Raw genomic sequence first — 144,179 nt, 5'->3', positions numbered from 1 at the left:
TTCTCTTAAGAGCTGACGAGCTTCCTGGTGAGGAGAGAGAATTTTAGTAGCTACCTTTAGAAAGACAGAAGGTTTTGGTGTTGAAGAGCAAGCCTTCTGGGGCAAGCTGAAAAGTAAAGCATAGGAAGATTTGGAGCCTAGATAACTAAACATTCTTCTTTCAAGTAAAGAAACACTCTTCTGCAGTAACTATAGATACTGTGGTCTTTCACAGGAGAGCAGTGGACAGGAAGAATGTTTGTTTCCAAGCACCGGTGACCGGAGAAGAATAAATAGAACTAAAGGAGACTTTAGGAGTTGTGTTGCTTTGTTAATGTCTTAAAAAAAAAAAAAATAGCATCCATTTTTAGGATTCAGTGTGCTAGAGGCTGAAAAGGAAAGCACAGCAGGCATCTGTCCTTTCCCTGACGAGCTAACAGTGTTACTTGAAAGAGGAGAACCGAGACATGTGGAAAGGAAAGGGAAAAAACAGTTAGAGTATTTGCAGTTTCATGTGTGCACACTGTTTAATTTTGTGTGTTAATTTAACAACATGGCACAACAGTGGCTCACAAAGCCAAATTATGTTCCTCTCAGTCATCACCATGGGCACTCCTGTGCTATCCTGTTTTTCAGGCTGTGGATCATTGAAGGCAAATACCCAGTGGGATGCTGGTTCTCAGAGCAGTATGTATCCCACAGATGGGAATTCACAAGGCAGTTTTCTGGCTGGAAACTTATGCATGGATCTTGACAATGGAACATATTTATACAGAGTTCTGGTATGCTCTCTAGCACGTTTGATGTTTTGCTTCAGGCTCTGGATACTTTGAGAAAACCTCTGCCCTACAGCCAGAGTCCCTGCCCTGGTGAAATGCCGAGCTGCCTGTATGTTGTTTCTGACTCTTGTGATGGAGAGACACCTCTTGCCTACTCTGCATCATGATACTTATACTGTAAAGCACCTTGATTCCAAAGGAGGAGAGCCTGCAGTGCATGCACAGGATAAAATGCAGTGAGAATAAAGTAAATTACACTTGAGGGTTTTTTTTCTTTAGTTGTTTGTTTAAGAATCAAATTTCTGTGGAAATTTTGGAAGAACCTGTTCTGAGATTACTAGGCAGAGTTTTTCAAAACCATTGTCTCCATAATCTGTTTAGAATGCAGCTTTCACTGCCTTTCACTTCAGCTTCAGGCACTAAGTATTTCTGCAAATCACTCCTTGTAGACACATGCCAAGGACTGGGAAAATTAATGACCTTCTCTGTAGCATTGAGTTTAAATGACACAGAGATCTCTAGTAGAATCTGAGACGTCTAGGACAGCATTCAATTATCTGTCTCAAAACATTGATTTCTGAGTTGCTAATGGGATTGTGGAATAAGTAATTAAAAAAACTGGCTGAATTTGGGTAGAGTTCACAGGAATGACAGCTACACCACTATCCCTGTCTAATTTCAAGTCTCCATCTCAAAGGAAGGTGTTCAAAGGAAAAGTAGGAGAAGTGTGCCAGATTTTTTTGACACAAACACAACTTTTTTTTTTCTATTAACCTTTATGTTTTATAAATGCACTGTTTTGAATGAATAAAAGCTGAAGAAACAAAGCAGGGAAGCAGACACTAATATGTAAAATTTCAGCCCAAACAATGGCAGTTTGGCAAAGTTGTAGGCTGGCTTAAATAGAGGAGTTTATCATATAATGGCAAGTGTTTGGCAGCATGATGAAATGTGATCCCCTCTCATTCTGCAAATAGTCGAATATACTGAATTTGAGTTCACATTTGTACTTACTGACAGCATCATTGGTTCTTGTGTAAATTAAGAGGAATTGTCCTGCTTTGAAATCAAGGGTGGCTAGAGAACAGCAGGGCTTTGCAGCCTGATCAAGGCCTGAGATGACAGTACTTCTATTTAACCTGATAAATGCTGATCAAATTCTATGCTTGCATTTTATTTAGTAAGAATAATTATACTTGTGTGCATTTTAAAACCTAGTGTTCAGTTTCTGGCACTGGCAAAACCAAAATTGTCATGAAAAGTTCAAGGAGATGCTATGATACTCCCAGAGTATTATCCTGATCTTCAATAATCCCCTTGTCAAAAGCTTCCTGAGCTAAACATGATCAGTTTGTATTTACTAAACTTTATTGGACTTTTTCTATAACTTTTTCATGTGACTTCTTGAGCTTTTGTGTCTAGAAAGTGTCTAAACATGCTGTTGGAAGGAGTTAAGCTGCAGAAATGTTTGAAAAGCAGGTTCATTGCCTTCTCAAACCTGTGGCTTTTCATTTAATTTCATATCTCCAGTCCTTTCATTGGAAGAGCTGCCAGTCTGTTCAGCTTGCTGTCTCTCTCCAGCCTTCACTCGCATGCTATTCATTTGCATCTCCCTTTTCTGCATGTGTAGGGATTTCTCCAGAAACTCCACTTGCTTCTTGGAGCTGGACGTCCTTTTCTAAATTATGTTGCTTCTTCACCAGTATGTTTATTTGTTCATGTGTCTTCCTACCTACGCCCCAGTTGTTCATTGAAGTTCATGCTTTCTTGCCTGGTGTAGATGTCAAGCTTACTGTAGTACTTCACTGGATATTGGGAATTAATTGTAAGGAAAGAAATCAAACAGGCTTGGTGTATGTCTCCTCAGTACAGTACAAGAGCTATGTAACATGGCAAAGATACGAGACAAGGTGATAAATGAAAAAAGTAGTGAAACAGTTTCCATGCAAGGCAGGCCTAAGTTGGCTTAGACTTTTCAGCTCTGTAAGAGCCTACAAAAGGGAGAGTACTAAAAATTTAGATTACATATCACAGACAGAATGATAAAGGAACCATGAGTGATATTGATGTGATAAAGAATGAGCAAAATCATTAGCTAAGAGGAAAGGGAAATAGTGAGAAATGGGCTCAGAACAAGCTAGTAGAAAGCTGTTGTTAATAAAATGTGAAATTAAGCTGTGGCACTCCTTGCCATGGGATGTTGTCAGTACAAAAGATTACATGGGCATGAGAGAGGGCTGCCAAAATAGTGGAAAAAGGGGGTATTAAATCTGCCTAGATAAGATGTCTATTTAATCCCCAAGTCCCTAAATCACAAGTGGTGATACTTCCCCAAAATACTGCGCACTTGTCTTCCTCATGATCAACTGTTGGCTTTTCCTGGAGCAAGGCTGCTGGGCTGATGGACTTTTGCTCTGGCCTGCAAGGACCATCGTTGTGTTGCAATGAGTATTCAGGGACCCCGAACCGGAACAAATCACCCAGAACTGGAACAAATTACCCTGGCTGAGCCAGATGCCTCGCTGTCACAGAAAGCATGTCTGTCTCTGTGAACCTATATAGAGCCACTTGCAAACTAGTGAAGTTTTTTCCATGTAAACTTAAAGCCAGTGTTTTGTTGTCTAGAAAGCCTTTTAATTTCCAGCCTAAACTTATTTTGATAAGCTTACACTTACACTTCTTTGTTCCGGCCTTACTGTCTCTTTTGTTTACTTATTAAGAACTTCAGTCTTTTTTTTTTTTTTCTGTGGTAAGATGTTTTTTGCACTATCCCAGATAAATTTTTTGTGACTATTTATTATCAGATTTATACATGGTGTTCCCAGCAAGATCTTGGTAGTCCGATATAGTAGCATCTTTATGTCCCTCCCTGCACTGAAAATACAGCTTCTTTTTTTGAGTCATTATATTTTATTTCTTCTGAACCAGCTCTCTTTAGTGACTTTTACTAGCTACTTATAGGAGGGTTATACACAAATTTTTTCCTTCTCTACTGCTTCCAGCTAACAGTTCATTACTTCTCAGCAAAAACCACTGTCTCTAGGAGCTTTACTCTGTTCTTTGTTGATCCTTTTCATTCTGTTTCTGTCCTTAAGATTTGTTACCATTTTTCTTGTGCGTTGTTTCAATCTGCACTGTACTTCTGCTACCTCCTAGTTTTGTATTTTCTGCATATTTTTGTAATGCTCTCTTAAAGGCATAAAAAAATTCTAAATGAAAGTGTTAAATCAAAAAAGACTAAAGACCAGTCTTGGCAGAAGTCCATAACTAACATCCTTCCACCTTTTTCTGAAAGAAATCGGTTGTCATCTCCTCTTGATCGACTGCTTTTCCTGTCATACTATTTTTAAACTAACTCCTCTTTCTCAGCTCAACAAATTACTGCTCAGGTGGTAGTGTAGGAGATTGCTTATTGAGTGAGACTAGAAGTATTGTACTTCTTTTGTATAAAAGCTATTCGTAATATTGAAGAAAAACAGGGTGTTTGACACGGTTCAGCTTTTAAAAATCATGCGACATTTTGTTTGATTTTTTCCTCACCTACATGTTTTCATTCTTTCATTGAAAATGTGCTCCAAGCAAGAGGCCATGCTATCATCATTAGTTGTATGTCCAGATAACTTTACTTCACCTTTCTCAATATTGAAATGAGGCAAAATTGTGCACTTGGATTTAATGTTGTTGTGAGACTGTTCCGTCTCATCACAGCCTTGCTTCCTGTTAAATCAGAAGATAGTATTTCAGTATGAAAGATAAGATGATATAAGGGTGGTAGATGCTTTTTTTAAAAATTCACATTTCAGAAGGCCCTGTGTTGGTCTCTGTAGTTGATAGCAATCTATGGTGCAGAGGGCTGTAAACTTCTACATTATTTTCACTCTGGTAGGAGTAGTGAGTTCAAACAGTTGCCCACTGCTCTCTCTGTTGTGATTGTAGATTGTCAGATTTAGATCACACCAAGTTTATTCAAGGAGATCTATGCCCTGCCAGTAATAATATGGACTTGGTCTTTTAGCACCTTTTGTCACCCCTAGTAAGGTGAGAACATCTCACAATGCTGTGATACTCCATTAGTCTTCTGTGCTCAGTCTGTTCTGTTGGGTTGGTTCCTCACAGATGCTGGGTCTGCAAGATAGAGCTGGTGCCAAATCCCCATGTTCAGTAGGGTGCTGAAGTCGCTGCCATTCCTGACTCTGAATGGCAGCCGAGTACAGTTAGGACCAAGCGATCACAGGAGTCTCTATGCATGCTCTTGGGGCTAGAGATTTGGGAATTTGGCTAGAGATTTGGGAATCCCCAACTGCTCATCCCTGTTCATGAGCTGGCTCTTCTCTGCCTCCTCTTGTGCTGGCACAAAACCACACCAAAGGCTTAGACTGCATGGAAATGGTTGGAATTCTTTCTGTAGGGTTAATTTGACTGTTTTAGCTCTCTACGGTTAACTTGAGTGTTTTAGGTCTCTGGCCTGGCACAGAGTGTGGAAAGGAAAGGAAAAAAGAAAGGAAAGGGAAAGGGAAGGAGGAAGAAGCACTGAACTGTTTCAGTGTGGAGGCATGCTGAAAATAACTAAGTTCTGGGCAGACTAACAGAGTGCTGACGTGTGCTGTCTTCAGCGTGACAGCTGGACAGATGTGTCCATCTCCAATCCCAAAGCATTAGCCAAGATGCTGTGCCAGAGCTGTTACCCCTGCCTCTGAGCTGCTCATGGATGAAAAGCTGAAAAACTCAGCTGCTTTTGCTGCATGGTCTGGCTTCCAGCAAGGAGGTGGCTTGTGTCAGGCCAGCTTGGCATGTTGGCTGGGCATGGTTGCCTCTGCCTATGGTTGACCCAGTAAACAAAGTGCTTGTTTAGCTGGAGATAGCTGCTTTGCTTTTGGGATTGGATCCAGAGATGAGAAGGTAGCTGCTGAAGTTGTTTGCCAGGGCAGCTATCAAATCTGATGACAGATCAGGCCTTGAGGTTAACTAACAGCAATTATCTTTACCGTGGCTATATCTATTCTGAGTGATTTTTTGGGGGTTTGTTTTGTGTTCAGTTTTGTTTTGTTTTGAAAAGTTGATGCCTCACAGTGCTGGTTTGTGCGTAATTCAAGGGAAATATCAGCCCTCCTCTTGGCAAGTACAGCCTTTTGGGTACCAACCTCAAAGTTGTGACAAGTAGCGTAGAAATGAGAAATTAAAATGTAAACGTCTGATACATTCTTTTGTTTTCATTTGGGAAAGGCTCTTCCAAAAACACCCCCCTACTTTGGTAAGAAAGCAAGTGATTTCAGAAAGAAACATGTTGAAATCATCAGGCCATCCACTGTACCTGTTTTGGCAGTGAATTTTTTATCTTAGCCATTCATTTGCATGACCCTAGCTCTTTATGACTGTTTTGTACCCTTTTCTGTAGCAGATGTTTCCCCCCAGAACTAGTCATGGTGTCAGCTTGTGCAAGGTGGCAGGACTGGGTGAGTTTGGGGAGAGGATAGAAGTACAGGTCATAAATAAGTGTATTGTGTGTGGTTGATGATGTGTAGCAAGTGTGGTTTAATAAGATGAACTTACTAAATTTAGTGAGATGAGCTTCCAGCTCTTTCTGCAGAAGGGGATACACACCTTCCTTTACTCTGGCACATTTCTGTGAGATGATGGGAGGTGGGAAAGAAGTGTAATTTCTACAGCCAAGTTTCTATGTGTTACTTTTTCAAGTGTTCTTACTGATAGAAGGCTTGGGTGGGTGCCCTGCTGTCAGACTGTATTACCCAGCATTAGCTGGTCATGAATCCATGCTTCGTGTTCACAGGCATTGCTTTTTTTCTTAAAGACTGCTCATGTGGGCAGTTACAAACACTGATGGAATGAGCATGAGTCTCCACATCTCCCTTTTCGCCCTCCGGTACTCAAATTTCAGTAAGTAGGGCATTTGCAGTTTGAAATTTGTAATTGTAACATTAGCTGTCAGAAGTGAAGGAAAAAAACCCTGCTAAAATAAGTAGCGTAGAACACAGTAGATCTGCTTCAGATAAAGCTGACCATTATCCTGTGCTATTAAACCAAGCGTTCTAAAGGATTAGTAGATACTAAGAGATTGGTTAGTGGTAAGAAGTAAGGCTGCCAGTGAAATCTTTATTTGAGATTCCAAATGCAAAGATCTCTTATTAGAATTTATCCAGTTGTTTAGCTTTTCTTAACAGAGGGTTCATAGGTCACAGAAACAAGTGTGGTATGAAATTTCATGCTCAATAGTCACCTGCTTTTAAAGAAAAATAGTCATATTCCATCATTTCAGAAGACAACAGTTACTGCTTTTTGCTGCCAACATATGTTCCTGTGTGTTTACATTTGTGTGTATTGTAAACTGTTTTGATTCTTGTTCTGTTATTTTTATTTCTAGCAGTAGAAGCCCTTACAGCCTCCAAATTATTTAACTGGCTTTCTTTCTAGCCACTTTTTCCTAAGAAAAGGTGACCATACCAGTGATGTGAAAAATTCTGTCTGCAACATTGCCTTGCAATTCATTAACACTGCTGCTTTGCCTCTGCTTGGCTTCATTTCACTTTTTAGGCTCCCTTTTCCTCTTCACAGGAATCCCTGTTTGGGGGATTTATTTTACCAGCTTGTCATCTACCACATAAAGGGACAGGCAAAGGGAAAAGAGGGCTTTCTTATTATAACTGTTTTATTAAGAGAGCCTTGTTATTCCTAATCCACTATAATTTGTCTCGGTTTCCTCTTCCTTAATCTCATTTTGCTCCTATTTCTGAACCTTTTCACCTTCATGCTGGTGACTCCTCCCTCCCTGATCTTTGGGTTTGGACGAAGCTGGGAGGTGTGGTTAGATGCCAGAAGCGCTCAGTTATTACTTACACAGGGAAACCTCATCCTGTCTGACAAGCATACTATTCGTAGCCTTGAGGGATATACCTGAAGGGCACTGAGTTTCCACTCAGAATTTAAGTAGATTAGATTATGTATACATATTTGTTGTGACTTGGCGGGTATCCCAGTGCCCGAGGTCTTAAAACATATACTTTGCTATACTCGAGGCAAGCTCAGCTGCATGTTTCAAGAGATGCTCTGGGGAGATGGGAGGCTGCTGCTTGGAGTCCACAAAGGTGTTATCCTCTCTAGATCTGGTACAACACAGGAATTCTGACTACTGTTCTGTCTAGTCCTGTATTTTGTCTTGATATTAGGTGCTATCAGATGCCTCAAGGGGTGGTATTACTGTAAGATAGAGAGAAGATCCTCTCTTATTTAACTCTCTGCTGATTTGTATTTTGTCCTGGAAATAGAGGGTTGCTATTATTTTTTCCTGAAGCCCTCTTGAAATCATATTATAATTTTGGATGATCTAGTTATCTATGTAAATCTTGTCTAACTGTATGCTGCCTTCTGGCATTTCATCTCACAGGCTAATGCTTTGCTGTTAAAAAACAAGTTGTGCTGTTTATTCTTTTAAAATTTGCTATGCTGTGGCTTTATTGAGTGTCTCTGTCATAAGAACAGATGAAACCTGTTATTCTGAATCTGAACAAGTTACTCCATTGCCAATAATTTCAACAGTTTTATCTTATTATCTTGTTAAAAACAAACAAACAACAACAGCAAGAAAAAAAACAAAGGCACGAACATAAAAATGCAGCCCCAAAATTCAGGTGCTGCAGATGTGCTGGAGGCAACTGTGAAGTTAAAACAGCTGTATTTTATGAAATTCTGTTTGGTATGGCACTTCTCCTTAAAAGGACCAATGACCAATTGTTTTGATTATTTAGAAGGAAAAAATTCCATGAGAACTGTTACTGAAAATGACTAACTTGGCATTTGTGATCTGTCGCTCTCTTACAACATTTGATGTAATACTGAATTTAAGATAGCTGAAACGTCCAGTTAGCTGCACAGTGCTTCAGCTGCCCCTATGTGACCTATTTATTTCATTTTCTTGTAAATTGCTAATGATATCTATAAATAAATACTCCTCCTTTTTGTAGTGCTGTCTTCTTAATATCCAAGCCTTTCTAAATAAAGCACAGCCTGTGCATTTGATAGAAATCTGCAGGACTCAGTTTGCGATGCATAGTGACCTACAGGCTTTGGCAGCAAGGAGCTGAAGTGATTCCTTGGATTTTGCCACCAAAGCAGGGAAGCCTTGGAAGGAGGAATGTGGCTCTACAGCTGCTCATGAGTGGTGAAGGCTCTGAAAGAGCACAGTGGTTAGGGCTGCACTTTAGAAACTAGGGATGGATGGGCCTTGTTGCAAGAGGAGGGAAGACTTGACAGAGAGGTGGGCTGGATTTGGTAAGTAGTTTTATTTCTTTCTTAAGCAAGGACTGGAAGTTGATAGAAATGAGTAAGCTGGTATGCCTTAGGTATGAGCTGCTTTTCTCAACGCTGCAGAGGGGGATGTGAGAGAGATGGGACCAGGACTTAGCAGATTCGAAATGTACATATCCATCTGACCCATTCCTTTGGTGTCCTAGTGGCTTACGGAAGATTTTTGAATACAGTAATTACAAGTCCATTTGTGTTATCTATTAGAGTAATATCTTAAAGGTAGAGGATGAGGATTAACCCATTGTGGGGATTTATTTTTTTTCCTACATTATGATAATTCTTCCTATATGCTGAAAAAAGATTTTTCTCTAACAAACAGAAACTACATGCAAAATTCACTGCATTTTCTGTTCTTCTATTTTCCTTTTGTAAGTATGGAAATGTAGGATTCACTTAAGCAGACAATAGGTAAGATTATCCCTTTCTGAACTTTAAAATGGATGAAGTGAGAAAGAATTTCTAGGCTGATGGTTACTGAGAAATAATTAACAAATTCAATTCACTATGGCTTAGTCCACAGTAGGATGTTACATTGAATACAGTGCAGTTCCTCTTACAGCATCATGTGTCCATGCTGAACTGCATTCTCAATGTTGCATCACAAACGACTACATACTGTAGTAAATGCTTGTTGTGGTGAGCTGGGCTCCACTCAAGGTTTCTTTGGGTTGGTTGCTTACAATGCACTGGAATTTTTATTTCTTCCCACCTGGCTTACTACCCATGTCCTGCTTTACTCCAGGATCATTCTGAGTAGAGGTAGATGCTCCATACATGTTGGCAGGCAGGCAAGAGTTCTGTTTTTTGTGGTAGAGGTTGTAGGAAAGTTGGTTATAATAATTGGTTAGTTTTAAAGAGTCTGCCAAGGCTCCCTTACGGAGCCTACTCGGATATGAATCGTTATGGGATGGACAGGTACAGGTCACTGCCCACATAAATGAAAGAGAGAAAACACACCTGGACCTGGCCTCGGGAATGAATCAGCACAAGGGACCACAAAGGATATAGCAGAAGACAAAGAAACTCAACAGGATTCTTGATCAGTGCCCTCATATGTGCTCAGGGCTGTGGTTTTGCAAGTGACATTGCCACCAAATCCAGGAGTGAATTATTTTTCTTCTCTCAGATGGTGCACAGTGCCACAACAGAGGCCTGAGGTAAATGGGTTTTAAAAAAAAACCCCAAAAAACGGCAAAAAAAAAGTCAGTAGCCTCACCTATACTGTAGTGGCCTCCTGGCCTGGGTCTGCTGCAAAGCCCTGTGTCTCCTCAGCTGGGAGCAATACCAAGAAACAGCTACAGGATCCTGTGGAGGCTGGAGGAGGAAACTGATCCGGTAAGTATTGCATGCCCAATTGCACAATAACTTCACAGGAGGGTTTAAACTACTTTTTCTGGAGCATCGCTCCGTCATTCAGGTAGCAGCCTTTCCCTTGCCATTTAACTTAGCCATTCTCAAACTTATGTCAGACTCCTGTTTTATTTCCTTTCTGTGAACTCCTCATCCACACTCACTGACCACCTCTAAACTTCTGTCTGTATTTTACCAGCTACTGTCCCTCCATCCTTTCATTTCTCTTACTCTCTCACCTAGAGGATCAGCCTTGTTGGTATCCCCTAGCCCTCTCCCTGATCTTTGCTCAGCTAGCCTTACCAGTCCAGCTGTACCGAAGGACTTCTCAGAAACTTTACTGTATCAGCTCCCTGATACCTGCCATGTCTTCTCTTTCCCCTTGTTCTCTGTGCTCTGTGTAAAAGACCTGTTTCATGACGAACAGTATCAAGTTATCTTAGCTGCCCAGTTGTCCTCACTGTCCAAATCTTTGCAACTCTGTCCCATACCTACCTTGCCTTATTTGGAAAACCCAGAGATCTCCAGAAGGAGTGTGTTAACCCTGCTTTTGCTGTTGTCACCATGGAGCTCACTGCCTGCTCCCTGCATTGGGGGCCCTGAGGCTGTGGGGAAGGCAGGAAGCAGCCCAGCACAGTTAGGCACAGCAAGGAGCTGCCTGTCCCAGCTGAGCTGAAGACACGGCATGGCTCATCTCCATGCTCCCTGGAGCTCTGCTCCTCGTGTTGGGTGCAAGGGGAGATAGCTTGAAACCTGGAGGGAGCCACGTGTTGGGGGTGTGCACAGACATAGAGAATGGATGGAGATGTATGGGACTGCTTCCTCCTGCTGCTGCCTGCACCCCTGCCTGTGTGACATCCTTCAGCTTAGCAAGCGTTGGTTTGTCTTCCTCCCAGTCAGTGACTCTCACAACTGTGCTGCTGACTCACGTTTTGTAGTTTGTCCAGTACCTGACTCCACAATTGCAAGAGCTCTTGATCACACTTTTTGATGGCTTTGTATTCTTTTTTCTTCACTCTTGTTCCCCCTCAGTGAAATGTCGTCTTCTCATCAGTCTTACTTTAAAGCTTTAATGATATATTACTTTGCTGTGCCAAGTCCCAGACATGATTCACACTTTTCTGCCTCCTTTCTCTACTGATTTGATCTCTCATTTCCTCCTCGCTAATCACAGCTTTGGTTATGCTGCCCCCCTGCTCCAGACCTTAGTCATGCTCAGTGTTTATTCATCCTAGAACAGTCTCAAATACAAAGCTGTGCTGTTGCAGAGTATCATTACTGTACTCAATCTTCACTCAGGGTGAGGTGCACAAAGAATTTTGAGCTGTGTTTCTGTTCTAAATCTTCTGTGTAGTAGAATGAGCTTGCGTAGATCTAAAAGCTGCAACAGAAATTTCTTACCTTAGTAAGTGTATTTTACAGTAATTTTCAGGAGCCATAAAAAGAGTAAAAATAGTGTGTAACAGGGAGGTTTGACACAAGAAGTGCAAGTAAGGGAGGTGTCAGGTTGTTGGTTTTGGGGTTTTGTTCGTTCCCCTCTGAGGAAATGCTCTTCTAATACACTTGGATGAAGCTTACTGATAGGTAACCTTGCAGTTCATTATCACAGTTTGCCTGTTGTCTTTATAAATGAGGTCCTTAAATGTCCCAGGAATTTGTTAGGGAGTGCTGTCCTTCAGCGTAAGGACAGCTAGTTTCCCATGTATGCAGTTAAATATGTAATGTGTATTAGTTTTTTCTTTAAAAACCAACCAAACAAAAAAACAACAAACAATCAAATGCAGAATCCTTTATACTCAAATTCCCTATCCAACAGTGTCTGACCATTTCAAGTTTTGAAACAATAGCAACCATTTTACCCCATTACATATGTCTCAGAAAAACCTACAACGGCATATGTAGTATGTGGAAGTAATTTGGAAAGCATCTTGCAGTTTTGAAGGGCGCATGGTGAAAAGAGAAACTGGGAGAAAAGAATCTAAATGTGGTCATAAGGGAAGAAACTATTTAGCAGTATTAAAATAGACTTTGTAATGAGTGGGGTGACTAGTAACATCTTTATTTTTTCTGATTTCTCTTAGCACATAAAAAAGCTGAAGCCCATATGAAGAGGGGAATTAGTAGCTAAAAGATATCCATCAGATTTCAGAAGATAAACAAAAGGTGGATCTGAACCTTGAAATTGTCAGCTCAGCAAAGGCAGAGTGGTGAAAGGAGGGTTTCCTGGAGAACCCCCAGAAGATTGTGATGGATAATGCGTTTCTGGAAGGGGACAAGAAACAGGCAGTACAAAGGTGCTAAACCTAAAGAGTTGTAACAAAACACTGGTCAAGCATTTTATCTCCAACACCCTGCAAAACATAGGAGATATTTCAGATTGAGACCACTACATCAGTTGAGCAAAAGTTTTTCCTGACTACTCTAATTCTTGTGTATACCGTATAGAGGAGCACTGTGCAAGACTTGCTTTGTTTTTAAGGTCATTATTTTTCACTGAAGAAAATTCACCATCAGATAAATCAGTAAATAAATCCATTTGTCTAAGCACTTGTCTCAGAAATTAATTGAACACACAACTATTGCAAAATTCATCTCTTTACAACTGCTTAAAAATAAAATGAAACTAAACATACCTTTTTGATTGCAAACTTTTTGCTAGCCTAGAGCTGCTTTCCCACAGTGTGAAAGGAGCTCAAGCGTCTTGTTGGAGAGCACTTTAGGAGAAGACCTTCTCTGGGATTCACAAAAGCATCCCTATTTCATGTTTCCATCTGCCCTCCAGGATTTTTTCCCATAACGTGCATGAAACATTGATGCATACCATACAGTCATAAGACTATTTTTATTCCATCTTTTTTTGTCACCATCTTCCTTCCACCTTTCTGGAAGCCTGCCCTACTAGCAGTTTGCAGCTGTTCAAGGCAAAGTCTTGCATGTGTTTTTCTCACATCACTTAATGTAGGCTTGAAATCAGGGAAGCAGAATCTCCTGAGTTGCTTTAAAAAAAAAAGAGAAGAGCTTATAAGATGCTTGGTGTTTTAGACTGTGAGAATAAAATTTAAGTTTCAGGACATCTGGGTCTTTCATTGTAGATCACCCAGGGTTGGTGAATGCTTACTGTGGTAAACTGTGTCCAGCAACACTGAGAAAGTCCTAAGCCAGTGTGTTTGGAGGTGGAGCTGGGACAGAGTAGGGCAACATGTATGCATTTCACAAGCTGCTTTTGTGACAGCAGGGAACCCTATCTCTGTCTCTTGACATGACACAGAGAAACCTTGTGCTACTGTCAGCCTTCCTGACTTGGTTGCCCTGCCAATAACAAGATGATTGCCATGTGATTTAATGGTAAAGTTTTTTGGTGACCACGTTACGACATTTCACCAGCGTGACTGGAGCTCCAAAAATGGTTTTCTATTGGTGCAGCTCCAGGACAAAATCTGTGTGGACTTCTGACAGATTCTGGCTTTGCTGCCTGAAGCTGATGCAGTTGTTTCTGCTGGTCACCTGAATCTGAATATTGTAATCCAGGTGGCTATTCTGGATACTAACTGCCCGCCTTATTTCCCACTGCAATGTTCAGTTGTGTAGTTCTAAATTATGCATGACTGCTTTTTGTCGTTCACTAATCTGGCATCAAATCTCAGAATTCTTATGCACTGAGGTGTGCATCCCAAATTGCATTGCACAGTATCAAAGTGCTCTGCAGCAGAATATTTAAAAATGGGACATGGGAACAAATGCAGAGCTATGTACTTATCTCGTTCACAAGGATGCTCTCGTAGTAACAGGGCTTGTGGGGGCTCTGAGAAGTCTGTCTAGTCAGAGTAAGTTGTTTAGGTGTGAGTTAACAGCATTGCACAAAGCTATACATGAACAGTGTCAGAAATACATTTGGTTTCTGTGGTCTGTGTTGTGCAGCTTCAGAAAGGCTCACTGGTTACAGCTTTGAAGAGGGATTTGCTTTGGTATTGCCTTAAGTATTCTGAATTTTCAGCTAACCTTCCCTAAGGCATTTGTGTTTTAGTTCATAAGGTCATTGATACCATCTTCCAGCTTCACAGTTGTAGTGGTAGTAACAAATGCAATCGTGACTAAATGTAACATGTTCTATTTATTATAAGGCAACAATAATCTATGAAATACTTTCTTTTCAGATAGAACAGCAGTTCCTTGACTGTAGGTTGTTGTGAAAGTGACTGCTTGGAAATTGGTCAGTCTTTCTTACTTGTTGCCTTTCTTTGAGGGCTGGGATAAGAGGCAGGGGAAACAGGGAAACTAGGATCATCAGCATTTTAGTTGGAATAGCTCTAGTAAATAATATTGTTAAAAAAATCCAGAGTTACAAAAAAGCAGTGCTAAACCCTGTCACAGCTTTTGCCCCCAGGCAGTGTTGTTCAGGCAGTGTGAATCAGGGCAGGAGTGGGCTTCTGCTATAGGCTTTGCTCTACTGCATGGTTGCCACCTATACCCAGGATGTGGTTTTATGTAGTGGAGAGACCATCCTGTCTCTCAGTCACTTTATATCTGTCCTGCATGAGTTGTCTTTTTTTTTCCAAAACTTCCCAGCCATCTAGTGCAGCATCATGGGGGAAATTAGCTCCTGTGAAAGGCCTTGTCCTAGCACAGTCCTTGCAGTTACGATGAGGTATTGAGATTCTTTTCAGCCACCAGCTTGCCCCTCTTATTTGAGCTTGTGTTAACTAGCAGGACTAGAGCACCAGAAACCCTTTTACTTAATGATAGCTGAAACGGTTAAAAACATCTTCAGTTATGATTTGTTAGATGACTGTCTCAAAAAGCAAAACTTGTAACACCTATGCAATCTGTTTGTGCTCCACAACCTAATTACATTGTCTAAATGGTACATGCTCAAGTATTCAGGCTCAGAAAAATCTGAAATGCAAGTATGGAAAATCATGGTTTCAGGGGTAGTCTGGGCCATGCAGGCCTGTACCAGGCAAATCTGAAATCTGTATTTGGTTGGCAGATGCTGTAATAAAGCATAGAGCTGGTGGCCAACTGCATAGGAGAGATAACTTGAGAAGAGTCAAAGAAGCATTTGTGAGGAAGTCCTGTCTTGGGGAATTGGAGTTCTTGGGAGGCATCAGCAAGAAGTAAAGATGTTCTCATTCAAAAATCAAAGTGACCTTTATCAAAAGGACTTTTTAAGGAAACTAAGATGGTATGAGAGGGGAGGTCTTTCCACAAGTAAATGACAGTTTAAGAGGTGCAATCAAAGGGTAGAAGGTCAATTCTCAGTTAAGGGAGGGTCCCAGTTAAGTTCCACAGATATCTGTGGAACATGTTCATGAATGGTATCAGTAAGGGGATGAGCGGTTGGGTAAGCAACTTTGCTGTGAAGAACGATGGAAGGACATTAAAGTGCTGAGGACTATGCAACAAAATGGGTGATAAGACTCAGTGTAGATAAATGATGATGATAACTAAGAAGGATAACTAGGCAGAACAATCACTGTTATATATTAGATTGACTTTGAGCTGAGTATTACCATTGAGGAGTAAGATCTGGGAGTTGCGAGATCATGAACTCATTGGTCACCAAAACACAATCCAAATATTAGAGTAAAAATGTACAGAATAAATTTTGAGAATGTCATTACAAGAGTGTATGTTCGAGTTGCTTCCAAGTCCTGCATGTATTTCTGGAGCCTTCTAAGGTTTATTAGAACTGGAAAAAGCTTAGTGAAGGTCAGTAAGGATGATGAGCTACATGGAGTGGCTTCCATTAAAGAACATTTTTGTAAATTGGGACTTTGGTCTGGGAAAGGAATTAATTCAGGGCAATGTTGTGGACATCTGCAGCAGAAGGAAGATGAAGACTAAGCACTGCCTTTCAAAACAAAAGCACGCACAGATAGGAGGGAAGGCAGATTCAGAGCCTATAAAAAGAAGAGGTTCTTCATGAAATCACCAGTGGAGAGACCTGTGGGATGACTTGTCAAACATACGTTGTAGATATTATAAAAAATTACATGGTTTCCAGGAGAATTGTGGACTATTGCTTGGAAGGGTGATGTGCTCAAAGTTGCTAAACAGAAGCTAGGTACGGTTCAGAAATTCCCTGACATCAAAGGAGTGAGTGGTCTGAAGACAATCAGAGAAATACCACACAGAAATATCTGTGACCTGTTCTGTACTACTTGGCTATTACTGAAGATAGAACGCTGGCCTAGATGTAGCACTAAACTTGCCTGCACGCCCACGCTCATTTTAAGGTGTCTTGTGACAAAGGAAAATACTTTCCCTTAAAAATATCAAATTAGTTCCTGACCATATTAGTGTTTAATCTCATGCATCTTTAGGCTGTGTGTTTGTGCTTGCACGTGCATCTACGGGATTTGCTTTTGCATTTTATTATAAAAATAGCATGGGCCTGTATGCAGATTAAATAGTAATCAAAGTTTATTTTCACAAAAGCATCATCACTTCAAAAACGGGTGCAGATTATTCTTGTGGAGGAGGGGTGGTGGTGGTGGTGTGATTCCAAAACACATGAAAACACTTCCACAGGTTTTAAAAATTCTAACAGTAATTACACTAACAGTGTTATTTGTATCACAGTCTCTCTAAACTTTTTAGAAAAACATCTATGCCGTGCCATAGAGATTCTTAAAAAGTCCATAAAACCACGATCATGAGATGGGTTAGCTCTAGGCAGCTCTTTTTTCCCTTTATTTAGTATAAACCAGGAATCCTGGTTTTATTTATTTTTTTAAATTTATTTAGTATAACCAGGAATCCTTTGGAACATATAGTAACCAAAACTGAGCTCTCAAAATCAAAAGTGGACCTAAGTAATCTGAAATATGGAAAGCCCACAAAGAGATGCTGGATGGTATTGTGATTTTTTTTTCTTTAAATTACAGACTATTAGGTCATGCTAAAATAAACATTAGTAACTTCACGTTCTACTTTTCCAGAAACTTAAGGAGGAAAAAAAGGGCAAGCATGATAGAATTTTTCTTCTATATTCTGAAAAAAAAGTAATGTAATTCTCTTTCTAGTGTAGTATATTATAAGAATGGGATACTTTCTAAAATTAAAAAGCTGGTTGTCTATATTTCTAAATAGTACAGCTCTCAGAATTGCATAGAATTATGACCATAATAAAAAACGTATTAAACTCAATAGTCATATCTATATAGATACCTATTTTTGTATGATGGCTACTGTCCCACAGGAATCTAGTGGGTTTTTTCCTCCAAGTGCTTGCTTTTTTAATTAATAAAATATATGTATATTTAACAGATGTTTACTACTGAAATCTGTGTATTTACTACTCACAAGAAAAGAAATGTTTAATAATTTTAGTGCATTTATTTCCATTGCTACCCAAATTTCAGACTGCTGTGAAGGGATTGGGATTTTTTTCTGTCCACCCACCTGCAGTTTCTGTAGGTTTGTGGTGCAAAAAAAAAAAACAAACTAGCAAAGCCTTAAATAAAATCTAGTATTGATGAATCTTGTCTTTTTCTATCTTCTATACTATATTTTTTGTAGCATAATTATCATTCTGTACACAGTAGATATTAGTAATGTGCTGTTACTTGCAGCAGACTACAGTGGTTGCCTGGTTTTAGTTTCAGTGGTTATGTTATTTCATTGTATTCTAGATGTTAGGCTGCTTCCCTGAGGGTTGAGCTCTTATGTGTTATTATCTCTAAGTCATTCTTATGTTTATATCAAAGATTGCTGGAGAGATATTGCCACTGTTTTTCCCACATCATTCCATCTTCCTGCAGCAGCTTTCGCAGGCAGTTCTCCTGCTGCATGCCTGGATTTGGGGATTTGGTTGTGTCTTCCTGCAGCCTGTGCATGCTCTTGCTGCTGTCCTACCATGCTCCCTCAGCCACCCCTCTACACTGTAGGCTAGAGCTTGAATCCTTGGAGCAGGATTTCCCTGGATTGGGCTGTGTGCTATATAAGCAGGTGCTGAACTTCAAGATAAGATAAATACCACCTTGTGTATGTTTTTTAAAAACCCACACCACAAAACTCTCTGTTCTTTTGTGGTGAGTTTACATATGTGTGCATGCTCCCTTTACATGAAGCACCACTGTACCATAGGGCCAGTGCCTACGTCTTTGAATGGTTATTTGCAGTAACTGTTGTCTGAAAATGCAGAGGGCCAAGTGGCATCACCCACCTCTCAATGCCATCTTGTCCCACTGGGGCCTTGGTGTTGGACTCCTTTGTCTTTTCACATCTGTCTGTCGGCTTATGAGAGGAAAGGAGCTGTAAAACCCTGGCTGATTCCCAGCTGCTCTCAGGTGGGGTACCTACCAGCTCTCCCCTCTTGCTGTCTGCCGTACAGAAGGCCAAAGTGCCAGAGATAGGGCTCTGGAGGCCAAGATCTGCCCCTCCTGCCATTTGGCAGTGCCTTATTTTTAGACAATTGTGCCAGGTGTCTGTATGTTGCTCAGATCTCTTCCAAATTACAACAAAAAACAGATAGAAAATTAAATTTCACTTTGTGAAAGTGCAGGTGCAATCTCTTCTGGCCTAGTCAGACTTTCAAGCAGAAACTCACTTTCTGGTTGTCTCACCCTAGCAATACCCATCCTCCTTTTTGTCCTCCAGCATCAATGCCTCAGCTTGAGTTTCCAGATGTAAAAAACCACGGAGAGACTTTTGTTGCCCCTTTCCTCCTCCACCCCTATTCAGCCAAGAGCAAATGGGGGAGGATCAGCATCTTCCTACAAAAGCCAGGATTCTCTTTCTAAATATGGGCAAAGGTGAGCAGGCTCCCTCAGCTGTCTCTTAAAAAGTGACATGCTGTTCAAATAAATGCAGATCAAATGGCCTGCCAAGCACAGGCAGGGATGTAGACACCTGAATCAGTCAGAGGACTTGATTTTAATTCAATTTGGAGAAAGGCACCCCTAAAGTCATCAATTCAACATCTCTGCATGGATTTTTCTTACCTGCTTGACTGTTTTCATTGGTGGGATCAGCTCCTCCATCTGAGATCCTGCCTTATGGAAAGTTAATTCTCTGAAAGCCACAGGTGGGAAGCTGGATCTTCTGCTGCCTGCAGCTACTCTGAGTTGAAGTTTCTGTTTGCTGCAAAAAAATGTAGTGTTTTTCTACAGAGCCAGTCAGACCTCCTACTCTCTGTCTGAGGCCCTTACAAGTGCGCAGTAGGCACGTTGGTCCTTGTTGATCCAGGAGGGGTGTCTGAGCCTTGCAGGGCTGCAGGTCCCAGCATGCTGTCCTGGAGCAGTGCAGGCACTTTGCCACTTCTGCCCTCAGCCCCTTCCAACCAACAACTATATCAGCAGGAGGATTAAATCTGCTCCCCCACAAAATGGAACTGCCTAGCGAGAGGCTTGTGTGTAAACCCACAGCACAGGGAAAGCCAGAGAAGGCTACATGGTGCTCCTTCTTTGGTTGCCTTAATGTGGGGTTACATTCCTTCATCTTCAGGAGCTCTGGCAACATTTGTGCCATTTTAAGAGCCCCAGCTGAAGGGGGTGATGTTTGTAGTTGAAGTCATAGAATGGTTTGGGTTGGAAGGGATTTTAAAGATCATCTAGTACTAGCCCTTCATGCCATGGGCAGGCATACCTTCCACTAGACCAAGTTGCTCAAAGCTCTATGCAACCTGTCCCCTTGAACACTTCCAGGGACGGGGCATCCACAGCTTCCCTGGGCAACCTGGTCCAGTGCCTGCCTCTCTACAAACAGAGATGCTGTCTGACAGTCATTTTGGCTCCTCCGAGCCGCACTGAGTGGCTACATCAACTGTCTCTTGCTGATGATTTCACCAACTCAGCTCCCCCAGCTATCCCTGATTGTTCCTACTGAGCAGATTTCATTTGTCAGTACTTTTTAGTCAGGTGACTGTTTTTCAGTGCTTTTTAGACTGTTAGTCACCTGGTACAGAAAAAAGGAAAAATAATTACAAGTAATGGTGGCTCTTCAGGGTACATGGGCAGTGGAGGCACCAAAAGTCACCTGTTGTCCTTTACTCTGAATGGGCCTTTTCTGCTGGCAAACCTGAGGGAGGTTGTACTGGGGTGTCCTGAGATTAGTTTGTTCCCCTGAGCAGCAGCAACTCCTTGCTTCCTTGGGTTGTGCTTGTTCATCCTCTTTCTTCGTCAGCAAGGATGCCAGTCGGTGTTTCAGCTTTCCAAACCTCACACCACAATTCCAGCTAGGCCATCAACTCTTGCCCATGTATTTCTCTCCCGTGCCCCTCCTCCCTTTCATCAACCACAGCAAACCTTGCCAGCTCAAGTCACATCAGCACCCAAACCCCGGAGGTGGGAGCACAGGTTTGGGAGCAGCAGGGGAGGAGAGGGAGGTTGCCACTTGCCAGAGCAGCGCGTTGGTGGCAGAGGTGCGTGCGAGTGGATTTGTGCCATGGTGTGAGTGAAGAGCAGAGCTGGGAGCTGCCACTGCTGCTGGCCGTGCTAGGTGGGGCACTGGTGAGCCTGGCGCTGCTGGGGAGTCCTTTGCCTTGTGCAGAGCTGGGAGGGTTCACAGGCACAGCCTGGATGGACATAGCTGACTTCAGAGGACTTGGTCCTGTCCGTGTGAGTACGTGCTCACCTGGGATCTGTGCGGACAGCACTTCTTAAAGAATCACAGTTCCCGTAGGGTAAGTAACCGCTTTCCATTTTGTTTCCTTAAAGAAATATTTGAAACCCATGATGATTCTAATGCTATTAACTCCTCACTGAGTTCTACTGCTGTTATGATTCTAATATTTCTAGGACCCTTCCTTTGGTTTAAAACTGATTGATTTCAGGAATTGAAGCTAGATTTTCTGTTTTATATAAAAGACAGAATGACAAATACTGTGTTCTCATTATTGCTCTTATTTTGGAAGAAAATAACCATGAAACTGCCATTTTCTTTTAGTGTGCTTGAACCCTCTTATGTATGAAATACAAGTTAGGAGGAGGATTATTGGTTATATTTCTGTATTGTCTTCATTATCCTTTTAGCTGAGATATCAAATGTTTTAAAAGATTTTCAAGTGTATTTTATGAGATTTTTAAATAGGAGCTGTGAATTTGGAAAAAAACCCCAGTGATACTCTTTAATATTAAAAAAGAATACATTATTTTATATTTATATTTTATATTCTTTATCTTCCACATAAGGGTTTCAGAGCACTTTTTTTTGGTTGAAATTCAAATATTATTTAACCTGGAATTATCAGGGTGTTTGGAGATTTAGCAGAATTAGTGCTTCACAAATTCTGAAAGATCTGATAAATTGTAAGAATTCTAAGAATTCTGAAAAATTAGAGAAGTCATGTTTTGTTACTAGTACCCAAGTGGGCTTTGGGCACATGCATGTGACAATGCATTTTGCAGTGTGATGCTTCTCTGCATCATGTGGAGAATACTTTGAACTTCGTTATTCATTAAAAATTCTTCCTATCTCATCTAGATGAACAGCTTAATAACACTATGACTATAAGCAGTTACAAGGAGAACGGTACATCTTTGTCCAGTATTATGCCTCAGACATTTTCTAACACCAAAAGCTTCTGAGAAAGGTGGTCTAGAAATCAGCATTATTATGGACAACTTTTGTCTTCTGTGCATAAGGAAAAGACTCTTATCCAATAACATGCCTATTGTTGAAAAAGCACAGGAATTATTTTATCTTTTCACTTAATCCTGTCAAATGGAGTAAATGTTTTCATTATTCATACAAACATAGCCCCTTTTGTGTGTACATTCTTGAGCTCTTTACATAATAACGGCCCTGTAGAAATTGAGATCTACCAATTGTAGGTGTAGCATTGCCCTCACCTGGATCTACTGCATTGTGATTTTTCTGTATTCGTAGGGTAATGAATGAATTAGAGCACTTGACTGTCCTCCTTCATTCTTCTCAGCATTTTAGCTACTTCTCGTGTTTATCTTGTTTATTTACTTGTTCCAGTTGCTTCATTTTCCCCTGATTCCATAGTCCTTCCCTGTCTCTGAGGACATCTACTTTTTGCTAGAGTGACTTTAGATGTGTGGTGAGCAAACAGGAAATAGTCTGTAAATGTGAATAGTGAAGGAACTAAGTCCATGAGGACTTAGTCCATTACATCTATGTGTCTGTCTTAAATACTGTCTACTTAACAATAGTAGTTCATGAATAGAAACATCTGGGGAATGAAACTCTTCCTTTGTGATAGTGGAAGATGTTGAGATGGGCATTGCAGGGGAACTGATTTATAAGGGTCTTGCTGGAAGAGGAGGTAGGGAGTCACCAGCATTTTCTCCCTTAAACAAGGTGATTTGGGGACCCCAAAAAGTGGAGGTGAGGGTTGTGCTTATTAGTTGGAAACAGAACTTTTTCTTTGAGTAGTGGAGCTGTTTCTTCCTCCTGCCTCTATGTACAAAGCCCCACATAAATGTTCCTCAGCCCTCAGAGAGCTTCAACCGGTTGCTCTGAAGCACTTTCGACATTAATAGGTGTTTAGGGACACCTGTTTGCTCACATTTGTGCTCACCGACTGAGAATGCTGGGGTTGTGCAGAGCTGAACTTGGTATCAAAAGGAAGAATGATTTCTGTAATGAATGGGAAGCCAGAAAGGAAAATGTTTTGTGTGGGGGGAAATGTTACATTACTTCAGGGCTCCTGCCAAACAGCTTCAGCCTGCTGTGGGGTATGAGCTCTGTATAGGGCTTTGCCCTTACACATCTGGAAGAATTGGACAGGATAAACCTCCCCATTACAATGAGGCACTGAACATGTTTTCTGTGTATACCTGTGTCATCCAGGAGGCCTTCTAGCAGAAAAGGAAGACCTGCTGCAAATTTACAAAAGGATGATGGCAGGGAAAAGGGAGATATAAGGGAAATTCCAAAAAGGCCCTCTCAGTTTGCTCAGGCATACCTAGACTTGCCCTCTTCTGGGATTTACCTGTAGCACGTTCATCATTAAGAGGTTTTATTATTTTTTTTAAATTAATTTTATTTTCCTTTGCAGGTCACCTTTTAAGCTGCTATTTCCTGTATAATTAAGCAGAATGAAGGCATTAGGTTCTAGTACAGTTGGGCCTAATCCAGAATCTTCTCTTATTCAGTCCTTTCTGAGTAAGAAACTCAAGTCTGGGCCCAGCATTTCACATATTTTGCTGTTACATCTAAATTATTTGTGGTCTGTGGATTTTAATTTTTTTTTAACTTTATGAAAACTCCTTTGCTTTTGTCTAATTTTATCTCTTTATGTGTCACTGTCCAGCATAGCATTAGTTGAAATTATGTAAGTATACTGCAAATTGAAGTGCATAATCACTACTGATAATGCAAGAATGATTCCTACAGTTTATAATTAACAGTATATAATGTTCTGTGCATGGGTTGGATCTGTCCCTTTTAACTTTTCCTTTCCAATTCTTTCCAATCCCTGGTCTTGCCGCATCAGAGCCTTTATGAATGCACTGGTTTCGCTGGAGTCTAGTCCATTGTTCCTTTTGTTTTTCAGACCAGTAAAAATGGGAAGTACTGGATTCTGGTTTCCTCCAAGAAGAGTCAGCGGAACTGGTTAAGACCAAAATCTGAGGACTTTAGTGGGCAAACATCAGGTGTGCATTGAACAGAGGCTGCTTTAATCCTGCTTTAAGTATATGCTTCTTTAAAAATAGTATTATATATAAGCTTTTGTGTAATGTGTTTGTTATATTTGATACTGCATATAATCATTCATCCTGCAGTTGTGAAAGCACCAGTAAGAATGTGGATTTTAAGTGATAATATGTTAAGACACAAAAAGGCAATATTACTCATAAAATTCTTTCAGCTGGTCTTTGGAAAATTTAATATTTGAGGATCAGTGGTTTTTTAAAGTTTTATCTCCATTGCTCAGTCTATATATCCACACCCCAAAAAAGGAAAAAAAAGTGGTTATTTGCTATTGAGAGATCAATACTGACGTTCTTAATTGCTTCACCTATTGAGAAGTGATACTTAGATAATAGTGCATACATGTTTTTAAATAAAAGGCTGTCATTGTCAAAGATTGGATCCACACTATATTTGTTCTAATCATGCATTTTTAAGGACACTTAAACACAGTTCAAAGTCAGCTTAATTAGTTTTGATTGTAGAGGAAACAAAACCCAAATTCTTTGTCCCTGTGAATGTTCTGACTGGTGCAGCAGCTAGGTTACCTGAAGTTTTGGGGAAGATAACAGTAATGTTATATTGGCCTGAATTTAGGATGGTCTCCAGCCCGAGATACGATCTTTGCATTGCGGAGTGAGAAATTGTCAGATGTTAATTTGTTCAGCTTAATACGCTGTTTCACAGCAAAGGCTGCTTCTGACATCACATCAGATGCTGCAGAGCACCCTTCTGCATGGCCTCATATGCTGCATCACCCCAGCTTGATGCATGTTCAGTTCCTTCCCACCCACACCAGTGTTACCAGCTAACCCCTATGTTCATGTCCTTAGATATTCCCAATGCCTGTGCAGCACTCCCTGAGCCTCCCTAACCCTACACCCCCATCCTGGTTCTGTCCACTTTCCCTCCCTGTGGTGGCTCATCCTCCTTCTCAATATCTTTCCTGCTGTCCCTGCTTCTCTTGTCACTGTCTGGGCACAGAGTCCACTTGCTGCTGAGCTCTGGACCCAGCATGGCCGAAGTGGTGCCACTCTCATGCAGCAGGCTGTGGAGGCTGTTCCCTTGCCTTTTCTGCTAACCCTGCCTGCCCTGTCTCGGGCTAGGTATGGCTTTGGCAGGGGGGCCAGAGGGGCTGCATGCCTTGTACCCTGTTGGGGCTGTAAGTGTGCCCTGGCCATGCTGTGAGGGCTGTGACTGCTGTGCTCTCAGCTCTTGTGGGTCTCATGCAGGTGGCTGCATGGTATAAAAGTACCCTGTGCAAGTGTAGGTCAGGTTGGATTTTTTTTCTCCCCCCTGAACTTCATTTGTCAGGAAAGATTAGACTAAAATAAAATTTCATTCTACATTCAGGCCAATATGCATTGAAGACCAGTGTGTCCATTAACAGAAGATCAAAATTAATTTTATTACTGGGTTGTGATTAAAGCCTATATTAAAAAAAATACCTTGCAATCCACAGATATATCACAACTTTGATGTGAATCAGTCTCTCTTTTTGGTAACATTGGTGGCTTCACTGAAGCCTTTTGAACTGGTCTTCATTTACTTTTTATTGAAAAAAAATTATTGCTCCTAGGTCTCCAAACAACTGTTTCTTATGAAATAGAATTAACAAACTAGATTGTTGATTATGAGACAGAAAATAAAATTAAGCTGATACTTTGAAGACCTGTGCATTTTCCCACTCATGGAACTGATGTCTCCAGGCTTCATCCCACGAGTGAGAATGAGTTTGAGACAAATCTGAAATCAAGACAGACCTTAAAGACATGCCTTTTCTCTCACTAGGTATCTTTAAAAGAAGTTAGTGTTTTCTTATAAAATTTAAGGGAATAAGGTGGTCTTGCAAAGCTGCTTGTTTAAAGGGGGTAGCATAGTTTAACCTGTCATTCAAGGACTTCAGGGATGAAAGGAAGCAGATTTCCATCTTGGTGTGCCAGTACTTCTCCCCTCCTCTAAACACAAGGGAAAATGGGGAGGAGGGAGGAAAAGGCTTAGACAAAGACATACTCTGTATACACATTTTAAATGAAAGTCTCAGTCTGAGGATTTCTTAAAATGCAAATATGAAAGAGGCACTTCCCCTTCTTCCTCTCCTTGCTTCTACTGTCCTGCCAGGCACTGAAGAAAACACAGGCTTTCCTTCCTTCTCACTTTCTTCCAGGACCGTGCTGGGACACTTGCAAGGAGTGTGTAGTTTCCCCCCCAGCACACCTGGGCACTGCTCTCCACTCTTCTCTGGAGCAGTTGGCTCCCTCCCTCAGCAGGGGTGAGAGGACAGCTAAAGCTGGAGCTCCCTCACTGCCAGCAGGGAAGAGCCCGGTTTGTTTTCCTGGGAGGTGGCTTTGGGCTGGAGCAGCTGCAGCCTGGTGGTGCCTGCCCGGCTCCAGCTGCCCAGCTCCACCTGTCCCAGCAGCTGTGGCTTCCCCGGCCCTGCTGCCGGGGCTGTGTTGCTGCCCGGCCGCCGAGCCCTGGCCCGGCCGCTGCCCGGCCCCGGTGCCGCCCGGCCCGGCCGCCTCTTGCGCAGCTGCACGGCAGAGACCGGAGGGGATAGCAGCTGCCAGCCACGACTCCGGGGCTGGGGGTGGGTGGTGGCACTTTCAAGGGAGAAAAGCTAAATTTTGGGGCTTTCCAGCCCTCCCAAATGCTTGCACTGAGTGCTGTCCTGCTGTCCTCCTTGTCCCTGCTGCTGCAGACCTCACGCTCCACCCTTCCCACTGTGGGTAGCGCAGGGTTTTGGTATCTATAGTAGCAGTTGTGCTCCGAGGATGAAGCGAAGCTGTCAGCAACCCCTGACAAAGATGAGCTGTTGAGTGCCCTGTGATGGCAGGTGCTCAGTTGCCACTATATGATACCAGATGACAAATTGAAAGCTTCTCACCCACAAGTCAGACACAAGTCACATCATGCACCTCCTGACTATGAAAGCCTCCGGTTTAGTTCACATTTTGCTATGCTGCAGGGCAGGACTTGGAGCCTCCATCCTGAGCTAGCCTGAGTCTGAATGCTTACAGCCTTCATGTCTTCCAGGGTAGCATGAGGAGGCTGGGGGTCTCCAGAACTGGGCTGATAAAACCCTGATCTGTCTAATCCAACCCTAATCTGTGGGACTTCTGTCGCTCATAGATCAAGTCTGTTAGCAGAGGGTGAGTTTACAGGAGAATTTCACCTGGTGTTAGGCATCATTGTCAGTGCATGCATTTTGCTAGAGTAGATGTGTAGATGTGCAGTAATCACGGGGAAGGAGGTACATCTGAAAGGGAACATGAGCTTTGCCCTCCCTAGTGCCAGCATGGGTACTGCTGCGTTTTGTGCAGGTTTTCAAATGTTTTGAGGCTTACAGACTTCGATAGCTGTGTGTGTGTGTGTGTGTGTGTGTGTGTGTGTGTGTGTGTGAGGATGTCTGTGCAAACACCACAGGCGCGGCTGTAATTGCTTTGAAATCGGAAACTGCCAAAAGGTGCCTGGGTAGGTAGGCTCTTTGCCTCATGCCTCCCTTAATCTGACAGAAACTTTGCTGTTCTCCATCAGTGCTTGAGGGGAAGGTTTTGAGGTGTGATTTCAGGGCATATGTGGATCTGTTCATCCTGAGCAATGCATTTTAAGAGTTGCAGCAAATAGTATAAAGAAACCTGTAGGTATTACGTTAGACCAGCTGAACCTAACTTTATTTTTAAGTTTTATTCAGAAGCATCACATAGCAAGTAAACTTCAAAATCTAAGTTTAGTTACAAACTAGTTGTTTCTTATTTTTTTTTTCCAGTCCCCTTTTGCTTTCTTTTACGACCACATGAAACTTGAGAAGCCATCTAAAGCTAAATCATTTAGTGGAGTTGGGCAATTCCCAAGTGTCCAACAAGAAGGCCTGGTTTAGGCTGCGATGGCCACTGTCATTCCTGGTGATTTGTCAGAAGTAAGAGATACCCAGAAAGTCCCTTCAGGGAAACGTAAGCGTGGTGAAACCAAACCAAGAAAAAACTTTCCTTGCCAACTGTGTGACAAGGCCTTTAACAGTGTTGAGAAATTAAAGGTTCACTCATACTCTCACACAGGAGAGAGGCCCTACAAGTGCACACAACAAGACTGCACCAAGGCCTTTGTTTCTAAGTACAAATTACTAAGGTATTAAACTCTATTTATCTTTCAGATTATATTATCTATTTTATGTTGGCCGTGTTAAGCCGTGTAAAAGTATATATTTCTGTACGCCTTCAGCTGATTGCAGAGAGGATGTGTTAATTAAAGTAGCCATTGGATTGTTTCTAGAATTCTAAATTACCTAAGTTTGCAAGCTAATGTCTTTGATTTTGTTTCTTAATTTGTTTTCTGCTTTTGTTTTCTGTTTGTTTGTTTTTGTTTTGTTTTGTTTTGTTTTTAATGAGCGTAGAATTTTCATTTGTATAAGGAATTGTCACAAGAAAAAGAGTATGGACTGAAAGTTCTTTGGCTATGGACTTTTACATGAGTACTTTCATACTTGCCCATATACCCCTGTTACAGTAGCTAAAACCCACCAAAACTAAAGTGTCAATTTAAGAGAAATGGCTCGCGTTTTGCTATATTTAAATTTGTCAAACTGTCTTTGTAGTGTCAAGCTTTCAGTTAAAAGGTTCTGTTGCAAAGCAGCCCTTAGTGTAGTATTTAGCTGCCATTAAAAAATGAGCACGTGTGTTTTTTGATCAAAATAATTACTTACAGAATATATCTGTGTTTAAAGGCATATGGCTACTCATTCTCCTGAGAAAACCCACAAGTGTAATTATTGTGAGAAAATGTTTCACCGAAAAGATCACCTAAAGAATCACCTACATACACACAATCCCAACAAAGAGGCCTTTAAGTGTGAAGAATGTGGAAAGAACTACAATACCAAGCTTGGGTTCAAACGTCACCTGGCTTTGCATGCTGCAACAAGTGGTGACCTCACCTGTAAGGTATGTTTGCAGACTTTTGAAAGCACAGGAGTGCTGCTGGAGCACCTAAAAACTCATGCAGGCAAGTCATCGGGTGGAGTGAAGGAGAAAAAGCACCAGTGTGAACACTGTGATCGTCGGTTCTACACCCGAAAGGATGTCCGCAGACACATGGTAGTGCACACTGGAAGAAAGGACTTCCTCTGTCAGTACTGTGCACAGAGATTTGGGCGGAAGGATCACCTCACGCGCCACATGAAGAAAAGTCACAACCAAGAACTTTTGAAGGTCAAAACAGAGCCAATGGACCTTCTAGATCCCTTTACCTGCAATGTTTCTGTGCCTATTAAGGATGAGCTGCTTCCAGTGATGTCTTTACCTTCCAGTGAACTGACATCAAAGCCATTTACAAACACTTTGCAATTAAATCTCTACAACACTCAGATTCAGTCCATGCAGAGTTCTGCATCTGCACACCAAATGGTTGCCACATCGTTACCATTGGGAATGCCTTGTCCAATAGATATGGAGTCTGTCCACCCTTCTCACCAGCTATCGCTGAAATATCCGCTCGGTACTACCTCATACGCAATTTCTATGCCTGAAAAAGAACAGCCATTGAAAGGGGAAATTGAAAGTTACTTAATGGAGTTGCAAAGTGGTATGCCTTCTTCATCCCAGGATTCTCAAGCATCTTCATCAAAACTAGGGCTGGATCCGCAAGTAGGTCCACTAGATGATGGGTCTGGGGAAGTTTCCCTTTCCAAGGGCTCCGTTCCTATTAGCGAACCTCTAAACGCCCCATCATTGGACTTTTCTCAGCTGTTCAACTTCATACCTGTAAATGGCCCTCCTTATAATCCTTCTGTTTCAGTGGGGAACCTCGGGATGAGTTATACGCAAGAGGAGGCACATTCTTCTATGACTCAACTTCCACCACAAACCCAGGATCCACAAGATCCTAGCAATAGTATAGGTCTTGGGTCTCTGCACTCATTGTCAGCAGCTTTCACAAGCAGTCTAAGCACAACCACCACCCTACCACGATTTCATCAAGCTTTCCAATAGGATGTACAAAGCTGGCTTGTTAACTGTCTATTTGTAGAAATGCCTTAGGTGACCATTTTTAACTTAGTGCCTACTATAAGACATTATAAATTCTCTGCTTTTGTACAGTACCAATCTCATGAAGCCAGTAAGAAATTTAAATTAACTTTTTTTAAGTGTTTTGAAAGTGTTTATTCTCAGCTGTGTTTACTTTGGTTTGTTGGTTTTTTTTTTAAACAGTCTCATTGTATTGTTTTCATTTTCACTGCCAATTTACACATTTAAAATGTTCAGTAGAAAGTCATCCCAAGCAATCTCACAACACTCATCCCGTTTTTAAAACTTTTTCAACCATACCAGCTATTCTGTTTTATTGATGTCAGTGGCAGAACTGCCACTTTTACCTTTTAATATATTTTACTATTTGCAAATAATCCATTTAAAATATGTATCACAAGGATTCCTGAGATTTGGGAAAAAAATTCTCCAGTCTGTTTCCAAATGAGTCCTCTTCCCAAATGGTGACACATTTGACCTGTTCTACAATGACAAATCTAAATTTTAAAAATAAATATAGAATTCAGATTTTTCTGAAAACTTGTGTGTGTATATATAGAAGTCCATATATACACATGTACATATATATAGCATTTTGACTTGTATTGAAGTCATTATAAAAGTTGTTTAAGAATTTTGCCATTTTCTGGCTTAAATTTTGGTGGCCTGTTATGGATAACAGAAGAAAAAAAATAAATTGTATAATTCTCTAAAATTAGGGCTGAACAGAATTTCAACAGAGAATCTCTGCTTGCCTAAATGACATGTTTCAAGTTGAATTTGAAACTGTGTTGTTCTGCTTTCGTGACTCTGGTATAGGGAAACAGGCAAAATTAATGGCTGATCTTGAAATATAAAAGTGTTGTAATGTAGTAATGCAGAATATTTTGTCGCAGTTTTTGTTTTAATTCTTAACTTGCTGTTTTTTTTCTCTTTAGTAGCATAGAAAGAGTACTGCATAGGAACCTTCCAGTAGTGTTTTCACGTTTGTAGGCATCAGTCTTCTCCCCGCTGCCACCGCCAAAGGGTGGATCAAGTCCAGCCAGAAAGTGTGTACCTATTTTCAGTTCAAAACTAGTGTGCAGTCAGAAAGTGAATGTAAATTTGCAACTACCAGTTTGTTTTTTGTTTTGTTTTGTTTTTATTGGAGTGATCTTTTCAATTGTGTTACATGGTGTGTTATGTCCTCCTAAGCAACAAGTTAGATGTTAATCACACTTTCTACACCTGGGTACTTGGTTAGGGACTTTTTGCCCATTGCCAAGATTTAAAGACAGGACTCTTAGGAGTGAAGTAAAAGCATATTGCTTACACCACTTTTACCTAATGCAATATATTCTATTCCCCAATCCCTAATAACCAAAAGAGGAAAAAAAAAACCCTAAAAAAACAACCAACCCTGTGATGCATAAAAGCAAACTAGATTTGCTGTAATTCAACAATAACATTATTTTCCTTGTCATTTTTGTACAAGGAATTAAAAAATGGATATGGAGTACATTAGTATCTCTTAAACAATAATGAGGATTCATATAAGGTTTTAAGTGGTTAAACTAAATATACTTCACAGAAACAAAAGTTGCTCCCATTTAAGGAGCTCATGCTCCGGATGTTTTATCAGTAGCTCCTACTGGTTTTTTTTAATGCTAGGAGCAATATGCAGGTGTAGTTTTACTATTTTATACATATGTGTATTTAAATTTTATTACTGAAAAAATAACATTTTTATAAATGTGTTTGTGTTCCAAAGGCATTAAAATAAGGATGTATTAATAAGGAAAATACCTTTTGAAATTCTGCAAACTACTCCTAGATTTTGGGTTTAGGAGCATGTTATCTCAAAGTGGGCATTTAGCTCTGCTTCACGACTGCTTCCTCTGGTTTCTGTGAAACAGATTGCTCGCTTACTTACATCTTTAGTTGAATGATTTGTTCAATATTGCTTTTTTTCCATTCACCTTTCTAAAGGAAAGAAAAACACAGATGAACAGAGCACAAGCTGAATGCAACCGAATGTAACTCTAGTTTATATGACCGTAACGCACCTAAGAAAAACTTGGGTTTATTCTCAATCCTTTTAATCTGAGGTGAAGATAAATGGACTTGATTCCTCCGGTGGGTTATGTCCCCCGTGGAGCTGAGCATCTGCGACTCTCCCTGCAGCAGAGGAAAGCTGTGAGTGCTTGGCATCCTGCAGCTGGCCCAGCAGTGTGGCCGGGCAGCGCTGCCCTCCCTGGGCAGCCTCTGGCACACAAATACCCAGTCTGGAGCCACTTTGTTATCGGCCCCAGCTGCCAAAGGACTTCATAAAAAACAAAACCCACAGACACTTTGCCAACACCCATTTCTTAGTGCGTAGCCAGAACCCTTACTACTTTGTTCGTGCCTTAGCTTCCTGAAAAGGGATTGACATTTCACTTGGAGTTAGATGTACATTTCACTTGAGAAATAGAGACCTCAGACAAGATATTGAACCTCATTCAGTCAGGGTTTCAGTGGGTGGCTGCACTCAGAGTGTTTGCAGCTGAACTGGGATGTAGGGTAACGTGGAAGCAGACTGACCCTTTAAGCAATACCAATACCACCAGAGTGCTCTTGAGCACCGCTTAGGGAGAGCCAATATTGGCCACTACTAAACCATCAGTTTTTAAACCCCATTTTCTTGATTTCCCTTGGATTCTTGGTGGGAGGGGGGAGGGCTGGCTGATCATGCACCACTCTTTGTGCAACTTCTAAACTTCTAGTAAGGTTGTTTTGTTGTTGTTTTTTTTTTTTTTTTAAATATATATATTTTTGTGTACTTGTTGCTTGTGCTTTATTTAGTAGTAAATTGTGGAATAGAGTGATTTATTGTTAATTTGGCAGTAGCGGTTTTTAAAAACCATATACTGACTGAAACATGAGCCAGAGCTGATTGCTTTATTAAGCTAATAATGAATGTTAAGAGTACATATTTTCAGGATCATTTGCCTAGTGAGCTAAACTTGTATTATAGGCCAATATTTTTTAAAATAAAGCTTGGTCAACCTCTATGTTACACATATTACAAGATATAGCACTTTCAAAAAAAGAAAACCTAAACCTTTTAAGAAAATTTCTTACAGGTTATGCTTTTTATTATAAAACCTTTTATTATAATTTGTTTCAAGTGCCATTAGATTACATATATGTAGGCCTTTGGTATAATGCTTTGTGTACAAAATGGTAGACATTGTAATTTTAAACAGGTACATTTTTACAGTGTTTTCTTATCAATTTGCTATATTGCACAGAACCAGTGTGTCTTTCTTAAGGGTTTTACAATGGTTTTTACTAGGTTTACATGTTTCAAACTACACTGTCTTCTACTGCCATTTTGAATACCAGTCAGAAACAATTAGGAGTTTGTCCTCACCGTTTGCAAACTGTGTCTTCTGGAGTTCTCGATGGTAAACTTTGTCAAAAATATTTAACATGCAGTATTTGATACAGATTTTTTTTTACCACATCCTATCATCGCTATGCTGCTGTCTGAAGTTAACTTTGGGCCTGATCCTGCATCCATAAATGTTGAGGGGATCCTGCATCCTTTGTTATGTCTGTCTCATACACTGGTTTAGCAGCATCTCCTGTATTCTTCTCAGTCTATAGATAAGCCTCTGAAATATATGTACTTATCTGGTATGTAGTAAACCATTATAGGCTTAGCTGCCCGTCCTGCTTCCCCCCAGTGTACAGTTTAAACCACAGCTTACTTAGCATCATGCTCAACTTACAAGTAATGCCACAGTAGTTCAAAATGTGTTTGGGTAGTCCCAAAGCTTTTATGCAATAAGGGTGTCTTACTTTTGTTGGAAGGCAGTGTCTTTTGATAACAGTTATCTAGCCCTGGAAGTGACACAGAACTATTGCTAATCATATGTAAACACTTTTCAGTATAAGCTTCAGTGGTACAGTTGAACCAGAGTGAATGTTTATCTCCTCAGAAACACTCCTGCAATATTGTTATATTGGATCATGCTGCTAATGTAACTTGGGATACAACTCCTCTCATGGTGCTACAAACCTCCCTGTCTCATTCAGATGTATTTTTACCCATAGAAAAAAAAGGACTATACTAGACCTATAGTTGTATGATATATTTTTATACTGTGACTGAATTTGTCATTAATGAACTTTGTGCAACACCACAATGTATTCATATGCACTTGCAAAAGTAAAATTTTGGACATGCAAATTTAAACGCTGACAAGCCCAGCTCTTGTTCACAAAAATAGGTGACTGCTAGTTAATGTTAAATGTGGGCTTTTTATATGGTGTGGAGTGAAGAACATACTATATGTTACTAAAAGCCTTAGACAAAAACTAGGAAGAGTATATTGGTGAATGATGTCACACCCAAACCTGACTCGGATTGCTGATTTTTAGCTAGTAGAAAAATTTTTTGGACTTGTATGCTAAAATGTTTTTAATGATAAAAGTTTTGAGTCAAAAAAAAAAAAAATAGAGAAAAAAAAAGAACACAGAAAACCCTGCATTCCAGACTGAATTTGTATATGTTTCTTGCATTTAAAATTTGCTATCCTGTGATATGGGAAATTGAGTTGCTTTTCATGTATATGTACTTTAAAATGTATTCACAAACTACTGTTGTATTTGTATAAAATATAGACAAAAAGATTGCATATATATTTTTGTGTATAAGCTCTGTAAAATAGCAATCACGTTATGAAGCTGCAGCAGAACTTCATTTTAAACATTCACATCCAAAGAAACAGACTATTTATTGTCCACATACCCTGATTATAAAATATACCTTGCTGCTATTAAACAATAGTGCTGCAGCTTCTTGTGGCCTACAGTGTTATGTTTGCTGTACAAAAATATGTGAACTCCACAAAATATATCAATAAAATTACAGAATGGTTTTAGTTAATGAATAACTTATGCCTGGCATTTCAATAGATAATCTTGATCTGCGTGTTTGGGATTACAAGAAGTAATTACAGAGTACATCCAGTTTTGCTGGGTGTAGTTTAAAGGCATAATTGTCTTTATAATTTATGACTGGTAAAATGTCAGTTTTTCAGAAAATCTTAAAGCAGAAATATCTGCATTTCATGATTTCACCAAGGAACAAATGGGATGATGCTACTGTGTCTGTGACAAGACAGATCTGAACTGAAGGAAGCAACTGAGTTTGCCATCAAATTGCATTTTTGAAACACTGTGAGACACTGGAAGGTAAGTATGGGGTATCCATAGTGGGACCATTCCTTTGGGACACATAGTGAGTGATTCCCCATCATTGCAGGTTCATGCAAGTCTCATACATCGTTTGTTGTAGCTTTCAGGACAAACTTGGAGGGTGTGGCATGTACTAGACACAGTATTTGGCATGTTTCAGGGGAAACTCGGTTGCTTTGATCCCGTAGAAGTCCATCTGGCTGTGGCACTGACTTCTGAGGAAGCCAGGCTAGTGCTGGGGGAAGAGGTGCCTGGCAGCCAGACAAAGCAGCCTGCACACTACTGCAGAAAGTTACCTCTGCCCATTCCACGCAGGTGTTCCCTAGCATAGACTTTTTGCCAGGAAAGTAAAAGAGTGACATTTCACATTTCATTGCCTTTTGGAACATATTTTGTTAACTTCTTCAGCCCTGTCTGTGTTTCCCTGCTTTTGATTTCCTCTCTTTTCCAAATCTTGGCTTTTTAGGTTCCTTGCTGTAACCCAGTTGGAGGGAAATGACTGTTAGAGAGTTGCTGGCTTTTTCCTTCACCACATCTTTCCTTTCTTGTGATTCCTACCCCATTCCTCTGAGCTGACTTACCACTTCTGTGCCACAGGTGTCTAACTTGTTTGAGAGGGTTGGCCTTGTTATATCGAGAGTCAAAAGCTCAACACATGCTTTATGATATGAAATGCCCTGCAAAACAATTTATAACCACCCACAAGCACATACCCCACACGCAACCCCTCAAGAGAAACCACCCCATTCACTGTGTTGCTGTCCTAGCTGGTCTCACCCACTGTTACTGATTTAATACATCCTCCTTCCAAGCAGATAGCCTCTAGCCTCTGCAGTAACTGGAATGGGATTGCACAGATGACATCTGTTGTGTTACTCTTGATGCAATCCCTCCAGAATTTCCTTGTTAAATTCAGAGCCACAGACATCTTCCTTTCTCTCTCTCCTGTAACTGCCTCTTTCCAAAATTTGCAGAAGTACAGGAAAACGGTTCTGTAGTATCCTCTATGCCTGGTCTCACTGTCCTTCAGGAGTGGAAGAGGAAGGCTATTCTGGTTTTCCCCTTTTCTTTCCTTCGTTCTTTACACCTTTTCCTTTCCACATACAAGTATGCCCTAGGATAAAAAGTGTTTTTTGACAGAGAAATTCAGAACTGATGCAGAGCTACTGCTGGATGAGCAAGAGCTGAGCAGGTACATGCTGTTGGTTTCCCTGCTTTGCAAATCAAAACATTCTATATAATCGGATAGAAATTAAGTTTTCCAAAGTGGCAGCTGCTGTTCACACGGCAAGGATTGGCGATCACAAACAGGCAGCAAGTGGGACAGCAAGATAAACTCTGCTACAAAATTTAGTCTGTACTTAATAGTTTGAGAAGTATATTGGAAGATTAACTGGTGCTTATCAGTGTGAGCTGGGGCCTTTAGCAAATTAACAGCAACGCTGTATTTCTGTTTTGAACAACACTGGAGATAATGGTGTTGAAAACAACAGACCCTAGCAGTAGTGTGAAGTTTCAAGTTCCTGCTCATGTGCTGTATCCCAGGTAATTCAGTATGAACTTTCTCTACTCCTAATAAAGGTGTACCAACTTGCCTGGTATTTTTATTTTTCTGTCATTTTATTTATTTATTGTAATGGTCTGCATGTCCTCAAGTCATTTTTCAGAGAAATAAGTATTTGTAAAAAATGTAATGAACAATTCTCTTCTTCATTGTCATTGTCATCACTCAGCATTGTTTCATTTGGGGATATTTGTACCACAAGATCACCCGCTACAAAGCTAGTTTGCCTCAGAGGGGACTGAACAGACATCAGCTGTCAGCTGAGCACTCTGAAAACAGGCCTATGGTAATGGCTGCTGTGGCTGAGCTGGAAATCATTTGAATTGATCCCTTGATAGTTTACTCATGGGGCTGATTCTCACTGTTGCACTGAACTGCCACGTACAAAGAAGAATGGATTTCATATGCCGGGTTTCTGCTTAATGTGTTAAGTAGTGCAGAAAACCTGAGGAGTCACAGTTTCTAAAAATCAGGACATTGCTTAAACTCTGTTGAATATTAGTGTGCAGATGTATGTATGCATGCATGTATGCATGGGAAAGTAATCCAAGCTGCAAAAGTTGATAAATTTGTTTTGGGTTTTTTTTCATTTTGGTTTCCTCCAAAATGTTTAAGTCTAAAGTGTTTGTGTTTTACAAGTTCGAAGTGAATCATATTCTTTGTTAAGGTATCCCCAAGTTAACAAAGTGTGTGGTTTCCCAGGCAAGCTGGAAGAGCTTCTTCCAATTACTTGATTAATCTATGAGAAACAGCAGTTTATCTAAAGGGTGCACAGACTCCAGTGAGGAAGGTGTTTGTCAGTTGTCCTTGTGTAGTCCTAGATACAATTTCAGCAGAGAAGTTGTGCATGCTGTTCCTCTCAAATTAGGCTCAACTCTGGCTTACTAGCTTTTGTGTTAAATTGTTAGACATATGGTCATGGGTAAATACTTAAAGTTCCTTCACAAGTACTTATATTGAAAATAAAAATAAAATTCAGGCTTTGTGTGGTTTGGGGGCATGCTATAAGTGAGCAACATCTGAGCTGTAACATAAGACTATCAAATATCAAACATTCATTACAAATAAACACAGACTAAAGTCCCAAACTTTCTGAAGTCTCACCTGAAAATAGTCTCCTTTTATTTTGTCAGTGTTGGACTCCTTATACCAAGGAAATATTACAGGGTTGCCCCATAGTTTATGTGTTCTGTTCAGCTTAGGCTGAATTCAGCAGTATTTTTACAAGAAGCTTCTGCTTACTGACTGAAAGCCTTGAAATAACGGACTTGAATCGTATGACCCATTTTAATGTTGGGCTTAAAACCCTTCAACTTAAGGCAACCTCTGTGAATTTGCTCTGCCCCACCAGAGTACCCAGGCCACTTCAGAGCCACCAAATTTAGCCGATTGTCTTGCCCCTTCCCCTCTACATCTATCCAAAGAGGCGATGCTTGCGGGAAGCCACCACATTTGCTATGGCAATGTATTTAACATACATCACAAAGCTGGGCATGATCTGTGTTACTGGGATTGTGGAAGCTCCTGGGAGAGACTCACCCCTTTAAACATCGGTCTGGGCATCAGCATTAAATCCATGTACCTGGCAAAGCAGCAGCCTCCCAGCACTAGACTTAGCACTAACATTACCCCCCCTCCCCCAAGTCCTTGTGATTATTTCTTTCTCATTGAGCATTGAAGCTGTCCTAAAGCTACAAGTCTTAAATTCCTCCTCTATATTTGGCATCTCCCTGTGACCCAGCAAAGTCAGCTTTGCTCCAGGGGCAAGACTGCAAAACCAGTCTTGGACAGTTTGGCTGAAAATACTGTATAAGGTGCCTGCCATGTGGCAGCACTCAACCAGCCAGGATAGCTATCTGTCTTTGCATGGCCAGGAAATACTGCTGTGGGTGAGAGCCTGTAGTTTGCATTTCATTGTCTTTATCCCAAGTTTGGATTCTTTTATGTTGTCACAAGGAGCTGTTTTGAAATTGTGGTATTAATCTACAGCAGCAGGTCTCAGATTGTTATGCCTGGTGCACCTTGGTCACTGAGACCCCTGTAAATTAGCTGTGAAACCTCACCTGCCTTTCCAGTGCCTGCAGCTAAAACCTCAGTGTGTTCAGGTAAGGAGAGCCTTTGCTTTGTGCTCTTGAACACATGGAGTAACCTTAGCGTGAAGGGAGAAGAGCATCAAACAGCTGTTTGGCAATGTGTGTTTGAAACTTGATCTTATTATTTATAAACTAAGGTTTAACCTTTTAAAATGTTTATTATTATGATGTCTCAGCAGTAAAACAGCATCACAGTTCTTGCAGATGTATTTTTTCCTTGCATTTGGGTTTACCTTTCACTGCTTTAATGAAAACTTGCTTGTATTTGTGGCTCCAAGGTGTCATTTTTCTCACCAAAACAGCCAAACTCTGAAACATGAACTGGATTCTTTTTTGGCTTGTTCTTGTAGCAAAGAAAAAAAAAAGAAAAAGAAAAAGTGGTTAATCAGTGGCTTGTCTCCAGAGCAAGCCTCTGTAGGGACTGGCTCCAGACAATGCTATCACTTAACACCTGTGCAATTGATGATATCAGAATTCCTTTCAGGCAACTCTGAATATCATTTGAGGTCTGTGAGGTGGGACTGGGAACAACGCTTGGACTATGGAACTCTGTACATGAGGAGAATGTATATTCAACATCAAATCCTAAGCTGAGATCAGAGGGACTAACTTAAAGGAGAAAAAAGAAAACTCTTGGTTTCAAACAGAGAAGAAAACCCCTCAGAAGTCACTGAGCCACAGGCTATGGAACTGTCTTGCTTTGAGTAGGACTGTAATTTAAGTACTGAAGAGCTACATTTGGCTGCTTTAGCAAGGTTACAAAGTCACCTAATAGAAACACAGTGCTACCTCTATATTGTAAGGCAGTTCTTAGAAGCCTCTGGATAGCCAAGCCTTCAAGGGATTGTTTCATGGTACAACAACCAAATGTACAAAGAAATAAAGTAATTATTGAGGACAGATGTATAACTATACACTCCTAAACTCTCTGAAGTCAGGTCCGATCCCCAGCCCTGTCCTTCTCCTGTTTTAGACAATCACTATTAACCATGAGAGCAATGCACCTTGATGAAAACAAAACTGGTGTTTGGTACATGCCCTGTGTTGTGCCATGTGCTGTATCCATGCCAGCCTTTAAGGCCTTTGGTATCGGGGCTGACTTCTGTCCAGTGACCAGAAACAGCAGTAGTAACTAAGAGCAATGGCCAACAAAGAGTTTCTGTATTCCTGCTATGTAAATTAAATATGAATGGGGGAACCGAGTGAGATTCTGTATTCTTTCTCATCCAGAAGCACAGACTAGGTTGGGCAGCTGGTACAGCACTGGATGCACAGGTACGTTTTGTTTGCAAGAAATACAACACACAAGCTTGGAACAAACCCATTGCTGCTGTGGTTTATTGTAGTTTATTGTGGTTTATTGTGACATATTGCATGGGACAGCACACAGACTGTGTGCTTCCCTCCTGTCACTTATAAAAGTTCCTATTGTGTTCTGTATTGATGACTTCTGGCTCCTACAGCTTCCTTTTCCCTGATGGAAAAGGCAGTGCAATGGGAACTGTGTGGTTGGAGGCTGCTGAGGGTTGCCCTGGGGAAGGGTGGCTGGGAGGGAAGGGGCAGTGTGTCCCCAGCAGCCCTGCTCCCCTCTGCAGTGGCTCCCCAGCCTCACCTGTGGTAATGCCAGAGCTAAACAGGGCTTAGCACAGACATCCTACAGCAATTGTGGCCCCTGGGAAGCCCCTGGGCCAAATTACCAACAGCTCACAGGAAAATAGTGTTCATTAAGAATAAAATCCTGCTTGCATTTAAATTGGGTTTAATCATGTTCACATTGAAAGACTCTGGATGTTCCCTTGCTTTGATCCTCAGCCGTAAGATTGAGGCAGAGCAGTAAATTACATTGAGGCATTTTACATCCCAAAGAATGCCCCTCTTCCTGTTCAGAAGTTCAGTGTATTCCCCAAGAACAATACAGCGATGTCTACCATGGCATGGCAAACCAGAAAGATTTCTGACAGAAAAGGGTAACAAGAAAATTACCTGAAATGGTAACAAAAGGACAACTGACAGATGAGGACATGGAGTTTGGAAATAAAAATTTGGAAGGTCTGATATATCCTTTTGAATGTGATTTCAATCAAATAAATTTGGAAACAGCCCTAATCATGTCTATGTTATGAACACAGATTTTTCTTTCTGTTTTATAGCATTCACAAACATCAGATAGGCTGCTACAATTGTCAGCTTTACAGGTCTATGCTCCGTCTTCTCATCCACACATCCTTCTACCTGTGCCTCCCCACACCCAGCTTTCCCTTTGAACTTCACTGCCACCGTAACTTGGTGAAAACAGGCTTGGAGAATTCAGAGCAGAAATGTCTTTCTAGAGCTTTTATATATGCTCTATGGCACAGAAGCCAGCTGAAGAATTGGAGTCCTACTAGCAGAAAATGGGCATAAAAGTATTTTCTCTCTCTGAGAGAGTAGCTTCATTCACTTTCTGCAGCTTTTCATCTCCATCACAGCTCAGCTGCCTGGAAGACATTCTCTGCAAAGATTGGAAAGACTTCTACATACAAGCTGAATATGGTAGTGCTGCTCAAGAGAGGAAAGTTAATACCTGTTGTTTCCATGGCTGATTTCACCACATATTTAAAACTACACTAAAGATCCTCTGGTCCTCTCCCACCCCCAAAACATCCCTGTGTGACTGATGATGAGCCAGAGAGACGTCCCGAAGCAGGGCTAGCAGCAGGGTGTTACTTGGCTATCCCACACTGTGCAAGGGAAAGCTCACGGGACATGGATCCTGATGGGTCCTGGGGACTTTGCACTGCCAGAAACCCTTCTGGGAGGGGCCAGGGAAGAGGAGCCTTGTGTTGTCAGGCGGTCCTATCTGCAGGAACTGTCCCACCCACGGCCCTTGCGAGGTCTCTTAGCATCCCTTAGGCTCTCACTTGTTAACAAGTCCTATTAGCACCTATTTATCTAGGTCTTCCCCAGCCTGTCTGTTTCACAGTGCCAGAGGATAACCCAAATTCTCCATTCCCGTTCATCTGTGGTCCAAGTTTGCATCTCTGTGAATTGCTGCAGCAAATTTATCCTGATTGTCCTAAATCTCAGTACTGGAAAGATCTCCCATCACTGATTCATTGATAAGTGATGTCTTGAAACCCTCTGGTCGAGCTGATCGGGAGTTCAGGGAGGGTCAGATGACTTTGTGACAAGAGGTTTGTGTGTTAAGGTGAACAACTGAACCCATTTCAAGGTGGAGAACACTCCAGTTCTGCTTGCACATGGTCTGGGTGAAAACCTTGAACCCCCCCTCAGCAGCCTGTGCTGCATTTTACTCATCCAGAAGGAAAAAAACACAACAAAAATGAAAAGAAAACACCAGGAAACCCCTGTAGGAAGTGCCTGCAGAGTTTGTGCTGCCCAGAGATAAACCCTGGAGAAGGTGGCACTGTCAGTTTGAAGCCCCATGGCAGAATCTGTACTGAAAAAATCTGACATCCAGAGGAAGATTGAGGAGGTAGGAAATGGCTTCCAAGTTCTCCAAGGTATTTATCAACGTGTACAGAAAGATAGTGGAATATCCAGAAATCCTTAACTGTATAGGTCCCATGAGGGTGCTCTGCTATCCAGCAGTACAGCAGGTACCAAACAGTGTGGCAGTTAGCATGAGGACTGCAAATATGTGAGAGGGTCAAAATTCAAAAAAACCCTTTAAAAACCACATGGACCACTAACAGAAAATTGTGTTTCTTTGATTTCTGCCAGAACAGCCCCGTAAATTCAGCAATGATTTTTCTAAGGATCCAGAAACACACACCTGTAGTACTGCATGGGGTGTGATGGGAAGATGACCAAATATTTATGTGTAATTCTAGTTACTGTATCCAAAGGATGATACAGAACAATAATTTGTCTTTATGCTGCTATTAAGGTTGCGGTCCTACACAGGCAAAGCTGAGCACCCAAACCAGTCCCCCAGACATGTTTAAGTGGTAGGTTCCTATAAACACTCTTTTATATCTACACCTGCCATAGTTTCATCAAACTTTAGCAGTCGCCACTTCAGCTGCTTCCACTGACAAAGACTTTGAGCTGTTTAATGCACCTGATGCTGATCATTCCTGCCTGGAGCCATGGTGTAATGCATTCACCAGTCATTGCTTTATTTACTCCTGGGGCATTTTGCTAGAGGCATTCAATAGGCAGAACATATTTATTTTTCTTTTGAGATTAGAAATGATGCGAAATACTTATGAGTTTATTTTTTAGCTTTAAATCCATTTGCTTTGACTTCATAGAGATTTGCTTCAGGGCTGGAGAAGAGTGTTTCCAGGTGAATCTGATTTGGTTCTGACAGTTGTGACAGATGCAGTTCATTTGGGGGAGGGAGGGAAAACGGTGAAGGGAGGATAAAAAGCTTTGGAAGCCAGTGAGAGTCCTTTCTGTCAGGGAAGCTTTCTAGTTTTCTGTCTTAGTAGCTGCCTGTTGTTTTCTCCTTCATATTATGCCATCACCTGTTCCTCTTAATTGTTTTCTTTCTTTTGAGTATTCCCCCTCTGCAAATTTGCGCCCCTGCAGCAGCCCTTTAGTTATCCCTGGCAAAGACAGCAAAAGCTTTCTGGGGGGAGCTTCCTCAGCCAGGACTCATCGCTTGCCTCCACGCCTGTCCTGGTACTCCATTGACTGGGACCAGCTCTGCCTCCTGCAGCCCTTAGGATCTGGGGGCTTTGGCTCTGTCTACAAAGCCACCTACCATGGTGCAACGGTGGCTGTGAAGCAGGTGAAGAAGAGCAGCAAAAACCGGTTGGCGTCGCGGCAGAGCTTCTGGGCTGAGCTGAACGTGGCCCAACTCCAGCACGATAATGTGGTACGTGTGGTGGCTGCCAGCACGTGTGCCCCAGCCAGCGAGAACAGCCTGGGCACCATCATCATGGAGTATGTGGGTAACATCACTCTGCACCATGTAATTTATGGCACTGGGGGTGCATGGAGAGAAGGGGAAGACGATGAAGGAGGATGCGGAAGGAAGGCCCTGGGCATGGAAGAGACCGTGTGCTATTCTTGTGACATCATGACAGGCTTAGCCTTTCTGCACTCACAGGACATTGTGCACTTGGATCTGAAGCCCGCAAACATTTTCATCACCGAGCAGGGAGCGTGCAAGATCGGAGACTTTGGGTGCTCCCAGAAACTGGAGAAGGGCTTGTCCCAGAGCACCCATGTTTGCCAGCAAGGGGGCACGTACACACACCGTGCCCCTGAGCTCCTCAAGGGGGAGAGGGTCACTGCCAAAGCAGACATCTACTCGTTTGCCATCACCCTCTGGCAGATTGTCATGCGGGAGCAGCCGTACCTGGGGGAGCGGCAGTACGTGCTCTATGCCGTGGTCGCCTACAACCTGCGTCCCTCGCTGGCTGCCGAGGTGTTCCAGCAGTCCCCGGTGGGACAGACACTGCAGAGCATCATCAGCTGCTGCTGGAAGGCCAATGCAGAGGAGCGTCTGAGTGCAGACCAGCTGCTTCCCAGCCTCAGGGCCCTCAAGCAGAGCCAATAGGAAAACTCAGGACTCTTTATATTACTTTTGTCGACTTTTCTTTCCCTCCACCCTTCCTCTGAACGTAATTGATTTAGCCCCTGTGTGATCTAAAGGCTTTGTTGCTGTTTTTTTATACTTGAAAAAGAAAGAATCCAAACTGTTTTGATATAAGAAAATTAAAAATAAAGAGACTTAATGATACTGTGGGGTTTTACTCTGGAAGGGGATAGAGGCAAAGATGAAGATGTTGGCAGACATAACTTTTTTCTGGTTTATCAGTTACGTGCTGCCTTACTCACTGTGATGTGCAGAAAAATTGTTGGTTGTAAGTGAAGTACAAATAAGGGTCTTCTTTTGGAAGGCTCTTTATATATAATACCTCATGATATTTTTAAAATGTCAAATATGAGTAGTTCTTGATGCCAGCTGGGGTAGTGCATTTGAGCTTCTCTTCTTCATTTATCAAGGAATTAGTATGTATCATAAATCAATGAATGCAGAAATATAGATAGAGTGTCAGTGGTGTATTTATTGTTCCTTGATGTACTTCATATCAGAAGCAGCATACTTACTGAAATTGAACTACTCACATAGTCCTTGAAATAAAGAACCTTTTTGTCAGTCTAAGGCTACTAAGATCAACAAAGTGCATTAACAACCTGTCCTTTTTATAAGACTTCCCTGCTGTCAGGTGTGTTAGTAGCAACTTGCTAGTTGGAACAGTGTAAATTCTGATGTATTATAAGAACATTTTGTGGAGAGTAGTTTTTAAAAAAGGGGGGAAAAAGAGGATTATTTGTGCTTCATAATGCATGGCTCAGTGTTGGACAAGATACTGGAAGCACTGAAAAGGAGGTTTGCTTACAGCAGTAATAATGTTCCTCTGCTGGTGCTCAAAGCATACACTATTGAACTATCCTCTGTACTGCTTGTGTCTTATCTGCTATCTTTCCTAATCTGGTTGTAGTGTGTCTGGGAAAGGAAGTGCTGTAGGCAATGCTGAAGACAAAAAGCTCTGATCCCTGACTTATCAGAACTGATAATTATACATCTGAACCCTTATCTGGAGCTGCCTGTTATAGCTGATATTGCCATTCTGCTCAAAGCCTCTACTTCTTTTTAAGACAGGAGAAAGAGTGATGTTTCAGTCAAATTGTTTTTCTTCTTTACCCTTCCTCCCCCTTGCTTCCATTCTGGAAAAAAAGAATCCCAAAGGAATTGAGCCAGTTTCCTGATTTCTGACACACATCTGTTCTTAGCCCCGTGAAATCCTGGAAATGAGCAACTATGTGAATTTGAGATGATTCTGTAGGTCTTTATGGTATTTGGGTTGGTAATTGAAATTAATGGTTTATAAAGCATATCTAAGCTTAACTATTTCTTGGTTTTCTGTCCCCCTTAAGCGGAAATAGAAAATGCTGGCTGGAATAAAAAACACTGAAGTCAATTCTGGAAACAGTTTCCTGTGTTTCTCTGTCAAAATAATTATGCTATGGAACCAGAACTTTTTTTTGTGAGTGTTGTATAACTTATTTAATAAAAAAGTACATTCATAGATGTTATCATAATAAGTCAGTTACCTCTTGAAATGATTAGCTGAGGGCATGCAAGATAAAATTTTAGATAAAGCCATTGATGTGCCTCACCTTAACATGAAGCCTTAAATAAAAATATTTCTGCAGCTTTCAAAAGAATAAAAAATGGAATTAGTTTTTTTTTACTAGTTCCTTAATGATGTGTTGTATTTATTTTGCCAGTCTAGGAAGCTTGCTGCTTATACTGCTAGAAAACTGATTTTTTGGTTAATGATACTTTAGCATCAACAAGTGCTACTTGAGCCTCTGTGAAAAATCAAGCACCCTTCAAATTCTCTGTTGTACTTGACAGAAGGATACTGAATGGCCAAGATCTACTCTTGAAGTATAATCAGCTCTGCAGATGTTTCTGTCAATTTTATGGGGTTCTCTTTTGATAGTGTGAGAGAGAACTCTGCACAGCACTTAAGATGCAGGCACACCATACTCTGCTGTCATAATGATGGTTTCCTTTTTATTAACTTCAAGTTTGTTTTGATTGCTAATGAGCTCTGATTAATACTAATTGAGAAGTATCTCCAGCCTAACAGTTCAGAATCCTTGGTTCTATGTGATGATGATAATTTTGCCTGTTTGCCTCACTTTACACCAATATACCATGAATTTCTTTCTGCCAGTTTGTAGTTGGCCCTTGCAGTTAAATAACTCCACCATCAGCAAATTTGTTTATCTTCTGGCTCCCCTTCTTGTACTTCATTTGTGGATGTGCTGGGCAGCAGAGGATCCCTGAAACACCAGTGGGCACTTTCTCCTGCTGAGAGAACTGACAATTTTACTGCCTGTGCCTATCTTTTGACTTATCCAGCCCCAGGTTTTCTCTCCTAAATGTGGCTGCTTAGAACCTTTCAAAAGTTTGCAGTGAAGGATTTTTCAAATACCTTTGGAAACCCTAAGGGAACGTATCAATCAGTGCCTTATCTACACGCTGTTAGTGCTCCTAAAGAATTCCAATACAATCCAACTGTGCAACTGTGAAGTGCAATTCTTTGAATGCAAGCAATATTGGCTCCTTCTAAACAAATCATGTCTATGTATCTTTATTTCCTTTAATACAGAATCTGCTAATGTATCTTGTAGAGATGTCACTCATGTAATTAGGAAATTTATTTTTTTAAGACTTCCCTGGGAAGTCTTTTTAAAAAATTTATTATTTTGAAGACTTCCCTGGGATGTGATCCTGGAGAGAAGCACCAACAACACCTGGTTGATTTTCAAGGATTGCCTTCTTGAAGCTCAAGATTGGTCTATCCCTATGAGCAGGAAATCAGGTAAAGGTGACAAGTTGCCTCCAAGGATAAACAAGGAGCTCCTGATTAAACTCAAACATAAATAATAAATATGCAAGAGTTGAGAGAACAGTGTGAGGTCTGAAGCAAGGAAGATTTGCTATTGGTAAAGAAGGATCAGGGTAGGGAACACTGAAACAAACAAGATGTACAAAAGTTCAGAGGCCCTGATGTGATCCATTCACAAATGCTGAGGGAGTTTGGCAATGTCATTGCCAGGCAACTCTTGCCTATCTTTGGAAGGTCATGGTGCTCAGGAGAGAATTCTGAAGTCTGAAAGAAAACAAATACAACTTCTTTTGCAAGATGGCCAGGAAGGAGGAACTGGAAAACTTAAAGCCAGTCAATCTCATCTAAATCCTCAGAAAACTGGTGGAACAAATAACTCTGGAAATCATTGGTAAACATACAAAGGACAAAAAGGTGATTGGGAGTAGACATCAGTGATTTATGAAGAGGAAATCATGCTTCACCAACTTAGTAGCCTTTTGCTATGAGATTACTGGCTGCTGGAGGGCAGTGGTGGTTGCTCATCTTGACCTTAGGGAGGTTTTTAGCACTGTTCCCCATTACATCCTCACAGAGAAACTGATGAAGTACTGACAAAACAGTGGAAACTGAAAATTAGCTGAGCTACTGGGCTCAGAGGGTTGTGATCAGTGACATGAAGTCCAGTGGGAGACCAGACATTAGTGGTGTATGCCAGAGATTGATGGGATGGAGCACCCCCTGCACATTTGCCGTGATACAGCATTGGATGGAGCAGTCGCTGTCTTGGACGGTTGTGCTGGTGTTCAGACAGACATTCCCAAGCTGGAGAAATGTGCCGATGGCAGGCAGTGCAGGGAACTGCAGCGCCTGGCCCGTGGTGCTGGATAACCCGAGCACCAGGACGCACCCGGGGCCGAGCGGCTGGGAAGGAGCTCTGCAGGAAGGAGCTGGAGCTGCTGGCAGACACCAAGCTGAACATGAGCGAGCAATGCACCCTTGCGGCAAAGGCGGCCAACAGCATCTGGGGTGCACTCCAAAAACCGCTGCCAGCTCTTCAGAGCACTCACTGCTAGAGGAGACTATTCCCCGGTGTTCACTCAGCCCCGGTGAGACACATCTGGGGCAATGTGGTCGCCTCAGAACTCTGCTGGAACAAGAAAGTCAGGGAAGTACTGGACCAGGAGTGCAGCAAAGGGCCATTAAGTTGATCAAAGGATTGGAACTTCTGTATGAGGAGAAACTGAGAGATGGGGTCGTTCAGTCTGGAAAAAGAAGGCTCAGGAGGATCTTACCAATTTGTAGAAATATTGATGAGAGGCAGTAAATATGGAGCCAGTCTCTTCTCAGTGCTGCTCAGTGACAGACCTAGATGTAGTGGACACAAATAGAAGGAGAGGAAAGCCCATTTAAATGGAAGAGAAAACATTTTTACTGTGAAGATGATGAAACACTGTAGCAGGTTGTTCAGAAGGATGGAGTCCTCATCTTGGAGATATTCAGAACCCAACTTAACATGGTACTGAATAAGCTGCTCTAGCTGACCCTGTTCTGGAGGGGGCTGGACTAGACATGACCTCCAGAGGTCACTTTTACCACAGATGTTCCACAATTATAATAACATTTTTAGATGTTTGAATTTCAGACATCTCCTGAGTTGTCCTACAGAAATCCTTCTAGCTTGAGCCTATTTTGTGTTTCCTTCAGAGACAATGTACACACAAGGATCACTCTGCTTCTTCTCCATGGCCTTGTCTTGGGGGGGAAACAGGTTAAAATGTTTAGGTGGGGGTAGTCTTGATCTTTTGGGGGGAGGATTTTTTGTTTGGTTTTTCTTTTAAAAACCTGACAACAGACCTCCCAGAGAGTCTTGGCAGATACCTTGTTCTTGATTCTGAAAATAAAAAATGATGGAGTTTATGTTAGTTTATGTTCAACATCCTTGAAGATGCTTTTCCCCTCTATTTTTATATGTAACCCACCAGACTTTTATCCTTTTTGTTTTCTTCATCTGGACCCAGCTTCAGGTTTTTAAAAGATTCTTTCCTGCTTCTAAAGTGGGAATGAGCTAATGAGTGTAGCTGCATTTTGCTCTTAACTTTGTCACACTTGCATACCTCCAAATAAAGTGTTAGTAGCAGGCACATGATGCTAGCAGAGCAGTTGCAGACAATTGTCACAACTCTTAAGGAGATTCTGTTCATCCAGATTTTTTCCTTTCTATAAACTCGTTTTGTCCTTTATCTCTCCTTCCCTATAAATATGTATGCAACACAGTTCCAGATGTTTAGCAAGACATGCTTATAAGTTAAAAACCTTAAGGGCTACTTGTACCTAGTTTATTTATTCTCTTTGTTTCTGGAACTGATTGCCAGTGGCTTCATCAGCCTAAACAGAAAATTTATTGAAGTACTGCACAGATTCAGATGATGCAGCATCAGTGGAAGTCCGGAAATGGTGGTATTGGAATGTCTTTGATGGCCAGGTATGCTCTATTCAAGGCATAGGTTATCTGATGCTAAGAACATCAAATAACAGTGTACTCCTCAAATACGAATCACCCTGCATCTTGACTGTGTTCTGGGGAAGGAACAAAGCCTCATTTCTCTCAGGTGGTAAATGTAAAGCTCAGATCTCTCATGTCTTACTATTAACTGAGTTTCACAGCTTGATATCATCATTTTCCTTGGAAACTCAACTATTCTGGTGTTTACTTTTGTTTGTTTCGTTTGTTTGGTGTTTTGTTTTTAGCAGCAGCAACCTAAGTGCTGTTTCTGGGACCCTGGGATGCCATGTCACAGTAGCCAGCTTCTCAAGGTGAGCTGCCTTTTGTTTTGTTTTGTGTTCTCTGTCCCTAAGCAGCCCAAGCTGTCTTTCAGTCTTCCAGCTTGGCAGCACTGAGAGCTAACTATTCAACACTGGGTGGGTTAGCTCCTGCCTCATAGCAGTCTGCGGTAACCACAGCCTGCAGGGAAACTTCAGCCCTTCCTCATTAATATCCCAGTAGCTAACTACCAAACCTGGTTGCATTTCCTAATTTTGGAAAGTACATCTAAAGAAGATACTGTGAAGTGCTTGCATTCTCATGGGTAGTAAGCAACAGCAGTAGCCCTGGGCACATTACCCATATTAGAGCGTTGCATTTTGTGCTTTCTTGGTTATACAAACAGCATTGTCCACTAAGGGAAAGCATGAGTTAAAATTAGTTAATTCTGGCCTTTTATTCTTTCATTTTGCAACAAATGGCATTCACCATCCCAATCCCCCCATACACGTCTCTTCTTCCTCCTCCAAAGGCCACACGTGTAAAGCTTGACAGGACGCGCTTAAGAGATTTCATGTGATTTTACTTAAATCAAACTGCATCCTCAGATAATGGCCAATACCAATTAGTGCTGGAATGGTTTGAGGTCAAAATTATTTTTTTTTCATGCCTTACAATGAAAATCAACTTCTGCGTGCTATCCTGAGTTCTGTGAAGAGCAACAATTATTTTAGCAGTTAAGTGATTGCAAGAAAGATGAGAAAAGTTGGATAGAAGTATGAGAACCATGCGATTGTAATAAAGAGTTTCTACAAAAAATGAGAAATCAGGAAAAGAAAAAGCATGGAAGCTTATAATTCTGTATTAATCTTAAATTACTGTAGCTATTACTGAAGATTTAATGTCTTGGATCCCGAGTAGAACTATCAAGAGACATTTCATAATAGGTTTTAAAAGAAGTTAGCATAAGATACAATGCTTGATGCTATGCTTTTTATTTGGCTTGTTCTGTTGTTTGCTCCTCTTTCTACTTTTTTTTTTTTTAATTTTTTTAAAATTATGCTTAATCTCAACCCAGAAAGAAAGTGGCAACATGGCTATTTTCAAATAATAAAAATACTCCATAACTTGGAAGGGGAAACATCCTCAATTCAGAAGGTAGGATAGAAAGCATGAAAACATAAGTCTGAAGAAGTATGGGTTGCTTCTGTATTCTGTGGTAAGATATACCACAGCAAAGAAAACAAACAAAAACTGTTTAACACAATATACCACAAATATCTGTAAATTCAGTGGGACTTAAGTGGATGCTTACTATTTGATTTGTATATCAATTTTTGCATCTGTGTACATAATTTCATCTACAACAAGATGAAAATAGGGATAGGAAATGAATGGTTATTTTTAAAATTCACTGTACATGGAATATTCTACTTTTACTTTGTTCTAGCTATTTATCTGCTGTAAATGCCTTCATGCAGCACTCAAACAGGCTCTTCCTATGCTTCACTTAACCCAGCTGCCAAATATTTGTCTGCCTGTCAAAGAAAAGCCTTAAAACCAGTTAAAGAAGGCAAATGGAACACAAAATTTTACTGGCACCTCTCCCAGTCTGCCAGTAGCTAAGGATGCCATGGGACAATTTGACAGTAGAGGCACCACCATCCACCCCTGGACTTCTCTGGGCACGAGGCTGAGTTTTGCTGTCGACCCACCCTGAAGTTCAATAGCCTGAGTGTTCAGCAGAGCAGGGAGGTGATTGCATTTGCCTTTGCAGGGCACCTGGGATAATAGGGCAATTCATAACTTAATAAATATTCTACTGCACATGTGCCAGGCTACAAAGAGCAAAGTAGGCTGCAAATTGGAAATGTAAATGGGCAGAAGGAAAACCAGTTTTATTTTCAAGCTGTGTATTTTTCTCAGCCACTTAAAAATGGTGGAAGGGTTCTGATTCAGATATGGCACAAATGAAGCTGATCCCAGAGACAAGTATAGAAAGTTGCACCTGAACAGAGATTGTAAAAAACCTGAATGTAAATAAGGGAACTAATAGGCTGGGGAGGCTGGATTTTTTTAACAGTAGTTAATAGTATATATTACAAAATACAACAAGTTTAGAGAGATACCATACACCTTTTCCACATCGTTGTTTTTCTCTTATCCAACAGTTCCAATAAAATTATTTACAGCTAACACAAAAGCTACAAGCAAAATTTTTGAAGGAATATATCAGTGCACTAACATGCCACTAGATGAATGTCACACTGATTTCTCTTTGTTAAGAAAGTGACAGAACTCCAGACCTCCCCTAAAGTTGTCAATCTTTGTATAGCTTTTGGGAGTGAAATGAATGCTATTAAATGTTTTCTGATTGAAAGGGGAAAACTAGATATTTCTGAAGTTTAATATATCATTCCTGCCAACAGCTGACTTTCAGAGGAAACAAATGTAGTTACATTTCTTAAAATGTTTTCATGGTCACATAGTTTGTTTAAAAAGTTGCATATTGAATTGCAAACATCATTTGAAAAAGTGTCCTAATCATAAAAATCAGCACTACCTGACCAAAAGAGGCATTTGCTCAGAGAGACAAGGGAGGGGGCTGGAGGAGCCAAGGAGATAAGCCAGAAACAGGGAGAGGAGACATCCCAAAATCCAAACCTATTTGCTACAACCTTTTCAATTGGTGAAGCTCTCGCTGAAAAATAAATTTATACCAACATGAGGCTTTCTGTGTTGTATGCTGGAGATATCTGCCCACTGGACTGTCAGGAACCTGCATGACTTAAACTAGGATCTTGAACTAATGCTTAAAATCAGACAAGGCCACTGATTCAGTTCAGAGTGGTCATGTGTTTCCACCAGGTCAAAGTAGTCTCTTGGCTTGTTGAAAGAAGCATAAACTTATTCTCACTCCCAGCCCCCCAAAACCCCAACTGGTCTTGAAAACTTATCTAACTTCAAATGTTCTGCAAGCCATTACCAGTCCCCAAACTGCCTGATTATTTCCTTTTCTCTGCAATTGCACTATTAGTAATTATGATTAGTTAGTGCTATATATAAGTAGCACAAATGACTTAGCAATGTATGCTAGTACAAAAGTAATGGTAGATTTTTTTATTGGAAAAGAAATTTTATTTTTATATGGAAGATTTTAAGAGTAAGAAATTCCATTTTCTGTATCAAAGGTGTGTTGCTACTTTCACCTTGTTTTTTCCTAGGAAAAATGAGAAACAATTCCTAGGTATTAACATAAGCATCTGTTCCTGCCAGAACAAAGGGATTTGCTTTACCTCACACCGGGAACATTTCACAAGAGTGTATGAGAATAAGTTATTCCTCTGTACAGGGACTCTCAAAAAGGACATACACCTGTGGCAGTGTAGTAAGGGGCTATTGGTAGGATGAAGTGACTGCTGAAACAACTCCAGAAACAACTCTCAGAAACAACTTCCAACAATCATAATTATTGAAAGAATATTTTTAAACATATGTCTTTTGTACAGAAACTAAAAACATGAGGTCATAATGCTGGAAAAATTACAAGTATTAGTATTTGTTTGGTTTTTTTTCCAAGGGACATGTATACCATACTCAAATCTACCTTCTATGTTTACCAGAATACTTAATTTTATTTGCCTAAAAATTGAGCGCTTGACAACAACCCTGTTGAATGTTAATACTATCTTTTCCTCAGTTTTAAACCTGTAGAAAATACTGCTTCCTTTGATTCACATCTGGAAAACCTGTTGCTGGGGATTTCACTGTGCACAGAGGCAGGAATGTTGGATGTGCAATGGTTTGCACATTAGTGCACATTAATTTACATATAGTTGCTCTTATGTTATTTAAGTGATTGCTGCAGGGGAAAAAGACTTTTCTATTTTACATAATTTCCTAGGGGAAAAATATAGCAAACTATATTCCATATTTACAACCCTATTTTGTAGACTGGTGTGAAAGGCCATGCACAAGCCCCATTTTCATGAAGTAGGAACTTCTTGTGAAGTAGGAACTTCTGGCACGCATTTAGGTGAAAGATAAGTTTAATAGACTTGCTACAATCTCCTAGTAAGATGTTCTCTCAAACAAAACTTCTGGGTCTTTTATGAATAATATTACAAACTCCATGGTTCTTGTTCCTGCCCTGCTAGTGCAACCTCCTAACTTCCATGCAGTAAGCTGCAGCTGCCACTTTGCCACATTAGCCTTGTAGAGAAGTTAGTAAACCCTTTGAAACCAGAACTTCTTCATATTTGATGCCTCTTGGATCACTTTCATGTTATGTTGTGGATCTGACCAGCTGTTCTGAGCAATCACAGTGTGATTTCTTCAGTGGTTACTAACTCCTGTTTCTAAAGCACATCCTTAACACCACAGTATCTCCTTTAGTTCCAGGTCCTAAGTTCTATGTTACTATTCCTGTTTCTGTCAGCTTTTGAGTAATTTAGCTTGGCTAGTTCACAGAGGGTCAGCTCACAACAGGAGAAGCATTGCTGAATTGGTTTAATCTTTCTTTCCAATGCCAGGGCTGTGAAGGGCACCTCAAATCTCACAGAAGGCCAGCACCTGGATGTAATCTAGATAAAATTGCAAGCTGCAACTAATATCCAGCTCTAATAGTCCTGTAACATCAAGGTGGAAATCACCCCTTGCTTTAAGTCTCTTCATCATCTGTGGCAAGCATTTGCTAAATTTTGTGCTTGCAAACAGTCACCATCTGAAAACCCATTGGATCAAAAGTATCTCAAAAGGACACCAGTCCTAAAGAGATGAAGAAAAAACTTCAGGAACAAAAAACCTAGCCATGAAGGAGTGATGCATTCCAAATCAAGAGAAAATTTTCTTCTTAGAAAAATAAGGCAGTGTGAGGCCAGAACCATTCCTTAAATTATCCCTGTTCCATGACAGAGCAGTGGCATAAACACCATGAAACAATTCCCTAATACTTTGTCTACATTAGATTAAACTGGTCTTTGGATGAAAAAAAAAAAAAAAAGGTAAGTGACTTCCTAACTGGGCTCTAAAACATATGGGCAAACATATACTGGAAAATAGAGTTGCTGTAAAATTAAACACCATTTTTTTCCTCCAGGACACATATCCAACCATGCTAATACCCTGCAGCTGGCAGCTTCCCATAAAGTCTTTGCAGGAGGCAGATATGAGGAGGAAAGACAACTCCGAAGTCTTTCATAACACATTATTGTTAGAGTTTGTATGCATCAATTTGTGCCACTAGTTCCTAAATACTCTCAGTACAAAGCATCTGTAGAGAAGCCAGCGAGGTAAGAGCAGCAAAATGACCTCTGTCCTGGAAGCCATTTCCAATTCTGGTGTTAAAACAGCTTGTTCTGTTCAAAGAGCCACATAGATATTATTTGAGTAGGTGCAAGTTTTCAACGTGTTTTGAGAAATACTGCAGTCTTCTTGGACTACTTTCACAAAGTGAAACAGTTCACAACAAACAGAGCCAAGAGGGGCTGCCTCTAGTGGCCAAATCCAGACTGGAGAGATTTGTGTAGTTTATTATTTTTTATACTTTATTAACTTTACCCCACATGAAGTCTTCTGAGGTGATTTCCAAAATGAAGACTGGATGCAAAAAAACCATGGTTCTGTTTGTATGCTCACTAGTTCTGCTTTCGCTGGGCTGATGCTGGGGATTTTTGTACAGGAATTGCATGCCCCCACTCTTGGTAACCTGGCCTGGGTAACAACAATGATAGGGTAGGAATGAGTATAAATAGTGTGTGTGAACAGAATACCCAAATTGCTATGTTCTGAGAGGATGTTTGCCCAAAATCTGATAAAACTAAGAGGAAATAAATAATAACAAAACTTGCTTAAGACAATGACCTCCCAGATTAAATGCTAATCAGGGAATTAGATTAACAAGAGCCTTTTGAGGGGGAGGAAAAAAAAAAAAAAGCTTGAAAAGCAGCATGAGAATTTGTGATTATTCGAATAAAACTTGTGGTAGGTGCTAATATTTCCAAGACCCTCCTCATCAAACATGGTAAGTAGCTGCCACCCCACTCCTGGTACAGACTGGGGGAACTAACAGGATGAAGAAATAGCAAGGACTCACCCCTTCTGGTATGTGGAATGGCTGCACAGGCTTCTAGAAGTGGGACTGTGTATTGTAACCCACACTTCTTGCAAGAGTGGAGGTGCATATAAGAAATATGTGATTATATAAGTAGGATCATTTGTAGAAGGGTATGAAAGTTTGAAGTGCTTACCAGCAGTTTGTAAGCCTCTGGTATTGTGATTTCTGTTGTAGTACTGATACTGATCCACAATACATAGTTAATTGATTACCAGAAAATTACATGTTGCTAATCAATAAACAACCTTGGTTGCTTATCAAGTCTGTGTGAGTTACACAGTAATTTTCTCCAAAAGGTGTTTTTTTCATTATTATAGATTTGACAGAAGTATCACATCTGCAGAGCAAGGAGTGGGGAGAAAACAGCCTTCCAGGAAAGCAGAGAACACATAATTCATCAATTTGAAAAAAAAATTAAAATAAAATTAAGATCGAACTAGAACAGGATGAATTCAAATATCCTCCTGAAAGCTTCCCAGACAGACAATACTGTTTCAGCCCCCAGTGCTTGAAGAGATATTGTAATGATGTATCACAAATTCAATGACACTAGAAATGCTGTAGCATATCAGCAGCTTTGTATTTTTTGTCACAGTGATCTGTCAGAAAAACAAGGCAAAACAGGCTGTCAAGGGAGAAGTTTTGCTCTAACCACATCAATGATAATGGAAGCCAAGTGTATTATCTGCCAGGCATAAAGCACATGTTTAGAAGGAAAGAGCTTGTGGTGATAACAATGAAATTGCCCACTTGAAAACATCTTCTAACAATCAATATTTGTGGCCATGTTTGTCAACAGTAAAGGATTCCATCAAGGCACAGTTGCTCTTTTTTATGAATCAGAGACTTCATGTTTTCCATGCTTACATGAGGAATTTTTAAGGTAAAGAGAGCCTTGTATTTTGAGAGGTGGTTGCATTTTTATATGCTGAGCTTTATGCTAAAATTGGCACGAAAATTTAGAAAATGTAAAATGGACAGGCTAGGTGCAATATGAGAATGCCAGCTGTGCATTCTGTCTGCCTGCTACCTGCAGAGAACAATGCCAGTTAGCAGCTACCCATCTACACAAATCAGTCTTTTAAAGGGGGGTATTTTTTAGTTCCAGGTTTTTTTCTGAAGTTCCATTAGCTGGGACACTTGTAGAGAAAGCTAAGTGCTGAGGAACAAACTTGGATGAGAGTTCTACAACAAGATACAACTGAGAAACTTAACACAAGAGGATCAGCAGATAGCTACAATTAAGACCAAACAGATGCTGTAGCCTCTCTTAAAAGGGTTGAAAATAGCTTTTGTGGGCTTTCTCCCGACTGGTTTAGAGACTCAACCATCTATTGAAGACCTTTGTGGAAGCCTGCTTTGTATGACCCTGCTTCACAGGTGTTTGGAGACCAGACACTCAAACAAAACCCTTAAAAGTGTGGTGAGATCCAAATGACCTTGGAGAAGGAAATGATTTACAAGTAAATAACAATATGTTAATCACCACTGAAAGGAAATACTAGAGGTATTAGGCTGGCATAACCAAGACAGCTTCCAGGGAGCTGCCCACATGAAATAACTGCTATGAAAAGTGACATAACAGATTTATGGAAACTACTGTGAGTCCTGCCAAAACCATCCACTGGTGGCACCTGCCACCAGTGTGAAATAAGCAGAATAAATCTACTCCAAAAAAATGAATGGTGTTCACAACCCAAGCTGCAAAGCCTGGGGAGTATGTCTGTCCTTTGACCCAGCCAAAGGTGGATGAGAAAGGTTCAACATTCACCAGAAGAAAACAAAAATCTGCATTTCACTAAGTTACTGCAAAAAACTTGGTGGACTACATGCACACAAGCTCCTTCTGTCACACAGATAGGCTCATCCCAGGATCAACTCTTCTGAAGGACAAACTAGACAAAGGAAGAGAGAGAAAAGAAACAAAACAGTAATCTGTAAACCCCAAAACAAAAGTCAGAAAGTATCCTGAATGCACATGGACTGATACTCTGCATGATAAATCATTAAATTAGGTATCAAATTGTTTCTGCTACAGACTACTAAATCATGTCAAAAGTATGCCTTGCTTTTTAATCGTTTATCTTTGTAATTACTTGACATCAGGGAAACATTTCTAGAAGCTTCATCTCAAAAGCAGAGGATGCTGGGTATTAATTTAAGTCACAGAATCACAATCTCTTAACTGAAGTTAGCATTGTTTGGGAGAAAAACCTGCATGAAAAGCAGTATGTAATCAAGGGAAAACCAGGCAGAATACAAAATATTAATTAGAAGTTCAGAATGACAAAATACAAGATAAACAAAAAGTTGTATTTAGAACAGCTTTTTACTCACATGAATGACCAGAAGGAGCATTTTTTGATATATAGTGTATTTCAAAGAAAATAAAGTTTTGATAAATTTCTGTTGCACATTTGTGGAGAAAAACAACATATATCAGAAAATTCCAACAATAGCCATGGAAAGCCTTAAACATAGGAACAGAAGTGAGGCGGTTTTTAAATCAGCAGCTCCAGATAGCCTGCATCCAAAAATTTTAAGAGCTGGCAAAGGCAACTTGTGTGCTGTTAATGTGGATTTTCCATAAGCTCTGAGAAATCTGGGGAAGCTCAGGAAAAAAAGAAAAATCTCAAAGAAAGCTGAGGTAATGCCAATACTAGGAAAATAAGTAAGAAAGGAACAAATTCAGGAACTTACAGTCAACCTCGCCTTAATCCCAGGGGGAAAAAACCAAACCCAAACCAACTTCTTCATATAGGAACAAGAAATAAATGAGCAAATTGTACTTAAATTACACAGCTTACATGTATGGAAAACGTATATTTTCGGAATTTATTTTTTTTCTCATGCAATTACAGAATTTGTTTGGTAGACAATAGGAACAGTGTTGATATAACACATTTGCACATTGACTTTTGCAGTAGGACACAGAGAAAACGGCACAGTTGTGCACATACAGTTCATAGCAAGCAGATTAAAACTAAGGCTACAGGTCTGTGTCAGTCAGACATACTTCTAATTGAATCCCACAGGAATTAGTTCTTGGCAGCAAAGTGCTCAGTATTTTATCTGGAAATAAAGTTTACTAAGAACATTCATAAAAGCTCTAAGTAAATAGTGCAGCAGGACTGCTGATTGGGAACCATCTGGATTACTGGAAAACTAAGTGCTTCAGCATGATCAGTGTGAGGTCATGTATTTAAAAGTGATGAATTTAAAACACTTAGATGGAAAACTTCCTCAGAAGTAGCTGGAATAGCTGGTAACAGAATAAATGTGGGTTCCTTGTGTATGAGTTCAAAACCAGTATATATGTAATTATTAAATGCCTCAGAAAACAAACCACTAGAACTAAACGATGTTTTCATTGCAGGGAGGAAGAGAACAGAGAAACACGACTATCATCAAAACAGATTTTTCAAGTACTGATCTCCGTTGGCAAAAGACATTGCTGCATTTCAGGAAACAGCAACAGGATGACAACTTCTGTACCCACATTTCTTGGAGCTGCTTTATCAGAATACAGCCTGATACTTTCAAAGTAGATATTAGTGAATTAAAATATTTTAGCAAATTAGAGATTTCAAAGAGTACAAATAATCCAAGTGAAAATAAGCCTAAACAATGGAATAGTTGGCACATAAAAGCTAACTGCATCACATGGGGTTTAAGGACCAAATGAAAACCTCTAAAGCAACTGGCAGGAGAAGAATATTTATATGTATTAAAGCAGAGTGGGATAGCTGAAAGTAAGCTCATCTTAAAATAAGAAGCAAGCTTTCTTGAGTAACTGTAGTAATAACTAAGCCTCCAGAGGTGCAGCAGTTATGCTAACATAATACACATCTATGATTCCTAGACAGAACTCCAAAATAGAATTTAATTATTAATTTTAAAAGGCAGTCATAGTGACCCTATTATAGGCCATCATTTCAATACATTTCCCTGGTTCTCCAGTGATGTAACTTGAAACAGACATTATTTTCAGCAAAACGCTTGGTTTAAGACTTACAATTACCACCGTCCAGCCCAAATCAAAGAAAATGTTCAGTAAAAAATATCCCTCCAATGCCCAACCTGAACAGATAATGGAACTTCCATAAATAAAATTAATCTAAGTTCTTAAATTTAGGCATGAATAAAACGAGCGTTTTTATTTAACACTTCTCTCCCACCTCCACTTTACAGAATCACAGAATCGGCTGGGCTGGAGCAGATCTCTGGGACCATCGAGTCCAACCTGTGACCGAACACCACCGCTCAACTTGACCGCGGCACATCCAGTCTTTCCTTAAACACCTCCAGAAACAGTGCCCACCATCTCCCTCTCCAGTGTCTAATCACCCTTTATGCGAATAAATCCCTAATGTTCAACACAAACCTCCCCTGGCACACCTTAAGACCGTGTCCTCTCATCCTGTCGCTTTCAGTAACGAAAGAAGACAAAAAGACCCAAAGGCTCAGACAGGAACGGGCTCGCTATCTCTGGAAGCGATCCAGCCTCGCTTGTGCGCCAATCCCGGCCCTCCCCCCCGCAGAATGCCGAAATCTCCCGGAAAGGCAAACAGGCGCCCGAGATGCCCGCGGGACCCGAGCGGGAATGGCGTTGTGTCCCTCAGGACGGGCCGAGCCCGAGGAGCGGGCACAGCAGCTGCCGGCCCCAGGCCCCTCTCCACTCCCCACCAGCCGGGACTCCAGGGCCACCATGGCCGCAGGAAGCAGCGCCTCTCCGGCCTGGCCTCCCCGCCCCGGTGTTTCCGCGCCCGGCGGCCGGGTGAAAGGTCCCGCAGGGCCCGGATGGAGGCGGCGCCGCTCCCCTATATAAGGGCACGCCGCCGCCGCGCCCGCCTCTCCTGTGCCGCCGCTGCCTCCTGGCTCACCGCTGTTCGCTGGGCCCCGCGCCGCCAGAGCCCGGGAATAAGTCGGTCAGGAAGGCTCCGCCGCCGCCATGGTGAGGCGGGGGAGAGCCGGGGACGGGGGAGGGAGCGGGGCCGCCGCGCCCGGCCGGGCGTGTGCAGGCCCTCGGCCCCGGGAAAGCGCTTCGCTTGCCGGCGGTGCGCAAAGGCTCCTCGGCCGCTGGGGCGGCTCCCGCGGCTCAGCCCCAGCCGGCGGGCAGGGAGGGCGGCCTTGGGCCCGGTAGTGCCGGTCCCTTCAGGAGCGGCACCGCGGGGAAGCGCAGGCCGAGGGGAGACGGCCGCAGCCCAGCGTGAGCGCTGCTGATCTGCCCTCGTGTCTCTGCCCTTGCAGGCGGCCCTCGTTAGGGGACGTGGTCAGTTTAAGCGGCAGGTAGCACCTCATGGTCTGTGTGACATCCCATGTTCCACAGTCACAGAATAGGTCACGTTGGAAGGAACCGCAGTGGGTCTTCCTAGAGCACATGGCATAGGATTGAGTCCAGACGGCTCTTGAATAGCTCCAGTGAGGGATACGCCACACAACCTCTCTGGGTAATCTGTTCCAGTGCTCAGTCACCCGCACAGTAAAGAAGTTCTTCATGTGCAGGTAGAATTTCTGTGCATCAGTTTTTGCCTCTTGTCTCCTGTCTTACTGGTTGGCACCACCGAGAAGAGCCTGCCTCCATCCTCTGGGCAGCCCCCCTATTTATATTTTTATGGAGACATATATATATATAATTAATTCCTCTTTTGTTAAGACCTTCCTATGTCTGTTTATTTACTCCTATTTCATCAGCTCACTTAACTCGCGTTAGCGCCCCATTATTTGCAAGTATTTAATGGCATAAGCTCCTCAAATCAGTTTCCTGAGTGGCCGAATTAGTTTTTCTGGCCAAGTGCCCCTTTTTGTTCTCCTAGTGTGAGTTGTTGCAGGTTTGTTGATCAAGTCTTTCATTTGTGTGGACATGAAAGATACATGATGACTGAAATACTTTTTTTTTTTTTTTTTTTTTTTTTTTGAGGAAAAGGAATATTTGTGCCAGCTGTATACAGGCAAACCAGGGAAGGGAGAGCTTCCAGCTTCCCACCTTGAGAAGCAGTTAGACGCTAAAAAATTGCTTTACCTTAGAGTTAGGACTTTGCTCTTTCATTCTCTTCCCATTATTTTTACTATGCTGCCATGCCCTTCAGGTAGCTGTTCTAGTCATTAGTGTTAAATAGTCCCACAGCTAGATTGTTCTTTACTTTGGAAATGTATTTTCAAGAGGCAGTGGATAGCCTTAGTTGGTGTTCACTGTAGTGTTTGATATTTGTAACTTCAACATTTTAGGCGTTCAAAGATACTGGCAAAGCACCTGTGGAACAAGAGGTGGCGATTCATCGCATCAGAATTACTTTGACGAGTCGCAATGTAAAATCACTGGAGAAGGGTGAGTAGTACTTCTCTGTTTACTTGGGTGGCTTGTCAAGTAATGAATAATAGGTGCCATGTAAGGCATTGCAAAATATTTATTGAAACCAGTTGTAATTAAAGATGTTACTGTTTGCCTTTTTGTATGTGCCTTGGCTCGCAAAGCCAACACAAGGTGCTTCACACATCAAAAAGTAAATTCTGATTTAATTTTTAATGAAAGTTACTGTTTTGGGGGTTTTCATTATCAAGAGAACTTATGTCATAATGACTAGTGTAAGAGAGTGCAGCTTCTTCCCTTTAGTTCTTACAGAGAATTTTGAAGTAGTTCTCATGTTTTGAATGTGTAAGAGCTGAAAGGCACTGGTTTCTTGATATTTTGTCATTTGTGTTCTGAAGAGTTCATTATAATGTACTTTAAAAAAAATGTAATCTTGTTTAGGAATTAGCTTAGCCAGTGTTTAATCATATAACAAAAATGTAAAGAAAAGTTCATATTTGCAGGAGCTTCAGGCTGATAAATATGGTATAAACTTGTAGTAATGGCTTTTGCTTATTGTTGCACCATGATTTTGCTCATCACGTCACATGTACAACGCTTCCAGTTGTATGTGGTTGGCTATGAGGATAATGCTTTAAATGAATGGCAGTGATCACTCATACGCTATTCTGAGCCAACATCTTGCTTAAAATACTTGCTTAAAAAATCAAGCAAGTAAAATAGCTGCAAACCTGAGCTATTGCATGTCTTTTTTCAGTCTGTGCTGACTTGATCAGAGGTGCTAAGGAAAAAAACCTGAAGGTGAAGGGACCCGTTCGCATGCCCACCAAGGTACTTGACACTGTTTTCCTGTCTTAAAAGTTGATTTTCTTTCTGCAACTGTGTGCTTAAAAACGTATTTTTTTAAAGAACAAAAGATGAGATGAAAAGCAGTGCTACTAAACTGAAGGTGACCTGGTGTAAAAAGATGGTTTGACAAGTTGCTCTGACACCTAGGGTAACTGTTAAGTGCAAAACATGTTGGATATGGAAGGGGCTTTTCTCTTCATTTTGATAATGAACTCATTTTTAAAATGAAATTAAATATGTAGGGAAGGAGTGTTAACACCAGTAGACCATAACCCAATAGGTAACTTTCTAATGGCATAGATACCACACAGTATTTGTAGGCAATCATCCTTTTATATAGGACTGTAGATGACTCCCCTCAGTGCATCAGCTAAATACCCGGTGTTTGGCTTTTCAGACGCTGCGGATCACCACCAGGAAGACGCCCTGTGGTGAGGGTTCCAAGACGTGGGATCGCTTCCAAATGCGTATCCATAAGCGGCTCATTGACCTGCACAGCCCTTCCGAGATCGTCAAGCAGATCACTTCCATCAGCATCGAACCAGGCGTAGAAGTTGAAGTTACTATTGCTGATGCCTAAATGATGGTTATCACTGAATAAAGTTGATTTACAACTTTTCATAACTCATTTCTTTTCTTACGTGTGCCAAGAGATAGTTCTGTGATGGCTTTTGTGAAGAAACCACGATCAGAATGCTGTGTGAGAAGACTGTATGCCAGCTGTAAATACCAGGAAAATTAAACTTGGGCATCCTGGTTTCATTGGAGGCTGGCAGCTATGTGGTTGTGCAGCACTTTATGAAAAACATATTTTTAATAATTTAAGGGTTTGATTTAGGCTGAAATCTTAGTTTATACACAGACAAGTACTTGCATTAAAATTGATATTTAGGTAAAATTACCAAATTTTCAATTCTTGGTTCTTGCTGTGCAAGACTGAGCTAAAGCTTAGCTTATTTTGATTTCCCCGCCCTGCCCCCCCAATGTGTCTCACAATCAAAGGATCCTGGGGGTGCTAGTTACAAAACTTCAAAATTTGTGAACACATTGAATTTAACAAGTTTATTTTGACATGCATGTAGAATCACAAAACTGAGCTATGGAACTACTTAGTTGTCTTGTCAGGTTTAGATTTCCATAGATATTAGTGTTCGGAGTAAGCTTCATATGTAAAGCAACAAAACAGCCATTTTTATTGCTGCTTTTAAGTCTCAAAGGAGCTGTGATTAATACTTCAGCCAACAAAACCAAAACCCCAGTTACAAAAAACATTTTTGTTTAATCCATTAAGGATCGGGTTGCTGCTGCTTCAAGCATCAGAGAGAACTTGAATTCTAATTAAAACAAGCAGTGCTGCTTCTCTGCAAGCAGCTTCAGGTCCTGTTTATGTTTTCTAAGACCTAAAACTGACCAAAGCTTGAGCTTTCTTAATCAAGAGATACAAGGGGCCTTCAATTTCCTTAAATTTAAGGCCTTACAAGGATTCTGACCCTCCATTTGGTAGGCTTGGGAGCTTTGGTGAAAGGGAGGCCAGTTAATGTGAACAGATTGTGTCAAGCCTACTTCCTTGAGAAATAACTGAGCAGAATGGAAAATACCCCCCAACACAAAACACCTGTGTCTTCCTTAAAGCCTATTTCTGGTAATATGCCACAAATAGAAGCTGCCTGACAAATACTTCTAGCTGTAATTTTAAAATTATTTGTATTATATGGGCTGCTCTTTACAGAAATAAATGGGCAAACAAATAGCACATGGAGATAGGATACACTCACTGATAAAAGTTACTTGCACACAAGTATTGTCTTCCTTCTAGCAGAGTAGCCCTGTGACTGAGAGCACTTAGAGGGATGCAGGCAAGGCTGGCTGGGTTTGACACCATTTCTGCCTTTGGTTTTTCCCTGTTGGTCAAAACTCGTCTGGAAGAGTTTTGTGTCTGCTGACATCTGCCTGTACCTCTGACACACACCTAAACGAGCTGAAGTCCCACAGGTCTTCTTTCAGCTGTGGCACTTCAAGGACCAATTTCCTCTGTCATCTTTTCACTCATCTCCAACTTACCCATAAACACAGATGCAACTTTACCTTTATTCCTGGGTGCAGAAATACTGCTGCCCGCCTAGGGAGTGAACAGGCCGGCTGACACAGGAGGGCTTTACATTTGTTACCGGGAAGGCGCTGCCACGGAGCTGCTCCAGGCTCATCCCGCCTTCCCCGCGGCACGCCGTCCCTGGCCTGCACACTCCTGCCTTTCGCACGTTCCGCGATTTTATTTATTTTCTACTTCGTTCTCTGCTTCTACACGGCGGCCGTGCCGGAACGGTTACACAACACCCACGCTAACTTTATATAACTCGCTCGGATGGAAACATTAAGGTACCCGCGTCTCCCCGCCCCTCCTCCTCCCCTTCTGTCAGGCAAAACATCCTCCTCCTCTGGCCGCCCGGCTGTCGGACCAAACCTCTTCTTTACCGCCGTGCCTTATTGAGGACGATAAGCAAGCCCTGCGTCTGGAGCACACGCTGCTCCGTCCCGCTCGCTCCGCTCCATCCCGGTTCCCCCGTTCCCCCCCACTCCCTCCCTCACGAGCCGGCGGCTCCACTGCCGTGCGCTGTGCGGCGGCGCCCCCTGCCGGGCGCAGGGAGCTCTGCCCGTGCTCCCCCCCCGCTCCCCCGCGCTCGGCCAATCACCGCCCGCCTCCCTCTCGCGCTCGGCCAATCAGCGCCCGCCTCCCCACCCAAAATGCCCCGCCCGGGCGGGCCCGGCTCGTGGCTTCCCGCGCGCGCCAAGGTAGCGGCGCTGCCGTGAAGGGCGAGCGGGGCTCGGCGGCCTCGGCGGCGGGGATCGCTCTGAGCCCGGCTGGCCGCGGGTGCTCAGACTGCCGGGGAGGGGGCTGCAGCTGGATGAGAGCAGTCCCCAGCTGAGGCTGTTAGCGCACCTTCCCTTGAGTGTTTCTTAGTATAACCTGCCAGGTTTTTATTTTTTTTTTTTTTAAAGGTTGTACTCCCCAAACCTCTAGATTACCCTGTCTTCTTCGGAAGCGATTGTTTATTGCATACGAGCTGGCCCCATCTTTGTTTTGCTCCGTGTGTATTTTTGCCCGTTGTCTGAGAAAATGATGGGTTTTTGTTTATATATATATATATTTATTCCTTTCCTTCCAAGTTCCTTTGCAGAGAACGATGGCTGATGAGGGGAAAAGCTATGTTTTCACGGAAGTGTGTGATGTGTTGGAATCGCTTTCTTTTCTGAGTGTAGAGGGTAAACCTTCACCCTTGGAGTCAACAGTATTGTCTAATACAGAGGAACAGCAGGTGTGGATTGGTCTTACAGAGTGTCTTCTGGTGGTGCTGGGTTGTTTTTTTAGTGGATTTTGGGGTTCTTTTTAAGCTTTAACAAATCTTTCTTTGGTGAGAGCTGCTGTACTCCGCCCCTGAGATGTGTTTGAGTCTCCTGCTTATTTCTTACTGTTCTCACACAGATCATAGCCTGCACCAAATGCAGATACATGGTTAATGCTACACGATGAGATGCTATACTCTGAGAAAAAAAAAAAGTAAAGGACTTCAGTAATTGCAATTTAAATGTAATGAGACTGTACTGTTCTTTTTAATAAGCTTTAAAAATACATGGGTCCTTGATGTGAAAACTCATTAGGTGCTTGGAAATAAAAATCTATAATGCCCTGCTGTGCTCGAGCAGAAGAGTATGTACCCGACTATGTTTTTTTTAGAGGGATATGTTTCCTGGGTGACTTTTCCTCAGGTGACTTCATTTTCTCTGATTAGTGCTGGTCATGACAGGGCTGTGGAGAGTAAATCCATGTGCTGAAGGAAACGTTGCCAAAGTAAAAACTGAAGCTCCTTGAGAAAGGAGGGAGTGCTGGGACCCCTCTGAAATGCTCGCTGCTATTATTGCTCTACCTGGGTGGGGAGACTGTTGGGTAATGGTTGGGGGATGGAAAAGGCCACCTGAGTAACTGAGAACAGCTGCCTGCTTGTTACTGTGAGGAAGATGAGGGTCTGGTGCCTGGATGGTGGTAAAGAGGTGGTCTCTTGAGGCTAAGAATGTGTCAGTCAGTGTTAGAACATGTTCCATACAAAATGAAAGTGCAGGATTATGTAGCAGCTGTTAGACTAGCACAGTTTGAATTCAGTACAGCAGGAGACCAGAAGGTGGAAGCACTGCAGTTTGTGCCTCTGACAGTGCGCTCTTTTAAAATCAAACTACTGGCTTTGTCATGAAAGAATGCTAAAGGGAGAGGAGTGGAGGGGACACACACACAAAAAAGGGTTACTTAAGGACAGTAGAAGGTAAAGAAGCAAATAAAGGCTTAGAGTCTGAACTTGACATTAAAAGAAAATGTGCGACATTAATATAAAATAGGAAACACTATCAGATATGTATTCTGATATGATTTTGGGCTGTTCTGTTTTAAAAGTGGCAATTATAACTGTGTTTTGTCTCTTCTTTTTAATGAATAGGTATATGAGCCTTTGAAAGTCTTCTTGAGAGTGAGGCCCTTTTCTATAGCAGAGCTTGAAAGCCATGACTCCCAGGTTCGTTGTAAAACTATGAAATAATGTTTTTCTTCTCCCCTGAACAGCACATAGTATTGTAAGGCAAAACTTTCTTTTACGTAAGCCATGTACTGCCCTCACATGGATTTATTTGGCATCTGGATAGATGCAAATTATTTTTTTTTCCATCCTCCAACTTCTAATGATTTGTATGGTATGGACATGAACACCTGTGGCTCTTCAAATTTCCACTGGGTATGTTATTTAAGAATTGGTGTCAACTCTGTAGTGCTCAAGATACAACGGAGTTCCATGGAAGAGATTATGCAATTCAAGGTATAACTGGAGTATCTGACCATTTAGTTTCTTTGAAATGCTTGAATAACCTCCTTCCTCATCCTAGTGACTTTCTGCTCAGCCTGTCAAAACCTCTACTGTGTCAGATTCAGATGCTTCAGAATTTATGCACACATGTACAAATATTTAGAAGTGTTCCCCTTCCCCTCATTGTAATGACCAATGCAAAGAGTTCCTTTAGCTGTCTTTGGAGGACGAGGTCTCTATATCACATCTCTCAGCCCTTATCTGGCCGGTTTTCTGAGTGAAGAGAGGTCATCTTGAAGAGATCTAAGAAGAATTTAATATTAGTCCTTGTTTGCTTCTTGCAAACTGCTGTTTAAAAATGCATTCTTGCTTTTGATCTGCCAGAGATGGAACCTCTATCATTTTCACTTGGATAATTCTTTTACATTTTCTCAATACATTTTCTTTCACTCAAACTTCCCTTTGCCTTTGTGTAGTCAGCTCTCCTGGAATAGTGTGTACTTCTCCAGTGCTTCCAGTTTGGTAAATTCCACAGTCTGAGCTGGCTCCAAGTGTAAACTGATTTGCAAAATCAAATTGTTTCATGAGTTGTTTAGTACATTCCTCTTTGGAGTGAGACATTTCTTAAAAGCAGGGAGGAAAAAAGTGAACATTGAAGTTTGTACTAATTTTTTTGTTTTCATGTTGTTCAGGCTGAAATAGTTGAACTTCCAACCTATTACAATATAATTAATAATATAATATGTATAATCTGTTTTGCATGGGATTAATTCTTTTTCCTCAGCCTTCAAAAACAGAATGATTGAAAGATTTTCAACATTTTCAGTGTTTTCTACTTTCTTTACTACCACCTTAGTCCAAGAAGGAAATGCTTTGTAACAAATGAAAGAAACCTACACAAAACAGTCAAATAAACCTTACTTCCTAATCTTTAAATCAAATGGGTCAATTTAATTTTTAGGTCCTTTATTCCTCCCTGCTATGCATAATTTTCAGGAAAGCACCCTTGTTCCTAATATGTGGCACAAAAAGAAAAAGTAGAACCCAAGATCTATTTCTTATAGCTGGAGGCTGATGCTTTAAACAAAGACAATCAACTGGTTAACTGATCAGTTGATGTTTATAGAGATAATGATGTATGGAAATAAAGCTTAAGAACTCTGGGTGAAATTCTGTACTCCTGCCAGCGACTGTCCAGAGTCAGTCTGTGGGAAAGCAGGAAGTTGTGTTTTTTGGATATAAATTTTGTGTACAGTGCCAGAAATAGACCAGCTCCTGCCAACTTACCTGCAGGGTTAGTTGGGGGAGACAAGTGGAGTGAATTGTTACCAGTTGGCTTCCATCTCTGCAGATCTGACTACTCTGAGCCTCTACACTATAGGCTTCTGTGAGGTTGGTGGCAGCTGATGCTGCAGATCCTGGATTATTCTGTAGCTCTCTAGGGTTTAGTACATCTGACCTGCATTCCTGTCACTGGTGATGTGGGAGAAATGTTAAAGACTATATAGGTTCAGATCCTGGCATAGTGAGGACATCCATGCAGGGACATCCCCAAGTCAGACCATGTGCCCTGAGAGTGCCGTCTAAATGCTTCTTGAACTCTGTCATGCTTAGTGCTGTGACCCCCTTCCCTGGGGAGCCTGTTCCAGTGTGCAACCACCCTCTGGGTGAAGAACCTTTTTCTAATTTCCAAAGTAAACCTCCCCTGACACAACTTCAGGTTATTCCTTCATATCTTCTCACTGGTCACCAGAGGGAAGAGATCAGTGCCTGCCTATTCTTGTTTCTTCACGAGCAAATTGTAGGCTGCTGTAAGGTCTGTACCAGTTAATTATTGGCATAGATCTTCTATATCAATAATCAGACTTGTTAAGTGAGGCTCCTAGGAACAACAGCAGTTCCTGTGTATGTACCACACATGGATTATTTGTTTTAGAAGTTCTGGCCAGTCTCTGAACATAAATGTCAGATTAAGTTACAGTCAGTCCTTTTAGATGATGCATCAAGATATCATTAAGCTATACTGGGAGTTCACTTTGCTTCTTTGGTAGCAAATCTGGTATAAAATGAATTTTCCTTTAACACTGCATCCTACCTTTATCTAGCTAGTGAGTGTTTGGTAATTGTATTTCACCTTTATTTACTCAAGAAATAACAATCAAATTTCTTGAAACTAATTCGCTTTCATTACTGGTAAGCTATTTATCAGTCAAAGGATAATACTTCAGACTTTGCTTTGTTAATTATTCTCTTAGTCTGTTTCACACTGAAAATGACTGATATGGAAAACCAGTCGATTTCTAATTTTGTTTTTGTAGTGATTGCAACTCACAATCACAAAATATGAGGGTTTAGAAAGTGTTCCCAAGGAAAAGTTGCTGGAAGGAATGCTAGTAAAAGTTTTTATCTCTTAGAAAATCCCAGAGGATTGCCTTGACTTTGGCTCTCTGGTTATACTCTGGCTTTCATGTGAAGTGAATATCTCTGTAGTGACATGCCTCAAGATGATATATGTACATTGTGAGACTTTTTGTAGCTCTGGTAAATGGGTGAAGACAAAAGGATTTTGTGGGATTGTTGGAGTGGGTGTTGGTTTTTTGTTTTGTTCAGATAGCTTTCTTCCTGAATAATTTCGTGTCTTGTTTTGGTTTACTTTGTTTTGTTTTTTAAGAGTTGTGTAACTATTGAAGATGCCCAGACAGTAATTCTTAATGCACCCAAAGAGTCTTCTGCAATGAAAAACAGTGAAAGAGGGATTGGTCATGCTGTGCACAGCTTCACCTTTTCTCAGGTAGGCCAAATTATTTCAAATTCTTGGTTTTGTTTTTTTTTTCATCTAATGAAAGTTGAATTTTGTATTATGTCATGCAATGTGATTTTTCTTCTTTTAATAGCATGTGGTGGTACTTGCCTATTTTTTTTTTTTTTTTAAAAAGTGCTTAATAATTACTGATAAGCTGTCAGGAAAGCTGTATTACAATGGAGGTGCCTATTAGATGAGACAAGAAAGCTTCTTTGGCAGGTCTGTGGTTTTCTTTGATTAGATGTTACAGAAACTTCTTGTAGGCACAAACTTTGTGGTTCTGCTGTTCCTGCAGATGCTTTTATCTCGGAAGTGTTACAGGAAACCTTATGTTTGTAGGAATTTATGTAAGCATGTATTTAGTAACTTCCTTTTGAAAGAATAGCAGCTTAACTGCTTAAACTTTCTATACTGAAAGCAAATTTCTTAACTTTGCCTACTGCAAAAAGTCTTGTTCTTACAGTACCAAAAGACAAACAGTTCCAGGGATTGAGTTATTTAGACCATTATAATGCTGATTTTCTCATCAGTTGTGGGTGACTGGTGAAGAGTGAGGAGGGAGATTTACATCACTGGCAGAGCTCTTGAAAGTATCCACTGAACAGCATGTGCCCAATAGAATTCTGAGCAGTTTATTTTAGGAGTAGGAAAATATTCAAAAATGAGTGCAAGCCTGAGTGCCTCTCAGAATTAAGCAGGCATCCTGTGAGAACCCAACAGAAAATATTGAATCAGAAGGTGTTCAGGCAAGACAGGAAATTAAGCTGGTGTCTCCTACCCAGTTTGTTCTGAAAAATTAGTAATTTCTAATCAGTACTTAATATTTTGCCTTATTAAACTTCTTTGTGCCATTTGCCACTCTTTTTTTTCTTTTTCTTCCCCTTATCCTAGGTCTTTGGACCAGAAACTACTCAGAGTGAATTTTTTGAAGGCTCAATGAAAGATATTGTAAGAGGATATGTTAATGGAGTGAATGGACTGGTGTTTACTTATGGAGTTACAAACGCAGGCAAGACATTCACTATCCAAGGTATAAAATATTTGCATGTATAAAAACCAAGTAAAATCCAATGACAAGCTTACATGAATGTCTACACTTAATTTTTAAATATTTTTAAGGGACTTCAAAAGATCTTGGTATTTTACCTCGTTCACTTGATGTGATTTTTAACCACATAAGAGGAAGACATTACCCGAAGATGAACTTCAAACCATATTTGAGCAATGATGTTAAGAAACTAGAAGATGAACAAGTTAAGCAAGAAGAAGCCTTAAAAACTGCTATTCTTGCATCACTGAAAGAGGTCAGTGACCAAATGCTTCTTAAAGCTGTTCTGTCAGACAGGAAGTTTTAAAAGTCTTTATTCCACTATTGATTCTTTATCTGTAAAAATCTAAAGTATATGTACTTGGTAAACCTTGGAATAATAAGACAATTGGCCAGTTTTGGAGCTCAGGGTAAACTGGAAGAACTTTGTGCAGCACACAGTTCAAACGAAAAACCATCACAAAGCCAAATCTCAATTTTTAGAGAGAAGCCCCCTCTTTAGGGGGAAGCACTTCTGACACTGTGGTAACATAGCCTTTGAAAAGTTTGAGAGCTACATGACCTATCTAAAACCTGGTTCTTGTTAAGCAGCTTTCTTTAAGGTTGGGCTCTTTAAGGCTAGATCTTGGTGCAGTCATTCAAATGCTTGTACTAGCTCAGGAGAGATGATGGCACTGTCTTAGCAGAGGCAATGAAGAGGGCAGAGAGAGTTCCTTTTGGTGGAAGACAGTCTTGAGGCAGATGAAAGTTTATAAACCTGTGACTTATGTAACTTCATAAAGAAACTTTCTGATTCAGCAAGTGAAGTGAGATGCCACAAAATGAATATCCTAAAAGGATTTCTGTCTGCCTTAGGGGATAGTATGTGACTAAGGCTGGTCTCTGAAAACTGTAGGTAGAATAGAGAAGTCTTTCCTGTGGCGCACTCTTGTTATTATTATCCAGTAGTTTCTGTTTCTACAGCAAAAAACTGTCTCACCATTTGGGACTATTTTATACTTTTAAGTCCAGTTGCAGTTTGCTGTCAGATTCCTTTTGTTCAGAACATTTTCTCTGAACTGTTTCTGTGCCCCTAATCCCAGAATGGAGTAGGCTCAGCTGCTTATCATTCAAAGGAACTATAAATTAGTTCTGGGATGTATAGAAACAATGATTTGTTTTCTTTTCTTGTGGTCTTTAGTAGTAACCTTGTTGAAGTACTCCAGTCAACCCTGAAAAAATACCCTTCTATGACTCAAATTCATATGTAAAGTTCTACTCTAAATTCTGTTGCTTAATTTAAACTGTGCAACCCAAAACTTTGTTTAGTCTGAGTCTGGTTAACTCTTGAGGAAATATCTCGGATGAAAAATCTGAAAGATCTGAAAGATTACATATTTATTTTGAAAGAGTCTCTGTGTATTTGCATGCTCAGAGAGAATGAGGGGGTCTTAAAAGTTGAGATGGTTAGGAGTATAGTAAGTAAATACCTTTAAAAATTTTATGGAACCTGCAGCCTTGAAAAGAGGAGCAAGCAGGAGCCCAGGGTCTCTGGAGCAAAAAGTCAGTATCTTATTTTCAAGATAACTCCATTAAAGTATTTCCTTCTGTTAAATCACAGTTTGACTTATAGCTCAGTAACTGAATGTTGCAGTAGGTGATCTAGATGCTGATGCACTGCAGTGAAAAGAGAGCAGCACTCCACCATCAGGAAGGACAGGTAAAAATGAACCAGGAAACTATTACATGACAGGACCTTGTTGATGTATTACAACGTTTCCATAGGAGATAGCTCAGTGATCCCCAGTTCTGAAGCTGTGCTTCTTGATAGCTTCTGCATGAATAGCATCACTGTTTGGATGCTCTCTCAAGCTGTAATCTGAGAGCAGATACAGTTTGGTGGGCTTGGCTTTGGTTGACATGGATTTCTGTAGGCTCGTTTTCCAGGCTCAGTTTACTTGTCATACAGAAAGAGTTTGCTGTTCCTTTCATTGTTTTCTCTGCTGAGTTACTGCATCACTTAATGTCCTACTGTCTGTTCTGTATGCAGTACTGCTGCAACAACTCTTGCTTAGCATGGCTCATACCCTCTCTTTCCTTCCCTTTACTTTTCATCTTAATGGGATTAAATACTGTTTTTTACTGGATTAAAAGATGCTTTATGTGCATTCATATTCTCACTTGTTCTTGTATTTTCTATTACATGTCAGCTTCTGTTGTTGGCAAACAAAGTCAGTTCCTGTTCCTACTTGTTTTTTAGGCAGTCACCTTGATGCTTTTTTCTGTATATCTTTTGAAGAGCAGTGTAGCAACAGTTAATTCATTCCGTTTTCTCACAATAACTTTACAAAAACTTACCACATGCACAAGTGATGTGGTACTGGGTTTTCTAAATTCCACTGCATTTTTGACATGCATAGATGAGATGCTGTGTGTGTCAGTCCCACATCCTGCTTGGCACTTCACAAACAATAAATAGCATCCCTGCTGTGGTTAGACTTCTAGTGCTCAAGAAGCACAGTCATATAGACTGTGCATCTTTTGCAAAGTGGTCACTTGCATGATTTTGTAATCATTCTATTCTATGCTATTTATCTTTAAAATGGAAGATCTCAAAGTATGGCTTTGTCCCTCTCTGTAAGAATTCTGGTTTGGATATCCCAAGTGGGAAACATTGGCACCAGTAGTTAATCCATCATAAGTTAGTGCTGCATTTGAATAGCTCTAACACTAAGGTTTGCTTCTCTGGATCTGTTCCCTTCTACTGCAGGATGACCCTCTCTCAGGAAAGAGAAATCAGAGTGAATGTCCTAGTTCATAGGAGCCAATAAAATATGGAGAAGTAGTATGTAAAGATGCTGGACTCTAGTGGGAGTTGCTACCTTGTTACATTAGTTTTTCCAGAGGTAGCTTCAAGGCAGTGCTTTGGTGAATCTTGGCAGGTTTAAAACAATTCTGTTGATGTAAAGAAATTCAGCAAATGTGTGTACTTAAAGAAATCATGCTGTTGTCTATTTTTCATGGCCTTTTAGTTCAGCCTGAATTAAAGCAACATACAGTGTTGGTTTATCATAACTTAAGTACTACCACCTTGGCAGTTACTCCTGGAGGAAGTTTTTCCAGTTCTTTTGGATGACTGAAGCACTGCTCAGATTTGGTCAATAGCTCATAAAGGCATTCTGGGCTGCTGCAGTCTGACAGAATCCTTTCCCTCCTAGGACTCTGAAGTTAAGTCTCCAGTGTTAGCAGCAACTGGCCACCAAAATTGGTTGCTGGGAGTAGCAGCAAGCAATAATTCATGTGACAGAAAGAGCGTTTATTGATTATAGTTCAGTGTTATTAAAAACATTTCACCTTCAGCCAGAGTAAGGATGGCCTAACACGTAATACTACTTCAATATTCAGTTCTTAAATAATGTTATTGCTGTAATTTTTAACTCCTGCTTCTCTGATCATCTGTGGATGTGGATTTAACAGTCTCTTATTTTCTCAAGGAGGCAGAGAGCATCTCAAATACTGTACCGAATTTCTGTGATGCAAAGTTGGATTCTTCTAGCTGTACTTCAGACAATCACCCTTCTAACTCACTAGGTAAAGTGGAAAACTGTTGTGTGGGGGTAAAACATAATATGAATTAAGAAATACTAGTGGGTAGCTACCAGTGGATAAAAAAAAATCGCTGTATTATACTGCAAAGTAAATATATATAGGTTTTCACCAAATATTTGTCCCTTTCCTCTGGAGAAAGGGCAACTATATAAAAATATTTTAATAGTTTCACCCCTTTTTGGGGGAAGGGGGAGACTGTTTTGCAAATATAGTGTATAAACTGCTGAAAGTCTGTGAAGTGAGGCCATCAGCTTAGAATTTGGGCATATTCTTGTAGCAGATGACTGCTGAGAAGTTTGAACATTTTGGATAAAGCTAAAGTCATCCATGTGTATCTAACTGTACAACACAGATGTATCTAAGCCTTCTCCTTTTAGCAGATTCTATAGGTCCTTTTAGAAGATTCTATATACTGATTTAAAATCTGTCAATGAGTTGATCTTTGAATTCTTCCTCTGTTTTGGGTTAGCAGAGAAGAGCTTGGTTCCACCTGACATTCAAAGGACTAATATGCACCAAAGAACACAGGCATCTGTGTGGATTTCCTTTTGTGAAATTTATAATGAGTATGTGTACGACCTATTAAATATTTTATCTACATCAAAAACTCAAAGGCGCAGAGTTTTAAGAATTTGTGAGGATCAAGGAGGAAATTTTTACATTAAAGGTAATAATACTGTTTTATGAGGTAGGCAGTTTCACAGAATTTCTCTGATGATCAGAAACGTATGTAAAAGATCTCTTTTTGCAGATTTGAAGTGGATTAATGTTCAGAGCCCTGAAGAAGCCTGCAGACTTCTAAAAATAGGAAACAAGAACCGAAGCTTTGCCTGTACTAGAATGAATGAGCAATCAAGTAGAAGGTTTGTCCCTCTAATTATAAGCATACCCTGTCCATTTTGAGGGGAAGGGAGGGGAATTAAAATATGTGTGTAATAAACCACTCTTCAATAATAGTTTAATACATCCCTTGATTATTCTGGTTTTGTCATGAAATTCTCTCTGAAGGAAAACTAGGAGAGGCTCTGTAACTAATAGTAGCTGGATTCAGGTTGCTATACGTGTCTTTTGGACAACCAAAAAGATGGAATAATATTCATTTTTGAGTGCCAACAGGGCTATGCATCTTAGCAAATGCTTATGGTGCTGAGTGAGAATGGCTGTGTGAGGAAGTTGAAGGAAAAGCTGGTTAATTTTTCATAACTGGCAGTATAATTCTTGGAAACCTGGCTCCTGTCATTAGGGGATATAGGAAGGAGCAATTCATGTGATATCTTGCAGTGCTGCTAGATTTTCTAGATGTTTTTAGATTGATGTGTTCAAGCTGAGCTTACTTGGTATCTTAAAGAATTAAACTCCTAGAGTTTTACCCAGCTCTAGACAGGGATCAGGGAGAATCTGACTTTTGATGGAGTGAGAGGAAATAGAGAAGGTTGTATAATCTCTATTGAAAACACCTCCTTTCTTGATTTTAATGACATCTTAATAATTTGTCCTTTAAGTATGGAAGGGCATTGTTTTATTTATAGCTAATGCAATCATAGTGTTACTATGCCTACTTTTTCCTCTAAAAAGCAAGAATTGTGTTGTTCTGTAGTAGCTAAAGACAGCTGCTGTTACATTTCATGTTCCTCTTACAGAGCTTTATGCTTAGAATGCCCACTGCTTAAGGTATATACTAAAGAAGTTTGTGCTTCCTGATGAATCAGAAAAACTGGGCACTTCTGGTTTTGTGACTTCTCTTTAGATTTAGACAGCATGTCCTCTGCCTGTGTAAATTGTTGTCTAAACCAGAGTTACTGGATTTTCAAGTGTTACAAATTCAACTTCTCTGGAAAACAGGATTATTTCAAAACCAAACAAGTAACTGTACATATTGAAGTAGGCAAAATTACAGGACTGTAAAACTTGACCTTATTCCCTTCTCCCCACCATTTGTTTCTAAGTTAATCCTTCAGATTTGCTGAGTTCAGATACTGCCTAAGGTTTTCTATATGAAGTGGCTTCATGACTACTCATCTTTTGATCTGTAGACTTTAGTGAACTGGCTTAGTTTTTTTTTCTCCAAGATGGTTTGTAGGCTGCATGTGATATTTTTCCTTTTCCTGTGTGGAAAGAAATAAAAAATCATAAAATACAGCTTTTTATTGCTGTTTTTTGCTACTTAATGAATGCATTGCAAAAGTAACTACTGTATTAAGGTAACTAGTGAATTAATTACTTTCCTTTCTTCAGCACTGAGCTTTCTGTAGCATAAAAATTTTACTTTGCTTCAGTGACTGCTTAATTTTCATAACTGATTATTAAAAAGGACTTCTTTCCATTCCAGTCACAGTATATTTTCCATCAGGCTACTCAAGCTAACTGATGAGCATCAACCACGTGTTCTTGGAGTATCTGAGTAAGTGAATGCTCCATGTGATTACCAATAATGTAAATATTTTGGAAAAATTAATAAGGTGTAAGCATGCCAAACTGGTGAGCTTCCTAATTAAAAAAAATAAAAATTCTCTGAGAGTTGAGAAGGAAATCAGAACTCTACTGAGCATATGAACTGACTGGAAGCTCAACAGGGACAAGCATAGAAGTGTTTTCCTGTCTCTAAGGTTTTTGCTGGAGCAACTCTGTCAGTAAATTGAGTAAAATGTGTATTGTCTCACATAATGGGGAGGTGATAGCAGAGTAAGACTATGCAGCACCAGACTATATGTCCTGGGAAGCAGAATTCAAGTGTCTGGCTGACAGAGGGTGATCTCTACAACTGGAGGGCAGCAGCTGGTGCTGAAGGCCCAAGGTGCAAGTTATGCCAGTCTGTCTTTCCACTCTAGGACCAGACTAGACTTTATGGGTGGAATGTTTGTGACAACACATTTGGTCTGCTCCTAGAATGCAAATTAAGATCCATCATCCCAAAAGAATGCTGGTGACATGGTCTCTAGTCTGCTCCATGGTCCAATGTACAGTAAGAGGGGATCATCAAATGATTTGCTTAAAAATTGTTCTCCATTAATATGAAATGCTAATGTAAGTGCACCCTGTGAGAGCAGTGTTAAGTCCTTACACTTAAGTCTCTGCTCTTTTATAGTGTAGAGGAAGCAGCCTAATCTTCTGGCCTGGAGCCATTTAGATAGCTTTTTCTTTGGGATGGTATGTCTTTTTTTTTTTTTAATTCTGATTAATTTAGCTTGATACAGAAAAATGAAGACAGCCTGTAACAGAATGTTTTAGTTCAGCCCTAGCTCCTACTGATTTCTCTCGTCTCTGCTGAGCACAGAGAGTAATAAATACACCTCACTGTGAGATAACACTTTTAAATGTCAGATGTTACAGTGATAAATACCCTTAAGAAAAGATAACTTGAGAAAATGACTGCATCCATACTTTTTTGCTATTCTGTCATAGTGTACCCCCTGGCAAAGCTTGCAGCAGCTGTTAGGTAAATGGCAGAGTTTGTATGTTGCTTATGGAAGAAAAAAACTTTTCATCTTGTGCTAGAAAGAACATAGGGCTTTCATACATTTTGAAATACGTGCCTTAACAATTTGTATGGGACTTACTTCAGCTGTATGAAAGGTTATGGTCTTACGAATTATTTTATTTAAACAAATTTATGTGTAAGTCAGTAATGGTTTGGTGACATAAATTATCCAGTTTCCAGAGCTTCCTGTATTTCAACATCTTTCCTATTAGGAAGTAAAATTTATTGAATTCCTTGATTATCCACGATGATTTTCTGATTATAACTTATTGTGCCATGAGGGACAATTCAGTGGTCTGATTTTAGTAGCACATAATTGCTATAGCCAAGCAAAGAGCTCTAAGGTGAGCTGGGAAGGACTTCATGTGTGTGTTCTGGTAACTCTTTCATGCAGGTTGTCTTTCTGTGACTTGGCTGGTTCAGAGAGGTGTAATAAAACACATGTCTTTGGAGACAGACTTAAAGAAGCAGGAAATATTAATAATTCTCTTCACATCCTTGGAAAGTGCATTGCAGCTCTGAAGCAAAATCAAAACCCAAAGTAAGTGACAAGTTATTTATGTCAAGTTTTAGGTGGAAACACTAAATATACCTCTATGTTTCTGCAAGCAGTTTGCACAGAGAAAAACAGAAATCTACAAACTCTTAAGTCTTTATTATAGTTGTCACTGGAATACCCAAAAAGAACATTTTCTCCATAGCTGGTGTTTGTAGAGAGCAAAAAAAAGGGCAATTTGCAGCAAACTACCAAATGATTTTTAGTGTATGTATATGAACAACACATTTTGTGTACAAAGCTCTAGTTTTGTCTTCTTGCCTTCCACCTGCAAATTATACAGGTAGATTCATCAGGCAGCTGATAGATGACCTGTACTGAGCTTTTGGCTTGTTCCACTATCTGCTGTAGAACACTAGGGAACTGTGATGCAGACACTATGCTACTTTTACTTCTAAATAGTTCAGTTTGTTGGAAAGAGCCTATAAAATCCAGGAAAGACCTTGCTTTTTGATGTGAAATAACTTAGGCTTAAACGTAAGCGTTTTACTGGTTCTCTTTCCTGAAAGAGAAACAAAATTAAGGTAAGCTACAATAGCCCACAATTTTTATTTTGTTTCACAATTTTAAGTTTTTTCCCTCCCTCAGGATGAAGCCAAGCTATATTCCATTCAGAGAGAGTAAATTGACTCGTCTGTTTCAGCCATTTTTTTGTGGGAAAGGCAAAGCTTGTATGATTGTAAACATTAATCAGCATACTTCCACATATGATGAAACACTGCATGTAATGAAATTTTCAGCTATAGCCAGACAGGTAAGAGTGTATCTACTTTCTCTGCTATTCTGCTCTGTTTGTTTGTTTTTGGGGTTTTTTTGGGTTTTTTTGTGTTTTGTTACTAATGATTTATGAAGTGATCAAGTTGTATGGATTTGAGTATGATTTGGATTCTTGACTCATCATATTAGCTCTGCATGCAGCTTCTCTCTAAAAGGCTTCTAGTAGTCTTGCCCATCTTCAAACCTATTTGTGGTAAGAAGACAACTGCAGGTGTCTTGCTGTTCAGTTCTACACCACTGATATTCTGTGTAAAACACAGGGCACTTTCAGATGTGACTGATTTATACCCTATATCTGAGCAAATGCAGGATTTCAATTCAAACTTTGGATGAATTACTTAACCTGAGTGCAGTTAAACATTTGTTGCACAGGATGAGTTGTTCACAACTTCTTGGACACTTGGTGGTAGTAAAAGGAGAATCATCTTATTTTGTAGCCTAAATGACATCTTTTGCAACTGTATTGTTCCTATTTGGCTAAATGCAAGTAATTAATAATAACAAAGTGTCTTGTCAAGCTTTTCCTCCATCTCCTTGGGTAGATTCCTCCTCTACCCTTGGGTAGATCCCACCCAGCCCCATAGACTTGTGTGTGTCTATGTGCTGTAGCAGGTCAGTGACCATTTCCTCCTTGGGGGCCTCATTCTGCTCCTGTCTCAATCTCCTATTAAATTCAGGACTTAGGGTTGATGTTTGGCCTTAACCTCATTCAAGTTCCCTGAAGCTGCTTCTTGCAGGGAGTAGGATGGAGGGCTATGCTGTGGTTCATGGCAGAAACAGAGTAATCTTTGTATTCTGGAGCCACAGATTAGCTCTGATGTGGTATTACAAATCTTTAATAGCAGGTCTAAAATGATCTCAGAGAGGAAGATTTTTCTAATTCTCTTCAGGTATGACTTTTGTTATAAGTGTGTACTGTGGAGACAAACTTCTCTGATATGTTATCCTATGACATAGTTAATTAAAATATTTATGTAAATAGCATGAATTGCTGAATCCTGGTCACAGTATTTCAGGGAGGAGCAAATATTGTAGGGATTTTCTGCTTTTCATTAACTTTGCAGGAAACTACACCAAAACCCTTATATTTTAGGGGAAGAGAAACTACTTGTCTAGACAAGGTTGCTAAGTTTGCTAGCAGATAATGTTTTCATTTTCACTCTTTCTAGAGCACTTAAATCTTATATTTATATAAGAATTATGTTGTATTGACAGATTCCTTTTTTTTTCTGCTAAAAGGCATGTAAGATTTTGTTGGCATTCATGTAATCATCAAATATTGTGTAAATACAGCAATGCATTCATGCCACTTCTTCCTGATATTCTGATACCTGCAATATTGACAGCATTGGCAAATTAACTCTGGATTTTTCAGGTTATCCAGAAAATCCTGCCCAAAAATTTTGGTTATTTTCCACAAAAGCTAGTTGGAGGTGATGGCAGACCTATCATGCATTTTGATGCTAACACATCTGTAGATGACTTTGCTGACAGTACTGAAACCTCTGCAGAAGAGGAAGTGGACATCACCATTCTGAGTCATGAGGTAAGTACATGTCTACTTAGAACTGCACCCAAGAAAACAATTGCTATTATTATATCTAATATTGTTTTAGCATAAGAGATGTGCTGGAAGCTGCATCAAATAGGAAGTTTTAGTTTCTGTTCAGTGTCAGACTAACTAGACTTAGAGTGGCCTAGCTCAGTGTAGTTGTGAAAGGATGTCCTGTGGCTTTCTAATTAAGTTTAAATTTGGAATTCAACTGATTGCCCAACAAGATGACTAAGGAAGCAGTGCATAGCTTTAAAATAACATAATTTAGGTTTTTCTTGCCTTTTTTTTTTTTTTTTGGTAACAACAGTAATTCATTAAGATGTAGCATTTTAAAAACAAAGATATACATTCTAGTAGCAATAAACTGGAAAAATCAAGTATGCTTTGTTATTATGCTATACAAACTAATATTTAAATGTCAAAACAGAAATAAACTTTTGATAGCAGACACCATCAAGACGGACACAGGATGTATTTGCAGTAGAAATCCATGTTTGAAAATATTTAAATATTTATTAAATATTATTAAATAGTTGGTCCAAACCCCCACAAACATAGGCTTGTAAAAAGCCATCTGTGGATGGCTGCCTGTGTGAATAATGGGCTTGAGATGCACGTCAGTATGTGTTTCAGTCTTGGTTTTTAAACTGAAATATTTTAAATTTAGGAGCTCTTGAAAGCTGCAGAGGACTTGAAGGAGAAGGTAGTTGCAGAAAGGCAAAGTAAGCTCCTTCTGGAGGTGAAGATACGTAAAGAGATGGCAGAAGCAATGTTTCAACAGCTGTTGGAAACAGAGGAAGCCTGGAGGCAAGTCATATTGCAGCCTGCTTTGAGACTGAAGGGATTCCACATGTATAAATGCATGCATATGGATGTGTAAACATATATGTGTATGTTCAGGACATACCTACTGATGTTTTAGAGAAGATAGGGCTGAACACTTTAAAAACGTCTGAAAAAAGGGAAGAAAGAACATTGGACTTGTACAGAGCAGCCTCTTCACATTTACAATGAAAGAGGAATGCTGCTTTCTGTTGAACTTTCCTGTTTAATTTGTAATTAGTGGAGCTTGTCCTGGCTTCTTGTTACTACTTTGCAGATGTGGAAGATTCTTAAAGGTACCACACTGAGACTTTTGATTTTTCCAAAACATACTCTCTGTCATATTAATATGCATGTGTGTGCATAAGGTAGTTTGAACCACATCTCTTCTGAGCTCCTCTGCATGACTTATGAACCACAGTTAGTTTGCTATCTTATGAATTTCAGTGGCTCCCTGCACTGATGTTAATTTAGGAATTTATTTTTTTTTTCAAGTCCAGATTCTTCATGTTGAATTCACTTCCTCTTAACTCTTCTTTAAATCAGTTTCCTGCTGTTTGAATCATTAACAAAAATTAACACCAGGTTGCCAGCTGAGCACATTATGGTTTAACACCTGCACTAGTTCTAAAATTGTTTGGTTGCCTTTGGCCAAACACATGAGTTAGCATTGGTGCTTTTTCCTCTATTGAGGTGATCTGCATCACTGTTGGGGCATGTTTTTAAATTTTAATGGAGTAATGTGTAATGTATTGAAATAAATAGGTAGAGAGGGACTTCTCATAAGAGTATGTAATGACAGGACAAGGGGAAGTGGATTCAAACTGAGATTGGTTTAGATATGTTGTTATGAAAAAATTCTTTACTGTGAGTGTGATGAGACACTTGAACAGGTTGCCCAGAGAAATTGAGGATGCCCCATCCCTGGAAGTTGTTTAAAGGCTGTGTTGGAAAGGTCTAATGAAAAGTGTCCCTCCCCATGACAGGGAGTTTAGGATTAGATGATCTTTAAGGCCCTTCCCAACCCAGGCCATTTTATAATTCTATAAAAATAAATTTGGCATTTAACTTAAATGGAAAAATAGAAAAAACAACCAAAACCCAAAGTGAAAGATACCCCCAGGATATATGCTTCAAATATCATGTCTAAATGGGTGTGGTCAATTCTATTGCTATATGTTGGTAGCTTTTCTTATTTTTTTTTTCACAGGTGTTAAGTGTGTGTTCTTTTACAAAACTTTTTTTGGTATATCAAATAGAAATTACATTTTGGTGTAAGTCTGTAGGATCATTGCAATTCAGAAGCAAAAAGCACTTTCTTTTTGTTTCACTATTTGTGATTAGAGAAATAACTTGAATGTTGACAGTTGAATACATGTAATCAAATGTAATAGCTGGAATGCAAACATTTCATAAATAACTAATGTGTTCTCTTCAGCAACCGCTTGGAAGATATGAAAGACAGTTATGAAGAAAAACTTGAGAGCAAATTTGAAATGTATAAAGAGGCCATTAAGAAACATGCATATATGTGTGCAATGGAACAAATTGAAGATCATTATGTTCCCATAGAAGAATTTCTAGCTGAACAAGAGAAAGTTGAGGTATGACTTGACTGCTATTAAAATATATTCTAGCCTCTTAACTGTAAATTTTGCTTTTCTTTAACAGAATCACTCTGGGATTTTGAATGTAACACTAAACAAGGAAAATAACTTGTAGTTCAGCCTTGCTGTTCTATGCTCAGTGCTCACCATGAGCATACAGATGTCTTCTCTCTGTCACCACCTGTAATATACAACTAAACCTCATGATCTTTGAGGGCACAGTTCAGTTAAATCCAAGTCAGCTTTATCTTTGTGGTGCAATGATTGGAACACCTGAGGGAATGGTGTGTACAAGAGTCTGGTTTCCTACAGATCTTTGGGATCATAGGATGTGGAGTAAAATGCTACTCTGAAAGGGTAATGGGTAATTTGTTATAGGATAGCTATTTTAGTCATATTAGCCATTTTACTTATAACTCATCTCTGGTCTGGAGGAGATAGGAGAATTTTAGGATAAGAAGCTGATGCAGGAGAGAACTGAATCTCCTGAATGTACTTAAACATAGAATTGCTCAGAATTTGCATTAGTAAATTGCTACTCCTCTTGCAATACAGCCAGATTAGCTATCAGAAATTCAGTTTTCTAACCTCTGCATATATGGTTAAGTGCATCCAGGCTCCAGATGAGCCCTGTAGGTCTTGTTTTCAAAAGGTTTTTAGTGGAAGAATAGAGCAGCTGTGGTGTCCACCAGAGGAGCTCTCACTGCACTCTCCTGTTCTGGAACTGATAAGACATCACACTCCATGGATAGGCAGGTTCCTTTCAAGGCATGGAAAGTGGGTTTCTCTTGTAGATTGTGGTATATAAATGTTTTTGCTTTTACAGCTCTGCATTCAGTTGCTGACAAGCAACACCATATTATGTAATGGCCTCTGGTTTTCCAGGTCCTTCACATTTGTCTTTTCCTCACTTAGACTCTGTTTCTATGTTCAGTTAAATCCCAGCTATACACTATATTAGCGTGGACAAAAAGAATTTTAATAATGCTCTTACACTGGCCAAGAGGCTGCATAAGGGAAGATGCAAAGAGCAAGATGCTTTTGGTAGCAAAACAGATAAGAAACTATTGAAATCCCTGAGATGTAGAAGGGTTAATTGACAAAGGAGAGCCCAGCATGAATCTGAGCGAGCAGCTTCAGAGAACCAGAATTAGATGAATAACTTTTCTTGATTATGCCACTTGCTTGATTTCTCACTCTGAAATGCCATCCCAGCAATCTGACAGATACTGGAAAAGAGTTTGAAATGAAAATGTAGCTCTATGAAGTATGTTCTTCCTTAGTTAGCAAGCTAACTCGCAGCAATATTTAGCACAGACACACTAAAGTTTCCTTTCTGACATATGGTTACTTTTAATACAGTTTGGAAATCCTCAGACTGGAAGAGTTGACTCCTGTGTAAAGAAACTTCCTCCTTGATGGTTTGGTGACCTGAGTGTTATCCCTTACTGTGATTTCCTAACCATAACCTGTGAAATAATTTAAAATTGCATGAGTGTGTGTGGTATAATTGAAGGATGTGCAATAATGCATCAGATCAAGCAGAAGTGCAGACAAACTCTACCACATGCCCTTTTTTTTTTTAGGATAGAGAGAGGAAAATACTGCAGTTGGAAAGGCAACTTGATGAGCAGTCAGGGAGGCTGTTGGCTCTGGGAAGTCTGAGCTCAGATATTCCAACTACTGAAAATAACATGGAACAAGGTAGGAATGTAACCTGGGTATCCAAAGTTCAGTTTAGTTCTGGTAATGTGTATAAATAAACTTTTCTTTTGCCTGTAGGTCTTACAGACAGCACAATGAAGAGGGCCAATGAAGGATTGAAGAAACAATGTGAAGAAAAGGAAGAGGTAGCTCTTGCTTAATATTTATCTGGGGATAATGGTAGTAAACTCTATCATGGCTCAATGTGCATTGTAGACAAAAGGATGAAGATTCCTGCAAATAGGCATTGAGCTTATAAAAAAACCAAAAACCCTTGCTCAGCTGTGGGTGACTTTTACCAGAGACTGTTCTGGCTTTATTCTGGTCTGTAAAACCATTTGCTACTGTAACATGTCATGGTGAATGCGGAGTGAGCTGGAAGTAAGGAAGTATGTTTAGCCTTGTGTTGGAATCTATTGTAAATATTGCTGCCATGACTTCAGTGCTTTTCTTCCTGAAGTGTTGCCTGCATAGGGGAACAGTTACAGAATCTGGTAATAGTTTAGATTTTAGATCTAAAATCAAAATAGTGCCTTATAAAGCAGTCTCTTCTGGGAGTACTCCACTATCACCCTAAACTTAAGGTGAATAAGCTCTGTTCTTCAAACAAGATCTGTGTTCTGAATACCATATAGAGATGGGAATTATGGAAAACATTCATTTTTAAGTATGCATTTTTATTCCTTGAGGGATCTTCTTGTAAAGATACAGCTCATTTCCCATGTTAAAGAGGATGGGGAGAAGGGAAGAGAGAGGTCTTGCTGTTTATCTAATATCAAATATGAGTAGGGATTGGAGAAATAGCTCCAGCTGGTTCTAATAAACCATGTAAATGGAAAATGAACTTAAATCCCTTTCTATTGAGAAAGAATACTCCAAAAATAACTTTCCTTAACATCTTTAATGTCTCATGCTATAGCCATTGCATTTGGTTTCTGCTCCTGTTTTTGATAGCTCTACATAATTTTTCCATGTCTCTTTCAAATTTTAGTGAAAGTTTGGTTTTTATTCTTGTTATGATTATAGTTACTGCTGGTTTTGTGTGCCTAGAAAGTGTTCATATTATGAGATTGAGTCTGGGCAATATCTGAAGCGAGAATGATTTAAACCGGTTGATTCTATCAGTGCCTTTCTCTGCTTTGCCTCAAAGATCAGTGCATGTGTGACTTGTAATTCAATACTTTTTTCTTCCCATTCAGCCATTAAACATGGACAAAAGGTGTGAGTATTTTTTAGCAACTTCATAGAAGTAGATTAACAGTAACATCTACTTTTCTGCTTCAGAATTTCTTTGCCTCTTGGGGTTTAGGCTTAATCCATTAATATTCCCATCAGAAAGGTGAGGTCTTCTGTGTTAATTCTTTACATGAACAGTGTTAATGAGATAAAAGTGTTCTTTTAATTACTCTTACTGATATGGAGCAGGCTGTTCCAGATGTAGCTTAGTCTGTGCTACTGTTCATTGATTGGCAGGTCTGTAAATCATAGTAGCTTCAACACAACAACCTTTGAATGCTCCAGCTGTATTTTATCACCTAAAATGATGAGCTGATACATAGGAGGTTGAAAGAAGCAGACTTTCTTGCTTTGATCTTGCAGTTTGCACTGTTCTAGTCATAAAAAAAATAATGTAAAACATTACAATGCTGTTTTGAACTTCCATGTGCATGGGCTTTATTTTCAGCTTATAAAATCTCTGAAGTTTAAAATACAGAAACTAAATGAAGCTCTGCTAGAAGCTAATGAAGGCTACAGGAAAATGGCAGAAGAGAACAGTCAACTGAAGCACACAATCATGCTCAAGGTTAGTCAATGATTTGAAAATAACTTTAACATGGCTTGTATCTATAGTTAGACTGGATGCTTCTGCATCTTTTTGCATGTAAAACCACTTTTAAATTAGCAATTTGTTTTAATGTTAGCATTTTTTCAGTGCCTAACTGCCTAAACTGAGTTCAGAGCCTTTGTGTATCATTGCTTGACTCTGAATCTTGTAAGACAAAACTCATTTTTCAACTTAAGTGATGGACTCTATCAATAGGGTAACTCTGCTGACAAAGCCTGCTAATCTAAAGATGTCATGAATTATTGTCAAGCAAAGAAAATACTACTTAGAACTCATCATGAGGCATGTTGCTGAGGCCAGCAAGGTGTCACTGCACAAATGTTACTGCAGCAAGGCTGAAGGATCAATGCCTTTAAAGCTATACTGACACTCCTGCCAGAGGTGGCCAAACTGGATGAGAGATACAGGCAGATAAACTGTTTAATACAGAAACAGATGTTTTCCCCTCAAAAGCAGGGACTTCCACATGTTTACAGCATCTTACCTCAGATATCAACTAGATTCCTAAACAAAAAAGACTGAAACTTTTGAACTCTTGGCACTTTGAATCTATGCCTCAGTTGTAATCTGCAGATTAGTTATTATAATAATTGCTTAGTGATGTCTTCCTTTGAACATTAGATTACTTTCTAGTTTTTTAGTTGAAATCTGAGACTGAAAATTATTTGACTTAAGTTTTTTAATTGGAAGTTACCTTCCTATCCATTCTTAATAGGAAGGGGATTTTGTTAATCACAGATTAGCAAGTGTATTTAAGAGTGTATTTAAAGCTCTGTATTCTGCCCACTGGAAGCATTTATTCAGCCCTTCTATTCCTATATATTCAGTATTTATAGCAGTTATGCCATAAGAGTTTTGATTTGGCCAGTTTCCTTGCTTTATAAAGGAAAGCCACCTTTATATAGTTCTTAGAACAACTTCAATTCTTTGCATAATGCAGCAAAGCATTTTAGCTTCAGCCTCTTAGTCAGACTTGGTCTCTAACTAGATTTTATGTGCCTGTAGTTTGCTGGGTTTTTAATTACTGTGATGTAATTTAGAGGAAATGGGTACTGAATGGCCACATGACATGGTAATAACAAGGGTGTTTATGGGTTTAGTAAAATAATGTGAACCAGAAAATTAACTGCATGAGGGAGACCATGCAGTGCTTAGATCCTTAACACAGCCTTAACCTCATAGGATCAAGAAATGGATAGTCTTCAGAACTGGGCTAAACGTGTTCTTGAGCTTGAAGAAACAGTTTCTTCCCTGCAAAGAGAGCTTGAAGAACGGAAAAAGCATTTCTATGCAGAGGAGTCAAAACAGCAGAAACCCAGGAGAGGTTTGCTGGCTAACCTGAAATCCACAGTAGCATCCACTGCTAATATACCTCTTGGAAAAGGCTGGGGGAAGAATGAAGAGGCTTCACCCTATTCAAGAAAACAAGTACTGTTGCCTCATAAAACAAAAGAATAATATTTAATAAAGCAAAGTGCACATTTACTGGGCTTCTTTAGTAGTCTTAAAGCTGTTGGTAGCTCTTTCTCACTCTTAGATGCCATCTTCAATGTCATGTTGGCTGACAGAAAAATGTTTAATACAGAGCTTTAATTGAATCAGTGTTGAATTTTGAGCTATAAAAGTTTGGGTCTAGACATGTGCTTTTACTGTTGATATAGGGATGTGATTTGAGAAATATATTTTAATTCTGGAGTAAAGTATCATGGTCCTCTGTACTGATAAATGTGTTGTTGAAGCAAAGTGGGATGCCCCTCATCTGCTGTTTGTTATGTTTTTAAGTTATGTTATTTCATTGCTGATTCCTAGAAATCAGATGGCTTATAAATTTAATCCTAAGTAGTTAAAATAGCATGGTTCTTCAGTTAATATTTTGGTTTTGACCTGGAGACTCTCTTCTTGGGACCAAACTAAGCAAACCACTAAAGAAGGCAATGAAATGAAACCTTATCTGGCTCCTTGCTATTTTTTTGGCTAACTTGGCTTTGTAAAGAAATTGGTTTTAATAAAATTTGAATTTCCTCTAGAAATCTGTATTAAACTTTGAAAAAATGTATTTAATAAAATTTTCCATTGCTATCTGATCAGCTCTGATTCTAGATTTTATAAATCAGCAAAACCAAGATAAGGAAAAATCATAAAACTAGAACCTAAATAATAATAGTGATTGACAGGATCATCTTGATTTGAAGGAGTCATAATCTTGATTATATTACTTAGATTTTATCTAATAGCTTAAGGATGGAGGACTGGAGCATGATAAAATTTGAATAGTTTTTCTATAGCCCTTTCCAGTCAGTGAAGGTGGTGGGTTTAACTGGTGTGGAAGTGCAATGCCTGTAATTGCTGGAGGCTTGTTGTGGAACCCATAAATAAGTAAATTGGATTGATCAGTCCCTGCAATGGTGTTTCTCACAGTGCAGGGGGTTCCAAGCAAGAACTCTCCCTGGTGAGACAGTAGGTGGTGCAGCCTTCCCATGTGACAGGAGGACAGCCCTTCTCTGCTGTGTCTCCTCTTGTCAAGTCTTTGAGAGTTTTGGGTTGGTCTGTGATCAGTAATTGCTCTGACATCTATTTAACAAGGCTGTGGGGGTTGTACTTCAGCCATTGCTTTTCTCATGTTTTGACTGTTTCTGTTAAATACAGGGTTATCTGGCTTTAGTTGTTCTGAAGGCCTATAATCCCTTGCAAGGTAGACTTGCTAAAATATTTTTCTACTCCCACATAAACTATTCCAGCTATTAAAAAATATTTTGGTGTAGTTGTATGAGACACTGAATGTTGATCTCTTGAATAAGAAAGCTGTTATGTACAAATTGCTTTAGGAAAAGCAGTTAAAACAGAAGCTTAAAAATCATCAGAACAAGCTAATACTGGAAAATTTCCATTATATCATTTCAAACCACCTCATGCTATACCTTGGCAGCCTGTCTAGCAACTTTATGTAACACTAACTATAACCTCCTATTCCCTGAGCAATTGTTCTTTCTATGTTCCCTCTAACTTCCCAGAGCTCTTTGGCTGGATACATGAAATTGTTTGAAAGACAAAGTTACATTATCTGGAGCTTTTTTTTCCTTCTTCCTTTTATTTTTTTTTTTTCAGTCTTAAAATAAAATGAAGCCTGTAGTGAACTACTAGCCAGTACTGAACTGCTAATGTTTTCCCAAGAGTTGCTGAAGCTCAGTGTAGCTATTACATGAAAGGCTTTTGAGAAGCTGTTTTCAAGAATAGCTGAGGGTTGGTTCTTCCCTTCATGCCATCCAGGATAACAAGAAACCACAGAAGGATGCAACAATGGTTAGTTTGGTCCTTTTCTGTTTCTCAAAAGTGAGTGGGTTTAAGGAAAGCAGAATCCATTAATGTTGGTAGTGGTGATAATCAGATTCCCCTGTTCCATGTGAAGCTGCTGCTAGATAGAACATCAGCCGTTTGTTTTATCTCAAATTACTACCATACAACTTGCTTCAGATTAAGTGTTTATTAAAATTAAAAAATCACCATACAATAGAAACTATTTACATATTTAACTGATAGTCTGTTTAAACTGCACAGTTTGACTGAAGGAAGCCACTGGAAAAGAAAAGCCATGAATACTTCTGCTGCTGAGCTTCAACTGCAGGCACACTGAAGCTTTCTCAAAAAGGTTTTAAGCTTCTGCTAAGTACCATTTGCCTAAATAACTGGGCTGAAGGATGGCAAAGATGTGTACTGGGTTTCATTTGCAAGAACCAGTGTCACTTTGAAAAAGAAGTAAAATCTGTGCTGTGGTTACATTGCAATTGCACCAGCTCATCTGTTTGGGTAAGTAATTTGATAGAACAATTCAATGTAAAGAGCTTAGCAAATTGCTAACAAATTCACTTTAAGAATTAGGTTTAATACTGAGCAAAAAATGCCAGTGTCACTGTAATGTAACTTGATATCCTATTGCATGTTTCCACAAATTGTTTTTGATAGTGCTAAAGCTAGTTTTAGCTTTCAAACAGATTTGAGGTTAGTTGATTAAAGCAGCAAAAATATAAGGAATATTCTTGAATAACCACAGAGGACTAAAAATGAAGATTAAAATATTTTCACTGGTAATAGTTTCAGTGACTGCAATGAAAGTATTAACTTCCTTCAACATCCTGTGCTTTTTCATGGACTTCAGATGATGACTTTGGCCTTGTGGGAAGCTAAAGGTTGAACACAGGGTGAGGTGTGCTGCCACATCTGCAGTCATGTGTGTTTGTTCATCTCGCTCTTCTGCATCTGTGATGCAATGCTTTGAAAATAATTTTAAATTTAGGGTTTTACAGCAGTAAAACAGAACTTTTTTCAGTGTAAAGAATTACATATATAACTCTTCCTCAAAGGAAACCTTGACACTGTTTAGAAAGTCTTACAAGAGATGACAGTATGCCTGATACTAATGTGAAATAACAAGGATATAAAAATAATTTTTGCAATGTGCTGTATTTCAAAAATGATGATTTAAGAACATCACCATGTCTTAAATCTCTAAGTTGTCCTTTGTAACTTTTTGTTTTGAAAACAGCTGTTCATGCATCCTCTCAACCCTTTTATCAAGGTCTCCTTGTAACATTTTGCGTGACTTAGATCCTAAGAAGGTCTTGTCAAGCTCTATCAGGGCATGATTGTTTTCCTTCCTTCTCCTTCCCCACCCCAGAAAGCCTGTTTGCTTTGGGGTGTTTCTACAGATGCAAAACACAGAGCCTTTAAGGAGAACTTGAAGCTTTAGAGAAACTGTTTTAACCAAATAAAAACATTATTTTTCTGCAGAATCATTCTTTCCTTCAGCATTTCAGCTTCCACACTCAGTTAAGACATCTGAATGTCTTAACCAGTCAGATGTCTTACCAGTGAAGTAACTGGTTTGAGCAGTCTGTTCTAAAGATAGTCTATGGCAATAGAAAAAGTGTTCATTTTTCTATGGCTGTTGTTGATACTGCCCTTCTGTCGCTGTGTAGAAGTCATCAAGCACACTCTGTAGGTAATCAAAGGTTGGTCTCTCTTCTGCTTTGTCTTTCCAGCATGTTTTCATGATATCATAAAGCTCAGCTGGGCAGGTTTCCATGCGTGGCATTCGGTACCCACGCTGAAGAGCAACCATCACATCAGAATTGCTCATCCCTTCAACAACAACAAAAAAAAAAGGTTTGATGAAATTATCTTCATTCCTAGAGAAAATATTTTTTCTTGTTTTTTACTTCATTCTAAAGATCTTCACCCTCTAGTATAAGACCCCTGCTACTTATTAAAGATAGCTCCCAGCATGAGTTCAATAAACAAGGTTGAGGTCTGCACCAGCAGTAAGAGACTTTCTCTGAAAATCCTGGTGGGAACCTTTCCATTTCTGCAGTTGAGCATCACAACCTCTTTGGTGCCAAGTCTAACAAGGCTGTGGGAAAAATCACAGTTCTTATCTAGAACCAGCTCTGTTGCATCCTTCTGATCAGTCCTGTACCCATTTATTCTGTTTCCTGTGGTGTTGTAACTCTCAGCACCAGCTTTCATCTCTGGCCTCAGAGCTACTGCTCTGCTTGCTGGAGACCCATCCATCCTGAATGGAGAGCAGCCTCCCTCTTTGACCACACTGCCAGTCAGCCTGCCCAAAACTCTCAGGTTTTTTTCTGTCAGCTTTTGTGTAAATGCTGCTGATTGCAAGATACTGGACAGTTACTCATAAAATTGTTAATTGTAATAAGCAATTTCCCCTCTTGTCCTATTCCTATCATGCAAAACCATCTTGCCAGCTATGCTGAGCTTTGCTTTTTTTCCCCTGCTATGGTTTTTCTTTCAGAGGATAAGGGCTGTAAGTACCAGCAGTGCATCCTGTGTCTCACATGCCAACTAATGTCACATGAGACAGTTCTGTCCTGGACTCCATCTTCCTCCCTGCTTTTTTAAATTTCCTGTCACTCCTCCCCCCCTTTATCAAACCCTTGAGAGTGGTTCACAGAACAATTTCAACACCTACTCTCAGAAGGCCAGCTATGTTAGGGCCAGCTTTTGCTATTTTAGGCTCACCACTTCCTACCCAGAAACCTGCCTTTGGGCTTGTCCCTTCCTGTACAAATCTAAACCCAGTGGTCACATTACCTTCTCTGGACACAGACTCTGTTCTGTACTCAGTGACTGCTGCTTGTTCTGATGGCTGGGCATGCAGGAAGCACCTGTGCTTCAGCCTAGAGCTTCATGCTCACCACAGAAGGCTTTCCCTTTTGAGAAGGGTATCCCAGGCCTCTCAGCCACTCAGGCTGAATGCTCCATGTGGTACAGTTCTGCCCAAGACCACAGCTCCTTGAGGTTTTCTCAGGCCATTCAGCCTCTAGTCAGGTCCATGCAGGACAGCTTCCTGCACACACCAGCTCCCCAGAGCTGCAGGGAGAGCAGCTCTGCTTGGCTGAGAGGACACAGGATGGGTCCTGCTATGAGCAAGGTCAAGAGTGGAGATGGAAATGTGGTGCTTCCCTGAATCCTTGGTCCAGGTCTGTTGCTGCAGACTGTGCAGACCTTGTATTATCTGACTGCTGTGGTTCAAGCCACTTGGCAGGTAAAGACACATTTGAATTACAAACACATGATAACTTTATCCAGTGTAACTACTTGAATTATTCAAGATGATCATAGTTCATATAGTTGACTTCATCTCAAGCCTGTTGGCTTTAAGCTTTCCCAAAAATACCCTTACCCATGTAACCTGAGTCTGGATCAAAGTGCTTACTTTGGGCATATCTTTTGTATTTTCAGTTCCTCTTTGGAAAGAGAAGGGAAGTTTTCCTGAACTAATACTGCCTGTGTGCAGAAAAGAAGTATTTCAAAGTAGGGGAAGGGCATGTTGTCACGGAATAAGGAATTACTGCTATATAGAGACAAATTAAATACAGGAAGTCAATAAAGCATGTTATAGAGAACAGTGATTGGACTGCTTGAACCTAAAGAAATGGATTGAATATAATATATACAGTAAAACAGTTATTCCTACCCTAGAAAATCTTAGTTAACTGTACTGCTGTATGAAGACTGCTGCTACTGAGCTTTTGTGCAGAATGGGGATGACTTTTTAGGTTTAAGTGCTTTATAGGATTATGCTTAGATCTGTTGTCTGCAGGACTGATTGTTACATTGTGAAAGCTAAGGACAAAACCCATGTTTCAGCTACCCTGCAGGAAAACTATCTGTTTAATATCCATTTGCGGTCAGAAGCAAAAAATAAAAACACTTTTATCAGTATGCCATAGTAAACATATGTTTGGGGTTTTATTTAAAACAAAAAGGGTTACCCACAGTCTAAACAGTATTCTCAAAATAGCTACTTGTTTAACTTTACCTTTTAAAATTGTTTCAATTTTTTTTCTTTTTGTAGCTAAAGAATTACCTGTCTTACCCTATCTACATCCTAATCAGTAAAAGAAATGTATCCCACATACATATTTATCACACCTACACCCTCTTGAATGCTAAAGTTTTGGTACATGTCTGTTAATTTATGCTGTGATACCTGTTAGGTTTCACAAAGACACATTTCTTTATGTTAGGGCCTGGGAAAAGATGTGAACAGAGTGGTATGGAGGAAGAATGCCACTGTCAGAAAGGGTCATACTTTGTGAAGAACAGCAGACATAACTGGAATGCAATTATGGATGTTGCCATAATTGACAAACTCTGTAATCACCCAGAAATTAGGTTTTAACTACCAATTCAACTTATGTGCCCAGAGAATCAGACACTTGTTTCATGTAATTCCTGAGACTGTAGTTCCACTAATAGCTTTGAGTTTCTCAGGAGGAGAAAGGGCTGGTGTAATTTAAGAACAAAGATCACAAAAGCTGCAAGTTTCTTGGCTAGAAATGCTTCCTACCAAGTTGAGTACAGCTAGTAGCTACTTGCCAGTTTCAACTCCAACTGTTTCATATGCAGATAGCCTATATGCTGAATACTCTGTTTGCTAGAGCTGATTAATAACTGAAAATAATATTTTGAAGCATTCCCATTAGATGTGAAAAATCAATTTACTGTTTCTGTCCAGCGGCTACTAGTTACCACCTATCACCAGGTTACTATTGCCATACTGGGGTAATTTACCCAAATCTGCCACTTCTCTTTAGGTAAAGTGGATTGGTCACCCATGTATTTTGCTGTGATTCTGATTTCAGTCTAACAGGCTATTTCAATTTATACTTCTACTTGAAATAGTTATATATCTCTTTTCCATTTTAATGCAAGCAATATCTGCAAACCATCAAAATCTTCTAATATGCAGTCAAGAGCCTTCCATCTGTAACTGCTGGTTGATAAATGAATCCACAGTGCATGGAGTATTTATGGTGCTCATAAAAATGCTCCCACATTTAAAAAAAACCATTGCCCAGACTTCCCCTAGAAGAGAGATTTTCCCACAGCAGTGCAGCAGTACCATGTCTGCTGTACAGATTGATTTGGTTCTTAGAATAAAACTATGATATGGCAAATGAAGGTAAAGAGAGAGAAGATTTAGCTGCAGAATAAAGTTTGGGTTTTGTATTCATGTTAAAGATTGGTTTTTGTGTTTTTGTGGTGCTGGTTTCCAGGTGACCTTGTAGTTTGCTCTGAGAAAGGAGCATTTTCTAAGCAGAAATTCTTCAGAAATAATCACGTGAGCCCAGCTCAGTGCAGGAACTGTCTGTACACACAGGCAAGTGCTAACAGGGAAGAATGGTATCTTGACTGTGGGAAGAGCCATGCCTTATTTGGCTGCACACACCTCCCCTCTGAGCCTTCCTTGGGACATGAACACTGTTTAAGAAGAGCTTCAGGAGGACCTGCTGTGCTGTCAAGTATTTCATAGCCCTCACCTACAAACTGACCCAGAGCACCTAGCTGTGCAGGCAGCCCTATCACTTCTTGAAGTTTAATGGGGCTAGTCTTGAGCTAAAAACTGTTTTCCTAGTCTAGCACTGTGCCATGAGAATGTTTGCTTTGGTTCTACCTCTTGTATGGAAAGTTACGATGTTCTTCCACAGTAGTGTAAAGTTGGCTGCCATCACCCATTTCCCACTGCCCGAGTCTTGTGGGATTTCCCATCTCCCTGTGCCCAGAGGTGTTCTGCCTACTGTCACTTCAGGGACTCAAGTCTGCCTCTTGCCTGCCTCTGGCAGCTCAGGATGCAGAATTCCAGCTGCTCATGGAGTGGTGAAAATGTTTTCACTGTTTAAGCAGCAAGAGCTGCTGCACTGGAAGCACTGGGAAAGCTTTGCTTGGATTAAATATCTGGATTCCCTTTCCCATCAGGATCCCAAGGTTCTTCTCAGAAGTTACTCTGCCTATGAGATGTGCAGCACAGGTGAACATTGCTGTACTTTCCCTATGTGCCCACAAGAGAAGGGAATTTTGGGCAATTCCCTATTGCCTCAGCAAGTTTAAATGAATGCAGTCTGTTACCCAGAATTAATCATCTCTGCCTGAAATGTAACAATTTTATGTGCATAAAAAACCCCTTCATACAAGGTGTCGCTGCATGCTAGAAACCTTAACATATATTTTGTTTAAGAATGAAAAATGAAACACGAGGCACATGACCATCACACATCTACCTAATGCAGCTCCATTTGATGACCACATCTCTGTGGCCTTGCTCCTGACTGTATAGAACAACAAATAGTAAACATTCCTAGTGGTACATCAACAGTGCTTTAGGGTCTGCTTTCATATTTGTTTATATTAGCTAGCACTGACAAATTTTTACAGCCTATTTGCTTGTGAAAACATGCTATCTTAGTATCTTCACATATGATGTTATTAAAATCCCCAGCAGCTGACAGGGCACTGTTAGAACTTGCAGCACTGCATCCTCACCATAGGACTGTGCTTCTGTCCACAAAACCGGGATGTCATAAATGCAGGATCTGCATTTGCTGCAGCTGTAACCTTTAGAATATATAACAATAACTTTATACCCATGGTGCCACTAGTCTGCCTGCTAAAATCTACCTTGGAGAGGCATGTGCCTTACACATACAGTGGCTAAGTTTTCAAAGCAGTAAAATTAACTGTAAGACATTTTTCCAATCAGCAGTGTCACTACTGTCAGATGCCAGCTCTTTCCCTGAATATTTCCTTTGCCTTTTAGCACCAAAGTATCAATACAGAGTAAAACCACAGGGCCATACCTGGATAAGGAATCTTTCCATATGTAACAATTTCATACAGGAGAATCCCAAATGACCACACATCAGATTTAATAGTGAAAGAGCCATAGTTAATTGCCTCTGGTGCTGTCCATTTAATAGGGAATTTTGCACCTAAAAAAAAAAAATTACAGTCTCAAATAGTCACTTTAAGCCATTTCACATTCAGCCATAGATGCAAAAGCAGTAGCAAGACATACCTTAAAAGTCATATCTTAAACTACTGTCTTTCATATCCAACTAACTGATTCCAGAAATTGTCACATAAAAGCAAACTCCTTTCAGTTAAATAAAAACATTCAGGCAGCCTTTGTTGGGAATACTACATTAATTCATTTGACAACGAGGAGTAATACAAGCAGAGTCTCTCTAAGCCCATTTTAGCCTGCTCTAACATTTTGGCACAAAGTACCAGGTGAGCTAGGAAACTTTTCTGATAGCAAAAAACACATCAAAGAAACTTGACATAAAAAATTTATAGCCTGAGAAGTTAATTTAATCAATATACAATGTCCAGAGCTAGCTAAAACCCACAGATACTGGTCTGTACCTCTGAAAACTGCTTATCAGACCCTTCCCGCTGATCTATGGAATTACTATAACTCAGTGACTGCTGAATAGCTCATCTTCCTTTAATCTCAGCTGTAGTGCACTGTTCTCTTTCTTCTTCATACTTTAGTTCTTCCCCTCTCGCCCCATGTAACCACAGTTATCCATGCAGACTGAAAACCTGAGGCAGTGTCTCTAAAAGGAGAAGGGAAAGCCAGCCAACCAACCACTCTGGAAAATCACCCTTAAGCATAAATAAAAACTTTTCACTACAACCAACAAGGCACTTCTTGAAAGGATCCTTGACAGCATTAGCAAAACACTCATGGCAAGGCCCAGACATACACCTTTTATAGCATGTTTTTCCTCTTGCCAGTCCTGACCCTGTTACCTCCCATCCATGTGCTGAACAGGGACATGACCCAGCCTTGCAGTGTCCCTGCTATGCTGCTGAACATGCAAATTAATGCTGCAGATCCTCAAACAGCTTCCAAAGGCAACCAGTTCTGCTAAAGCTTTTCCTGTTACCAGCAACTGCTTTCTTGTTACCAGAACTGCTTTCTCTTCCTTTCCCTAAGTGAAAGGAACTCCAACTGGCACTTCAGGATGTTGGGAGAATATAAGACCACAGTTTCGTGGCCTTTAATTCTGTAAGACAGTAGCTGTGACTGTGAAATTATTTTGTTCAATTTAGCAAAAAAATGTGTGCAGTTAAATACTCTCGGTTGTCTTTGTCTTTCAAATTTATTTAAAATAAACTCATCAAAAAGCCTGGGCAGCACAGAAAGGTTATCTGTTTCCTTTATTTATTTCAGAAGTTCTAATGCTGCCCCTGGGAAGCTGTTACAGTACTTTTTTTCCTTGGTGACCATATTTCTGTTAGATACAGCCTCACTGCCTCCTGGAGGCTGAAGTTTTAAAGACAAAAATAAAAAGACATACCTTCCCTTGCTGTGTATTCATTGTCTTCGATCACCCTTGCCAGTCCAAAATCAGCAATTTTGCACATCAGTAGGTCTGACACCAGAACATTCGCTGCTCTCAAATCTCGATGGATATAATTTTTTCTTTCTATGTATGCCATCCCTTCTGCAATCTGTAACCAAAAGAACAACTATCTTGATATTTCAATACCATACAGCTCCATTAGCAGGATCTGATCCCTCTTTCTTCAAAGATATCAGCAAAGCCACATCCATTTATTCATTATTGGTGTCTTTTGGGGAATTTTTTAGATGGAAGGCAGGAAAGGGGAGATTGCCATGGAAAACCTATGCACAGATCCAGTCCTGCAAAACTCTGCCTACAGTAGCAGCTCTGAAAGAATTATTTGGGTGAATAACAGCTGACAGGATTAGATGCGTATGAAAGACATTTCCTGAAACAGAATCTTGAATAAAATGTTCCTAAGCTTTCTATTAAACTATCCTCTTTCCTAAATTATTAACCAGTTTATTTCTCTAAATACTAAGAAAGAGAAGGAATTAATCACTTAGGATATAGGTGTTCTGATGAACCAGGTACTGATAAAGCAACAGTGCAGAAAAAGTTAAAAAAACACAGCAATTTTCCATCTACCCAGCATAAACCTGGATGATCAGGAAGCAATTACTAAGATACGGGAAACAACTTCATTTTGTTCTACAACAATGTGTACTTGTTCATACATGAGGAGTATTTGGCAACAGCCAGCTCTCAGATACTATCATAAGTAAATATAATCTGCATTTCAGCAGCCCAAATTGATTTCCAAGCCAAATTAAAGAGGATTAATAACCTCAAAATATGCACAGGGGATGATTTTATTTCCAGGCTACTTTTTTTTTTCCCCCGAAGAGAAACATTTTCCTTTTCAGGGGAAAAAAAAAAAAGAAAAAAAGTAAAAAAAAGAAACTGAAACAATAGTTTCTAAAGTCAGAGTAATAAAATTGATGTGTAGACTGTATTCTGTCCAAAAGTAGAAGAAGAGCTAAGAAAAAAGAAAAGGAAACCCTGTCTTTGGGAGCTATCAGTTTCTATCTTTCTTGTGAGACTGGTGATGGGACATTGCCAGTCAAGGTTCCACCTGTGCCACAGGTATCTCAGGGACATCTGTGGGAGGTGACAGACCCCTCTCGGCCTCATGGTTTGGGGAACAGCCACGCCCTCAGATCTGCCAATGGAGCAGCAGTAAAGCAGCGAGGGTCCTTCTCCAGTGCCACTGCACCTCCAGCACAGGCTCTCTCCTCTCCACCTGAGGAGCAGACAAGTGCACGCATCCCTCCCCAGCACCAGAGTGCTCCTTTCAGCTGGGCTGAGCTCAGCAGGCAGAGCAGCTGACCAAATCTGAAGAGAACATGAACATCACTTCTGCTTATGCGTTTTTAAAAAGTCCCCGAGGGGTACTGCCAGGGCACACGCTGCCACCACTTACAACACAAAACTGCACGGTCTTTGTTCCTCTTTTTCAGTTTAAGCAATGGAAAAATAGAGCCACTTGCCCTCCCACTTCCTGCCACTGCAAACCTCTTCTTACAGTCAGATACATTCTTCAGAGAAGTGTGACACTGCCCTTGTACAGTTCAGGGGGGTTCTCACACTAAACCAAGAAGAAACTCTGATGGAAGAGAATGAGCAACACCTGCATTTCACATATTCTAGAAATAAGTAAAGTATTTACTAATGAAGGAAGTAGCTACTAGTGAATAATTGCCACAGAGAGTCTTATTAGTGACTCAGAGGCACAACAGAAGAGCAGTATTTAATTTAGAGTCTGCTCTGCCTCTCTCTCCTCACCATGCCATTACATGGGTTTGGGGAGGAAGCAGAGATGAAAGGGAAGGTTTTGCTGTGAGATCGATGCTGAGTTTAGACTGGCCAGCATGGCAAATACACCCAAAATACAGACAGGTCTGGTAATGCCACCAAAAATACATCAAACACTACAGAGGAATCAGCTTCTCTCCGTCTTCCCTGCACAGATATAATATTTGGGTAAACTGCTGGATGGGGAATGAAGAATCACTGCACAAAAGAAACATTTGTGATCGTGATATTTAGTTTCCAAGTCCAACCAAGAAAAGGAAAGACGATTTTATTTCCTTTTCTTTGTGGTAGACTCACTGAAAAATGCAGAAAATTCCAAAGTAGGAAAAAATTAAGAGCAAGGAATTTTGAATCAGAGAATGAGGGGAAACACAGCAACCAAACAATTGAATTCACACATCTGGTCATGTTAAAACTTTGCTTATGGGAAAAGAAGAAAGAAAAAAAAAAGAGATTTTTTTTGATTGAGGGAATGGGTGCCAGAGCCCACGTGATAACTTCTAGTGATTATTGGTGGGTTTTCATTGCCAAATGAAATGTTAATGCTAGAGAAACTCATACGAACAAAAGAAAATTAAAGCCTTTTTTCCTCTCTTTTAATGATCATTGGTACCTGTCAAGACTGTTCAGCTACATGAAACAGCTATTTGGGAGCAGGATGGGAAAGCTAATTTGGGCTTCAGGAATATGTTTTGTGGCCTTTAAAAGAGAATTCTGCCAACACTGCTGAAGTGTTACTGCCAAGAAGGGAGCAGTTCCCTGTCACCTTTAATGAACTACTGACATACACTTTTAGAAACATCCCAATTAAATCCTTTTTAAAAACAACCCAAACAAACCTCTACATACTAGGATCTATGCACCCAGGGTAGGAATGAAAGAAAAGTCCTCCAGGAGAAATACATCACTCCATAAGCCAACCTCTGTCACTGTGAAGCTTCAGCTGAAAGTCAGGGTGGAGGTGGGACAGTGGCCTCAGAGCTACTCCCAGCTGCCCACATGGGCTGCTCTGGCCCACAGCTTGGTGGGATGCTCCTGCCAAAGCAGGTAAAGCAGCCCAAAAACCAGACTGGAAATGAATGCAAAATGCTGAGGGTGGACACAAACATCCTGTTGGTGAATTTTAAGCAGAGGAAATAATGGAGCATACCCTCAATTTCACACTGCCTTAAATCTGGCAATTCTCTCAGCTCCCAGGGAGAAGCCTCACTAAAAACAGCCTGCAGCTTTGAAAGGTTTGATGTGGAGGTGTTATTGATCTGGACAGGGATGTCTTAGGTCTAGGATCAACCTTTAATAACTGTACCTTTCAATAACTGTACCTTTCAATAAAGTCCAGATGCATAATAAAATAAAATATACTTCTCGATCACAGAGTTTTTAAAAAGACAGTTCATCTTCATGTGATTCCTTTGTCTATGAAGAGGGTGTAGACCCTTTTTATCTGGCCACTGAAAACTGTTGCAAAAGACATCTTCAAATGATACATCAGTGTAGTAACAATTTTAATTTTGCAGCAGTGCTTATTCTAAAGGTGAAGTCAGGAAAGGTTGCAAAATCATATTCTTCTTGCCCCTTTCAGGCAGCTATGTAGTTAAAGCAGACTCACAGGGAAAAAAAATATTATAAAAGTGATGTATATAATTATGCACTGGAACATTAGAGTGTATCATTAAAAACCAAAGAAGCATAAAAAGGAATACACAGTAGAAATGTCACAATGCCAAATAATACTTAAAATTAATTGTAATCTAGGTATGACTTTCTACTATGACTTTAAAAGAGAGAGTAGAGAGGGATTAAAACACTGCATCAAAAATCTCTATTAATTTTATTCTAAGTTTACTATTATTTCAATGGCACTGTAGTCTTGGAAGACAGAAAGAAGTTGCCAGTCAAGTTGTAGATGACAGAAGAATTAATGAAAATACCAGCACTGCATGAGAAGGAAGAAATTACTGTTTTTAGGACAAAGCTTTGACCCTTTTGAAAGTTATAAGTTTGTTTAGTAAAAACAGGTATAATTTTCCTAACCACAGCTACTGCAGATGTGTATTCTACATGGAAGGTAATGTAAAGGATTTGCATGAGAAGCAGGAAGAGTTTACACATACAAAAAGTTTGCTGAATTTGTGTCATACATTTTCAGGAGACCTAATCAAGCAGGAACAACTATGAATTCAGGAAATGTGAAACAAAGAAGTGGAGGCTCTTCTGGTAAATTGCCTCTGAGGCAAGACAGAAACCAACTAGCAAAACCCTGAGTCTTCCAGTTGCTTCAGGAACTGAAGGAGCCAGGCTGGTGCTGACTTCTAGGGGAGATGCCACAGCTCTATTTTGTACTAATGCAGATAGTATGTGCTTGAAGCTCTGTTTGCAAAACTCAGTTTCCCTTAAAACATCCTCATTTCAGAGACTTCTAACATCCATCTCCAATGGATAAAATTGTCTGCCAAGGCACAGCTAACATTAAATTCCCCCAGCCCCTACTCATATGGGCTGATTAAAACACAAGAGATACCTTCAGCTCTGTCAGAAAGCAGGTTGCTTTAGAAACTTAGAGGACCACCTTCCTAGCAAGCATTTTCTCCACAAACCAAATTTCATAAATCACAACCATTAGTACAGAAAGTAAATCACCAAAGTCCAGAATCCACAGCTGTAGATATAAGTGTAACCAAGTAACAGCTATCTCTGCCAAAAAAATGTCCATCAGCAGGTGTGCTCACCTAACTGGACAGCTAAACCAGTATAGCAGCAGAGCAGGAGTGTATTTGATTACTTGCTTGAAGAACTTTTTTAAACTTACTTTAAAAAAGTAGTTTATTTCACCTAGAGGAGGAGCAGTTCTCATTTTGCAAAGTCAGAATGTTTCACCTCTTGCAAAGACATACTTTTTCAAGACTCTTCAAAGGTGTAATGAACTCAGTGAGTGAAGCACTAAACAGTCTGGCAATGCAAACAACAACCCAGAGTGCTCTTGGAAAATCAGCTTCAGCTGGGGTTTCCTGTACAACTGCCTGTACTATATTCTTTAGACAGCTAAAAGTCACAGAGACCACTTTCTCCTCTCCCTTTCCTCCATTCTCAGTCCCTCCTGTGTCTTGTAACAGCACAGATGGATGAGGGCAAAAATAAGCTAATGTTCAGCTACCATTTCTTGCATTTTCAGTGTTCCTGAGAATCTGGGATAGCCTGGCAAAGTGCTTTTCCAGAATGGTGGATCAGAGAGTAATGAAGAGCTCAAGTGTGTGTCCACCAAGAAAAAAAAAAAGTCATTAAGAATAGGAATCTTCACCACAAGCTTCCTTCCATGTTAATCTTAACCTCTTCTGAAACACATCTCTCCGAATTTCTTGTCCCTTCGCTCTGCAGAGAGGTTAACATCACTTCTGTAAGAATAAATTAGTGTCCCATTTGTATAAACCAGAGTCACATCAAGAAACTACACACATTTTGTGTTCTCCTTTACACACAGCCTACAGTCAAGAGCATCTGTGATCCACAGGTTACTTTAGCAGAGGTCTGAAAAGATTTTTGTCCATCTTTTGCCCAAAAGACCTATAATTAATTCAGACTGCCAGAGATAGAAAAGACCAGTGGAACATCTGTGTTGTTCAGAGGGAAATCTCTGGTCTGGAACCACACACATGGAGCCTGCAAGTCTATTCCACACAGCCCTGTTATCACACAATGGCAATAAGGGCTCTTTAAAAATGTGCTCAAAAACCCTACAAATTCTTTCCGTAAGAAAAATCCCGGTATCTCTGTTACGAAGTTTTGTTTGGGCCTCAGCCAGAAATCCTCAGAGGGGCATTCCTGAACATCCTTTGAGGGTGACTGCAAGCCAGTCACAGGAATTTCCCTTGATGGTCTACATCTTATATGACAAGAGGGACTTGTCACATCACCTGTGCAGCACAAGGTCTTGGCCTCTGGGGCCCAGTGCAGGAACTGGCTCTGAGAGGCTGCTGTCAGATCAGGGTGACAAGGGATGTCCATTTGAAGTGACCTTCAAAGCTTTGTGAATGACAATCTCTGACCCTTGTTATCTTGAAGTGATTTACCCAAGTTGTACACAGAGTTTCTCTTTACTTCATTTTCAAGCCTTAAATTTCTAAAAACACAGTATCAATTTAAAATGAATGCAACATCCCTAACTCCAATAAAATGGTCTGCTGTGAAATCACATGTGCTTTTCTCTCCACATCTTGGGTCTCCTTTCATATCAATGTTCACAGATATTCTTTTCTCTCTTGAATTTTACACACTACTTTCAAAACTATTTATTTTCTATTCTCCCCACTGTTACTCATCTTTTCAGACAACGACCTGGGATCCAGCAGGTCGTTGTCTGAAAAGATTTTCAGCAGGTTTTCCACATCTGCAAAGCTTTTACTCCACTAAAAATAAATTCTTAAGGACAAATTACCTAAAGAGTTCAAAGAATTTAAAGAGCTTATAACCACACTAAACCAACAATTATAGGAAAAACAGCTCTTCCATTGAATCTATGTGAAATAAAAACCTATATCTGATATATTGAACGTCTACGTAACAATACGTGATAACTATAGAATACAATAGTTCCAGTTTGAAAGGACCTTCAGAAGTCATCTAGTTCAACTTCTGGATCACTTCAGACCACTTTAACCAGAAGTTAAAGCATATATTAAGGACATTGACCAAATGGCTTTTAAAATATGACAGGTTTGGGGCATTGATCACCTCTCTAGGAAGCCTGTTCCTGTGTTTGACAAATCTTTTTGGTAAAGAAATACTTCTTAATATCTAGTCCCATAATTATTTGTGTAGCAATATTACATAAAACACTTATATAATATTCTTACTGTGAATTTTTGGTATAGATTCCTAATGCTTTATTATACCTTTTAATGTTTTCCCATCTTTCCCCACGAGTTATAACAAGTTAACATAATAGGGTACAACAAGCTGTAAACTCTAATGCAATAAAAAAACAACCCCAAAAAAGGTTGGTTAGCAATAACCTACCAGAAATGCCATAATTACCTACTATTAACATGGAGTACAACCTGCAAAAGTAGAATTATTCCTCTATTTTTGTTACATGTCTCCCTGGACACCTAATTCTGATAACTGTCCAAGACAAACCACCAGGCTGTGGGACCTTCAATTCAGGCTGTGACACACAAATCACTCTGGGGTCTCTCTTCAGATTTCATTGAAGACAGAGGTAACTTGTATATTTTTGAGCAATCATCCTGGTTCATATATCATAGACCAGTACCTGAAACACCATTTCACAATAATTTACCTAAGAATTTGAAACCAAAAAGAGTACACTGAGGTTAAGAGGAGTTTGACCAGTTAACCTAACTTAAGAAGTAAAAAAAAATGAGACATTTTTTAACTCTGAAGAAATCTGCTAAGCAAAAACTCCCAGACTTGTCCTTCATAGCCACTCAAATTGAAAGCAACTCTTTCACAAAGGAAGGCAGCTGGGTTCTGCCATCTAAACACGTCACCAGCAGTATCTAAGAGTTAAGCCTAACCACATATTCCCTTTGAAACCTCTTCCATCTATCTCCTCCTTTCAGTGATCCATATTTACTCAAAATTACTGTGTAAATTGCATTTTTTTAATGTTAAAAATCCTTAGGATGAAATTGCCCAGTATGAGTTTCAGACTCTAAGAGAAGTAACCCCCTACAATTTTGAATGTATTTTTTTAAGTTTTACCTGAGCAGAGAAATCGATTAGCTTTGGAAGCAACAATTTACTTCCTTCATCACTCTTTAGAAAATCCAGCAAACTTCCTGTTAAAACAGAGAAAGATTAAATCAGTGCATCTTATTACAAAAATAAAAGTCACATAGGTTCCCCAATTTTCTGGATAACAAAACGAATGCAGTGAAGTATTTTGATGTATTTTCAAGTTGACTACAGTAAGACAGTCTCTTTGCATGGTTTAACGACAGGAACACCCAAATCAGCATATCAGACATTCAAGTTTTGCTATTTCCCCAGCTGTAGGAAACTCCCACGAGACCATAACTCAGTTCAGTGGTGCTGAGATTGATAAGGACCCCACTGTATGGACCATCAGGAAAGATGTCTTGGAGAATCACACACATCAAAACAAGTCATACAGACTAAGTGCCTCAATGTTTGTTCATCAAATTACCAGCAAAATTACTTGAAAACAGAACAAAACAAGAAAAGCTACTGCCCAAGATAATCTGAGAAGGAAACTTCGCATATTTTGTGCACTAATGCTTTATAGAGTCCTCTCCTAGTAGTGCAGCCACTCTTGACCATTCCTCACTCACCTCATTACACACACATTTATCAATTCAAGGACCACATAAGGCAACTCCTAATATTTGTTTTAATTGCCTTGCTATGATACCAGAAAAAAAAGTTAGGTAGCAAGTCCAAAGGACCCAGATCTATTCTGTGGGCTATCCTCTGGTTCAGAAACAATAGAAAATGCTGCATTCAAGAAATTGGTAAAAATGGTTTATTTCACAAATGCAGTAATGAGTCAGAAAATTAAAGCCCCAGCCCATTTTAAGGATAGGTGCTCATTCCCTTAATATTTGAACATTTAAAAATAACTTTATCATTCCTTTCTTTAAAAAGAAAGGGACCTACTTTAGGAGAACCAGAAGCGTTCACTTAAACTATTGTTTGCAGATTGTCATGGTTGAACCCCAGCCATCAGCCAGCCACTCACTCCCCACCAGTGGGACCAGGGAGAAAAGCAGAAAGGTAAAAGGTAGAGAACTCATGGGCTGAAATAAAGACAGATTAATAGGAAGAGGAAAAAGCAAAAGCTGTGCACACCAGCAAAGCTAGACAAGGAATCAATTCAGTGATTCCCATGGGCAGGCAGGTGCTCAGCCATTCCCAGGAGAGCAGGGCCCCAGCACTTGTGATGTTTACTAGGGAAAACAAACACTGCCATTCCAAATGTCCCTCCTTCCTCCCCCAGCTTTATATTCTGAACATGATTCCACATGGTCTGGAATATCCCTTTGGTCAGCTGGGGTCACCTGTCCTGGCTGTGTCTCCTCCCACCCTCCCATGCACCCCCAGCCCCCTCACCAGCATGGCAGCACAAAAAGCAGAGAAGGCCTTGGCTCTGTGTGAGCCCTGCTGAGCAACAACAAAAACAGCCATGAATTATCGACCCTGTGTTCAGCACAAACCCAAAAGAGAGCCCCATACAGCCACTGGGAAGAAAATAAACTCTCCTTCAGCCCAAATCAGCATGCAGGTCCAAGGTTTTGCTCACCTTTTGCCATGAATTCTGTTATAATATAAATAGGCTCTTCTTTGGTCACTACAGCATAAAGCCTGACAAGTTTATCATGCTGAAGTGTTTTCATGAGGTTGGCTTCCTCCAGGAAAGCTTGCACAGACATTGTTCCAGGCTTCAGAGTCTTCACAGCCACTTTGGTGCTGTTATGATAGTAACCTACAAGGAGGAGATACGATCAGTGTGCTGAAGTCACTCTGCAGCCCACAGAGTCAAGGAATCTGTCAAGCAGGTGAGGTTGGATTCCAGGAATAGCTAAGAGCCTGAAAGCAAGTACCAGATGTAGCACAAATATTTATGCTAGAATTCCTTTTTATTTTGCAATTTATACAGCACTGCAGAGAAAAATGATCCATTCCTTATTTTTAGATAAAAAAAATAAAGCAAGCAAATGATCTTACTTCATACGAAGTTTCCATTCACAAGTAGCCCCTAAAATACTTGGTCAAGGTGTATTTCAATGAATATCCACTTAAAACTGCCTCAGAACAAAAGAGTCCAAGGACTGGCTGGAAGATTCTGAAGTATCTTAAATCCCATGATTACACTTATTTCATGCATGCCAGTCTCATGCTTATAATCCTTCCTGTAACCCTTAGTGCCCAAAATGGAGCTTTACAGAAAAGTGCAGTCAAATGGTTCTCGTGACCGACAAGGACACGCTGCCAGGACTGCAATCCTGCGGTGCTCAGCACAAGATTTAAGATGTGATAACTTCTTATCACACAGCCCATGCCAGGAGTGGAGGAGACTGTGGCTGTGGTTCATGGCTCTGTTTATCAAACCTTCTAATAAAACCTTCTAATTATATAAAAAGCAACTATCAGTTAAGAGAAAAGCAGTGAATTTTTCTCAGATTTAATACTTACCAAACATTAAATAAATGTTAAAATAGCATTAAGAAATAGAGCAGCAAGCATTGATCCTAAAGTTTATCTTGTGAAGCAATTTAATTTGAAAAATAAAATAAATAAAAGAGTGAGTGGGATATAAATGCAACTTTTATCCCCACCATATCCAAGGCAACATTGTAGAAATATTTCTCAGAAGAGGTAAAGCCTTCCTGACTCAACAAAATGGCCTCATTTCCTTATTCAGCAACAATCCAGATCATTGCCATGATGGATACACCTCTACACTGGAATCCACAATTTCCTTATGCTATTTATCATCCAACAAAAGAAATCACTGGCAAAGCAAGGACCTAGCTTCCAGATCTTTAGTGATTGCTCTGAGCACTGCATCTTTTTTGAAGAAGGATCAACACCTGAGAAATCACTATGCCACAATCACAAAATATTCACCTGCATGATTATCAAATCTATTTTTCCAAACATGGTCAGGTCAAAACATAGCAAAGACATTTCTCTAAGTTACCTAATAGTAAGAAATTACAGATACAGGTCAAATCTGTTAACCTGCTGTTAAAGCTCAGGTCTATGATTCATAACTATCAGAAAAATAGATAATAAAAATATTTCTCTCTGTTTAGGAAGCAGAAAGATTATTTGCATAATTTCTACTATTCCATCCCATGCCCTAAAACAGTGCATGAGCTCCACTCTCAATTTGTTGAATTCTCTACTGAACACACAACTATTTCAGTGAAGCAATTATGACCAACACACATAACATTAACTATGTGACAGTATTTTACATTCACTAAAGATATCCATCAAACTCAGGTCTTTCTTACAGATAGTTTGCTTTACTGCAACATCTCTGTGATACTGAGGTTTTCTGCTGTAAAAAAGTCTACCTTGACCCTCTGGTGGTAACGTACAAAATAAATAACTGGTGAGAGCACTAGAAATACCTGATCTTGGTTTTCTCTCACATTCATTTGTTGCATCATGTATGATGAAAAGGAAGGATGGGACACAAAAACAACGTGGCCATGAGCTCTGTGAGCACACTCTGGTACTTCTAACAGCTGCAGAAGAAAATACACTTCCAAAGCACATATTACTTATATTCTAATTCAGAGCTTATTGAATAAGAGAATCTTTTACACTTGAGATGCAAGCAAGATGTGTATCATTAATAAACTACATCATAATTGCTGCATTTGCCTTGTTAACTTTCCTCTTAGCCCTGCTTGAGAATTCTCTTCATGGATTATTAATACCACAGAGCACCATAATTCACATCATATCAGTTCACACTAGGAGAAAAATGCATAAAACATAGACCCTGTTCTTGCAGTGCTGCTCTGGTTCATCACATCACTAAAGCAGCTGCCCAGATGCACTGAACTCCATGGTTTAAAAACCTTTCATACTATGGGAGGACGTCAGTTTCTTTGCAGTTTTAGCTACTGTTAAAAATCAAATGTAAAGCAACCAATGAAAGTATGAAAGTCTGAGGATTGTGTGATGATGTCTCACACAACGAGCCATGTTCTTCTCTACATGTTAGAATTGAATTCTCAAAAAAAAAAATAGTGTTTCAGGTATTTATTTTGGAGTTGATTACTCTTATTTTGACAGAGTAGTAGTATCTTGCATAGCCAGGTTGTCCCCAGAGTCTTGCATGGGCTTAATCAAGCCAAGGTGTGATGAACTTATAATAGACAACTGAGGTGGTACCTACCATTTCTGAACAGGACTCCAGATGCAGAGCTTTGTGAACAAGCCTCTAATATTCAGCTTTCTCCTTCCTCTACTTTTCCAGTAATTCCCTGCAGGGTAAACTGGGAACAACTTGTCTGAGCTATGGAGATGTGATACTGCTAGAAGGCAGACAATGGCTGGAGCAGTTACTATTGGAGGAGGTATTGGGAAAGAGTCTGAGGAACAGCAGCTTCTCTGCATCCAACTGCACGCCAGCATTTCACTCCTTCACCTGCTACAGCCATGGTTCAGCTGCAGAACAGAAAAATGCAGCAGCAGCTCCATCCCTCACTCATTTCCACACAGCCCATTAAAGGGCTCCCTGTGAAGGGAAAAAGCCCAGGCTGCACAACTGATGACCAAAATGCACACATAAACACTAACTTGGGAGCCCAAACCCAGAAAATCTCTATAAAATGCATAAAATAGCACTTGTATTGATAGAAAAAACTGGAAAACTGATAGCAAATTTTCTCTATGTAAAAGCAACTCTTCAGAGCTGAAGCAGATTCACCTGCCCATTCCATAAAACAGATTCTCTGCACAGGTCATACAGGAGCACAGCCAAGTGCTTGGGGCACGGGAGGCCTGACTTTTGTTCCTAGGATTTTCTTACTCATTCCATAATATAAGTTAATTTCCTCCAAACTGTTCAAGAGGAAGATGTCCACATGGAAGCCCAGAAAGTAGTTATTAAGATACTAAAAAGACTATAAAAGCTATAATTCTATATCTTCACGTTGCAGTGTCAGCATTATCTCTATATTCCCATATCTCTGAGAGATCCCAACACCCCCAGGGACACCAAGAGCTGGCTGTCCAGGACTGTGTCCAGGTGGCTTTTGATTCTCCCCAAGAAAGGGGACACCACAAGCTCTCTGGGCAGCCTGTGCCAGTGCTTGGTCACTCACACAGCAAGTGTTGGGAAGGACCCTCCTGTGCCCCAGTTTGTGCCCATTGCCCCTGGCCCTGTCACTGGGCAGCACCAAGAAAAGCCTGGCTGCATCCACTTTGCATACCTCCCTCAGCTGTTAAATACATAAGATCCCCCCTAAGCCTTTCCTCAAAAGAGAGATGCTCCAGTCCCCTCATCATCTTTGTGGCTCTTTGTTGGATTTTGTCCAGCAGCTCTGCATCTTTCTTTACTCAAAAGCATAATTCCTCTGAGTGGGACACCGTTCCCTCTGAAATCACAATTCTAAGTATCCTTTATCAAGAAGAAATTTATTTAGTAATTAAACCATGGAACAATATTTCTCTCTAATTCACATGATGGCTGAAAAATAATTTTGTTCTCTGTGAGGAGGCAGTGTAATAACCAGCTCTCAAATCAGGAGAGCACAGCAACCAGATTATTGCTCAGTACCTCTACATAACTCCCTAAATCCCTAAATCATTACAATACTCAGTGTTTGCTGACACCCTGCACCACACAGCTGACCTAATATGCTTTTCCATCTTGAACTTCCTAAGATGAACCATGTTCCTGATTTGAGAGGATCTGTGCCATGCAAATCATCTTCTCTCACATAAGAAAGAAAGCAAAGAAGAGGAAATGCAGCAATTGCTTTCACAGTACGTTAGTTTTTCTCACAGTGCAGCAATTCTGACATAGGGTTCAGGCCCAATTTAGATGTTAGGAACAAGAGGAAGCATTTTGAAGCAGAAACACCCTCTTAAAGTTTTATTCTTTTCTGTGTGTATGTGCAGAAGTAGTCACTTCCCAAAATGATCTGCATTTTCAAGCAGGTAATTAGTTCCTACCACAGACTTCCACAGTGTTTCAGTGTAAGTTAAACATTTGTTGCCCTGGTTTATGAGACAGAAATAACTGCACAATGGTTGACACTTGTCCTGACTAGTATCTAAATTGTCAATCATATATATCATAGCTAGAGGGTTTCTTAAGGCTTTTCTTCTGAAGGCAGATAAAAGGCTGAATTTGGCTGTATTATATTATAGAGATGTGTTGCTTGCACTTTTTACATGATTTATACCAAAAGATTGCACCTAAGACTCAATTAGAGCTTTCTGATTGACACTGTAGTTGTGTGTGTATAATTTGCCACTCAGCACCAGTCAGTGCTTTGCTTTTCTAAATGAGAACATCTCTTCAAAGCAATGACATTCCTGTCAGACTGACACACTCCCATGGATTATCACAGACCCCTTCATAGCTTTGTGTCTTCTAGCCAGATTTGGGATACACTTTTAAGTTGCTAAGAAATGCTCTGCCTATAGAATCTTAGGTCTTAAAATGAATAATGATCATCATCACCATAATCCGATCTTTTAACTATAACAAATTTATTCCTACTTAAACATAACGTCCCAAAAAAGAGATGGGGGAAAGGCTAAGAGAATGATTTGGCCTGAAAAAACATCTTAATGAAGACTTTGGGAGGAAGACACAGTTCAACTCAAATAAGATGGTAACTGGCAAAAAAGTGTGTAAGCAATGAATAGTACACAGAACATGCAATGAGGGAGCCAAAAGACTACTCTGATGTCAGAATAGACAGCATTTCAAAAGCAAGATGATTTTCCCTGAATGTGACACTGGACATAGCCCCTTGTCAATAGGAAGTCACTAAGGCTGAGGAAATACTGCTTATTGGCCAAGAAAGCATCTTATTCAGGTTATAATACTTAATGCTATCATTTTCTGCTGGGTAATTATTAATGCTTACAACTTGTAGGTCTTATGACCATTTTATTATTGGGGTCTCACCTGATGATTCAGGCTGTTCAATCTCTAGTCTTTTTACTATATAAATCACCTACTTTCTGAGCAGCACACTGGCAGACAACACTCTTGGGTTAAGACTGCTCCCTTTTTTCACCCAGTAGTGGTAAACTTTTTTCACCCATGCACTACATTGCAGGAGACATCTTCTTCACAAATAGATAATGAAAACTCTCAACACAATCCAATAAAAGACAGTGTTTCTTTCTATTTCATATTCTTTAACACTTTCTGATTTGAAACAAAGTTCTGAGAGGCTCACTGATTTTGAGATTCAGGAGACACATCTTACTAGAACCTTCTATTTCTACCTCAAAACATAGAAAAAAACTCTATTGTCTTTGACCTCCTGAATAACAATGTTTACTCACTATTTTTTTCCTTTAGAAGACACCCAAAGGATTTGTTCCACTTCCTTGTCAGGTATCTACCCCCTTTTACAAGCCCTCTCTCCTCACAAGATGGCATATTCTGGGCCTGATTTTGCTGTTTTACAAGTATGTAGGATCAGGTTCCTGTTCACTATGTTTTTGAATGACTCTGAAATGACATTTCCTTCAGAAAATGTCACATCAAAAGAATAAACTTACCCATCCAGACTTCTCCAAACTGACCAGCTCCAAGTTTCTTCACTAATTTAATCGATTCCCGTGGAATTTCCCATGCATCTTTATCCCATGGTTTTTGAGGTTTGGGACTAATACAAGCTTTTTCCAACTTTCTGCATAAGCCATCAGATTGCCCTGGTTTTCAAAGCAAAAAAAAAAAAAACAAAATACATTATACTCCTATGCCAAACAACTTGAGACAAACACTGCTTAATTGCACTAACCAGCCCACAATAATGTTCAAAATAACCAGATGTCATGATGAAAATGTAGGCTTTCTGGTGCTTTCACAAAAGTTTAAGTGCCTCTGATATGAAATTTCACATTCAGAGACAAATTTAATAAAAAAGTATCACATGCATCTGGTTGCTGCCAGATTATTAGGGGGTTTTAGCACCATTTGCACCAAGTAAATACAAGATCAGATCTTATTACTGACACTATGTTGATTAAGATCCACATTGGAGTCAGGTTTGGGATCTGTGTTCTGAGTTTGTCATTAAATTTTCTTGCAACATGGTTTCAGAAAGATGTGCATGCAAGCATAAGTAGGTCAACATTATTTTTCCTCCAGACACTGACCAGCTCTAACTTTTATATATATGTATGTTGAATAATTCTCAGGTTTTCCAGATGTGCTGAACAGCTAGCACACATATCTATCTATTCAGAAAATTTTCTGAATGGAAAAGTCCTCAGAATGGCTTTGAAAAATTTCTATGTGATTTTATGTCCTACATTTTTTGTCTTATCTTTATTCCCAGTTACAAGATTTAAAAACTTGTATTTTGGAGGTATCCAGCAGGAGGTTATGCAGAATGAGAAGTCAGTTTTGCAGCTCAAACATAGGTAGACTTATCCCTTCCTCTCCCCCTCCTTATTTTTTAAAATAAATGTATACATTCTATGTGGGTGTAATTTTATTTCTTTGCAGTATATAGAATATTTTTTTCCTTTAAAAATAAATAATTAAACAAACACATTTACAGGAAAAATAAAATCAATTTCACACTCAACACTAGGTACAAGACAACATCCACAGGTCTATATGTATTTCTGCTGATTATGAATAAAAATTTACTATAATTTTTAATTAAAAAATAAATAATATTTACAGATAAAATACTATTTACAATGCAGGTAATCATTATTATGTCTTCACATCACCCTAAGTTTGATGAATTTTATTACAAAGCTAATCTTCATTCCACAATGCTATGCCACAGAGCAACCAGCAACCAGCACTAGATCTGGTTATGGTAACAATACTTGGGTTGCAATCAATTTTACTTTCTTTGATAACATACATGTTCAAGTTATTAATAAAAAATAAATAAAGGAAAAAATAAAATCTTTGAAACAAAAGAAGAAATAATTTATTTTCCTTCACAGGAAATAATGGCTGCATTCTATAAAGGAATTCCCTAAATGATTTAACTTACTTTGGTAATGTTTGATCATATCATTGATGTTAGGAAAAGTTATTCTTGGAGAGATGTAAAAACCTCCATTGTCTAGACTCCTGATTTTGTAGTGCTTAATAACGTCGCCATGCTCTGGATCGTAGTCTCGTATGGAGAGAGAATAGCTGCCTGTGGATAAAGAAGGAATGCTCATTAACAGAGAGCAAAAATCTACAGAGCCCACACGTGCACAGTTGAGCCTAAGAAAATCACCCATTTGTCTGCTTTTCTTTTTACTCTCTTGTTTCCTCAAAGAATTTTGCAATCCACAGGAGGAAGTTGCCAAAAACCAGCCTTGAACTGGTCACCAAAATGCTTACGGCCACACTTTCTTTTTCAGTCTTATTCAACAAACTTGCTTGTTCCATATTCCAGGCAGCTCCACATTCAGTGCCCAGTTTTGCAGAAAAGCCCCCAGCTCAAGTAGAAGTGGCTGGGAGAGCAGGACCAGGGCTGTCACCCTACTCAGGAAACCTGGAGATCAGCATTTTGAAAAAGGAACATGCTAGTTGTCATGGGCCAACTAGCAAAAGGATAGTTTGGAGATGGCTTCAGGCACAGAGCAGGGAGATCAGATCTGTTGATCTGCTATATTTGTTGATCCCAAGGCAGTCCTAGGGAGCCTAACGTCATCTGGGATTTAAACTGGGGCAAGAGAGCATCTACCTTTAGCTACAGCACTCTGCTTCTTCTACTTGTACAATTCTTGTCCATTTTCAAAGGATAAAAAAGGACCTCATCCCCTTGTCTCTCCTCACACATATCCAGTGACTCTGGGGGGTACTTTGTCTTACTCTCAGTACTCTACGTAGAATTTAGAACACTTCCCTTGAGAATTTCATTTAGGAGTCCTCAGCTGAGAGCACAATGACATGAGCCCATTACAGATGATACCTAGTCAAGAACCTGTGGCATTAGAGCCAAAAAAATCAGCCTGTGGAGAGGCATGACCTGCTGAAATGCTTCACGTGTCTTCCTCTGGAGGATGCAGTGTTACACCATCCAGCTGGGATATCCATCCAGACTCACAGTCAGTGTCCACAGGCTGGGGCAGAACTTCCCAAGCTCTCCTCAAAGGCTGAAGAGCCTGGAGACTTCACTAAGCTTTTCAGCACAAAGTGCTCTGTTTACAGCACAAAATTCTACCAAAAAGCTTTCTGAAAAGAATCCCACTACACTGTAGAAGTGAAAACCCTCATTATACACTAGCTACAATTTTAAACTTGTAGCAATGGATACAGACCCAATAATGGAAGACTATAGAATGCAGCAGCTACCATTACAGCAATATGTCTTTCAATAAAGGAGTCACAAATATTAAGAGGAGAAAAGATGCCACTTCATTCATTTCCGCTTCTTGTCAGTGTAATCACACACACAACATTTTTTTTCCCCCCCTTATCTCAGCTTTGGGTGTTAGCCTGCAACTCTCTTCCCTCTTTTTCTGGTAATTTTCTCATTCTTCTCACTCCCACGGAACTGCAGAAAATTCACACAATAGGATGCACTGCAACTACTCCACACCAAATGCCAATTTTTGTGTAGACTGTCTGCATGTTTTTATCTCTCTATCAATTCCAAAGTACCACCCCAAAACCTACCTTTTAATGTTTCACTTTCTCTTATAAGGAAAGCTCCAGGACCATTTCCAGGAGCCAGGAGTTGTCTTTCAGCATCTTTGCGGGTTATGTCTTTGAAGAACCATCTGAAAAGTATTTCAGAGAGTTAGAACCACCTCTTTCCCCACCCACAAAGGATACACTACCAAGGTGAAGAAGTTTGCCAGAATTTGGAGACTGGGAGAACTTACTCTTCTGTTTCCAGGGTGTTTACTTTTGCTACATAGTTGCTGGGAATGAAACCTTCTTTTCTTGTCGTGAGAGATTTTGCTCTCCACCATTCTCCAGATCTGAAAAACAAAAAAAAAAGTAGTATTCACATGAAAAGAAAATGATAAATTATTACTTAGGTTCTAGTCTGCTGAGAGCTTTGCCCAGGCTGCAGAGAGAAGCACAATCTTTCCTCTGAAGTCAAGCAACCTGAGTTGGTTCCACTGGATCAAACTTTGGTCGCTGTTACTGAGGCCAACTGCCAGATCAGGGAACCATAGACCCAAAAATGGTTAGAATGGTTAGAAGGGACCTAAAAGATGATCTCTGTCATGGGCAGGAACACCTTCCATTGCAGCAGGTTGGTCAAAATCCTATCCAACTTGGAATAACACCATAAAGCATTTTTATTACCACATGTAAGCATATACCCATAGTATAAGTAGAATATCAAAGCATTGCAGAGGGAATTAGATGAGCCCAAAGAAAATCTGCAATACAACAATAGTGTCATACTTACTCCTCAATAACTTTCAGTTTTTCTCCTTTTTTGAAGGACAAGTCCTCTTCATGAATGCCATCATAGGGATACAAAGCTACCACAATGACTCCATGCTCCTCTGCATCTGCAAAAGTAGAAGGACAAAGGCACACTCACATCACTTTTCAGGCTGACACGGGCACAGCACGCAGCTGTGAGATTTCCATAGAAACATACCTTGACTGACAAACCTCTGTCCTGGTAAGAGCTGTGCTTCTGGATTTGCCTACAATAAAATATGTCTTTAATTAAGCAGTTTTAGATCTTTGTGATGATCTTAAATTACAATTACATATTATACAGTTGCTTTGGTGTCATCTCATGTGTCTTAAAAGGAAATGCTCAGATCTTTTCCCACCATTCTTCAAAATATGTAGTATATATAAAAACATAAATTATTCATATGACAGTATAAAAATGTATAGATTTTAAATTGAGCAGCTCACACCTTGTGAAGGTGTGGCACAAGCCATGGGGAGGAAGTTCACAGCTTTGGGACTTCTGCTGAAGAGTCTTTAGGTAGGGCACTTAAGCAGGACAGTTACTACCATGTAGCTGTCATGCTGAAGAACTACAAGCATGGTTATGCCACTAAGACTGAGCAAGAAGAAAAAAAAAGTAATTTAAAAAAAAAAGGTAGTTTGTGATGTGTGTTCATCGACTGAGTGCACACTGAGTTCACTGTGTCAGCTGGGGAGAGAGGGAAGCAGGGAGCCTTTCACACCTGCAGAGAGCAGGTCCCTGAACAAGGGCAGGCAGGAGACACAGTTTCCTCAGCACATTAGAGAAGGTGGGGGGGAAAAAAAGGTACCAGTCACGCTGCAAATCAGCAAACCCAATTGGTACCCAGCAGAATTCCCCATCCCAGCACCTTTCCTTCCAATGCCAGGCAGCACACATGGAACCTGTTAGCCTGTTCCTCTCTGCTGCTCCCTTCACCGCTGCACCCTGTGCTCTCCTCCCCTCCCAGCCTTAATAATTAATTTAGTTATAAATAAATACACACCTCAGGCAAGGCCCAGTGGTGGCCTTCAGTGAGTAAAGCTGACTAGAGGTGGTAAAGAATCACCCATGATTACTTCAGCCTTTAACTGGAATAACCAACACCTGGATCCCATAGCTACTAAAAACACAACTCCAATGCTTTAAAAAATGGATCTAAACTACTTCAGGTTTTCTAATGTCATCTAGCATTCTTCTACAGACATAGTTATAACTACTCAAGCATTTCCAAGTTATTTTTTTTATGTAGAAAACTAAGACAGACATAAAGTAGCAAACATAAAAATAATTTTTATTCCTCTAGGTATTTATTCATTGAGGGTGAACTACCCAACAGTAAAAGCCCAGTTGTGGATTAATGATAATTTGAATCTTTCCATGCATATGCTTTGGACTGAAATTTAAGTTATGCCAGTCATGCTTTGTTCTTGCTACAGGAATTCTCTCCTGAGACTATCTACTTACTGGCCTTTGCTGTTTATTGGACGTTGGATCCCTCACATAAATAGTTCGTTCAGTTTTACGTACTGGTTGATTCTTCAAATCTAGCCCATCTCCATGCAGATTCTCTTTCCTTTTTGATTTTATACACCCCATATTTCCTGTTGAAATAAAAAAGATATTAAACAAAATCATTGTGCTGCAAACCAAGCCCTTTCCCATGAAATCATCTGGGCTACACAGTAAAAATGTGCTTCATTTTAATACAAAAAAGTTCATGGGAAAAACAACTGAAGGTTAGGCCCACACACTGATATCTCTTTTCTGTTGCAAGGGAAAGAAATTACCTTGTCTCAATCAACAGATGAAGTAAATAGTTATTTACCATTTCTTCAGATTTTTTTACATTTTCTCCCCACCTACCCTTCCCTGCCCAAATCCCTTGTATCTTTCTGATACTCCTCTGAGCTCTGGAATAGATATAACAAAAATGCAATTATTGTAGGGATAACTTTTATCTGTACATTTTAAAGAAAAGACTCTTTAGGAAGACAAAGGAAAACATTCCTGTCCAAATTCTGAGAACTGCAGCTGGAACTAGCAACGTCGGTATCTCCCCACTTCATTCTGCAGATGCCAGTCTAGCAGGGAGCTCTGTTTGATTCAAATCCCTGTCTCACATGAGGCTGATGACTTGTGCAGTCCCAGCTCCATGGCAGACATGCTGCTACTGTGACCTTCAGTACTGCATCTCCTTGTTCACACAGGCGTGTTACAGCAGCCTAAAATAGCCGATGTGTGCCAGTGATGGCAAATCACCACACAAGGATTTCCTCTTCAGCATAATTTAGAAGGCTAATCCTTCTCTCAGGATGTGCATCCATGCTAAATCAGATGAGATACAGCTGTTAGCATCTGCATGACTGGAACCTGACTGCTAATCCTGTGATACAATTACATAGCACTCCAGCAAATACATATACAACATTATCTCTACAATCCTCTCTCCAAGGAGAGTAATTATACTTACTCTTCAAAGAATCCACTATGAATGCTTTTCAACTCTCTCCTTCCTTCCTCTCTCCCTCCTTTCAGGTCAGTGCTCTAATGCTAGGTTCACAGTCACATTTTCCCTTGCAGGCACACAGACTCACTCCCCCCCTGCCCTAATTAATCTTTAAAGCCAGTTCTTTGAAGAACAATGTAAAACCTAAAATAAGAGCTCAGTGCAAATATAGGCTCAAGTAAACAAACACAGCTGGAGAAGCTAAAGCAGATTGTGAGACTCTCATCCCACTTTTACCTCCATCTCTAGGATAGAAAAGGCTGATGGTAGTTAAGAAGTAAAGTAGTAGTAGAGGTGTCCTTTGGCAGACACAACTGTTTCAATGGGACGGGGCCTTGCAGCTACAAAAATTAACCAGATTAATCTGGGTTCATATTAAGACTCATACTTTTGTAACAATACTATGATAATCACAATCCTAACAAAAATAAACCAAGGCAAGAAGGAGTCCCACATGGCAAGTCTCAAATTCCAACATCACCTTCATTCAATGTCCTATCCTGCCATTGAGGAAGCACTCCTATATAATATAATATATTATATATATATAATAAAATAATGGCACTGTCCTATCCACATGGAGTGTTTTCTTCTAAATATGACAGGAGGATATTTCCTCTCCTACCATTTCTGCAAATTATCTGTCACCTATTGCCAACACATCTTGGATGTCCATAAGATTTCAGCAGCAATCTGTGATCCTGCTTTAAAGCAGTGTTAGAACCCATTGCTCCCCTTCTTGTCTTCTCTTGAACTAAAAATAAAAGGAATCCTACAGAAAATCAATAGGCACTGATCAGGCAGAAAATAAGTTTTCTCATCTTGAGTGCCAACATTTCAGTGTTCCCACACTTGTTTGAAAGCACTGGAGCACATTTTCATGGAGGAGCTTCCCTTTGAAGCAAACATCTTTAATGCTTAATTTTAAAGCATTAATTTTTACAATGCTCAGCTCCATACGGATTACAGACTAGCTGTTTTGCAATACTGAGAAGGATTTTCTAATTTATTTTATTTATTTATAACTGTGGGTATGTAGATGACTCTTGTTCTGTCATTAATGGTTCATAGGAAATTTCTGTACACCCATGGGCAGACCAGGGTGTTCGCAAACTCACCCCAGACATCAGGAAGGCCAGTGTTTAATTACCTGCTGTATCTGCAAGATCAGGTATTTATCCACTTAAGTTCTAACCTTTTTGCTCTTGAATAGTTCTGCTTCTACAGAACAAACAGCTGAAGTGGAGGGCATGAAGTAATTTGATCTAAGTTGTCAGCCAAAAATCCCTTTCCCTATTCCTGTAAGAAAGCTGAGCACATCTTTAGAGACTGCAGCATGCCCAGTGTCAGTGTAAACTCAGAGAAAAGCATTTTTTACTCAGATTTTTTTCTGCAGCTGAAAGCACATGAACAGCTGTAAGTTAAACCTGCTGTGAGGCTGTGCTGATAAGCTCAAGGTTGGGACTTGCTCATGACAGCAACAATTGATCAGTAATAACTATGTAGAGGTGCTTTGAAATCACACAGAAGTTTACTTGATGTCATGTGAAATCACACAAATACAGTTTGTGAGACCACCCTTGTGATGGATTCAAACAAAGAAAAGATCCTGAGCCTCATCATGAAGCACTGTTTTTTCTGGGTTCTTTTCCTCATAGAGATGGAAGTCCACAGTCCCCACAGGATTTAGCATGAGCAAAAAGCCCCAACAGTCAATGCTGAAACCCCACAGCTGGTTGAAGGGGGTTACTGCCCTTTTTTACCCCAGTATAGCTCCAAGAATTGAACATCTAGTAGGAGTCAGCTGATAACAAGGGTTTACCCAAAGGTGAGCCTCACACTGCATTCTCCCAAAGCATCCCCATTCTTGCACTCCAATTCTGCTCCATAACACAGATTACAGCTTAGCATGAGGGCAACAGCTCCAGGAGTGGGATCCTGACCTAAGTAAAATGACAGTGCAGGGAGCAGTGTATAAATAAATAACACATTTCACTTGCAGTAAATGTTTATTTGCCTAGCGCTCTGTTGCTGTGTCACAAGGAAATGTTTTGTGCAGATAGAAAGAGAATACAGTAAGCAAAGAGCAACACAGACAGCCCAGCATCATTACAAACCAAACTCCATTATTCTTTATCAGAGATAAAAATAATTTATACATCAGAGAAAATGCTGCCAGTCGCTACCCAGATGTTTCCCATTCCAACAGTTCTGCAATACAGGAGACACTACTTCCTATTCACGCTTTTCATTTATTGTCCTGTCCACATCTCTAGACATGGAAGATAAACACTGAATTGAAAGAAATTCTATCTAACATAGCTGCTAATCTTTATAAATAGATAACTAAAAAAGTAACAGCTTTTCTTTTAACAGAGAGCATACTGTAGTTCATGGCTAAAAGGTAAACACAAGAACTTAGGTTAACAGCTGCAGCAAGGTGGCAAGAACCTAGGTTCAGGCACCCTTCAAAAAGCTGCAGAAGTATCCACAGGAGTTACACAGAGCCTCTGCAGCAGGTTTTTTCCGAGACACTGATTTCGATGTCTACATTTGCCTTGAATTTTCCCTCTGAATCCCCTATCTCATCTTGCTACTACAGCACTTGGGTCTTAATGCCGAAATGGTTTGGGAGGAGTGGAAGTCAGAAACTAATGAAGCATTCTTCCAGGGCTAATAGCTGTTGTCTGTCCCCAAAACAGAATTGCTTTATATGCCTTTTTCTACAGTTCCAGCAAAGTAATGTGTCTAAAGACACAAGACTTCCTACTGCAAGCAGTCAAGTTTCATGTGACCATCACCTGTCCATCCACCACCATCATCAGCATTTGGGGTTTCACTTTGTCCCAGTGCTCACCCTTTGTATCATCTAAAAAGGTGATCTCATTTTTTTGTTTTGTGTTCATAACCATTCTCTTCCTTGTGATTTTGTTACATACAACATATATGGTGCATATTAGAAATAATTTCCTAAAAAACCTACTTGACATGTCTGGTCTTTTCTTGATCAAAGTCATGTCTTCATGGCAATGATTCTCAAATCTTCATCAATTATATTTCAGCTTTTCCAATCATAAAGCAACTTTTAAAATAATTAGAACTACAACATTGAGCATATGAGCTCTATTTTATCAAAGAAGTATGTATTTTATCCAAAAAATATCTGTTTTTGAAACGGTCAGTAATCATGTAGCTAAACACCAATTGTCTCTATGGCTTAGGGCTTTAACAGACATATACATATGCATTTTAACAGGTACATAAATAAAATAAATTTGTATTAAATTGAGTACGAAGAGTAAACTCTTAATTTAAACCAAAAATTTCTCATGCGAAAGAATAAGAAAACAATATTACAACCCCCAACCTACTCTGAGTCTTGAATATTGCTTTATATTTAAACTTCTGAATCGAAGAACAGGAAGCAAGCGTTTACATCTATATATAAAAACACAACTGGTTTCCCACCTGGAGCTTTAAAGGGGGTTTAGAGAGCAGAGGAGTAAACAGTTTTATTTTAATACCTCTTTCAAAGCTTGAAAACAATAACATCGCCCTCCTCTGTTTTAGATGTTTCACTCTGGCTTTTAATGCCAGTTGGTTTGCTGCTACTTCACAAGTTTTAGTCAGAGGTAACACAGTGATCCTTCATCAGATCTCCTGAACTCCTGTGTATTCCCTCAAGGTCAAGGCAGAAGTGCCTCAAAATTCAGAGTGATCAACTTAAATTAAAACTGCTGGGGAGGAAGGACTGCAAACCTGCTCTGCTCAAGGACACAAACACCTGCTTTCTTAGAAGCTCATCCAATATTCTATGTCACTTCAATCAACTGTTCAAATTTATAATTCTATGAAAAAAAAATTTAAGGAATCTTAAATTTTGTAAAGATGTTAATGTTTTAATGATTAAATGTTGTAAAGGACCTAATTTACCTTAACCTCCTGTGCTTACTTTTATTTTATGTTGATCAGCTTCCACATCTGTGCTACCCAAGTGTTTCAAAGATCTCCTTTATCTCTATTATTTGGACAATAAGGAGGACTGTTTCTGGGAAACCTAGGTTCATTTCTGACCCATCATCACATGGCAAAGCAACTGCCAAGGAATAGAGAGCAGGAGTTTAACTAGAGGTGGTAAAGCTCAGCAATGGCTTATCAGTACTGATCTACACATATTTGTGCCGGTGAAGATTTGCCACTAGACCACAGTGAGAATAAGAGTGACAAAAATAAATTATCTGTGGCTGGGAGCAATATGAAAGCATCAACTGGAGAGCAACTGAAGAGAAGTTGTTTTCTGCTCCACACTGGTCTCAGAAGTTGTTATATTTAAGCTGGTTCAGCCTTATTCTTATACCTGAAATTCACCATATATATCTATAGCTATATATTGATTTAATAATATAAAATATGATCATATTTTAGATACATGTAGATACACATTTCAATTTTACTGTAAGTCCTGACTTTCTGATAACTTTCATCAAATTAGATGCATGCAAATGCAGAAATCTGGGGTCAGCTTTCATTTCAAGCTTGTTTCACTTCCTACATCTTGTTCTTGCACTGGTGACTAGCTAGGGGAACTTAAGCAGTTTCTTCCTCCCTTGCCTTTCTGCTAAAATGGTTCTGTGTGTCTCAGTCAATCCTTGCTGCGTGTATTTTAGTATCTTTTTTAATTTAGCTAATTTCTGTAGGTCTGGATTACCTCATCTCTGTGTCCCCCAGATGGAAATTATCCCTTATATGATACATATAAGCATGGGCACAGACACACACAGGCACAAGTCACCATGTGCTCCCTGCAATGCTTATAGAAAGGAGCACAGATAACCTGAATCTACCCCGTGGTGACTATGGCAGACTTGCCTTGTGTAGACTTCCACTGCTCCTCAGCTGTGGGAAGCCTTAGTCCAACTGCCAGCATTTAAAAGAAAATAGAAAAAATAATGGGGGAATTATTTTAACTGCTTCAATCTTCTTTGTGGAAAAGGTGAGACAAAGTTGAAATAATATTTTGACATACATATCTATATAAACGGACGAAGAAGAGAAACAAGTTAATCCCCAGTATAACTAACATTACTGTGGTGGAAAAGTATGCAACAAGCACTTTACTGTAAAATTTCCTCATACCTGGTCTCACTTAAGTCAATCCCTCAAATTTTCCAAGGGTGCATGTCTGTCAGAGCAAGACAAAATAGCTATCTAGTTTATCAACCATGATTAGAGCAAAGGACTATAAATTACTCTGTGAAAGACAGAGCACAATCACATTGTACAAGCTCAGAAGTGAGTTTGCCATGATCCACTTTTAGAAAGATTAATGGGTGATGGGGTGAAGAACAAAATATGATTGCTGAAAGGTTTCATAACCTCATTCCACTTGGCTTGGAAGCTGTCAAGTTAAGTCCCAGTCTTAAAAATGTTTTGGAGACTATAACGGCTTTTAGGCCTTCATTCTCTTGGGAGATTAGGAAGACATCACATCTCTTTCAGCCTCTCTTCTAGATTTTAAAGACCAAACCCTCTCATTTTTTTCCACTTCCACTGGTTACTCTAGCAGCCATTCTCTACATCTGTTCACTTTGAACCTACCCCTCTTAAGTACAGGAGGTTGGATCTGCCCAGGTGTTTCAAGATGATTTTCAGCAGTGCCTTGAATCAATTAATATTGCTATTTCTTCCATCTACTGAAATACATCACTCAATAAATCCCAGAAATTAATTTATGATTTTCACACTCTCATCATATTGGCCTTTCATAATCATATGGCCATCCAATAGGACATCCAGGTTTATATCACTTCTCATAACAACAAAGTATTGTTACAGCAGACTTTCCTATCCCCTGTGGCATTATCTTACACCCTGATATTAAATTTCTCCCCATTGTTTTCCCAGGCTATTCATTATGCACAGTATTCTCAGCCACCTGTGTGTTTCTAATACCTCTTAATATCACAGGGGCCCCCATATTTTTTCATTGCAAATGAAAGTACTTTTTAAAAGTCTCAGTGTAATGCTAATGTAACATCAGGAAACAGAAAGTGGTCCTGCTAAGAGACTTGTAGTTCCTGTCTGCTGCACTTCCCCCTGTTCCACTTCTTTCACAATTCCTTCCTTAGCAATTAAGACCAAGACAAATTCTACTTTGTCCATGCTAGCTCAGATTATTTTTATGCTTTCCTATAACAGTTACAGAAAGTATGACCCTACCACATGCTCCCAAACACCTGCATTCCTACTACACTCATACACCTATCACATTTCTACTTCCTCTGCAACAGGGCTCAGTTTTGAGCCCTGCACCAGTATTTCTGTTTCTCCTCTTCAGAGCCCTGATTCCCAACAGAAATGCACAAATATCTCAGTCCAACTAAAACAATCTGGGTTGGCAGACACCTTCCATGAATCCTTTACCAAGGTGACTACTGTTCTCAATGAAATTCTCACCACCCATTCCTCCCTTGTTTGGTGTCCTGATTTTCTTTCCCACAATTGCCTTCGTACTGAAATGAGGGGTTAGGACTCTGCAATATTCATACCTCAAGTCCACTTCCTTAAAATAAAAATTCAAGCTACAACAGGGCCAAACTGTTATACAGCTTGTCATACAGCTATATTGGAAGATTATAGACTTAATTGGAAGATTAAGACTGTGGATTAGGATCAATGGTTTGGGTTGGAAGGGACCTGCAAGACCACCTAGTTCCAAGACCCCACTGTGAAGAAGGACACCCTCCACTAGACCAAGTGGTGCCCCATCCAACTTGGCCTTGAACATTTACAGGGATAGGGCAGACACAGCTTGTCTGGGCAACCTGTGTCTCAGTTGCCCTCACAGTATTGAATTTCTCCCTAATATCTAATCTAAACCTGCTCTCTGTCAGTTTAAAGCCATTCCCCCATGTCCAGTCACTCCATGCCCTTATAAAAAGTCCCTCTCCAGCTCTCCTGTGGGCAGTACCCCTATAGGTACTGGAAAGCTGCTCCCTGGAGCTTTCTCTTCTCCAGGCTGAACATCCCCACATCACTCAGCCCTTCTTTACAGGACGGGAGGAGTCATTCAGCAAAAATCCCACAACAGCTGACACAAGAACCGAAAACTTTTGGTGAGATAAAATATCTGGAGTTGCTGTACTGATGCTGTATTGATGTATTTCTGGAAATGGCAGACCCGTTCTGAGCAGCAATATCATATCATCTATCATACCATATATCATATAAATATTTTTTCCTATACTCCCTATTTAATTTTTCTTTTCTTACTAGATGAGGCTCTTTAGTGATGCACTAATCAACACAAACTAACACATTGCTATACTAAATGGCAAATAAGTGACTTAAGTTATCGCATCTCAAACTTCCAATAGGAAGGAGTGCTTTGGTAAAACTAATCCTATCAAAGTAAACATTTTTCTATATTCAAATGGCACTTTCCAACCTTTTCCTGCCTTGCCTTTAAGTGTCCAGGGAGAGAGTAACTTTATCCAGTGCTTGGCTAGAATACAGACTCTTTGCTCATAAATGATAGCATAGCACATATAACAAATATCATCATAGTTGATGACATGAAAGGTAGCTCTAACAGGGGTGGGAAGAATTGGCCAAGAAAAAAAAATCTTCTATTTTTCTGTAAATTCACTACAGTTTTGTCTAGATTAGTTAAAATCTTAGTTTCATGCAGGAATTTTGGAAGTGGTTAAAAAAAAACACATTAAAGTAAATAAAAACCAGCAAGAAACACTGAAAATAATGTCACTCTGGTAGTATAATGATGTTATAATGCTTCCAGAAGGATGAAAATAAAATCCTGAAACAAAATATCACATTGAAACAAAGTGGAATTTGTACAAACCACTGATCCTTGTTTATTCAACTGAAGAAAAAAAAAAATTACCAAAACACAAGAAAGTTAATCAACAGAAGACTGTAATTTTGCTAACATTGCATAACAGACTTTATATATTATGAAAATGTTCCAGATTCATTTAGTCAGTATTTTTGGCACTGATTTTAAACCAAGTCTTTCATTAAAATAACATCTGTTTTCTGACCTTATAATACTTGCTTCATTTTATTACAATCATTTGCCTCAACTGCATCCTCCAGGATTTTCAATCAATATCAACAATGAATTAATTCACTTTGCCAGCCTCAGGCAACCACATCTTCCATTTCCTCAACTTTTTTCCACTGTACTATATCTTTTGAAGGTAGGGGAAAAGGTCAAATAACATCTTAATTTGACATAACAGAATAAATACTTCTATCAAATTCTTCAAAGAGATCATATGACATGGAACAGAAAAGCTGTGCCAACACATTAACCAACTAAAAGCAAAGGTTCCCAAAATACTTTAAAGACTTTAAATTGTAATGCAAGCTATAAGTGAAAATGTCATTTTCTTGACTGGTAGAAACTCTCAGTAATGACAAACAGCAGCTTCATATAAACCAAATCTCCATTTCCAAACAAAAATTTGGCCAAACCACTACACTGAAAAGGATCAACATTCTTCCTAACTATTAGGAAGTGTCCCAGTCCAGCTAGCAAACCCCAAGGACAACATCTACTTTCCAAGTTGAGTGTATCTGTGACTCACACACTGGGCTTTTTTAGCTTTAAATTGATGATTTTGGCCAATAATGGTAGTGTGCTAAACTTTCAGTAGTCTATATTTGCCCTGCACTTTATGTACGCTATGTATGTTTATGCCTGCCACTAGGATAAGGATCCTTTGTCACTCCTTTTTAGTGATTAGAGCAGTAACTGTGGTACAGGAAAATGAGAAACTACCTATAAAAAACCAAAGGTGTCACAGTGAGGTCCAGAAGTAGCCCAAAGGTCTTCATCCTCATAACAAGCGACATGATAGAAGGATAGGACAAACTTCACACAGTTTCTCTGGAGAACACAAACCTGGGAACTATCCTTCTTCACTCCCCACTTACCCAGCTATTCATCCTCCCCTTCTCCTTCACTGACAAACACTTTGCCTTCCCAAACAAGGCATAGTAGAGAGATATGCAACCCATCCATTTTATGAGTCCAAAAGGCCTGGTTCATGCCCACAATGGCGTTACTCAGGTGTTGATTTCAATATACTGTTTGATGTATTGGAAAGCAAAGGTACAGCCAAACAAATCATCTGAGTATTACTGTGCAGAGCCCCATACCTGCAATTACAGTTTACACATGAAAGAGAAATAAGAGCTTCTCTCTTTTCGCTGAGCCTCAGAAGATAAGAAGAGACAAAGTGAACAACTTTTATAATGAGTTTGGGGAATCATCACCAGGCCGCACCATAATGAGCTCTTCAGCTGAAATTTGTTACTCTGCCTTCTCCAGAAGGTGCAAAGGAAGGTATATTTGCAGGTAGCAGCTGATACTTGAAACCTTTTTCTCCTTCAAGCAAGGCAGCCTAATGCTCAACCTCCACATGCCCGGACAAATGGATTGATGGGACTCTTGCTGAAGCAAATTATTAACAGCTACTATGCAGATGAGATCTCTTGCTTTGAAGCGTGCCTGTAATTCAAACCCATTGCTATATTGTAAATAGAATGCAAAGATCATGAACATAATGAAATTATCACAATGTAAAATCACAGAATTGTTAGGGTAGGAAAAGACCTCTAAGATCATCAAGTCCTACTGTCACATTTAGAGAGGTATTTCAGGGCTGGAGATCCTACCACTGCCCTGGGCAGCCTATTCTAACACCCAACCACACTGACAGTGAAGAAATTTTTCCTAATATCCCATATAAATCTTCCCTGGCACAACTTGAAGCAATTTTCTCTTGCCCTGTCGCTTGCTGCTTAGAAGAGATCAAAGCCTACCTGCAGACAACCTCCTTTCAGGGCATTGTAGAAAGTGATAAGATCTCCTCTGAGACTCCTTTTCTCCAGGCTAAACAGCCCCAGCTCCCTCAGCCACTCCTCATAGGATTTGTGCTCCAGACCCTTCCCCAGCTCCGTTGCCCTTCTCTGGTCTCACTCCAGAACCTCAATGTGTTTCTTGTGGTGAGGGACCTAAAACTGAGCACGGGATTTGAGGTGTGGCCTCAGCAGTGCTGTGTACAGGGGGATGATCACTGCCCTGCTCCTGCTGGCCACACTATTGCTGATACAGGCCAAGATGCCATCGGCCTTCTTGGCCACCAGGGCACAGCTGGATCATGTTCAGCTGCTGACCAGCACCCCCAGGTCCTTTTCTGCCAAGCCACTTTCCAGCCTCTCCATCCCAGCCTTTAGTGCTGTGTGGGGTTGTTGTGATCCAACACCAGCACCCACTATTTGGTATTGTTGAACCTCATGCAAACCATCAATCCAGTCTGTCCCAATCCCTCATCATGTCAATAAAAACATGATGGAGGACAGCAAATTCACAGCCACCAAGCCCTGATGAAGGGTTTGAGGGTGGTCTCATAGAAAGCATGCCACTTCTCCTTTGGGTTTATCTTCTGTTTTCAGTGTGTTTAATAAAAGAAATGGGGAACAGAACTTAAGTGCATATTAACTTGTTCTTTGAAATTCAGGTAACTATATCCCTAGGGAATAAATCAATTTTTATAAACCTTACCTGGTTTCATGTATTCTACAATCCACTTTCATCATGGATTATGACATCCGTGTCATAATCAGGGCAAAATGACTTCTGTGTCAATGTATCCTAACTGGAATAGCCTTGCCACTGTGTAACTCATATTACTTTGCCCCATACTGCATTTGTCATTCATTGGTCAGAAGGCTTCTCTATCTGCTGTAAACTCCATGTTTGAAAGCTGATATGTACTCATGACTAAACTTGCAACTAAAACATAGCATTGTTGTTGTAATACCATCATATTATGTCTTGAGCATGTCTAAAGCACTGAATTTCACAAAAGAGAAGCAGATTTTTTTTTCACTATCTTCAAACACCAGCATACATTTAAATTGTAAAAAAAAAATTACTCCTCCAGCAGATCATATTGTGTTTCATTAGCTTTACAGCACTAGATATACACAGAACTCTTCTGAAACAGAGGGCATTGTACTGGGTTATGTAACATGGATTCAAGAATGAATTCTATGCTCAGATAAAAATTTGGGGTTAAATCATTCATGCTGGTGTCAGCTAACACTCAGAGTTCCTCCTGAAAGCTTGCGAACATTGGACAAGTTCACTCAAGTTGCAAGAGGAAACTGCAAGAGCTCCCAAAAAAAAAAAAATCAGCGTCAAATCTGGTGCCACTAAATTACATGGCAGAAATGAATTTTTTTTCTGTTTATTCTTTGCAGAGATACTAGATCAGCATTCAGCACAAACTGTTGAAGAATCCACAGGAGGAACCGCCTTGTCTTGGTCTCACTGACGTTAAGTAGCAGAACCTTTCTTAAGTTCAAGGGTGTAAGAATATTCTCCAAGTTCTGGCACTTTACAGAAGCCTATTTATAACTCATTTATTTTATTTAGTTTTAAACTCTGTGTTAATTATATTCCTTCAAGCACACGAATTTAAACCAAGAATGTACCAGTTGGTTTCTCACCCAGCTTAGTAAACTGTTTCAAGCAACTGTTGCAATTTGTCACACATAGAGTAGCACCAAAGGGTATCATCTGAACCAACAGCTTGCTGCAAACATGATAAATAGAACTTAAAGAGCTCCATGATTAGCTATTTTGGGAGGTTTTAAGATTAAGTCCTTGAGATCAGAGGGTTTTTTTAATAGATACAAGGACATTTCTCTTAAGTGTACCAAACATATCCCGAGAGGCTGTAAAATTTCACCAACTTGGGTCTGGAAGCCTGTCATGTAAAGAGGGAAGCACACTCTAGCTGAAGTCCTGTAAAACTATATGCTCAAGCTGGGGTGGCAGTAAGAGTGTAAAAGGAAATACCTCCCTGAAGGAAATATGTCACTGAATGAACATGACTAAGAATTCACATCCCAGTTTCTAAGCATATTTTTTCACATTTATTGCACACATGAGCACGAATAAGAAGTTTCTCTAAAGTTAACCAAAATTAGAAATATTTTACATGCTTTCTGTTTTCATAAAGGAGTGAGAGTGAGAATCTGGAACCTCTATTTGAAGGACAGATTGCAAATACCTGGTGTGACAGGTCATTTGACTGTTCCTGCTGCAAAGGTTCTAAGGAAGAACTGGAGTGCTCCAATTTTAAACACAGGTATGTCTTTGCAGATGATCTTTCTCAAGGGCAAGAATGAACAGTTTCTCATCTTACCAGGACAGCAGCTACCAAGTATATTAACTTGATTAAAGTTTTCTTATATTTGAGAGAAATTATTCTATACTAAAGAGAAGATCTGACTGAGGGACTGCTTTAAAAATGCACGTTGCATTTGCTCAATATGCTAATTTATTTCATTTTCAAAAACTGATTAATAATTTGACCTCTGCTATTATTTTAACTTTGCCTTGAAATTTCTTGTTTTCTCACTCTAAAAACAACCAACATTTTTGTATTCACAATATACCACTGTTGGATTGTGCAGCACTTAGTATTTTGTGCTGTTTCTAGTCCTGCTTAATGGTCAGTTGGCAGCAGATGAAGACCTAGCAGTGACAACCACAGCAAGTTTCACTGAACCAGGCTCTGATCCTGCAAGTGACAGCACACAGGAGCTTGACAGACTTCAGGAGACTCACACCAGGGCTTTCTGCACAAAGGGCAGCACACAGACCTTAAAAAATAGGCCAACACTCACAATAACTCTAGCAGATTTAGACTCACGCTAAGCTGCAGGACCACAACAATAATTATTTTCACATTCATACTGAGGACAAGAATTTCATAGTGCTATTCCTACAGCCGTACTGGCTGCTCATTAAAGTTTGTAACCTGTGTAACTCCACACAGCTCAAGTATGCAGCTCACAGGCAGGACATGTGATTATGCTATACTTTGAAAAACTGCCTTAGATTGTGCACAAGCCCCAATGTTTAAATGTGACTTCAGCACTCATGGCCCCTGCAGCTGACTTTCAAAGCAAGAACTAAAACCAAATCGGTGCTCACAGTGGTTATCCAGGTTTGCTTCAGGAGAACAGTAATGAGTCCACAACTTGCATTTTAATTCCACAATATTAAGTGTTGTGCAAAGAAGGTGTTCTAAAAGCTGGTAAGACTTCTTCATTTTTTTGGCCATGCATGGGAAGTTCTCAGGACAACACAAACCATATGAGAAAAGGTATAGGAGAGGAGGCCAAAATCCCTAAGAATTCAGATTTGGAGTTGATAATGAGAAACAAATTAAGCAGGAAGACTGCAGAAGCAAAGAGACAAAAAAAGAAAAAAGAATCAAATAAGAATGCAAAGGATAAAAATAACTCATTGGGTAGAGACAATTATAGTTCCAAGGAAAACATATATTCTCAATCAGTATGACAGGATACGGAACATGTAATAAACATACGGATTCTGTGCTCCAAGGAGAAATTGCTTCCCTAAGTCATACCATACAAACCACCTGCTTTTATTGCAGGAGTAGGGAAAAGGACCTTTCATTCATCCAAACCTAGTCCAATACATCTGATTTGAATAACCTACTCAGATGTATTTTTGAAACTTGCAGCCTTGCTTAAATGCTCTATTAAGAGCAGAAGTATCCTACCTGAAGCATCCTTTTCCCACTTGTTCACTCTACCAAAACTCTTTTCTGCTAGTGCCAGCTCTATCGAACTAGGTTCTTTTACACTTGCACTGCCTTCTCAAAGCTAAATTCCTTAAGTTTCAGTTTCTGTGGGGTCAGTGTATGGGGAACACCAACACCAATGAGGACAGAGGATAATCCTGGAGCAAGAGCTGCTGTCTCAGCACCACATCCCCACAACACCAAGACTTGATTTCTTCTCCACAGGCCAGCACACATGCTGATAAATCCATGCTCTGCTTCCCTGAACCAGAAGGGTATACAAGGAGGGTCAATGCTGTCTCAAAAACATTTTACATGCACCACTACACAGCACACAAAAACCTGCATGCAACAGAAAAAAAACCTGGCCAGAGAAGGTGAAAGCAGCATCACAAGAAAGGCAGACAATGTGGCAGGGGACAATCCACACTGACCATTTTCAGGACAGAAACCCACTTTAAGTCAGTTTGAGGTCATATTTCTAAATCAGATGTGTCAAACAGCAGTTAGCTGTCTCTAAAGATCAATTACACCTACACATAAACTGCACTCTACACAGAAGAGTCTTGCTACACCTACAGAAGTACAAAGTTGCCCTTAGACAATGCACATAGACAATGCACATCCATAAAATACTTCGAAGACTATGTCAGTACTGCCAGGTTGGTACTCCACTGGACTTCATATCTCTTCAAGAGGCTGGGGGTATGTATTTCTGGATAAGTATTCCCTGATAAGTAGTTTACAAATGATAATTGGATTACGAAAGGTGCTAAGGCTTACTCTTCCAGAAAGGGAAAAAAAAAAATAAAATTGCTGCAGATGTCTAAACCAAGGGATGAAATAAACAAGTTTATAACACTGACAGTCCTGAAGACAAAGCTGGAGAGAAAGCAACAGCAGAATGATGTTGAAAAAAAAAAAAAAAAAAGAAAAAAAAAAGATGGGAGAAGACATGGATTAATCATGGTAGAGAGTACTCCTACAGCAGAGTGAAAACTGGAATGTGGATTTTCCCAGGAAACTGGGGAGAAAAATCCTCAAACAAAGAGCACATTATTACTAATGAAGACATTTGAAGCAGTGTGGTCAAGGACTTTTTAGGAAACACTGGTAAGCATTATGGCAGAGGGAAGGGAACTGCTCCCAAGGAAATTTAGGAGAAGGTCTTGAGATGAGGCAAGCTCTCCTGGTCAGGCATAGTGGGAGCACTGTTGTCTAGTGCCTGCCATCAATCATGCCATCTACATCCCAAGAGAAATGGGCTTAGAATTCACCTCAGTATCACTTGGTGCTTCTCCACTGGTGCCAGGACAGCTGCTGCAATCTCTCTTGAAGCCAGTGCAAATGCAGCTGTACTTGAAAAAGGAGGAGAAATTGCCCACCAGCAATCCAGCAGAAGAGTTGCTTAAAAGGCAGGGTTTCCAACACCCCTCATGGGCTGCAATGCTTCCCTCCAGCCTTTGCACAGTTCAGCACATCTTTTGCAATGGCAAGCCTGGAGTTACAAAAATGTGCTCTGAATCCTATTTGCACTTTCTGCTACATCACAACAGCACATTCAAATGACTCTTGCAATGTATTTTGAACAAGTCGAACACAGAACATCCAGTATAGGATTTCCTCTTTCTCCTGCCCATCCCCTTCCTGTTTGTTTACCAAAAACTTTCACTTCCTCAGTGAAACTGACACCAGCTCCGGCAATCACTTAACCCTGGTTCTCCAGTCTTTGTCCACTCACACCTGAATCACAGCTCCCCAGGGCATTTAGTACTTACTGAAGGATTTTAAAAATCCAGCAAAACACATGGTAAGACTGGGGCTGCCCCGGAGAAAATAATTTTCTGTGCACTGGATCTAATGAATACAAACCTCATGATTCTGGCAAGGGACATTGGAGCAGGCAATTTCAATATATGCAGTAGGTGTATATATTCAGATCTTTCCCTACTCAGTTGACACTACCAGGAAATATTCTTTTTGTCTGAATAGAGTAGAACTTAGCCATACATCAGACCTACTGATTTATAAATGTGTTACCACTATGTAAGAATTCACTCAAACATATTAACTCTTGCTATTAATTTTGTTCTAAGCCCCTAGTACAGTCATACATGGAAAGAAAAAACCTACTTAGCAGCCAAATATACTTCTGTACTAATTCCTGCGATACCATATTACTTCAGTTTAAACCTAAGTTAAAACCTGAATAAGATTTCATAAAAAAAAACCCCAAACCAACAGACTTGTACTCACCTATGTGTACAAACTAATGAAGGAAACATGAAAAAAGAGCAATAGATTGCAGATACCACATCAGAAAGCCCACTTAACTGATTATGCTTTTTTTTTATGAGCTTCCTGAAACAGCTTTTTTTAAACCAACAAAGGAGAAGTTAAAAGTACGTCGCAGAGGGAGTCCTTTCCCTTCAAAATTTTACCATTTCCATACTTAGAGCAGCCCTCTAGGACAAAGAAAACTGCAAGAAGTGCCATTGCAGAAGGGTAGCTGCATCCCATAGTTCAACGCCTTTGGTGAACTATCACATGTTCCAGCTCAAGATTGCACTATTTCCTATCACAGCTGGCGTTTGCAAATTAAAGTAAGAAACTCTACAATAGGTCAACCACAGGAAGAAGTAGCCTTCAGCCACATGCAGCAGAGACCATAGAGGAAGAAGGACACTGTTCAGCCTGTTTATCATTGGAGTCCTTTGAACTGAAGACGTAAGACAAGTGTGCTGTGCAAACACAGGAACCAATTGCAGATACTTAAGATGCCAGCAGTTTGAAAAAGATAGGCAGTGCTGACCTAAGGGAGAGCAAAGGCTGGCCTGCACAGTACTAGTCCAGCCTTTTAACCCACCAGAGAAATGAGATCTTCCCATTACTCCCTCTACCCTTCCCTAGTGTCCTCCTTCTTTTCTCCCCAGCAAAGTGTTACTGTCAAAATACCATTTCTCTTCTGACATTTGCCTAACAAAAGTAACTGATCTATTTACCTCTATGAGAAGTTCTTTAGGGCACAAAACAAATACAAGTATCTCATAAATATTTGGAGGAAATGCTTCCAGCACATGATGAGTTCTGCCTTCGTGTTTTGTTCCATGAACTCACGTTTTTCAGGAAAGATGCTGAACTCAAACGTGAATAATTCAGTCTCGGAAATTACAGCATTTAATGACAATGTCAACAGGAAATGTATCTGAATCAGGCAAAAATAAATATGAAAGCACAGACCTTTCCATCCTTCCCCAAAGGACAATGAAGTTTAAACTAGGAACAGTCACACTAAGGACAGTTACATTGCATTTGTCTTTTATTAGTACAGGCTGATTTATTTGAGGAGGCACCATCACTGTTTACAGGGTGGCAGACTCCTTCACCCTCTCTGCGTCATTAAAGACTGTTTTCATACAGATGCAATTTTACATTTTTATCTAGAGTTTCCTGTGGTATGGCTTAGCAAGTCTGGAAGACTTTCTTATTATACCATCATTCCTCTACTCTCATTAAAAAGAGGACAAAAATAAACGGGAGAAATAGGAAGTGGGAATGTGATCAACAGGACAAAAATCCCAATTCTCAGCTGGGTAACTGGTTTTTCTATAGAATGAAGTCTTTTTGCTTAGGGATGGAAATCCTACAGGGGCAATATTAAAATAAATGCTGCTTATAAATGCTGCTTTGGTGTAATTATTTACACACTCAGCTCTATAGCTTCAAGAGGAAGTATCATTCTCTGCATATAAAGGTCACACAACCCTCAGGATCCCTGGCCCACAGATTCTCCTTCCATCCCCTGCATTAGCACATGACAGCTCATACCCTTCTGGGATCTCTGTGGCAGCAGACATCCACCTCCATGCACAGCCATGTGACCACAGCAGATCGCTAGGAATCCTAGGTTATACCTAACGCCCACCCCATGAATTAGTTAATTAGTTAACATGTTAGTTAAGTTAGTTAGTTATTCCCCATGTGTTTGTCTTCTGTGTTCAATCAGTTTTGAAAAGGGCTCCCTGAACCCCAAGAGTAAAAATGGCTTTACAACTCCCTGGACAGAAGAAAAAAAATCTCTCAGTTACTCAGGATATGCACGTATGGGAAGGAGGAAAGGTCTCATCTCCTTCCCAGATTGTCTAGCCCTTTGAAAAAAACAAAAATTGTCTCACGATCAACATGTGTTCATCCCACAACCTCAAAGATTCCTATTAAGATTCAAAATAACATGCAGAATAGAGGTAGGCAAACACCTCCTTTTTGTAACAGCAATGGAATCACATCTGAGATTAAATACAGCAGCACTTAAACTTTCCCAAATAACTGCAGAGAGATCAATGCTGCTCCCTGATTTGCCCCACAGGAAGGGCCAGGTGTAGCATCTCTGATCTGGTGACAGACTGGACTGAGGAACAGGTACTAAGCTGAGCCAGGAAGACCTTGGATTTGTTTTCATTGCCTGTCACAGGAATTTTTTCCCTCAACACTTGCTGTTCTGTGTTGCCATTTAGCTCACAGGAGTCAAAAAGGCCATAGGAAGAGAGGTCACTTCAATTACATAGATAAACTGAGGGGTGACAGTACTATGAAATAGTTACTTGCACATTCATAAACACCTATCTATTCATAAATACCTGCAAGGAATAGTTTCACATTTATGGAAACTCTCTTGGAAAGGGTAACATTAACCCCCATAGTATTAAACAATTTAAAGGCAACAGGGTTTAACTTTGCGTTGTAAAGTTTCACAATTGATTGCTTTGTCAGAAAGAGTTATTGCACAACCCCACTGGTCAAGGGGCTTAAAAAGGAAAACCTAAACCTTACCATGTCTTCTGTATATTTCTGTAGGAAACACCTCTAAATATAGAGAAAAGCAGGATAACTTGAAGTCAGCCAACTAATGTACAGAGATGATCGTTCTGTGTCTTCATGGTTAAAAAGAAATTTCTCTCAACACAATTAAAATAGATTTTTATGTTATTAAATAAAGAATTCTTTCCTAACTAGCCTGTAGCTCACAAAGTTGAAACAGAGAAAAAAAAAAGCTTTAAATCTCAGAAGAGATCCATAAAATGATACATCTTTTGATCTCACAGTTCATTACATTCAATCCTTCTCCAAGGTTTCTTAACATCCTTAACAACTGTTAATAAACAGTATCTAACTGATTTCTAGCCTGTTGCTACTTTTTCAGAGAAAACAATTTGATTTTTTTTCCTCATCCATACTTTCAGTGCTGTTGATAGTACATATTAAAAAGATAACACCTATTCTGTCCTTGGGTTGGAAACAATCCAAACACAACACCATTTAGCAAACACAATTTAACTCTCCTTTTGGTAAAATTGAGCTATGTCTTCCCAACATAGCTTTGCAATTTCTCAACACTTCTGCTTTTTGTTTTAACTCTACAGTGATACTGTGCTGAGTGGAGATTTATCTACGTGGCACTTGTACTTTACAGATACTTTCAATTAACATTACTATTCCTAAATTGCAAAAGTGTTACAGGTACTTGATGGGACCAAGCTTAAAAATTTTAATTTTCAATTTGTATTCTAATGTCCTAAAATACATTAAGATTGGTCAGTGTTTCTCCAAAGGTGGGAATGAAAGGCAGGAGATATTGATTTGGGGTTTCAGATGAAACCAGCTTTGTGCTCCCTACGTATATCCGTGGGAATATAACCTGGCTAAACAAGTTTTAAGTGTTAATCCCTTTGGTCTTTAGTGCCAACAGAGGGGAGCAAGGCAGCAAGATGAGTTTGTGCCAACTCATTCACTGCAAGCAGTTGAAAGATGCAATTTCAACAGAAACTCTTAACTGCTTTACTGAAGGTCCAGCATCAGCTCCTAAACTAAAATTGTACGGAGTAAACCCTTCAGGACTGTTCCTCAGGAACACGGTACCTATAAGAGTAGTCTGCAAGAAACACTGGGCACCAAACATCACAATACGATTTTCTCATCTTTCTTTTAACTCCAAGCACACCTGAACATAAAATTAAGAGGAAGAAGCTCTAACTTGCAGAACGCACCAGAAATTACGCTCCTAGAAAGAAAGCAGTGTAAGAAGGGATACCCAGGGATCATCACATCACCTCACCTCAGTCAAGGCTATCGTTTTGGCTTGAAACGCCGGCTGCAGACTTTAACCAGCTAATATCACACGCTCCTCGGCACGAAACAGCCAAAAGGCACCCGAGCCCTCCGGATCCCAGCAGAAGCCAGGCGGAGAGGTGTGAGATAAATCATGCTTTTGAGAATTATTATTTTACCCCAGACGCGGTTATTTCCCTTAAGACCCAATCCAGTCCTACCGGGCAGCTCGGGCGGCAGCGGCACCTCCTCGCGGGGGCAGAAGCGAGGGAGAGCCGCCCGGGCAGCGCCGGGTCCCGCCGCACCGCCCCTCACCGCACCGCACCTCACAGAATCGCACCACCCCGCACCGTACCTCACTGCACCGCTCCGCACCGCACCTCACAGAACCGCGCCGCCCCGCACCGCACCGCTGCGCACCGTTCCGTACCTCACCGCACCTAACCTCACCTCATCGCACCTCACAGAACCGCACCGCCCCGCACCGCTCCGCATCTCACCTCACCTCCCCGCACTGCACCGCACCGCCTCGCACCGCGCTTCGCCGCAGCACACCGCACTTCACCGCCCCACTCCGCACCTCACCGCACCGCGCCGGGAGGCAGCGCGGCCGGGGCGGCTCCGCGGCACCCCGCGGGAGAAGCGGGGCGAGCCGGGACCGCCGCCGGGGGAAGGCACTTACTTTCCCGGGTGCGCAAGCCGAGCGGCAGCGAGCGAGGCGCAGCGTGAGGCCGGAGCGCGGAGCGGGCTGTCCCGGCGGCGGGGCCGGAGCGCGGCTCTCGCTGCGCCGCTGTCGCTGCGCGGGCGGGGCGCGGCCGCGGCTGGCTCCCAGCACGGGTACTTCCTGCTGCCGGGGAACATTTGCATGCGGGGGACAGCGGGGACAGCGGGGGGCGGCTCCGGCTCCTCCGGCTGGAGCCCGAGCCGGGGTGTCGGGGGTCAGCCCCGCCGGACCGCCTCAGAGCGAGCCTGCTCTAGAAGTTACAGCTAAATAAAACCATGTCTTTGCCGAGTCTGAGAGGCAAAAAAAAAAAGGCTGTCTTGCTCCACCGACAGCCAAAAAACCATCTTAACTTCAAAAATCCGCTGTAAGCAGCTTCTAAGGTCCGTTGGAGGCTTGGTTGAGAGAAACAAAGAACAAGTTAGCTTATCTTTCAATGTTTTTTTTCTTTCAAGAATGATTTACTAGCCTGGTGAAAAGTGAAATAAAAATTTCCCAGGTCAGCAAAACAGGAAATATGAATGCATGGACATAACAGCCAGAGGATGCAGGTGAAAAGCTTTGCAAGAACTAGAGTCAAGGTGTCATGTGTGTACTGCCAGACCACGTGGGCGAATTCAGGTCACGGAGATTTCTAAGGCAGAATTAAAAATGAAAAACATTTAAGCTTTCCATATGAAAGTGTTTAGATAATGGATCAAGTTTGGGAAACAGTCTAAGTGTAACAAGACGCAAGACACTCAAAAGCACCTCTGTACATTTCTCGAAGTCCCCCAGTACAGCCTGTGGGTTGGAGTGGACTCGGGAGCTGGTGAAGACTTCTAACATGACACCCAAAGAGCTCAAAAAAGCTCAGTGCAGCTCACACCCTGTTGGGTTTATGAGGAGAACCTGCCTAACTCACAGGACTCATAGGACTCGCAGATCGCAGGTGCTGATGCAAAGGCTGGCCAGTCACAGTGATGTGCAGCTGGCACAATCACTTCACTCTGCTTGGTGTGTGCTGCAATCCCATCTCAGTGCCCTGGCTCCAGCACAGGCCCCTGCCTTGATGCTCTAGGAGACTCAGTCCATAGAAGCAGTGAGACCATAATCTGTTACATTTCTTAATCAGTCCCAGATGTCCCTGGGCATCTGTGGAGCTCTAAAATCTAGTGGGCAATCGTTTCTGATCTTCTTTTCATTGTATCATCAATGATTAAAATAATATTTGTGTAAATACTCAGACCGGCCTCTAAAAGTATTGTAGGGTGAGACAATAGGGAATTCCTCAAGTTCTGTTAATAAAAAGTTGGCAAATGTTTTTCTCTCTTCCTCCAACTTAGGTAAAGGTATTTCATGATGACAATAATAAAAAATAACATAAAACATAAAAATAAAACCAGACAACAACCTTTTTCCCAATGAAAAGTTTATGCAGAAAGGAAAGATCTGACTAAATATACATTGTCTTGGGTTTGGGGATTTCTTTTGGTAGGAAATCTGGATTCCAAAAGTTTATGTAAAATGAGTTATTTCTGTTTGGAAGAACACTGTTAGTACCTCATGTTTCCATTTTTCTCTATAGGGAAGCACCTTGATCTTGTACCTTTTCTCTTTGAGAAATGGTGCATAGCTCCCGTATCTGTCTAGTTCTTCCCCCTTTCCTCTTTATTTCTTCATTTCATTATCAAGTATTACACTGAGTTTAAAATTCTTCTTCTAACAAAGCATTGATGAAAATAAAATTTCATTTCATAAGCGCACAATAGATTTCAGAAGTCTAGAAGAATACAATCTTATCTATAATGTGAATAATCTGGAAAAATAAAAGAGTTGCTGAATTACCCTTAATAGAGGTATTATTATTATTGCTGTGCAGTTGTTAATTAGTAATAGAACAAACTCATCAGGTCTGCCCTAAAAGAACTAATATGAAGAAGGGTTAGAGGAGAATAAATACACTGTACTTTATAATTTATTTTTTTTAAAAGACAGGTTAGTGTCATTTGAAATGTCGTAAGTTTATGTATCCTTATTCTCACTCTTAAGAAGAACATGTACAAAATCTACTTTAGAAAGCATAAGCAGGAAAGGAACTCTCTCTCTCATTATATATTCATCAAAAGGGGAAAAAAGAGCTGATTCCAGCCTCACTACATCTGTAGATCAGCTGTTCATCACGTTTTAAATACCTTTGTGCACAGATCAAGAGAGTTGGGGGATGGTGTAAAATGGGGCAAGATGAAACTTCAAGCCTGTCACTGAAGGGGAAGTCCTTGCAGGAAGGACTGTGAGTCACATTACCCAGCCAGTGTTCATGCCCAGAAATTGATTTCCCTCTTTGGGAAGATTTGATTCCCAGACAATGTCTCTGCTGCTGATTTAAGCATGGCTGCAAAGCAGGGCTCCAATATGGGGGCCAGCTGGCAATGTAGGAGTCCACATCCGTGCTCTTGGCATCCAGAACATGGGGACTACCCCAAACTGGCCCATGTGTCCTGCTTTCTGCTGGGATAGAGCTCATTTTCTTCTTACTAGCTGGTACAGTACAGTGTTTTGGATTTAGCATGAGAATAATGTTGGTAACACATTGTAGTTTAGTTGTGTATGCTTACCCTAAG

At 40.2% G+C, this 144,179-nt stretch overlaps 5 protein-coding genes and 1 non-coding gene across 16 annotated transcripts in view; 5 read left to right on the top strand and 1 right to left on the bottom strand.

The window, feature by feature from the left end:
- Positions 1-34,971, top strand: part of PLAG1 (PLAG1 zinc finger) — a 51,329-nt gene extending 16,358 nt beyond the window's left edge. The window contains exons 1-5 of one of the 6 annotated variants that reach the window (XR_004496114.1): positions 20,043-21,051; positions 23,893-23,992; positions 27,796-28,154; positions 28,750-31,098; positions 32,018-34,971. Coding sequence is in view for 5 of the 6 variants with exons in the window: in XM_015618124.3 (XP_015473610.1) it covers positions 27,913-28,154; positions 28,750-30,013 (1,506 nt within the window). In the remaining variant the exon portion in view is untranslated. Of the gene's footprint in view, positions 1-3,502; positions 10,413-20,041; positions 21,052-21,515; positions 23,993-27,795; positions 28,155-28,749 lie in introns of those variants that run through there. The other 5 variants (XM_015618123.3, XM_015618121.3, XM_015618124.3 and 2 more) reach the window with 5 other exon arrangements.
- A 4,871-nt stretch (positions 34,972-39,842) lies between these two features.
- Positions 39,843-45,882, top strand: MOS (MOS proto-oncogene, serine/threonine kinase). The gene has a single exon (XM_015618126.3). The coding sequence runs from the start codon at positions 43,395-43,397 to the stop codon at positions 44,442-44,444; it is 1,050 nt and encodes a 349-aa protein (XP_015473612.1). The 5' UTR covers positions 39,843-43,394; the 3' UTR covers positions 44,445-45,882.
- A 15,121-nt stretch (positions 45,883-61,003) lies between these two features.
- On the top strand, positions 61,004-63,957 carry RPS20 (ribosomal protein S20). Its single transcript, XM_015618129.2, has 4 exons — positions 61,004-61,128; positions 62,403-62,502; positions 63,242-63,315; positions 63,731-63,957. The coding sequence occupies exons 1-4, from the start codon at positions 61,126-61,128 to the stop codon at positions 63,911-63,913; spliced, it is 360 nt and encodes a 119-aa protein (XP_015473615.1). The 5' UTR covers positions 61,004-61,125; the 3' UTR covers positions 63,914-63,957.
- LOC117243999 lies at positions 63,100-63,163 on the top strand. The gene has a single exon (XR_004496280.1). It is a non-coding gene; the product is annotated as a small nucleolar RNA U54 (small nucleolar RNA).
- Positions 63,958-66,162: 2,205 nt separating the features above from the next.
- LOC107200242 (kinesin-like protein KIF20A) lies at positions 66,163-91,205 on the top strand. Of its 2 annotated transcripts, none has more exons than XM_015618449.3 (19): positions 66,163-66,305; positions 66,499-66,647; positions 67,818-67,892; positions 70,849-70,968; positions 71,872-72,010; positions 72,100-72,284; positions 75,502-75,598; positions 76,086-76,283; positions 76,368-76,479; positions 77,946-78,017; positions 79,489-79,635; positions 80,239-80,404; positions 81,803-81,973; positions 82,650-82,789; positions 84,243-84,408; positions 85,998-86,115; positions 86,194-86,261; positions 87,800-87,919; positions 89,144-91,205. In XM_015618449.3, exons 2-19 carry the CDS (start codon positions 66,516-66,518, stop codon positions 89,417-89,419), a joined length of 2,502 nt encoding a protein of 833 aa, XP_015473935.1. In that variant the 5' UTR covers positions 66,163-66,305; positions 66,499-66,515; the 3' UTR covers positions 89,420-91,205. The 2 variants fall into 2 exon arrangements, with proteins under 2 accessions (XP_015473935.1, XP_033368155.1); XM_033512264.1 differs by having other exon boundaries at positions 66,164-66,305; positions 76,089-76,283.
- Positions 91,206-91,427: 222 nt separating this feature from the next.
- Positions 91,428-141,652, bottom strand: LYN (LYN proto-oncogene, Src family tyrosine kinase). 5 transcript variants are annotated; one of them, XM_015618455.3, is made up of 13 exons: positions 141,538-141,652; positions 120,120-120,193; positions 118,767-118,815; positions 118,569-118,674; positions 118,030-118,128; positions 117,821-117,924; positions 116,199-116,348; positions 114,739-114,891; positions 108,767-108,949; positions 107,209-107,285; positions 99,625-99,778; positions 98,116-98,247; positions 91,428-93,097 (listed from the first exon to the last, which is right to left on the bottom strand). In XM_015618455.3, exons 2-13 carry the CDS (start codon positions 120,186-120,188, stop codon positions 92,895-92,897), a joined length of 1,479 nt encoding a protein of 492 aa, XP_015473941.1. In that variant the 5' UTR covers positions 120,189-120,193; positions 141,538-141,652; the 3' UTR covers positions 91,428-92,894. The 5 variants fall into 5 exon arrangements, with proteins under 5 accessions (XP_015473941.1, XP_015473937.1, XP_015473940.1 ...); XM_015618451.3 differs by having other exon boundaries at positions 120,057-120,193; positions 141,538-141,651; XM_015618454.3 differs by lacking the exon at positions 141,538-141,652 and adding an exon at positions 141,361-141,509 and having other exon boundaries at positions 120,057-120,193.
- Positions 141,653-144,179: the final 2,527 nt, after the last annotated feature.

The sequence above is a fragment of the Parus major genome, chromosome 2 (assembly GCF_001522545.3).
Source record: "Parus major isolate Abel chromosome 2, Parus_major1.1, whole genome shotgun sequence".
In the NCBI taxonomy this organism is placed as follows: Eukaryota; Metazoa; Chordata; class Aves; order Passeriformes; family Paridae; genus Parus; species Parus major.
Note: the sequence above shows the minus strand (reverse complement) of the source record. Positions and strands in the feature narration are given on the sequence as shown.

Bases quoted from the DNA above. Each gene is read 5' to 3' on its own strand.
- MOS (XM_015618126.3), top strand. From the start codon at position 43,395: ATGCCATCACCTGTTCCTCTTAATTGTTTTCTTTCTTTTGAGTATTCC.
- RPS20 (XM_015618129.2), top strand. The intron at 62,503-63,241 runs GTGAGTAGTACT...GTCTTTTTTCAG, and splicing joins TGTAAAATCACTGGAGAAGG to TCTGTGCTGACTTGATCAGA. The intron at 63,316-63,730 runs GTACTTGACACT...TTGGCTTTTCAG, and splicing joins CCGTTCGCATGCCCACCAAG to ACGCTGCGGATCACCACCAG.
- LOC107200242 (XM_015618449.3), top strand. From the start codon at position 66,516: ATGGCTGATGAGGGGAAAAGCTATGTTTTCACGGAAGTGTGTGATGTG. The intron at 66,648-67,817 runs GTGTGGATTGGT...TTTAATGAATAG, and splicing joins CTAATACAGAGGAACAGCAG to GTATATGAGCCTTTGAAAGT. The intron at 72,285-75,501 runs GTCAGTGACCAA...TATTTTCTCAAG, and splicing joins TTCTTGCATCACTGAAAGAG to GAGGCAGAGAGCATCTCAAA.
- LYN (XM_015618451.3), bottom strand. From the start codon at position 120,188: ATGGGGTGTATAAAATCAAAAAGGAAAGAGAATCTGCATGGAGATGGG. The intron at 118,816-120,056 runs GTAAGTAGATAG...ATTTTATTGTAG, and splicing joins CCAATAAACAGCAAAGGCCA to GCAAATCCAGAAGCACAGCT. The intron at 108,950-114,738 runs GTAAGTTTATTC...TCCTCCTTGTAG, and splicing joins GTTTGGAGAAGTCTGGATGG to GTTACTATCATAACAGCACC.